We start from the raw sequence: 123,844 nt of genomic DNA on the forward strand, positions 1-123,844 counted from the left end.
CCGAAGAAAGCTGGTGTGCCAATTTTTACACATAATTATTCGTTTTGCCATTTTAAGCTGTTATTAGTGGTGCAACAGATCACAAAAGGCACGGTTCGGATCGGATCACAGATTTGAGCCACGGATCGGATCGTTTTTCGGATCAGCAAAAAAAAAAAAAAGTACTTTGTCTTCATTTATTTTGTAAAATGATTTCCCCCATTAAATTAAATTACAAATCTATTCAAAATGTCTAATATAGCCGTTAAGGATTTAGGAACACAATTTTAAGTGCAATATGAGGCAGAAACATTCTCATTTTATACATGAAACATGTGTAAAATAACAAAGTACTAAGGGCTTAAACTTGTGCTCCTTCAATCTAAATGGCTGTGATTGACATTTTGAGTTGAATGTTTTTCTTTTTTAATGGGCAAAAGTGTTTTTATAAAATAAATGAAGACAAAGTTCAATTTATCTTTTTTTATTTTTTTTTATTTTTTATAATGAAAAGATCTCATCAAAGTGTAATTTAAGGTGCATTCCCTTCCTTTAAACACGGAGTGTGAATTACAAAGTGTCCTTGGTCCAGAATATTGACCAAAGAATTCAAGTAAGCCAGTTACCAGCTGTCAAACTCGTACTTAATGCTAACAGCTAGCCGCACGCTAGCCAGTAGCCACTTACGTCGGAGACTTCTGCCGTATCGTACAATGACAGCGTAATTCATTAGCGGTTTCTTAAGAGTCCAAAATTAGCGATAGAACATGAGTTCGGGATAGCGTTAATTTTAATGTCAATCAAAACTACGAACGTCTTAAAAGGGGAAGTCAAGCTACCCTCATGCTACGTGGGCCACTTTCAAAGTAAATGTCCACTAAGGCTATTTGCATTGCCATCAATGTAAACCAACTTTTATTTTGAAGATCGTCAGCGATCCAAACCGCGGGGCCCGAGCCGAACCGACCACGGATCAACGCTGATCCGTTCCACCACTAATAGTAACACATCACATTTACAATATTTTTTTTGCTTGTCCATATATATATTTTTTAGACTAACTCTGTAGAGATTTGCAGTACTCGTGCACGCAGTTTCCATCCAGGAATCATTTCAGAATAACGTTCAGCAGGCGTGCGTGATTTCAAAGTATATCCGCAAACAGTCTTGTGACTTTTTCTTACGTATGTATGGCGACCATTTTTTTCTTTTTTTTTCTTTTTTTTTTTTTTTTTATCATTATATACATATATATATATATAATTTTTTTTTTTATTTATTTTTTTTTAAAGAGCTCAGTATTGTTCATTCGGAAATGTCATCATCATTGCTCTTTTTTATTTTTTTTTATTTTTTATATTTATGTATGGCGACCATGTTGAGGTTTAGGGCGTGTGGAAAATTCAACTTCTGTGGCTGTGACTTCGGTCAGGAACCCTAAACCAGTATGCGAATTTCTCATCTTCTCTGATTCGAGAAACCACCGAGCTCAAGTCATTCAAGTACACTTTCATTTTTTTTTTGGTCTGTGGAAATATATTTTTAGACACTTTTATGAGACTGAAATGCAGAAGTGTGACGCGTGTATATGAGTTTAAGTTCAACTCTTGTGTCCGCTTCACATTTAGATGAAGTATTATCAGTTCACGGTACAAAAAATGTACACATTTAAAATATTATAAAAAAAAATATTGATGACACAAAAGCAAATGAGATGCCGTCGATATACGTTGGGGGGTTGGGGGGCACGTCGGGGGGGCTGTTTTCAAAGTCTCTGGTGACTCGCAGGTTAAAACAACCAGGCATGTGTTACTGAACATTGTTCAGTATTTCATTAACAGCCTCAACCCTCTTGAGGTTTTGACATGGATATGACTTCATGCTTTGTGTCTGGGTGACTCACTTTGCAGCGGGAAGGAAGGAAGGTGCATAGACGCAACGGAATTAGAAGCGCCCGCGGCAGTATTCGTGTTAAGGCTGAAAACATGTCTGCAAGTCTGGTCAATGTATGGCAAGAGTTGTCCTCCCGAAGCCAGTGAGTCAGGCTTGCTGGCTGTTTCCAGTATCTCTTCCTGTGTAATTATAGACTAGCCATGCCTGAAGGGGCGTTGCATGCTGGGGGGAGGAGTTGGGCATTGGGGTATGAAAAAAAAAAAAAAAGAGAGAAAGTCTGATGTTACTCATCCTTTGTCCAATTTTGTTTGCAGTCTGTTTGATAGTCTGCACTTACCACAATTTTCTCGTTCTAAATATTTTTTTTGCCATATATTCTAGGGATGCGCTTTTTTCAGATCGAGTACAAGTCCTTGTATTTGTGTGCTTGTTGATCCCGTGTACCAATACTTGATCATCCCATAACTTCTTGCGGTTGTGATGAATTTTTTTTATTTGAATCAAATATTGGCATGTATTTTACTCAACTTATTTGACTTTTTAGAGACAACTTTTCATTAAAACATGTCAGCACTAAGAATAAGCAAAACAAAATGAATCACGACAACTGTGATCTTATGGTGTATGATATCGAAAGCATTCTAATACAAATGTTCATTTTCTTAGTCATCCATTTTTTTTTATACTGCACAGAAAAGACAAACACATTGACTTTCGTTTACAAAGCGCACCTGAATGCAATTACGTGGCTGCTCGCTATATACGCCTTTTCCTCAACGCGTTCCACACAACAAAAGCTTCTTGGCTAATGCCTGGATAAGACCACGGTACAAATTTGGACTCTCGCGGCGGCAGTTGTGTCAGATTACTTCTGCCATAAAGTCATGCCTGGCAACGCGACAGGACGTATATTATGACATCATGTCTCTTGCCGTCATGAGGCTAATCTTGTCAAATCAAGCTGCCAAGGGAGGTGGGACCGGAAAATGTGTCAACTCAACACGAGCCGATATTAAGTGTTGCCATAGCGGCGACAACAACAATCATCGATAAAGGTGCTACTTTTGATTGATGTTTAATTTTGGGGGGGAAACAGAAGAAAAAATGCGTATGCTATCAAGCTGTCCATACACAGAGCATTCGGTAATGTTCTTGTATTATTAATCCTGCTAGCAAGAAGGCAACTTATTATGTAGCTGGCTATGTAGCTAGATAGCTAGCTACATAGCATTATGCAAACGAGGTCACACCCGACATCAAAAGTGCTGGGATGTTGCTGCAGTAAATCCAACCGTTTTTCTTTTAATTTCATTGATCACACATCCCTCTTTCACTTCTCCATAATGTATTTGAACGTCTCAAGTATCAAGATAGAATCCTACATGCCGGCATCAAGGTGTGTTATGTCACATGGTTCTCGTTGATATGTTACAACATGGAAGATTCCCCCCTCGAAAAAAAGAAACACGCATTTCATTTTTGCCGTCGTAAGGCACCTAATCGTTGCTCATGAGTAATGTCACGCTATCATGGCTTCCGTCTTTCCCCACACAAAATATGTCTGGCCCGATCGGCAAAATCATTTGTCATAGCCAATAAACTGGACTAAGTCTTGTAGTCTGATCCAGACATTAGGGACCAGAGCAGCTTCTCGAGAGCTACTGAGATATGATGAGATGGTGAAATCTGTTGTTTGGGCTGGACTAAAGACTGACATTTAGAATTCAACATCTCGTTAATATGGAATAATCCCTCAGGTGGTCTGTGCTTCCCCGTCACGTGCTTTAAAAAATTTTTTCCCAGGATATCACATGCATAGTTTAGTGTGTGATCCTGTTAGAGACACAGGAAAACGTTACTTTGCATTATTTTCTTTTATATATATATATATATTTTTTTTAAATTATTTATATATATATATATATATATATATATATATATATATATGTATATATATATGTATATATATATGTATATATATATATGTATATATATATGTATATATATATGTATATATATATGTATATGTATATATATATATATATATATATATATATGTATATGTATATATATATGTATATATATATATATATATATATATGTATATATATATATATATGTATATATATATATATATATACATATTTATATATATATATATATATACATATTTATATATATATATATATATATATACATATTTATATATATATATATATATACGTATTTATATATATATATATATACATATTTATATATATATATATATACATATTTATATATATATATATATACATATTTATATATATATATTTATATATATATATATATATTTATATATATATATATACATATTTATATATATATATATACATATTTATATATACATATTTATATATATATATATATATACATATTTATATATATATATATATATATATATATATATATATATATATATATATATCTGTTAACACTTGACAGTGTGTGTATATATTTGGGCTGAGCGGAAAAGATTGAATTGAGATTTTTCTGACGGATATTCCATTTTTGATTCAATTCACGCTTTTCTCCAGGCTGTGTGTGACTCACATTTCACACGAGTTAAGTGATTAGCAGAAGATGGCTGACAGCATGACATGGATGATATGCTTTTCTGTAACCTGCTCCGAGCTGATTGTTTCGTGTGGCCTGCATGTGCACGAGTAGCAGCAACTTGAGAAAATAGGAATGTTTTTAAAAAAAAATTTTTTTAATGCAGCTTTGACGATCACGTTTTCAATCCCGAGTAGAAAAACAAAAGATTGTCTTTGGCCTTTCCACTTAATTATTATGTCTTTAGGTTGGGCCTTGTCAGGTCGCAACAGAACCGCACACTCTTTCTTGAATGTTGACGGACTTGTCAGGTCACAGTCACCTATAGAAACAAATGCATTCTTCTTCCTCAATTATCCTGCGTGCGTGCGTGTGTGCGTGCGCGCGCGCACGTGCGCGTGCGTGCGTGTATAGATCACGGTTGTCACAGCACCCTCTGCACTGTGGACCCATCATTCTGTTATACTGCTGATCCTGTCATGATTCTAGACCGCCTCCGCACCCCCCATCATCATCCCGCTCCCCTTTTTAATTAGACAACAAAACCAAAAATATGAATATTCATAGAGTGAAGCTTCATTAATATGCACAATTATGCAAATCAGCCCGCAATTAAGCTTGAGCTTTCCCCAAGAGATTGTATGTTGTAGTTGAAGAAGAGATTGAAGGGAAATAGGACAGGCAGGGAGCAACCTTTAAAATCGCTCGTTTCAAACACATTCATCTCTTTGAGTGCCAGAATGTTCTGTTCAGGCATAACATGTGTCACTTATATAAGATTTAGACCATGTCGGACTATTTAATGGCTGCTGCCAGGAAAACGTAAAGACGTGGAATGGGTCAGTGAAGAATATAGGGAATCGGGTCCGGGACTCTCATATTGGCTGGTGATTATTCAGACTTCCCGCAGCTCTCATCCATGCGACGACGCCGTCTTCACGCCGCCCTGCGCGTGACCGAGAGCTTTCTGGTAAAAGGTTTCAGCGCTTTCCGTAATCTCGGAACCGTCCTCTGAACATGCGATTATTAAATAGCAGACAAAAGATGCCTTTTCATAGTTGTTGTGCTTGTTATGATGTTACCGGCCCCTAACCCAGCAGTGTTTCTCTATATTGCAGGTGTTGATGAGAGGAACGGATCCGGTCCTTGGGGGTCCGGAGAGCAGAACAGCCCATCATTCAGCCAGGGGAGGGTACGAGCAAATTTTACTTATTGCATTGATCTTGATTAAATGCCAAGCGTTTCCCACTGACTAGATTTGCTTGATTGATGCTTGGACTGTATAAAAAAATAAAATAATTTACAGTTCGAAACAACAGCTTCATGTCTATGCTCAGGATTGAGTAGTTATAAAGTAGGGCTGAACGATTATTGAACATTTCTATCCCCCCCCCCCAAACATTGCCATTTGATTTGCGATTATTTTTTCTCCAAGTCGTTTTCTAATGTACTTTTCAACATTTCATCTTTATTAAAGCAAAACAATATCAGATCTATTTTATGCATAAAAGGATACTAAGGTAAAGGGAAATGGGGCATGAATATGAGGTAGTAAGTTTAGAACCTGTAATTAATTAGTACTTTGACGTGCAGTTTCGTAAGCGTTCGCGACAGCTGTAAATTAGTAAAAGGCACAAACTGAAGTGCCGATTACAATCGTACAAACAAAACAGTAGCTTTGCCACTTTCTACATTTCACTGTTTCATGAAGCGATGATACGACATATAAACGATGATTGCACTTCTTTACCACAAAACGTATCATATAGACAGATAGATAAATAAAACTGGTATAAAAAATGAAAGCTGAATGATCTCCAGTTAGTAACATTGCACACATGTGGGTAAGAAAAGTAAGATAATGCCTACTTGTGATGTTATATCTTTCTAACGCGGTTAGGGTTCAAATGTGGAGTAACATCTTTTTCTCACGACAGTCAAAATGTATCATCTTAATTTTTGACCGCTTGGCAACTTTGTACAGATGCATTTGAATTTGTCATGGCTCAAATGGGCGCACGCTAATAAAAAATAGCCATCAGACTCACGCTTACCGGTAGTTATATATTTCACACTTTGTGTTTGTGTGGCGGCGTGAAAAAGACGACAGGCAGAAAAAGACGTCCCCCACGAGTACTCAGATTTATTTGTTTACTTGGTTTGAACCGTAGCTGCACTAATTATTATTTTATATCCATATAAAAAAAAGCTATCATGATGGCCTTGAGCTACTTTTATTTAATAAATAAATCAACACAGTTGAGGAAGTTAGTTTTTTTGCTGTCTGTTTTCTTATCGCTTTGCCAAGGTATCGGATCAGAACTCAGTATTATCAGTTACTCAAAATCACATGACTCTCGGAGTCAGGTGCAAAAAAAATAATGTGATCGGGGACATCCTTGATTAAATATAGCTAACGCATATTAAAATAAGCACGTGTTGAAAATATAATTGACAGTAAGAATGAGGTTTTTCTTTGGTGTTGATGTTTTGGATGTGGCGGCTGAGTCTCTTGTGAGTCGTTCTCACAATGAGGACACCAGGTGGCAAGTTAATTAAACTACTTATAGACAGTGTATGTAAGCAGACAGCAGCAGTAGTACGCCGTCATTCCGCAGCCGAGCTCATTAAATGTCATTTAGATCAAGTTTGCTTGATCATCTTTTCGCTTTAGGTAGGCCTACATTTTTGCTTTTCATCCACTCGCCTATTGGAATGCAGGAAACGTCAAGTGGGATCCGTTGCGGTGGTCTGCGGCCGATGCGTTTGTGGTTACGTTTTTTTATACTTGAATCCCTCAACTTTGTGTCGTCTTCTCTTGCAGTGTTTTGGCGAAAATGGCGTTTACAGCCAGCAAGCCGGCGTTGCACCTGGCACCGCGTTTGGTGCAGGGATCGCTGGTAAGCGTGTTCGCATTGAATTTCGCAGCTGAAGAAGACCTACACAGCAGCTGTCTTCACCCCCCCCCCCCCCCAAAAAAAAATATCTGGGAATGCCCCCCCCCCCCCCTCGCATTAGACACAGCCACTGCAACGTACATCTTTATGAATCCATTCCACGTTTTTGTCTGCCATTTACATACATGCAGCACTTAAGGGCAACGCATATTCATGCTCAGGTGCTGCTGGCGGACGAAGGCGGCGGGATAATCGGGGGACGTTGCGGAGGAGCACCGTGTTCCATTCTGTGTGTTCAATATGGAGGTGGGCGTGTATGCGGGGGGGTCGGATGGGGTGTTGGGGTTATAAAGGGCACCCATGCACAAACAAGGCGCTCCCATGGGATTACATTGGCCTATCGCTCCCCTCTGTTTAACTGTCAGGGGGAGGGGAGGGGGGGGGGGGGGGGGGAGGCGGGCACAATTGCCGCTCAACCATTTATAATGGCTCAATTTGTTGTTGTTTTGCTGGCCGCAGTCATAAATATACTGCACATCACACACAAGCCACTCGGCAGATGCGAGGCGTTCGTATGCAGACGGGGGGGGGGGGGGGGGGGGCAGTTGCCAGACTGGGATTTAATGTTGACATTAATGCCTAATTTTCCCTATCGCGGCCTAATTTCATTTTGTGTTCCTCCAACAGGGAAGGCTGAGAGAGGCCCTTATTCACAATTTGCAACGCAGGTAAATCTGTTTGGCGAGACAAGTCGTCCCCTCTTTACACTCTCAGAAATTCTTCCACCATTTTCTGATATGTTACACATGAGCCTTTATTTTATTAATTTTTTTGTCATCCTTGGTAGCCGGGCTTTTTGCCCAGTGAGATAGCCATGCCCAGCCCGGATGCCCTCTCCCCCCCCTCTGGCTTGAAGCCCACCTCCCAGTTTTATTCCTCATATGAGAGCAACAACTCTCGCAGGCGACCTGCACAAGACCCCATTGGTAAGATTTTAAAAGACGCCATGCTTTACCTTTTCAGTGAGATAACAATTTTCATCAGATGTCAAAGAGTTTCAGTATTCTAATCTCATTTGAAGTGTCTGCGTAATCACTTCTTCTCTTGATGTTTTTAAAGTACCAGGAACTTCTCACTTCTGTTACTTCAAGTGAAGCAAAAAACACTGCAGGTGCCGCGGTTGATTATTCACATCAGATAAGAATATATTAAATGAGGTGGCAATCAGTTGAAGAGATGAAACCAATGTGAAAATTTCAGAGCACAATGGCAGCGACAGAAATGATCACATTTACCAGTTGTATCATTTGCTAAAATGAATATTAGGGGTGTCAAACTTAGTGCGTTCATTTTGAGTTAATTTAAAGTTCCTTTAACAGCACTATTTTTTTTTTAACGTGCGATTAATGACCACTCCTTACTTGAAAAACCTGTACTGAGGGAATTCCAGCTGCAATGCAGCAGATACATCCACATCAAAATTTTGTAATAATGATTTTAATAATAATGCATATATTTGTGGAGACGAGGGTCAAGTTGTATTTTACCATTTTAAAAATGTGCAGAATTTTACAAGTCACCTAATGTTCAAGATTAGATAGCTCTTAATATGAAGAGAGAAATGCACCGAGTTGTCACCGTCTGACAAATGCAATAGTGCCATCTAGTGGCAGAAAAATGACCTCAACACAAATCAATATCACACTATTTTTTTACAGTACAGTACATCTTTTTAACTCTTTTACTGCCAAAAACGTTTAATGACGTTTTCTAAAATCCAAATGAATGCCGCCAAAAAAGTTATTTAACATTTGCTACGGTTTTTTTTTCTCAATGGGCATTGGAAGTTGTAGCGCAGCGCTGCCTACACAATGGACTTTGCGAAATCACAAACACCCACTAACTATGGCCAGCAGATGGCAGCATTGTATCTCTTTTCAATATTCTGCCGGTGTATGTAATTGCAGTGAAACATGGCGGATCTTAGGAAATAGAACGTTTTCAAGGATGATGTGAATGATTAAAGCCTTTGTCACATTAAATCTAATTCACAGAGCGTCACTAAACAAAAAATATTACTGTCAAAGTCACTGTTGTGCAAAAAATGTATTTTCTCCTTTTTGTTTTTAAATTTTTGCTCAATGTCACTCAAATTAACTATTTTCAAATGATTACTAAAGAACGGAATAAGGTAGAAATTTTCTTTTTTTTCTAGTGAAAGAATGGACCGTGATCTTTCATTTGGTACGCAGCATATTTGTGTAGTCAAAGTACACAATAGTCTGCCTTGAAAGATGAGTTAAAATGCTCGAAATCGGCTGGCACTGTTGGGGTTGTTTTTTGGATAACATGTGGCAGTAAGAGTTCATTTTAACTCAATTTTATGAATTATTATGAAATTACTGTATCAATGACTTAAAAAATACAGCCATATTTCAATTAGTTTAACATTTTTTCCACTTTTATGTTAACAAGAGTGTATAAACTATTGAAGTCATGCAATTAATTACGATTAAAGATTTTAATCGCCTGACACCCCTAATATAAAATTTAAAAAAAACACAGATAGTCGCACCTAAGACACTGCAGTACATTTTATTTTGGTTATATAAGTATACAAAATCATCAACACTGCATATGATTAATTTCATGCATGCAAGACCCCACAAAATGATGTAAAGTGACTAAGATGACAGTGATATATCTCACTACCAGCAAACTTGCCTTGGTGTACAATTTTTGGGCGGTAATGAGTCAAAAGATTTGACGTGCCGATAAGTATCGAGAAACCGTTTCCTCCTCAATCAGTAGTCAGATGTCAGATTTGCATTTAAAGTAAGCCCTGCGCAAATGAAGGCATCGACTGCATTGCCAGTGACTCGTGCAGCGATGCTGTTTGACCCCTTTTTATTTGCCTCTTTTGTTTTTCTCCTTCCCATCAGAAGCGCAGCCAAAAAAGATCCGGAAGGTGCCCCCCGGCTTGCCCTCTTCGGTAAGTGCGAACACTCAACAATTGTATCTCACGCGGTCCACCCGAGTCGGGTTTTCTCACATCCCCGTTCGTCCCTTTTCATGTTCCATTTGGCATCCCCTTGGCCTCTTTGTGGCTTGCAAAACCGTCCAACTGCACCAACGCCGTATATTTTAGCTCGCACAGCTGTGTAGCTGCACCAGTCATTTAAAGAAGGGAACGGGGGGGGGGGGGGGGGGGGGGGGGGGGGCAGTCGCTCATTTGTAGTGTATTTATAGTGTGTCATACTTTTGGGCCCTTCTACTTTTGTGACCACATTTCCTCCCTTTCTGCCAGCCGCGTTTGTGTCGATCACTGAGGGAAATTCGTACTCATTTTCTCCCCCTCCCGGTCTCGCTCTCTGCTCGCCCGATTTCCTCCCCTTCTCCGTTTCTCGCTCACCACCACCCCACCGCCGCCTCAAACCCCGCAGCCCCTCCCACTCACCCACTCGAACAACAGCTCTCCCCTTTCTCTCTCTCTCTCTCTCTCTCCCTCCCTCCCCCACCCCTCCATCCCAGCTGCCAGTGGAGTTGGCCGCCATCCAGGATTCGACAGATGGTTCAGTAATTAGGAGTGCATCTCTCCTTCCCTCTTCTCCACTACCCTCCTTTTTCCTCTCCTTTTTCTTCCTGTTTAATCAAATTACAGAAGAAAACTCCGGCGTGGTTGTGTTGAGTTTGACTTGCATCGACAGTCATTTTGGATTAAGAAAGATGTTGGTATCTTGGTTCTTGTGGATCGGCTGATACACCTTCCAACGGCAACTCCTGTCCTGTGGTCTTTTTTTTGTTCTATGTGCTTAGGATTCAAAGCATTCTCCGACTCAAGTAGTAATCAAGTAGTGAAATGAAGGTTTTTTTTTTTTTCTGTAGCTAATAGTAATTACTCAGTGAGGTCATGGATGTATTTTAAAATACCCCCCCCCCCCCCCCCAACACCATGTGGTGGAGAAGACTTTCATCATTCCCTGATAAAATGGTGGAAGTTTTCCTTTTATTGAGTTTTCTGTTTTGTTTTTAGGTTTGCGCCTCAGGCGAGGATTTTAACAGGGACAATGTGGTGGCCTACTCGGCTTCAAAGGCAGGAAGCATCTACACGCCGCCGTTCTACATCCAAGGTTTGTTCAATCGAGAGATGGCACAACAACTTCTATTTGTCCATTGTGTTGAAGTAACAAAAAAAAAAGTTTGTGTGGTCAAAAAAAATTTTGCGCACCTACATAATTTACAAACGCCTTTTTATAAAGTAGCTTCACATATCATCGTAATGCGGCGACGCATCACGGTTGGATAAAGTCATCAAACTAATGTGACATGTCTCATACGTGCCTTTTATTGTCTTTTCGTCTCCTGTGGCTGGTCCCCCCCCCCCCCCCCCCACACACACACACACACACGGGGCGGCTCCCTCCTCTTGTCTCTTGATGCCCCCTGACAGAAGGCCTCCACCCGCCTTCCGATCCATGGGGTTCTGCTGGGTCGATGGTTCAACCTGGTTATCCTTCCATGCTGGGTAACTCCACCCATCTGAGCCAACACGGTCCCTTCACGGCCATCAACCCCCAAGACAGACTGGTGAGCCTTTACGGTTACTTTTTTGGACTCGTTTTCTCTTTTTTGACCCTTTTGTGTTTCGGGGACTTTCGCCTGCTTGATCTGATCAAATCTTTTTGGTCTCTTTTGCGTAACCAGAAACGGCAACCGCTGCCCCTCTCGCCACAAAACTACCCCCTTCATGGCAGTGAGGTCAACGGGAACCATCCGGCGGGCTTCCACTCTGGCTCAAACAGCTACGGCGTCCCCGGTCACACCCCCCCTATTGCCGGTACTGATACACAAGACCAAAGTATCGTATATCGCGGAATTGGCACTCAGAGCACATTTTAATCAGAAAATCAAAACGTTTCTCCTCCTGTCAAGCCAATCGAGGAGCAGCACCTGGAAGTTCTGGAGATGAGATTGGGAAAGCACTGGCTTCTGTAAGTTGGACACAGTTGCAAATCCATGTTAATGTTTTCTCACACTATAATATATCTTTATAACCTTCACTCATTCCCTGCCGGACATTTTTATTGCAGGTTTCCCCATAATGACAGCCGTTTTACAGCTTTTTGACTGTTTTTTTTTAGACTCACAGATGATATTGTTTTGACAATCTAAGCACTGAACCCATCAAAAAATAGTTGACACACAAAGCTGCTATATGGAACTTTTTTCCCCAAAATATCTTTACAGTAGCCCTTTTTATTTGACCATTTATGACTATAGCATCTTCTAAGCAGATTAACACCTTAGCTGTTCACAATTGGTACTCCTGCAGGCCTCTGGCAAGTAGTTTTCAGACTGGATTTGGGTTCGTCTGCAGCTGTGACGTCAAGTGGTGTTGTGCGTTTGAAGAAGTGTACGTGCAGTTCCATTTTTCATCGACAGGTGGCAGTAGTACATTCAATAGCTTTAAACAATCAGCAGTTGAACACTGGTTTCTGACCAAAAAGTGGAGAAAGACAGCTTTTGTCAAGTAGAACAGGTCTTTAACACTAATATTATATTTGCTTTTGTGACAATTAATACTACAAAACAACATGAATAAGACTGAGAAAGTTTTCTTTGAGGGCAAAAAAATTTCCGTAAATGATTCACCGCATGCCTTGAATGTAGCTTTTTACGTGCCATTCACTCCACTTCACTGGGTCATCTTTTCCCATGATTGCAAAACACACTCGTTCTACAAACTGCCACTACACAAACTCTGTTCATGCCATACACATCCAGGGTTTTTCCTGGCTCAAATTCACGCAGAGGTGGTACCACCCTGACTATGATGGGTGACTACGGATACCAGCCATTTTACGATCAGTGACTAGAAATGACAAAATTATATGAATACAAAGTTGTCATTAATGTGTGCCATTTGTTTAACTACAGTCATTAAAAAATCATCCACTAGTACTTAATAAATTGTAAATATAGTTCAACGTTGTTATAAAACACGATTATGTTTATTCTATATACTTTTTATGACTTTGGCGATGTCTGGAGCGCGCTACCTCTGTTTCTTCTTTGGCACATTCAAGTTTAAAAAAAGAAAAGAAAAAAAAAAGAAACCGTTTTCTTCTTCGATTGTTGCTTCAGGTCTTTCCGGTGCACTGCTGTTGATATAGCGCCTCTATAATGGCGCAACACTGCAACTGCAGTTAAAATGCGTTGCTGCCGAGCTTAATGAGCAGAGCTGGAGTGCCGTGTTGAGCGATATCAGTGGCTCAGGCTGGAGGTGGCGAGCAAATTAGTTGCAGGTGGCCGCCTCTGAATGTTGTACACAGGAAAAACCCTGATCTCATACCCCGTTACGAGTGCGAGGTGCCTAAACTTGTTCATCTTCACCTCAAAAGCGACAGTTTAAAAAAAAAAAAAAAACGCGATGCAACACCGCCATCTACAGGGATCTGTTCATCATTACAATCATTTCCAAACCTTAATTTTAAGCTGGACAAGGCTATCTTCCTCGCCTATGCATTGAAAAACGTACTTGGTTGGATTCCATTTGACGAATATAAACGTCCACAGCAGTGAAATGAGTTAATAGTCATTGGTTACCTGTGGTTGCAATTGATCATACTGAAAGCAATGTTTGTTTACAGATCTATCCTTCAGACCAAAACAGTAACGGCTATTCTTCGTCCCCGTCCACCCCCTCTGGCTCTCCTCAGGCCGCTTCAGGTCAGTAAGCACTTTTTGATTTAACGAAAAACTACTTTAAGGAAAAGACATCATGAGATTTGTAGCCTCGGGATTTACCATTCAAAGTGCAATGTTTTGGAATTGTCAATAGTGCAGTTCGTGGTACTCTTCTATACAAGCACAACATAAGAACGTAACCTTCAAATGATCTCTCATGACGCTCACCGTCCAAATATAACTTATGAGAGGAAGGGAAAGTACAGTCCAAATAAAAAGTGGGGAGGGGTCACTTCCCTATTTGTCTTTACAATTGGTCCAGGAGTGACATCATCACACATCAAATACTGCGAGTGGCGCAAGAGGAAAGGAGGAGAAGTGAACACTTGTACTGAATTCAATACATGTTTACTTTGCCTTTTTCATCATTTCGAGCGAAATAGTTCATGAAGTATCCACTGTAAAGCCGCAGTTGCTTAATGGAGAAAAACCAGAGTTCGTTTTATGTGACTTAAAGCATTTTGAATCCTTCCACAGGCTCTGCTTCCCAGTGGGCAAGGTCGTCGGGACAAGCTACACCTTCACCTAACTTCCATGGTGGGATTCAGGGCATGGTGAGAGGCCATTGTTGACCCAACGGCTCAATCTTTTTTTCAGCCATATATGTCGATGACGTCACCTCATTGTGCTTTGTCGTCGTCGTCGCTTTTTATTTTCGTCTTCCTCCATCCCTGCAGTCTAATAAACTGGAGGACCGCCTGGACGAAGCTATTCACGTTCTCCAACGGCATGCCAGTGGACAAGGAGGACCGGGACTGGCTGAGATGCAAAGTCTGCTTGCGTCCGGCTTGGGCTTATCTTCGGCTTTTAGCAGCGCAGCACTCGGCCTCGCCAGCCGCCTGCCCGCAATGGTGAGACTCATAAATGGAGCCTGCAAAAAAAGCTTTTTGTTCTTGAAAACGTGGTCAACATGCTTTATGCCTTAAAGGTCTCCAATCACCATGAAGACTCTGCTGGCCTGCCCTCTAGTGGAGGACTGGGGCACCACAGTTCTTCGTCTGCCTTGCAAGGCTCTCAGCATGAAGGTTTCACCAGTGAGACTTTCTCTCTTTTCTCCTTCCTGTCACACAGAACCCGTCCGCGATACCTTGTTCCCTTGTTTTTTTCGTTTGCAGGTCTGGTCGGCCATAATCGTTCCAGCGACCTCAAACGAGAGAACAACAACAACAACAACAAGGAGGAGGAGGAGGAGGAGGAAAACGACTCTGTGACTGACAAGTCAGAGGATGAGAACAAAGAGCTGATGGCTCTTCAAACAAGGTGCATTTTTTTATTGCATGACTTTTACGGACATTTATCAATACAAGTTTCATAGCTTGGTATCCTGGTGTGGTCAAGAAATATTTTCAACCTTCTGTTAATAGTGAACTATCTTTTGTTTCTACTTTGTTTGAACCAAGACATTTCAGACGCAGTGGTTCCCAACTTTTATTGAGCCAAATTATTTATATATTAAAATAAATATATAAATGTATATATTTATTTATTTATAAATAAATATATTTATTTATTTATATATATATATTTATTTATATTTATATATTTATATATTAAAATAAATAGGCGGCACGGTGGCTGACTGGTTAGCACGTCCGCCTCCCAGTGCAAAGGTTGTGAGATCAAGTCCGGGCTTCGGCCTTCCTGGGTGGAGTTTGCATGTTCTCCCCGTGCCTGCGTGGGTTTTCTCCGGGTACTCCGGTTTCCTCCCACATTCCAAAAACATGCATGGCAGGTGAATTGGACACTCCAAATTGTCCATAGGTGCGATTGTGAGTATGGTTTGTTCGTCTCTGCGTGCCCTGCGATTGGCTGGCAACCAGTTCAGGGTGTACCCCGCCTACTGCCCGAAGCCAGCTGGGATAGGCTCCAGCAACCCCCGCGACCCTTGTGAGGACAAAGCGGTACAGAAAATGGATGGATGGATGGATTAAAATAAATAAATAAATAAAAAATAAATCTCACAGAGCACCACCAAGAAAAAGTGGACTCACAGATTAATTGTTACCTTCTGCCATCTAGTGGAAGAGCATTTACTGTCATTATTATGCCTGTCACACATTATTGGCATAGATGGTTAAACAAAGATGTATTATTTGTTGTAACTAATAAAAAATAAAAATTTGATAATTTCCCGCGACACACCTGATGAGCTCTCATGGCACAATCATTGGGAATCACTGCTTCAGAGGACAGAAGGAAATTGGTCAAACAATTCTACTGTAGTGTGAACTTTTATGTATACTTCTAAGTTCTGGCTAATAATTTGCAAAACAGACATTTATGAGTATGTTTAAAGAAGTACACAAGTACTTGCTATTCATTTCTTGGAACAATGTTTTTTTTTTAATGATTGTCAAAAAAAAGCTACATTTAGCATACGAAGTTGACTTGAACTGTACCCGCATTGTTGTTTCCTTCCCTCCTCATCTGCCATTGGCTAGTCTGATGGATGAGGATGACGATGAAGATCTACCAGTGGAGATTAAAGCTGGGCGGGAGAAAGTGCGGAGGATGGCAAACAATGCCCGCGAGCGGCTCCGCGTGCGGGACATCAATGAGGCCTTTAAGGAGCTGGGCCGCATGTGTCAGCTCCATCTGAACTATGAGAAACCGCAGACTAAATTGAACGTGCTCCAACAGGCCGTTAACGTTATTCTCAACCTGGAGCAGCAAGTCCGAGGTCAGTGGGTGTCCAGGGAGGGAGGAAGGAAGAGGAGGAGGAGGGGGGGGAGGGGAAGGTCTTCTTGACAGGCCAAACTCTCACATGGCTTCATGTTCCTGTTTGACCCACTTTGCTAGAATCAATTGTCTTCATTCATGACATCAGCGAACGTTCCAGCATGCACTTCATCCTTGAAGTCACCTCCAAAGCGAGGACAAGGGAATAAGGACATGAAGCTATGTGACTGTTTTTGAAAGACACCAATTCTCTGCTTCTGGTCCCCCCCCCCCCCTCCTGTGGTAGCACATGCTGGATGTGTGTGTGTGTCGTGTGATGATCTCGTATGTGTTGCCTTGTCTTACATTTGGCTCATTCTTCCGTGTCTGTGTGCCTCTCTCACACTAACAGTTAAATTAACCACTAGGGATGTAACGATACGATAAATATCAATCACGATATTGTGGGGAGGTTGTTGATATAAACAAAGCTCACGATACGGTATGAAAATTCTCAATAATTGTAGAGAATAATAATAACAAAGAAAAAGGTCATATGTGGGGGGTGGTTACACAATATTGTGTTTTTGTACATAATAACAGCCGTGACAAAGAAATCGACTTGGCCGCGTCACGTTACATGTCACCGTCATGTGCGCGTATTTGCTCAGCGGCCGATATTTGTCAAAATGCCAAATATCTCCTCTTTTTTTTTTTTGGACGAATGTGAAGGCCGCCGATAAAGCTAGTATCTCACTGAGCAGTGAATGCTTGCGAACGTAGCGAATTTTGAGTTTTCGTCAGGATTTTTAAGACGTTCACAGACAGTTTTTACTTGTTTTTTTGGAACATATTCAGACAATTTTTCACAGTCTGCAAAGACCTTTTGAAACTTTTGACCAAACCCCCAAATTAACGACATTCGCATGCATTTGCGAGACACAGGGAACTTTTCATTTATGGATTTATTTACATTTAAATGTTCACTTTATTTAAAAAAATAATAATGACGCTGACACTGGGAACACCCTACACTTTTTATTTAAACAAAGATGTCAAATTAAGAAATAATGTTGAAATTTGGGGAAACTTTTATCGACAGTAAAAAACTTTAGGGAACTATTTACTTGCTTAGTTTTTAATTTAGCTTAACACATGCTGATGACACTGGTTGCTCCCTGCAATTGTTGTTATAATTTTTAAACAAAGCTATCAATTCTTTAAAATGTTTGAAATGAAAAGGAAAAAGGTTGTTTTTATGCTAATATTTTCTCTTTTATGGCAAATGAATATCGGTTATTGGCCTCCTTGACTTCTCATAATAAAAACCCATATGGGTCTATTACTAATAACCGCCACAGTGGCCAAAACATGCCTAATTAAAAATAAACTCACCGCCAGAGGGTGCTAGAACCGCACAAATGGAATACAACCTCGCCTTTTTAACAGATTTGCTGCTTTTATTATCCTGACATGACAATGATGATATTGCGGCGATGTTGCCGTTATCGTTACATCCCTAATTAACACATTTGTTACTTTGGCTTTTTACAACTGGCATACTGGCTTTTGATCAACCGCTGTGGTGTCTATTAACACGCCTCGACCTTCAAGTGTCGCATGTCCTTGCAACATAACCGCGCTCATTATACCGCTTTGCGTTTTGATTTCACTTTCTCCATCCACGCCCCCCCCGACTTCTTTTTTACAGATGCCAACCGTGCGCGAGCTATTTCTTCGCCTCTCTGCGATAAATACATTGACTTGTGATGTATTTATCGCTCTCTTTTTCTTTTCTGCGCTGTCGTCGGCAGAGAGCTTTACTTCTCACACCCTCCTCATATCTTCTGTCCCTCTGCTGGAAATGTCCCAAAGATCCCCTCAACTTCCATCCTGGACCTCAGTGACCCCTCACAATTAGATTTGTTGATCAGGGCGTGGCCTGTAAAAAGTAGAAGTAGAAAGACAAATCCGCCAGCTCTGCTCTCTGGCCCCGCCCACTCCACTGGGATGTGTCTTCATCTCACCCGCAGGGGGAGGATCTTTGCAAATGTAGCAGAAACGCAGGGCGACGAAGCGTCCTCCAGCCGACGCGCTGCCACTGCGCCTCGAATGGTCCGAACGCGAGCGTAGTCATTTGGCTTTTTGTTGACCCGGCCCCGCCCGCCGCTCTCCCTCCCCGACTGCAGCGCCGCCGCAGCGAGCGACGACAACCTGACGGCCGAAGAGAAGGAGCAGAGGGAGCGCGAGCGGCGCCAAGCTAACAACGCTAGGGAGCGGGTGCGGGTGCGCGACATAAACGAAACCTTCAGGGAGCTGGGCAGGATGTGTCACGTTCACCTGCAGAGCGACAAGGCCCAGACCAAGCTGATCATCTTGCAGCAGGCCGTCCAGGTCATTGTGGGCCTGGAGAAGCAGGTGCGAGGTAGGTCGGCCAATCCAGTTGTGGCGTCAGCAGTCGAGAGCCCCGGGGGGGGGGGGCATTTCCTCTTAAAGGTCATGTTCAGCCTCTGTGTAACACCCGCTTTTTTTCTTTTCGCGCCTCTATTAACTGGAGAAAAGGGAGAATATATGAGGAAGGATAGAAAGCTGCTTTCTTCTCATCCGACTTCTGGTTTTCCTGTCTGGCTTTTCACCTTTCCTCTCTCTCTCTCCCCTGCTCCACTCGTGTCAAATCCAAAAGCAAATTGTTGATCCAGGTGGCCCTAATCGATGTTTATGTACCTTTTGTAAAGAGCGTAATCTCAACCCAAAGGCCGCCTGCCTCAAGAGAAGAGAGGAGGAGAAAGGCGGGGACCCCCAGATGCAGATGGCCGCCGGTCTCGGAGGTGATGGGCACAACCCCATAAGCCATATGTAATTCCAAGGTTTGCCTTCATACTTGCGCAGTGCAGTGGTGCCTAGACTCGCCGGGCCGGGGCGCCGGCTCGGCATCGTCACATTTTCGCCTGATCGTGAGCTAAAATATGGCAGTTGGCATGGCAACGACAGCTCCATAAATGTATCATTTTTAGGGACAAAATGGTGTGCTGCATAGGACGTAAAAAGAAAAATAACAGTAGAATTTTTGTCCAATAGTAAATGTACTTATTTGCCAGAAAAGGAGTAGCTACTTCTCTGCTACTTCTCTGCTTTGTGAAGTAACATGAGAAAAAAAACTCATGTTAGCCATGCTAGCACGCTAGTTATCTGCCGCCTATGGTATTCATTTCGACAATTTTAGACCAACGAATTTGTAAAGCTCTGGGCATCGATTCAAATGTCCTCAATTGATTCCATTTCAAGTCACAAGAGTTCAGTTTGATTCGATTCAATTCAATCCGATATTGATTAATTATGGAACATCAATTCTTCTTAAATATCAAGGGCATGAATAAAAATAAAAAAAACTCCACAAACATTAATTTCCAAATTAAACTTTGCAGAGGCAGTAACTGGTTAAATGATTTATTTATTCATGAAAGTAACACGTGTTACAATCATTTAGATGTTACACAAACATTGACATCAGCAGGGATGAGATGAAAATGTTTTCATAATTCTGATTCAATAATTGTAAATCTAAATTGAAAAGATTCTGAATTGTCATAAAGTGCATTAAGTCAGGTCTTTCATAAATGTAAGAAAATTATTTTAAATTCATGTGAATAGTAAATTTCAGGAAAAGAGTAAGATGCAAAAAAAAAATTGGCCTTAAAAATTAAATGTTGTTGTTAATTTATGGAACAAAAGAGATATTAAAATAATCGATTTACGGTTTTATGAATCTATCACACTCGAAAAGGAAAATTGATTCAATATCAATTATTCGATTTTTTTTAAAACCCAGCCCGACTAATTTGTACCAGGTTGCAAGTGTTCATTTCAAGACAGCATTCTAGTATTGTCTGGTTCTCAGCTGTCAAAATTAATCAAGTAAGCAATTATCAAATTAATCGACAACTATTTTAATAATCGAGTAATCGTTTAGAGCCATTGTTTAAATTAAAATTGTCCAAATCCTCCAATTTCAGTCTCTCAACAGTAATTATTCTTCATTAGAGTAGATTAATTATCTTTTCAATCAAGTTAAGACATTTGCAAACATTTACTTTTACTTTGGAAAACAATGACTGAACCAGTGACTGAATTTGTTTCAAACATGTTGGCAAGTACAACATCAATTCCTCTCATTGATATTGTTGAATTGATATTTTGTTGGTTTTTATCACAAAAAAATACTAAAGGGACAACAATAATTAAGTAATAAACAGTAATTAGGGGAATTTTTTTTTTTTATGTCAAATAACATTTTGTCCCATTATTTGATTCATCGATGGAATAATCGATTCTAAAAATAATCAATAGTGAAAGCCCTAGTCTCGTTTGGAGGCCACTCTACGTAAGCACATTTTGCATATCTTTTCTCTTCTAAGTTTAAAAAACAAAATATAGCATCATAGCAACTAAAAAAAAATTTTTTAAATCACTTTTTGTTGTCGGTTTATATTTTACAGACACCCCAATATTTCATGATTAAAAACATGTTAACAGAGAAATGTTAGTGCTTTAGGGGAGCAAGAACGCATGAATATCATTTGAGTTCATTTCACCGGAAAAGTAGCGAACGGGGATTTCATATGTGAGCAAACGAGCTCGGTCCTGAAACAAATTCAACTCGTAAGTCGCAGCACCACTGTATTGTTATTTTCATCTCTTATGTTTGTGCAGATGCACCCAACACATATTTTCCAAATCTTTTCCTTCCAGCTCCTGTTAACTAGAAGATGTTTGAACACGTGGCCTTAATGCACCTCCGTGCAGATTCTGGAAGGCACACGGCACCTCGTCAACGTCAAAAAGGGGCCACAGCGATAAACAAAGCACACTTGTATCGAACCAGAGCGAGACAACCGTGTACTCATATTGACATGATTTTCACTCGAGGACACTGAGGTGGGTGGGGACTTTCGTATGATCAAGTTTTGGTAAGACATTCGAGAAAAGGAAGGGAAGAAAAAAAAAACGCTTTATATGTTGGGAGCAAACTTGTTTTTTTTGGATCAAATCGTCCTTTGGAATCAATTTGTCCTGTGAGCAAAGACGGGGATTTTGTATTCTCGTTATAATATGTAAAAGGAGGTCTTAGATGCATCTTACCATAGATTGACTAAATAGTCAGAGAGATGGCAACACTTCTTTTTTGTTGGGGGGGGGGGGGGCTGCTGGTGAGCTTCCGTGTGCTGTTTCTTCCCTCCTGGCAAACGGTGGATCCCACACAAAACTCACTGCCATGCAAGTGGAACCGACAGACTGCCTCAGGTCGCGGCACCACTGAGGAAAGCCTCAACTCCACGGATAAGCCCGTCTCCATATGTGGGCGGCAGGGGTGGCAAATCCAGGTCCAGAAAGTAAAAAAACCCTGCCACAGTTGGGCTTTAGCCTCAGGTGCTAGTTAGCTAGCTCACGAGATAGCTCCCATGGTGCTTGTTTACCTGCTAGGGAGCGAGCTAGCTAGCTAGGGAGCGAGCTAGGGCGCGAGCTAGCTAGCTAGCTAGCACTAGGAGCTAAAGCCAAACTGTGGCAAGGGAATTTCACTTTCCGGACCTGGATTTGCCACCTCTGGTGGGCGGGGCTTCCATACAAATAGAGCGTCTGCATGTCCGCGCGCCGCTGTCGCTTGCAGCAGGTGTTCGTTAGCAGCCGTCCTGGACGCCTCCACTCACAAAGAGGACATTTGTTGTTATTTTAGCAAAATGACATTTTTTTTTTTTTTTTTTGTTAACATTCTTTCTTATCGCAGTAAATGTGACTCTAAACAGTCTATTTGGTCCCACTCTAAACAGAGTAAAATGTACACTTAGAAGAGAGCCAAACACAAAAGTCACTCAAGGGTTGAGGAACAAACCCACAACTTCCTCTCTGAGCCATGCAGCTCCTACCGATTGGCTGGAATCTTCGTTAACGTTATTGTTTTTTGTCTCCTTTTGGTGGCAAGTGTCTCCCAAGCTGAAGGTTGTTTTGTTTTTGTTTTTAAATAAACTTGTAACATTTAGTCAAAATCTCTTAAGGCAAATTCTCTCATACATACTAAAAAATACTGTGTGGGACCAAATCGACTCTGTTGAGAGTCAAATTTACTGTACATAATTTACTATGTAGCCATCACACCACAAATTGTTATTAGCAACAACAACAAAAAACGTTTCTTTTTTTTCTTTTTTTTTACTATGGAGCATGTAGAGCAGATGACAAACGATTACTTAGGGGGTCCATTTTGTTGCCAGTTTTGGAAGTCTCCAGCTGTCCTCTGTGATCGGACCAATCAGGTCACAATTTATCACGAGGTCGTCGACAACTTCCAGCGACGAGCTCATCTCGCAAAGTTTGTGTTGTGGGACAAAAAAAAGAATCGAGTATTAAAAGGGACGGTGAGTTGTAAGGCTTCTTTCTTTGTTCATTTACTCGATTGCCATTGGTTGACTTTTTATTATTATTATTATTATTATTATTGTTGTTATTTTTTCCATTTTGAACAACTGCAAAGCCTCTTTGTAAGGATCTTCCTTTTGTAGAATTGCTTAACGTGTTTTGTTTTCTTTGTAAGATAGTTAAGAGTTAGTGGGGTGTGTTTTTTTTGTTTTTGTTTCATTTTGGAATGCTCTTTCTTTGTTTACATTGTTTAAATTGAAGACTTTTTTTTTTTAATTTGCGGGAACAAAAGTGAGCCGTTTTGTGTTGTGCCAGGTGCTTGGAAATGTTAGAAATGACAAATTCTGGCTTGTATTGTCACATGTTGTGATCATTATTATCTATACTTTTTTTTGTTTGTTTTGTTTGTTTGTTTCGGTGCAACGCCGCCATTTTTATTTGGATTTCTTTGTTTTACGCCGGTTGAGTTGAAAGTGAAACACGTCGGCGCCACAATCACCTTTTTAACGTCACGATAAGAGAATTCATCCAAACAAATGCATAACGGGCGGCCTTAGTCGTTTTCTTTGATGACGGTTGCTCACTAGTGCCTGAAGACTTGCGTTTTCGCGCATAATCGCACGGTATGATTTATGGAACGTCGCTTCGACGCGCGAGTCCCAAGAACGTCAACAGGAATTTATTGATGCCACAACTTTTGGACACAGAATCCTACTTCAACCTTTCATTTGTGGATTGATTATGTTTGAATATGAGTTTGTCCTGGACGGTCGCGTAAACGTAGGAACGAACCGCTGTACGATGCATCGGCTGGAAAAACAACATTTGGTTTACCTTTTGTGTCATTTGAATAACCCATGAGTTGATTTTCATCTAAAAACAATTGTTCCGATAATGCAAAAAAAAAAGAAAAGAACGTATGTTTTATGTAAAGCATTTTTCTACAATCGTGCAAGTATGAAAACACAATATTGTTTATTTGAAAACGTTGTCATCCGCAACAAATGACTTGCTACAGCTCTTTCTGTCTTCATGAATATTTGAGGGCAATATCTATGTAGGCTTTGTCCTCAAAGTGCCTCCAGTTTCCTATTTTTATATATAAAGTAGATATTGACAGCTGTTGTGTATATAACAGTAATGTAGTAATAAATGTGCCATTTTTAATAGCAGAGCTCACTGTCTCATTGTCTCATAAACCTGACCTATGAAACACTTCACAAAAGGATTTTGCAGTCATATACAGACACAGTGGATATAGAAAGTCTACACACCCATGTTCAAATGCCAGCTTTGTGATATTTATAAAATAAGTCCACGATGAATCATATCAAAAAAATATTCAAGCATGTAACCGATAACCTGTACATCTCAAATGAAATTTAAAAAAAAAAAAATCTTTGAGGGTCAAACTCACAGATGAGATCATGTGTTCTTATTCACCCAGATCTTCAGCTGTTCTAGCAGGCTTTTCCTGACAGATTTTCTAATTTCTTGTAATATTTGTACTTTACATTTTTATTATTATGCTGTTCCAGTTCTTTATTTCTCACAAATAAATTATGCTTTTCTATCCATTCCTATAATAACTAAAATAACGTAAAAGTGATTTTTAACATGTTTAAAAAATATATATATATATATAAAAATTGTAAGTTGCCATAACGCCATGAGTCCACTAGAGGGCAGAAGTCGCCTTTCTGCGTGGATTTGAAAAGTGAGCAAACCACAAACGGAAGTTCCCTGCCTGCTCGCTGCACGTCGCGTGAGGACGAGGAGGACGCAAGAACAATGTTGAGCAAAGTGATCGGACAGAAATATGTGTCCATTGCTAAGTCGTGGTAAGGTTCTGGTTTGCAAACTTTGTTTTTCATGAAAAGCAAAAACAACATTTGAATGGTGAGCGTTTCACGGACGGAAGCTTCTTAACTCGTCAAGCTAGCAGTTAGCATTTAGCCTAGCTGAGGTCATCAACGTCAGGAATTTAACATTGACGTTTTCGATTTAAAAAATATATTGATGTACTTTTTATACCCTGATTGTACGTGTTTATTGTTGTTATTATTATCATGTTGTAATGTCAAGATTATTGATCAGGTCAAGTTTTGGAGCATTTCCCATTATCTTTTAAAATGTGCCTTGGCTCAATGAAGATTGGGAAATACTTGGATAACACGCAATAGAACTACATGTAAATGTGTTCAATGTTTTGTTCTCAGGATACCGACACTGGCTGTTTGGGGCACAGTGGGTGGCGTAGCTGTGGTCCACTTCACAGATTGGCGACTCTTTTTGGACTATGTTCCGTACATCGGCGGCAAGTTCAAGAAAGACCAATAGTGGCAATCGGGTGAGCGCAGAAAATGCTCAATACCGGCATGTTACATTGGAATTAGCTAGCTAGCTAGCTAGCTAGCAGTTTGATTTGATTTGTACTTTACTACTTATAACTCTCGTACAAATCAGAATCAGATTTATTGGCCCAAGTATGTAAAAACAAAACACACAAGGAATTTGTCTTCACAGTCACAAGTTCACAGTCCTTCCAATCTGTCCTCCATTGCCTTAGCTAGATAAGTACGTTAAATAAATTTAAAAAAATGCAGCGGTTTCTTGAGTGACCCCACTTGGTGTGTATTTTTTTTTTCTTCAAAAATATGAGTCATCATGAGAATGATTTTTTTTTCTCTTTGACTTGTAAGTGCAAATTTGAGATACAATACGATCGCTATGTGGTGGCAGTGAATTTAATTTTTAAATAAATTTTAAAAAATGCAGCGGTTTCTTGAGTGACCCCACTTGGTGTGTATTTTTTTTTTTTTTTTTTCAAAAATATGAGTCATCATTAGAATGCTTTTTTTTTCTCTTTGACTTGTAAGTGCAAATTTGAGATACGATACGATCGCTATGTGGTGGCAGTAAATTTAATTCCACGCACTTCATAATGAGCAGCAGTTTGGCCAAATATTTAATAATGTATTAATGGCATTTGCATTCATTTCAATGGGGAAAGTTAATTAAAGTGTTAACGGTACAAATTCAACTTGTATCTCAAGGCATCGCCAGTAACGCATTACATGCCATTTTAATGACCGCTTATAATTTAGTTTAGAATGTTTATGTTCTTTTTTTTTTCTTCTTCTTTTTTTTTAAGAGCTCAGTATTGTTCATTCGGAAATGTCATCATCATTGCTCTTTTATTTTTTAATTTTTTTTATATATATATATTTTTTTTTTGTTTGTTTGTTTTGTGTGTGTGTGTGTGTGTGTGTGTGGGTGAGTATGTGTGCGTGCGTGCGTGCGTGTATTTAGAAATTATATAGAATGTTTATGTTCTAATGATAACAGTATATTCCATATTTACATAAGTAAAACCTGAAAATATGTTTCTTATGAATAGTTCACTTCATAAAATTAATATTAGCAGAGCACGTTGGCCATTCTAATTTCTCACGTGGCCCTTTTGAAATGTTTTATTACCTGTGCTTGTTTATAGATTTGATTATACACTCAATGTTTTGTTTTTATACAAGAGGTCAAATTGGGTGTCACTATTTGTTGGTGTGCATAAAAGACCAATTCGCGCGAATCATGATTGTTGCACGTGAATAAATTATAAGCACAAAGCATGAATTTTAAATGGTCACTAAGCAGCCTTTTTAGGTCACTTGATTAAAAACAGGCTGTGGTTTTAACCACTTTAGTGGCGTTATGTCCTTCTGCATGATAGATAGATGGATGGATGGTGTGTAATGAATTGACAGTGACTAAAGATGGCTGCCAAAAGAAAATATGTCCTTTCCCCAAATAACGAAGAGATGCCCTCTTATTGAGCTATTTTGACACACGTGTGATCTTTTTTTCTTGACAGCATGTACTCCTTTTATCCTGATGCACCAAAATGTCTTCGTCATCATCATCATCATCATTATCATCATCATCATCGGCTGCGATGCAGGTGGAGCTCAGCAGTTCCGCCTCAACCCGAAATACTTGGCGTGGAAGGAATATGGACTTTTGTTTCTTGCCACGTCTACTTTTTGGCGTCTGCTATTTATTTAAATCGCCAAATGTCGACACAATGTTGAGCTGCCCTTCAAGCAAACTGCGCTGGAAGAGGAACAAATAAAAAAGAATGTGAAATGTCTTATGTTGATTTGAAGTACTTGAGTTACTTTTGAGTTCAACATAAGGAATGAAATGTCGATCATGTTTCCGTCTTGAGTCTTTGCAGCTTCATCGTTATTTTGACCTTGTTTTTTAGAATGTGCTTGAAATTTCTTTTAGCTTTAACTTTTGGGCCTCGGGGGACTTTTTTAAACCCCAACCCCCTCATAAATCTTGCCCCAATTAAACATTACCACTACATATAGCCCTAAATGCTGTAGGAATAATAATAATAAAAATAAAAAAATGACATTGCGTCCGAGTGGACCAGGTTCCGCGCCGCCATTGTCGAGGCGGCCGATAGAACCCGCTGGTGTAAGGGATGCCGTCAAACTGAAGGAGTAGCCCGATCGGGCCTTTTTGCCCTGTGGGACTCCGGAGAAAGGTGACCGGTGCCGGCTGGCCAAGCGGAATCCGGCTTCGGCGGTTGCTGAGGCAAGAACTCGGACATGGGAGGAGTTCGGTGAGGCCAAATGGAAAACGACTTCCGGACGGCTTCAAGGAAATTCTGGTCCACCGTCCGCCGTCTCGGGAGAGGAAAGCCCAACCGGTCTACATGTGTTATGTAGATTTGGAGAAGGCGTTCGACCGTGTCCCTCGGGAAGTCCTGTTCGGTCCCTGTCCGACCGATGTCAAGAGTTTGGTCCGCATTGCCGGCAGTAAGTCGAATTTGTTTCCAGTGAGGGTTGGACTCTGCCAAGGCTGCCCTTTGTCACTGATTCTGTTCATAACTTTTATAGACAGAATTTCTGGCGCAGCTGAAGCGTTGAGGGGTCCGGTTTGGTGGCCTCAGTATCGCATCTCTGCTTTTTGCAGATGATGCGGTGCTCGGTCATCCGGGAGGGACTCAGGGTCGAGCCGCTACTCCTCCTCCGCGTTGAGAGGAGCCAGTTGAGGTGGCTCGGGCATCTGGTTCGGACGCCTCCCTGGAGAGGTGTTGTCCCACCGGCGGGAGGCCCCGGGGACGACCCAGGACTACCCTGGAGAGACTATGTCTCTCAGCTGGCCTTGGAACGCCTTGGGGATCCCGCCGGAGGAGCAGGTTGAAGTGGCTGGGGAGAGGGAAGTCTGCGTTTCCCTCCTAAAGCTGCTGCACCCGCTAGTGATGGGAAAATGAAGCTTCATGAAGCACTTGCGATACTTTTTGACTCCTCAAGATGGCACTCATGATTCAAAGATGCAATGCAAATGTAATCCATTTTCATTGCACTTGCCTTTATCTTTAAACCAAGAGCACCATCTAGAGGAGTCAAAAAGTATCGCAAATGCTTCATGAAGCTTCATTTTGCCATCACTGGCCCCCGCGACCCGACCCCAGATAAGCAGTAGTAAATGAATGGTTGGATGGGCCTCATTTTAATGTTAGGGTAGCAATTTTTTCCAGACAAAAATTATGAGAATAGAAGTGCATCTTTTTAAGAAAAAAGTTGTAATATTGGCAAAAACAAAGTGGAAAGGATGTGTGATGCATTTGTGTTTAGTCCTTATGTTTTGTTTCAAACGTATTCAAGTCAAATTTTGATTACACTTTTGTGTGCAAATTATTTCAACTGAATACATGATGGTGGTACTTGCTGTAAACTTTTTAAACCATAACATTACGTGAATTTTTTTTTTAAACACAATTATTTACACATGCGGACCGCCAAGCTCCAGCTCGCGGATCGCTGGGGGCCCCGGGCCTCGGTTTGGGCACCCCTCCTTTCCGCTTTTCACCGTCGTCACTTCCGCACTAGTTCAAGTGAGTGCCGCGGATGGATTTACAGTACAATCGAGGGAGGTGACGTGGTGGGCGGAGTAATCTTGGCGTGGAAAGGTCCTGCCTGAGGAATGGTGATCGATAAACAAATCTCACCGTGCAAATTCATGACAGCGTTGTTAGCATAGCTTGCTAGTTGACATTTGCCACTTTTGAAGAGCCGGCCTGCACGCCGAACGGGGACGTTTGGGAGTATGGAACGCAAAAGGTGAGTAGGACTTGATATGTTTTTACACCGGAGGGAGTTTTTTTTTTTTCTCCTCTTCAATGAAAGTTTGTGCAGCAGGAAATGCGTACACGCGTCTTGCAAACCTAACGAATGTTCTCCCAACTCCAGAGTTGGGAGATAACCAAATGCTTGTTTGTAGCTTTGTTATGCACAATAACATGACTTTTTGTTGAATATTTAGTCGTACAGTACTTGGCGCGGTCTGCCGTCCGCGCTAGCTTGATTAGCTAGCTAAGTTTCATTGTTTACACACGCTTGACTTGAGCGACGTCGGCTGCTCGGAACAAAACTCTCACAGGGTCTTTTTTTTTTTTTTACACCTTTTTTAATTGTGAATACGCTTCGATATTTGTTACTTGAGTTATCGTAGAAAAAGCTCACTAACTCGCTTTGTGTGGGACCCCATGATCGAGTTATGGGTATGCATTCGTGTGCTGGTTTCATGTCGACGCGCACAAAACAACACTGGGGATTATATGCACGTAATAAATAAGCACGTGTTATGGATAATGTTAGCTAGAACATGTTCGTGGTTTTGTCGTCCTAGCAACGTGCCCCCTCGTCCCTCCTCCTCTTCCTCCTCCTCCTCCTCGTCAATATGCTCAACATGAGCAGCCATTGCTATGCTTTGACTTGATGAACATTGTGTGGGCGTGGACGTGTTTGATTGACGTCTTCGCTCACCTGTCATCGCACTGCTAAGGCGGGAAAAGTCACACCTGATGTTGCTGCTCTAACTGGCCACAATCAGACGTACAAGTAATAATCATAATAATCATAATTAGGGCTGGGTATGGGTTCAGATCATATTCCTTTCTCCAGAAGTATCAATGCTGCAAATAGAAACTTCTTGCTCTTACTTGGTGCATTAGTATGATTTTAAAATTGAATCATGTATGTTTTATTGAACATGACCTGATCGAAACAATAAAAAATAATAATAATTGAAATCGCTTACAACCACAGCACTATGTAAATAAAGTGGCACAAACGCTGGACTCCTCTTGGAATAACAGACGGCAACATTTGCATTTGGTAGCCATGTTTAAAAGTTTCGATATCGAATTAGATTTTTTTTTTTTAAAACCAGCCCTAATTATATTACTACTAACTTTGTTTATAAAGCGCGTGAAGAAAAAAAAACACGTCATACTTTGACAAAAACAAGTCTAAAAATATTCATTTATTTTCATTGCAAAATATTATTATGTTTGATATTTACCGTGTAGTAGCTCCAACGGTTACGACGGCCATAACCGAGCCTCCTCAAACGATCAAACTCGTTTCCCACTCCGCAACGTGTTAAGTAAATATTTCTCTTCGCGATCAAAAACTGAAGTCATAAATCCTTGTGTCGTTTTCGTTCTCATCATCAAGTTTTGTGTATGTGTGCGTTTCCTCCCCAGTGTACCAGTCAGGCGTGTCCTCGCAAAGCCGCACCCCGTGCGCGCCCCAGCCAACAACTTTCACACGGAGGAGGCCAGCCAGTCTCGTGCCGCGCATTTACTTCTTACCAAAGTCCAGCGAAGTGGGCACGGCCACCAAATCCGGGTGAGAATGAACATTTAGACTCTTCCCTCCAGATTTGCAAAACATATTTTAGCAATGATTTTATGATCTGGAACACAAAATGGCGTCTTCCAGAGTGGTCCACGCTAAGGCTGAAGATATCGAATATTTTTTGAGTCATCGGCTAAAAAAAATATATTTCATTAGCGCAGAAACGTGCATGTGAGGTGGAGGTATTTTTCGGCTTTAAAAAGCAGGCCTGGCCTGGTGAGTGACGTGGGTGCCAGTGAATGAGCAATCAAATGATTTGAGATATTTGATAGTCATTGCAGGCCAGAACAAACATTTCTATCTTCACATTGTTGCGCTCGTTTGAACTCTTACGATAGATTATTGTAAATCATTGGGGGGGGGGGGAAATAAGCTTAACTTCTTGGATATTCTTTTAGCTTCTCCTGTCCCAGAAAGATAAACATTTGTACAAAAGAAAAAGTTGACCGTGCCTATAAATAGTGATGTATAAGGTGCTCCATCGCCGCACTCAGTTATTGTTTGACTACAGGGAAGAATTTAATGAGTCTATTGCACATGTTAGGAAACTCGTAGCTGTGCTGAGAAGAGGCTTTATTTTTGATTGGACCTCGTAAATTAGCATGACAACGCTGCCCAGACATTTCTTAGCATCGTGTTACGTATTCATGTCTTAATCGAGTACACACGCTGTTATCGTTAACATCGACTTGAAGTTACGTTTATGTCAAAAAGTTCTCAGACGTTTTTCTGTCATTTCAATAAAAATTAAAAAACTTCAGCCCCATTTTTAGCATCAAATTTGATAATATAGCATCCTACCGATTATCCCATCGATTAATCAAGTAATCAGACAAAAGCAGTTATTATTATTTTTTTGTCCAGTTGGGTCATCATCCTCACATTCTACTGTAATATCTGTGACTTTGCATGTGCGTAGCTTTAAAAGGCGGGGCCTAGCTTGGTAAGTGACGTGGGTGTCAGCAAATAAAGAGTGTCGAGTTGAACAATCTGCATGTTGAGTGTAAGTTGTCAAAGCCAGAATTTTAGGTAACTCATTCACTGCCATTGACGGCTATAAACGTCAAAAATGTATTTGAACTAACTAACTTTTTTTTTTTTTCACTTTTGTTAACAAGAGTATGAAAACCTTGAATTTTGTTGTTGTACATTTAGAACAGATTTGTGATTAATTGTGAGTTAAGTGTTGAAGTCATGCGATTAATTACGCTTAATTTTAATCGCCTGGCCCTAATTTTTAATAATCTTTTCTTTTTTTTCTTCTTTTTTTAATTCATTCACTGCCAATGACGGCTATAAACGTCAAAAATAATTTTAACAATTTCTATTTAACATTTTCTCCCCACTTTTGTTAACAAGAGTATGAAAGCCTAGAAAATAAATATTGTACATTAAGAACAAATATAACATTTGTGATTAATCGTGAGTTAACTAGTGAAGTCATGTGATTAATTACGATTTAAAAAATGTAATTGCCTGCCGCCCCAAATTTTTAATAATCTTTCCTTTTTCTTTTTTGAATTTTTGGCAGTGAATGAGTTAAGTGGGAGAAAAAATGAGTGGTAAGGCAGTGTGATGCCCTCGCATGTGGGCAAGGAGAGCCAAAATCGCCAATGCACTTTCAGCTTGCAGTTTGTTGCGACGTATCCAACCGTCAAGCATGCGCACAAATAATGAGAACACTCGTAAGGTGCTTTTCGACTCCACTTTCTGATGTCACTCGCCAGGCCACGCCTCTTAAAGGTAAACACGTGAATGCAGTACAGTATGAACAGCAATTACACTCAATAAATCCAATTAACATGCTCTTATTCTGTTGCTATGCAATACAGGGCAGTTTTTCTTGATTAATAACATTTTGGTCACCAGTCGCGGTCCTAATAGCAAAAATAGTGTAAATATGAACTTTAAAAAAAAATAAAAAATTATCATCCCGGTATTGAAATGTTTGTCATCTGTGTGCTTTGAAAAGGCCAAGCCAGACTTGAACACAACGCTGCCCGTTCGACAGACGGCCTCCATCTTCAAGCAGCCGGTGACCAAAGTAACAAATCACCCGAGCAACAAGGTGAAAACGGACCCGCAGCGGGCCGTGGACCAACCGAAGCAGGTGAGGCGGGTGCACCGCTTTCATGATTCGGCATCAAGGTCAAATTCGGACGCTTTTGTTGCTATAAAATCTCAAGTGCAATTGATTCCGTATGTTATTGTTGTTCGCGTGGGGGGGAAAAAAATCAACCTTGATGACTTGACTCGACGAGATCAAGCTGTCGTTTGCACGTTTGTTCAGATTTGAGTCTTGTTGTGTTGCTGCGCTGCGTGTGTTGAAGGGAGCGCTTGTTTCAAAGTTGAAAATGACCCGATCGTGGATTGCAGGAGTCACCAAAATGGTCCATTTGAGGACCAGCGATCCCCCAAAGGTCCACATTGATTAGCCTGCGGGACGGTTCTAAAAATAGCTTGCCGTTGTTATTTCCATATTGGTTTTAAAGAATCAAATGAAATCGAAAGGATTTTATTTTCAAGCCTGATAACCATGATTTGATTATTTTGGATAAAATATAATTTTAAAGGCCCATTTTTTTTCTATCTGACTGTTTTTTTGTTTTTTGTTTTCTGTCCACGTGAATTTAAAAGTATTTTTCTTACATTTATGAAATAACTGATTTATTGCACATTCAGACAATTCAGAATCTTTTTAATTTGTTAACAATTGTTGAAAATATTTTCATCTCATCCTTGCTGATGTCAATATTTCTGTTACATTTAAGTGATTACAACACGATGTGCCGCTTTCATTAATAGACGAAATCATTTAACCAATTACTGCCTCCGCAAAATTTAATTGGGAATTTCATGTTTGTGGAGTTTTTTGATGTTCCATAAATAATCGAAATTGGATTGAACTGAGTTGAATCGATTATTTATTTTATTTTTTTATCGAACTGAACTCTTGTGAATTGAAATCGAATTGATTAAGGAAATTGGAACAGATACTGATGGTTTAAATGTAGGATTTGCAGTCTTTCTTTTTATGATAGTTTGACGACAGTTTCTCATATTTTGCCAGTAAATGAGAAGTTTGTGTTTAAAGCGTGTGGGAGTGATAAAGCAATTAAAAAAAATAAATAAAAGCGAGAAATATATTATATTGGGGATTTTCACAACGGGGGTTCACCGTCAACGGAAAATCATAATGTCATTTTATCAGCTGTGATTTTATTCGCACGTTGAAATACCACAGCTGGAATTGATCGTGAAAGAGAAACCCATTAGAAGTTTGTGCTTTCACTCGCAGCTGTTCTGGGAGAGGAAGCTGAGCGGGTTAAGTGCCTTTGACATTGCAGACGAGCTGGTGAAGACCATGGACCTCCCCAAAGGCCTGCAAGGTGACCGCGGTTGAAAAAAAAACAAACAACAACAACAACGACCCCGCCGGTTGCCAAGTGACGCCTTTTCAAGCGTCTTGGTCTTTTTTTTTGCCCGTGCGCAGGTGTGGGACCTGCGAGTTCCGACAAAACGCTGCTGTCCGCCATCGCTAGCGCCCTCCACACAAGCCCCGCCCCCGTCACGGGCCAGCTCACGGCGGCCGTGGAGAAGAACCCGGGCGTGTGGCTCAACACCACCCAGCCTCTCTGCAAGGCGTTTGTGGTGACGGATGAAGATATTAGGTGGGTGTGCCCGCTTGCGTGAGTGGGGGGGGGGGGGGGGGGGTTGGGGGGGGGGGTTGGGTTGGACACTGGCAATTTGCTAATTGTGGCCCAAAGTCACTCGTAGACGTTTCTAAGAAAGCGTAAGTTGAATTGAGTGGATACAAGTACTCCTAATTTATTATCTTCTATACATATGCATTGTTAAACACCAACAAAATGAGCCTATGCTAAACGGTTAGCAATCGCGATTAGCATTAGCGCGCTTACATGCTAGCGATTGCCGTTTAGTTCACACATACATAATTATATCGACATTACACATGTGATAGTGTCTTAAAAGTCACTTAAAGACGATGCTTCAACGTTATTCCACGAGTAAACGAGGGTAGAGCTAGCTGTTAGCTACATGAGCTCATTAACTTCCTGTCTTCTTCTGAGCATGTTTTTGGTGCATGACTGCCCTCTGCTGGTTAAGTGATGAACACCTAAAACTGAGTGGCAGGTTATATTTTGGAATAATTTCAGCCCAAGTGCTTTTTAAGGACGCTCAGAACTTCCTTTCGTGTGTTTTGGGGAAGCTCAATGTGCTGTTATTTGTTGTCTTGAATCAAAAACCCATTAAGTCAGTGAGTGTTTTTTAAGCCGACAAATAATAACGTGTGCACGAACAGAAGAAATCAAGTTCAGTTTGCAAAAAAACAAAAAACATGAAATGCCAAAAAAGAAAGTGAAAAATGAGCAGAACTCGTCGCATGCTACTAACTCAAAGGCGTCATCTTTCAACTTTGGGGAAAAAATGTAGGAGAGCGTGTGAATGATTACGAAATGCATTGACTGCTCTCGCACATTTCGGCAACAAGACTCCGAGCTCACTTTTTAGCCGCAGCTACATATCAGATGACAGCAGTTGCCGAACCCCTCGCCACTGTGCGTCAGTTCGAATTGCGCTCGGCCGCGTCGCTCGGCGTGCGGCGGGACATATTTGATGATGTCATTCACTAGGCCACGCCCCTTAAAGACTTCTTGTGACTTCCGACTTGTCTCAACTTAGTCGTCTTGTCTTGTCTTCCACTTTATAAAACAAGTTTATTCTCATTATAGTCATTGTGTTTTTTTTTTTTTTTATGTTTCGAGTCCTGCTTTTCCAAGTTGTTACAATCACAGAACAAAAACATTGTGGTGGTTTTTGGGAAGGCGAGCGAAAGGAACTGTTCACATGAAGGCCAGGAGTGAGATTCGAACCTCAGAACTTAGTGGCAGATGTGGTAACCGCTGGGCCCGCTGGGCCCGCTGGGCTGCCAGATTTTTGTCAGCAATTTAGGGAAATAATGTAAACAAACGTAATCGGCTCCAGGTGCAAACTGTTGCCATCATAAAAGCATAACTCACTCCCAGCAGCCATTTTCACTGAAGCAACCCCCTTCACTCCCGACAGCTGTTTTACTGGATTTTGACTGATTTTGCGAGGCCCACAGAATATTGTCTTCTACTGCTATACGAGCACGGAACTTACCTAAAGAAAGATTTTTCTGCAATTAGCATTAGAATGTAGCTACGTTTCTATGGAGGATCAAAACTGCCAAATTTCAAAATAAATAAATGACTAAATAAGTAACTAAAAGTGAAAATAAAAACATACATATATTATATATAAATGGAAATAAAAATAACAATAAATGTGTGTGTATATATATATATATATATATTATGTGTGTGTGTGTGTGTATATATATGTATATATATGTATATATATATATATTAGGGGCGTGCCCAAAAAATCGATTCTCATTTAGTACGATTCAGAATCGATTTTAAATGTCCCAAAATTGATTTTATTTATTATCTTCCCTTTGTTTGTGTGTGCCTTTTATTGGGAGCGCTGTTCATGTTGTACCCGATTTGGCCACTTAGGGGCAGTGTGGTTCCACGCGGTCTAATACACTGTTAAGTTGTAGCCACATTAGAGAGTAGAAGGAAAAAGTCACGATCAAGTTATTCCAATAAAAGTTGATTTTTTTAAGCGTGGAGCCGTTCTTTTGAGTGATAAAAGTGCCGCGAGTAGCGTGCTAATTAGCATTAGCGAGTCAGACTGGAGTAGATCATTACGATTCCTTGAACATCTATAAATTGAAGCAAAAATCATTGTGAATCAAATCATTGTGAATCAAAAATCGTCCTTAACCGAAAATTTATTCTGAATCGAATCGCACACCCAAAAATCTGAATAGAATCGACGTAGAAGAGACATTCAAAGATCCCACCCCTAATATATATATATATATACATCCATTTTTATTTTCACTTGTAGTCATTTATTTATTTTGAATTTTTGCAAATTTGGTCCTCCATAGGTTTCATCATTATTCACAAACCTGTTGAAAAACATTGGCAAAAAATAACTTTTTGCAAAATTGCCCCGGTTGATCTCTTATACTCTGCTGCCACCCGCTGGCCGTTTTTTGTCATCACTACACTCGCTTTAAGCCACCTCTTCATGGCAGAAGCTGTATCAAAACCTTTTGTATGCTCTAGCATTAAAAAAAAACACAACAACATATAAATATGTTTTTGGGAGTGAAGGACAAAGTATTAAAAAAACGTTTTTGGGTTTGAATGTGTTAAATGTGAAAGCAATGGTTAAAATAACGTTGTTGAAGTCTTAACTGCAAACAAACAAAAAACAAGTCAAATACTGTTAGTATAAAAGCAAAGTCATTAACGATTGTTTTTTTTTGGGGGGGGGGGGCGCGAAATGTTAAATTTTTCAACATGAGCGCTTCCACCGTGTCCAGTAACGTAAACTCGTACGACCGGAGCGCAAACGGCGAACTTGTTGTAGCAATTTAGAACGACGACGTGAAGTCGCGCAGCCCACATGGAAGGCGTCTAAATAAGTAACTAAAAGTGAAAATAAAAACATACATATATTATATATAAATGGAAATAAAAATAACAATAAATGTGTGTGTATATATATATATATGTATATATATATATTAGGGGTGTGCCCAAAAAATCGATTCTCATTTAGTACGATTCAGAATCGATTTTAAATGTCCCAAAATGTATTTTATTTATTATCTTCCCTTTGTTTTGGGAGTGAAGGACAAAGTATTAAAAAACATTTTTTGGGGTTTGAATGTGTTAAATGTGAAAGCAATGGTTAAAATAAGGTTGTTGAAGTCTTAACTGCAAACAAACAAAAAACAAGTCAAATACTGTTAGTATAAAAGCAAAGTCATTAACGAGACTGTAAAAGATGCTTTCTTTTCTTCTTCTTTTTTTTTTTGGGGGGGGGGCACGAAATGTTAAATTTTTCAACATGAGCGCAGTAATGTAAACTCGTACTACTAGAGCGCAAACTTGCTGTAGCAATTTAGAACGACGACGTGAAGTCGCGCAGCCCACAATGGAAGGCGCCGCCCTCGCTCGAAAGCCCCGCGAATGAAATTCCCCTTTTTGCTCGATGTGCTTCAGGAAGCAGGAGGACCTCGTGCAGAGCGTGCGGCGGCGGCTCGAGGAGGCCCTCATGGCGGATATGTTGGCTCACGTCGAGGACGCCGCTGGGGTCGAGCCGCCCGGCGCGCTAGAAGAAGAAGAAGAAGAAGAAGAAAAGGAGGAGAAGCAGCAAGAGGCGGCGGCGGCGGAGAAGGAGGAGGAGGAGGGGGGAGGGGCCGAGCGGGTGGAAAAGGAGGAGTTATAGCCAAGGTACACAAAATGGCTGCCATCATTCCACCGGTGCTGACTGATTTTTTCTGACGTCATTTACCACAACTGAAGTCATCAATTAATCGGGAGGATTTTTTTTTCCTCTTTTGTCACTACTTCGACTCAAATCAAATTGACAAGCTTTTTTTTTTTTTTTTTTAAATGTTTGAATTAAAGGTGCTCTTAAGTTTCAGCAGCGCCGTCGGGTGCCGCGCGCTTTCCATCGAGTGTCGTTTTCGTCGCGGCTGCTAAACGAGCTGAAGCCAACCTGCTCCATGTGAACTGTAAGTGATGATCACTGTACTGTAAACGCGCGTCCGTTTGCGAACAGCACGCGCGTCTTGTCTTTTTCTTCCTTTTTTTTTTTATTTTTTATTTTTTTTATCCCCACCGTCACTCCAAGTGATGTCAAGAAGCGTCGCGAAGATGTCCGAGACGACCTCGTTGGACGGCTCGCAAATATTTGTTACGCTTGACAATAACTTTTAGGTCATGTTATAAAATGGCGAGCGACGTTGTAAGAAACACTGATACTTAACTACTGTACATGAATCCATATTGTTTAAATAAACACTTCTTTTGGAACATGGCTGTATTTGATATGATGGCTTTTGGGGGGGGTTCGAATCTCAGTCTTGGCCTTCCTGCCTGGCGTTTGCTTCTTGGCGCCGAAGCTTGCGTGCGCGTTTAGCGTATTTGATGTTCGTCATCGAAAATGTCCGGCCGAGGGTAACGTGCCATTTTCAGACTACGGCGACGCATGCTGCGCGACTAACAACCGCATCCAGCCTGGAGGCACGTGTCGCGCACTAGTAGCATCCTGAACCCTACCAGTTTCTTCAAAATTGTTCACATCCAACTAAAGGTCGTACACTCTGTACATGTTGCTAGTGAGGCAAAACTATGTACTAGTACTACTAGTGGCATAACATTCTACTAGTTAACATTAAGAACTTCACTAGCAGCGCACAGATGTCTACTTGTGCATAGTTTTGCCTCACTAGTAACATGTGTGCTACTAGTAACATGAAATTCTACCAGTTAACATTCTACTATATATATACATTTCTACCAGTTAACATCTAGCCTGTAATATTACATTTTACTAGTTAACATTCTACTAGATATAAAGTTCTACCAGTTAACATCTAGCCTGTAATATTACATTTTACTAGTTAACATTCTACTAGATATAAAGTTCTACCAGTTAACATCTAGCCTGTAATATTACATTTTACTAGTTAACATTCTACTAGATATAAAGTTCTACCAGTTAACATCTAGCCTGTAATATTACATTTTACTAGTTCACATTCTACTAGATATAAAGTTCTACCAGTTAACATCTAGCCTGTAATATTACATTTTACTAGTTCACATTCTACTAGATATAAAGTTCTACCAGTTAACATCTAGCCTGTAATATTACATTTTACTCGTTAACATTCTACTAGATATAAAGTTCTACCAGTTAACATCTAGCACTTCACTAGTAGTACTAGTAGCGCACACTAGTAAGTTATGCTTCACTGGTATTATAGTTGCCCTACGAGATGACTAGTTTGTGGTAGTAGTACTACTAGTGAAATAAATTGGTTCAAAATGTAGTGCTTCTGTCGTAGTACTAGTAGCAACAGAAGGCACACTAGTAGCTTTGTCCCACGAGTAAATGGTAAACGGCGTGCACTTATTGCAAAGCCTACAAATGTGCCAACGTTTTCCTATTAGTGCGCAGAAATGTCATACAGCAGTGGAAGGAAATTTGGGTTGTCACTAATGATTATTTTAACAATTAATATGATGATTCGTTTTTCGATTAATCCGATTTTTTTTCAATTAATTTCAAGTTGACGTAAATCAAGAACGATTTAGTTCCTTGATTGGTCCTTACGTAACATCTGTCATAAAAAAAAGGGGGGGAAATGTTGATCAGTTTTTCAAAATATAAGCAGATGTTTGCAAATGTCTTACTTTGATTCAACGCAAACATAATCGGTCTGCTTTCATGGACGACTACAGAAATGGGAGAATCTTTTATTTACTGGCGAGAGGCTGAAAATTTGAGGATTTGGACAATTCCATAAAATTCCGTAAAACAAGTGAGAAATTGATTGTCAAACGAGTTGATTAATTATAATGACAATCGATTTGTCATTCTATTACTGCAATGAATTGTCTTACCAGTGAGGACAAAGAGCGTACGAGTATGTCAAGGATTTCAAATAAATATTTCATAAGACTTTGCATACAAATCTTCATGTCATTCATTTTGGGCGACTTTGAAGTTACGACCAGTAACTTTTTCTTTCTGCTACTAAATGCACTGACCCTAAATGTAGCACATTTACTAACTAACTGCATTTAAGTGGGACACTTTTTTTTACTTTTTTTTTTACTAGTAGTGAGTGAGCAAATATAAGACACAAGATCTACTCACACATTAAATAGTGAGGACTAAAGCGAACATGACACATTACGCTGCATTTCAATGATATCCAATAACCGCTAAAGCAGACAACATAATTCAACGCTGGCTTTGAACGATCATACAAAAAACGTTTGCTTGTTTTTTTTAAACGAATAAATAAAGGCATGCCGGTCCCGCCCGACGGACGGACTGACGGACACCACGGCAATGACAGCAGCCGTGGCTTTTTGCGTGGACGCTCTTCTTTCTCCCCATCGCCGCATGTGGCCTTTGAACCCATTGTTGTGTCGCGGCTGACGTCAGTGCCGTCGGAGCGAGCGAGCGGCGTGCGCCTGGCGAGACAAAGGCGGCGGAGAGACACACTCGAGCGGGCTGTGCGGGAGAGAGCGAACGGGGTCACGGAGCGCCGAATCCCACTTTGTTGTCCCCCCCACCACCACCACCACCACCACCACCGCCAAGTCACGCTCGGTTACGGGGCCAGCGGTTTCCCGACCATGAAGACACTCTCAGGAATATTCGCACAGAGACATCGGCGGGCGTCTTTTTAACGTTTTTTTTTTTTTTTTTTTTGGACAACTCTTGTTTTAACGCCACCCCCCCCCCCCCCTCCTGTTTAGCGTGCTAGGCGGCTAACGTGCTAGCTCAAAGGAAGGCTGCTCCTCCCTCCCTCCTTCTTCCTCCTCCTCTCCTTGTTCCCGGCTTACTTTTCTCATCTGTTCCTGGAGGAACAAGGCGACGGCAAAGCGGGGGGCGAGCGAGGCGACAAAGTGAGGACAAAAGTAAGTTTGGGACGCTTTGGGCACGTTTGCGGACGAGTGTGAGCGCGCGCGCGTGTGTGTTTTTAAAAAAGGAGTTCCACAGCGGAGCTAGCTTAGCTCCCAAACAAAGGGGTCGGCAACGTGACTGAGTGTGGAGGAGCTAGCCTGCTAACTGGCTAGCCGGAGCTAACAACAGCACTTGTGACACTTCGTCGCCTTTTTGATTTAAAAAAAAAAAAAGATATGAAAGTGACTGGCGACACGTATCGTTTGCTGTTGTTTGCGTGGGTGACAGAACACGCATTGCATGTTGTTTCAAGGGAGCACTCTGTTCCTTTATCCCGACAAAGCTGGATGCTCGGAGTTGTCAGTCAAAACAAGACAAAGCAAAGCGTCCAAAAAAGATGACACCCACCCCGAAACATAACATCCCCGGCTTTGATTGATTGATTTCAATTTTTTTTTTCCTATCCTTTCAGAAGTGGGGCGAGCTCACTCCCGACAAACAAGCATCCGTGATCTGATGTGATATCCACGGAGGGTGACTATGCCAAGCCCTTTATTCCACCCCGACATTATGGACCACGACGTGGTGATCAGCAGCCAGCACAACGGGGTCGGCCTGGCCCGAGAAACGGACCAAGAGTCCCGGGACGAGGACCACCAGGAGGTTCTCCGCTTCGCCCTGGACCAGCTGTCACTCATGGCCCTGGACAAGGTGGACGGCGGCGGCGGCGGCGGGCTGGTCGACACCCTGGACGGGACCCAGGCCCCCGGCTCGGAGGGCTACGCGGACCTCCAAATGTCCCGGGACTCGCCCGACTCCTGCTCCCCGTCCCCGGAGTACTACGGCTCGGGCGGCTACCACATGACCGGCGGCGGCGGCGGCGGCTCGCACCCGATGCTCCACGGGGAACAAAGCGCCGTGGTCCTCTGCAACCGAAAGAGGAGCGTCAACATGACCGAGTGCGTGCCGGTGCCGAGCTCCGAGCATGTGGCGGAGATCGTGGGGAGGCAAGGTGAGCCGATGAGCGGGCTTGTTTGGCGGAGGGGGAGCCCGGCGGTTCTTTGTTTGGGTGCTCGGTCCCCCCCCCGACAACTTTAGTTTCCACACTCGGCGTGCTGTGTGTGTAAACACAAACTGGCTCGGTCACTACTGCTTTTTATTTTATTATAACTGTCATATTTGCGACACGAAGTGCGTGCTTTTCACACGGTTTTTGGACAATAGTTTGACAGGTAGCGGAGGGGGAGGGGGAGGGGTGGGACGGGACGGGGTCAGACAAAGCAGTCTGGACATGTCTTGCAGCCTGCACCAAACAAAGGAAATGGCGCTCAATGAGCTTTGAATGCATCATAAACCGAGAAAAAGGGGACTCTGGTGAAACGCGAGCGTCAGCCGTCGCTTTTTGTGTGCGCTTTTAAACGGCGCGATTGTGCCTTTTTATTTTTGGCGGCGCTGGAAACGGAGCAGACGGCCGCACAAACACGGGACTTGGGCGGTGTTTACGCCCTGCACCCAAAAAGGCTTCAGCTCGCCCCGTCCGTACGCCGACGCCGCTCGACGCCGCGTTTGCCCGCCTTCCGACGCAATTCGTCGCCTTCTTTTTGTCCCCGTCGCGCTCACTCGACGGCGGCTGGCGCTTTTTTTTTAGCCGCCGAGTAGCTTGCTGCGGCCGCGGCGGCGTTTCCAGCATTGTTCTCTTTGTTTGAAAAAGCCATGCTTTCTGCTTCCCACAATGACATCACACTCCGCGCCTCCTATTGGTCGCCCGGATGACGCGTCATCGTTTAAAGGCACAGTGCACCGGAGGCCACAGCGCACGGAATTTGTTTGGCAGGAGGCTTCATTTGGAACATACCCCTTTAAATGGTTATTCGAAATACAAATTAACATTTAAGTATGTGTTTAGGTATTCTATATGGAAAGCCATTTATTTGAGCATGTATTCAATATCCTAATACATCTTTGAAGCTGAGAGCTACTTTGAAGATACTGATTAGTTTGGAGGACTACCAGTTTGTGATACTCTTATTAATGGCTGAAAAAAATATCGTCTCGAAAAGGGAGCGGGACAATTACCTGACTAATCAATAAGAGAATGAAATATTTGTTAGTGACAGCCCTAGTTATTAATAATTCGTGACGTTTATTTATATTATGTTCACAATTAGGTGACAGATAAAATACTAATACAATAATTTAAATTAAATTATTCTAGTTACATTTTCAAATGATGCTTTATACACAGAAGCATGTTGCATTCACTTGAAAAAACAAACAAAAGTTTTCGAGTGGCAATTTTTTGTTTTTGTGAATTTTTTTAGTTTGTTTTTCAAATTATTAAAAAATTATTTAAATGGGTTTCCCCCCAGTTGTTCTGAATATTTTCTGTTTTTTAAAAATGTTTTTTTCCTGTTTTTCAGAATTATTTTTCATGTTTTTCAAAGTTTATTCCCTTTTTTGGGGGATTTCCCCCCGTTTTTCAGAAAAAAAATCTGTTTATTGAATACTTTTTTTTTTTTATATAAAACTAAAATTAAATATTCCAATAACTGAAAAAATACTAAGCAGGAAAAAAAAAAGAAATATTGGAAGAAACAAAGCCCCGAAAATATTTCTCCAAACTCTGGACTTTTTTTCTTTAGTGAATGCAATACACTTCCGTATTTACACATTTCCAGAAAATCCCAATATACTGGTTTGCTATTTTTGGAACACGTCTGCGGGCTAACCATGTGCTTCTTGAGGGTTGCCTGAGCACCAGGTTGGTGACTCCTGTCCTTGATATTCACTTTCAGTTTCATTCACTAGTACGCTTGTCCTTAAGAGGAAGACAATTCAGTGCACACGCAGAATGACTAAGACAACGGTAGTGTTTTATTAATACTGTAGCACAGTATTTTGCAAGTAAGGGTTATTGCATACTACAAGCCAAAACTGGCACCCGTGGAAAACTGTTACTGGCAAGACATTCGTTTTACTAGACTTAACCTGGATTTGAAAGACATCGAGTACTGCAGCCACCTAATCAGGTGCGATCTGTCATACAAATATGTATAAATACTTCTCGAATCGGAATTGAGTTATCTTCTTGAACTGCTCAATTGTTTTGCTGCCGTTCTTTTATCGGATCACTTTCCACACTAAGGCTGAGTGTCTTCGTTATTTTAATGCATACAGGGTCGGGACTTTTTTTTTCTTCTTTTTTTTTTTTACGAGTCACATGCTCCGTGACCCACATTGGCTATAGCAGGCCAGACATGGAAATGAAAATGGTGGACCAGACCAGTCTATGTCTGTTGGGTCATTTGACATTCTTGCTCATCTGAGAAGTGTATTAAAAACCTTGACTTATTTAGCGTGTCAACTAACAGGTTTTCAAGTTCTAAACTGTTGCTTTTTATTTTTATTTTTTTTATTTTTTTATTTTTTTTACCACCACGCGAATGAAGTGGAAAAAGAGAGTAAATGTAGTCAGTGCTTGTTCTTTTCATCAAAAAGACTGAAGTTGTCGTCACTGCATATCAATCATTTTATCATCTTGCACTCCCCCTAGTGGCCATCCTTGCATCTGCAGCGTCTGTGCACTTCACAAACAGGATAACTAAGTTTTCTTCAGAGTTGTACTCTTAAACCTGGCGTGTTTCAGATTATTTTTTCTTCTCTTTCATCCAGGTTGTAAGATCAAAGCGTTGCGCGCCAAGACCAACACGTACATCAAGACGCCCGTCCGCGGCGAGGAGCCCGTCTTCATCGTGACGGGTCGCAGGGAGGACGTAGAAATGGCCAAGCGGGAGATCGTCTCCGCGGCCGAGCATTTCTCTATGATACGAGCGTCCCGTTGCAAAGCGGGAGGGTCCGGAGGAGGAGGAGGAGGAGGCGGCGGAGGAGGCGGCGGCGGAGGAGGAGGAGGAGGAGGAGGAGGGGGCTCACTTCCTGGACCACCGCACCTCCCTGGACAAACAACCATTCAGGTACTGCTTGACTGCCTTCTAAAAATTCTAATTTAAAGCTCAAGGCAAAAAGAGCCTTGGAGTTTGTTGCCCCCAAATTGTGGAAGGTATTTTTGTATGTAATTTGATCAAGAGTCGACGTTTTTACAGCAAAAAGTAGTTTAGGGCAAACGTTCCAGTAAAAACAATCAATTTTTTTAATTTTGATTTTATTTGCTTTAAATTACTGTAAAATGTTGTCTGTGTTTTATTGGTCCCGATCTGTTGGACAGTAATTAAGCCCGTATTAGCTATTTCAAAATGGCTGATTGTTTACGTCGATACGTGACATAAAACAAAAGTAATGACGTTCAAACGTTCCCATCACCCCCAAATTAGTAAATTTGGCTAATTCTTGTCAATTTTTCACTCGGTTTATAAATTTGGATAAATATACAGTGAAGCGTGACGTAAAACAGTCAAATATTCTGATTGTCATTCATGTCAAAAGTTATTTGATTGAATATATAAAAATCAGGCTGATGAATCAATGATCTGAATATTATTCTGCCAAATATCAGAATTGACATCAGCCACCAAAAAAAAAATCGATTATCTGTTGAGCCCCATCATTTTATATACACGCTTCACAAAGACCTTAAATTAAGTCAACTTAATGTGACCTTCTTTAAACTTTTGAATTAACGCGTCCAACTTTTCGGGGTTTCAATAATTTCTGCACTAATTGTTCGTAAGACAAGCAGCTGAAAATTTTGAGTGAACTCGACTCGTTTTACAGAAAGACAGAAAGAAGCTTGGCACATAGTGAACATTTTTTTCCTCTCTTGGTACTAGAATAAATTGTAATTGCACATCCACGACAGTAGGTGGCAGTGGCGGTTTCATCATCTGATTGATGTATTTTATTTGGTCTAGCCGAAATGTTCTGCATTGGCGCGTTTAAAACAATTTCGTAGACAAATGATACAATTTGTAGTCGTGGTGGAGATTTGGGGGCCCTTCCCAAAAATTGTTGTGCCGGGGGGGGGGGGGGGGGGGGGGGGGCGTTAAAAGCAAATAATTGAGAAGCACTGACTTTCTTGCTTGTGTTTGTGTCGCAGGTGCGTGTGCCCTACAGAGTGGTGGGTCTGGTTGTGGGTCCGAAGGGCGCCACCATCAAGCGCATCCAGCAGCAGACCCACACCTACATCGTGACGCCCAGTCGAGAGAAGGACCCCGTGTTCGAGGTGACCGGCATGCCCGAGAACGTGGACCGGGCCCGGGAGGAGATCGAGACCCACATCACGCTGAGGACCGGAACCTTCGTCGACCTGCAGGGAGACAACGACTTCCACACCAACGGCACGGACGTCAGCCTGGAAGGCTTGGGCGCCCTGGGCGCCGGCCTGGGGGCGTCCCTGTGGTCCCGGGCCAGCAACCACCATTCCGCGGCCCCGCCCCCTCCGCCCTCGCCGCCGCCCGCCGCCATCCAGATGTCGGTCAACCGCAAGATGTCCTCCTCGGTGGCCTATCACGCGCACAATGGCGGGATGACTTCCGAAGGCTACGGCGGAGGACGCAAGGGCAACGAGGGCGCCAGCCCCACCAGCCCCTTCAGCACGGGTTCCAGCAGCGCCGGCGGCGGCTTCACTTTCGGCGGCGACTCCACGCCGCTCCCTTCCTCGGAGGAACTGGCCTTCGAATTCAGCGCTTCCAACATCTGGGCCCCCTTTGCCAACAAGTCGGGCGGCCCCTCGCACTCGCACTCGCACTCGCACCCGCAGCCGCCGCTCCGCCGCAACAGCAGCGGCCTGAGCGGCGGCGCCATCACCCCGCGCTTGTCGCCGACGCTGCCCCAGGACGCCGGCGCCGGCCCCCTGGAGCACCCGCTGGCCCGCCGCGCCCAGAGCGACCCCCTCAGCACGCTCTCCTGGCTGCAGTCGGGCAGCGCGGCAGGCGGCGCCGGCGCCGGCTCCTTCTCGGGCGGCTCCAGCTCCAGCTCGGGCGGCTCGTCCACGGGTTACTCCTCGTGCTCGGCGTCCTCGCTGCCCGGCGGCTCGCCCACCGACTCGGAGGGCGGCGTGGGCCTCAGCTCCGGGATGCTGAGTCGGCTGAAAGGCGGGCCGGGCCCCGGCGCGGCGGGCCTGGCGGGCGCGGGGCCCGCCGGCGTCAACAGGGACTGCTTCGTGTGCTTTGAGAGCGAGGTGACGGCCGCGCTGGTGCCGTGCGGCCACAACCTCTTCTGCATGGAGTGCGCCGGGCAGATCTGCCAGTCGGCCGAACCCGAGTGCCCCGTGTGCCACACGCCCACCACGCAGTGCATACGCATCTTCTCGTAATGGCGGCGGGAGCGAAGCCGGGCCAGCCGGCGGGAAGCGAGGCGAAGGGTCACGTGGATTCCCTTCAACAACAAGTGGACCGTCATAATAATAATAACAACAACAACAATAATAAATGAAGCATTACTAGAGACGATGATGCTGACGAATAATAATAATAATAATAATAATAATTTTGGATTGATTTGGAGACGACGTGTGGCTGGCGAAACTAGTGTCTTATCTCTCTTCAGGCCTTCGTTTTGGAACCCGCGCATCTCTTCTTCCTTCTCGCAGTCTTTCCTTTGGACTCCTTTTTCTACTTGGCAAATATTTTTCCATGTCGCTGTCAGATGAGGCCTGCACTTTTCTACTCGCTCGCGCTCAATCCAGGGGTGTCAAACTCATTCTTGTCACGGGCCACGCGTTAAGACCGATAGCACAGAATGGAGGAGAAGAAGAAGAAAAAAAAAGTTTTGCTGTTTCGCCATTTTTTCCGTTAAATAAGCGCTCCTAATTGCAATATTGGTTCAGCGGTGCCTTGAGATACGACGTCAATTTGTTCCTGGACAACGCTCCTAACGCAAAACACTGGTCGGACATGCAAATGTACATATGGTAGGAATAGGTTCTTTGCAGGGGATAAAGAACATACACCCCTGAAAATTGTTATCTCTCAACGTGTTCAACTTGGAGCTTCTTTTTTGAAGAATATTTATGAATTCAGTCGTCGCGTCATCCGTTTACACGATGCTCAGATCTTGAAAAAGTCTTAAGTCGAGTCACTCGTATCTCAAGGCGCCGCTTTAGAATTTGGGAGCTGTGCGTAGTTTATAAAACAAAAAACGAAAGCTCATTTGAATTCAAAGTCATCCACTAAAGTTGAAGTAAGTAGAACGGCAACTGCCATTTTGAAATCAGAAGTCAAAGGTCGTTCCGTTTATTTTGCAAACTCACTTGGGACCAACAAAAGCAAAAGTTTCGGCATCTGGCGACGTTTTGAGCAAGAAGCCTCAAAAGCCTCAAAATGACGTGAGTTTGACACCTTTGACAGGAATCCCGTTGTTTGGCTTTGCTCTTGCGTGCCGTTGACCCCATTCGGTGACCCCCGACCCCCCAAATCCTCCATCTTGTGGCCTGATAGACCCAACGTAGCCATCAAGCGATGCCAAATGTCTGGAAAAGTGAGCACATTGTCTCTGCTTGGAGCTCAGGCGAAAAATCGCGTGTGTGCGTGTGCGCCTGTTCACCTCCCCCACGACAGTCTCCGAGGCAGGAGCTGATCCATCCGCGCCCTCCCCCACACGAGACCCCCCCCCCCCCCTGTCCACCCACATCCTGTCTGTTCCACTTGCATCGGCTCCTAAAGTGCTTTCGGACTGTGGAGGCGTGCGCATTACCCCGAGAGTTAAAATGCATGTGGATGTGTGAGAGGAGTTTTTTATTGAGAGAATGTGATTGTGTGAGAGGAGTGTGGTTACTCTGTGAGGATGTATTTGTGTGTATGTGCTTTGTGAGAGTGTTTGCATGTGTGTTTCTAAGTGAAAGTACGGTTTATGTGAGAGTGGTCTTGAGTTTGAGAGCTGTAAACGAGTGAGAGTTTGTATGTGAGAGAGTGTAGGAGAATTTTAGTGTAAATGAGTGAGTATGGTTGTGGGCGTGCGAGAGTATTTTTATGTGAGATGTTTTTTTACTAGGGTGTTTGTATGTTACTGTAAGAGAGAGTGATTGTGTTATGGCGAGTTTTGTTTGAGTGGGAATGTTGCTGTGTGCAAATGTGTTATGTGAGAGGAGTTGTTTGTGTGTGTATTTTTTCCTGTGAGTGTTTGCAATTGATGTTGTGTGAACGGTTATTTGATCAGAGGGCAAGTCTTTTTTGTGTGTGTTTTTTTTTGTGTGTTCGGAACCTGCGAGAGTTTTACTGAGAGAGGGAATGTTGTGACGTCACTCGTGAATGTTTGCTCCAACGAGGTCTTGTTTTAAAATGATCGGCAATATGTCGCCACTCGTCGAAAAAGCGTTCTGACCAATATTGCCGACAAATCCGTCTCGGGGCGGCCATTTTGTCTTGTACTGCCACTTGCCGTCGACTGAAATTGACATCGCAGTTGCTTAAGAAACGGGTAACGACCAATCACAGCGCGCCTTTTTTCTTGGTTTGGTCATGTGACGGTCCCAAGCTGAGCCCTTTGGCCTTGTGATGTCATTTTTAATCGACAGCATGTACAAGACAAAATGGGCGCCCACTGAGATGGATTTTTCTGCTCAAAAAGAACCTAAATTATAATGACAAATTAACTTTATATTTATTTGGTTGTTACTAACATAACCGGGAGATTAATTCTCTCCCGATCGCATGTTGTTTCTTTAGGAACGCAACGAGACTTAACTTGCTTTCTTTACACGCGCTTCACATTGCCGCCATTACGTCACTACATCCTAATAAAGTTTCTACAAAATGTAAAAAAAAAAATCTCAAGTTATGTTAGTAACAACCAAATAAAGAATACAGATGAAATTTGTCATTACAATTCTGGTTCCTTTCAACTCATCGTCCACAAATGCATTATTAACTCATTCACTGCCATTGACGGCTATAGACGTAAAAAAAAGTTAGTTTAACTTTTTTTTTTTTTCATTTTTGTCAACAAGAGTATGAAAACGTGGGGGAAAAATATTGTACATTTAGAACAGATATAAAATTTGTGATTAATCGTGAGTTAATTATTGAAGTCATGCGATTAATTACAATTAAAAATTTTAATCGCGTGAGGCCCCTAATTTTTTAATAATCTTTTCCTTTTTTTAAAACAATGTCTAGGTTTTCATACTCTTGTTAACAAAAGTGGAAAAAAAATGTTAAACTAATAAAAATAATTCAAATTAATTTTTGACGTTTATAGTCGTCAATGGCAGTGAATGAGTTCATCACAATGCCGTTTCCTTTCCATGCAAAAAACGCCACGACATGTTTTCCTTTTGGGTCTTCCACTCATTCTGTTAGCAAAGAGGACGCCGCCTCTTCATCATCCTCTTCAATTAGTTGTCATTGATATTTGTTTATCTTGAATCTGGCGCGAGTTTGCAGCAACTGCCTCCCTTTTGCTAGCGTTTGTATGCGGGAATGCGCTGGAGACGCGAAGAAGCCATGACAAACTCAAATCGCCGTCACGTTAAGGGCTTCCTCTTCCTCCTCCTCCTCCTCCTGGTTTTTCATTTTTTGGGGCCCACACGAAAGTAGGAAGACTGGACTGTAAACTTTCCGGCAGCTAGTGGCCATCACATCACCCAGGGCTTCCACACACACACACACACACGCACACACATTTTGGGTTCCAATCCCAGCAAGCTGCAGAATGTTTTGCTCGATGTTGGACCAGATCGTCACGTGGGATTCGAAAAATGCCCAAATGCGCCCGCGCGCGCGCGCGTCCGGGGGGGAAAACTGATTTTGATGCCCCCGGACCGCCGAGTGCGTTCATCCAAAAGCCCCGCTTCGAAACAGGAAATGAGAGAATGTTCGGCTTAATGTACAGTACTTTCATTGTTTAAAAAGAAAAAGAAAAAAAAAAGGTACAATTTTTTCAGATTGACTGCTGATTTTATTTTTTTAAACCCAATGTGTTCCCCTTCCCCCATTTTCTCGCTTCAAGGTTTGAAAACAGGGTTTCCTGAGGCATGCTAGCCTGACCTCTGACCTTTCTTTTTTCTGATTAGAGGGGGGGATGCAAAGCCAAGCCTCGCCAACAAAGAGGGGGGGCAGGGCACGGAGCCGGGGGGGGACTCCGCTCAAGCCGCCGCCCCCGCTCGCCTATTTTTTGCTTTAATTCTCTTTTGTACGCTGAACCAAAATGTAAACAACGTCAGCAGAAGTACCCGCGTGTGTAAATATCGGAACAATCATCTTGTTTTCGCCAGCAAAATGGCTTCTTTGAAAACGAGAACTTGTATCATTATTTGTAAGTTAACCATCTGCATGTCATTAGCTCATTTTTAAGATTGAAAAAAAAAAACGACTTTTTACACATTTTATTTTTACAATTGATTTGCTTACCTAAATATCCCAGACAATAATGTGACCGTTTATTAAGAATTATTTTTATTTTCCTTTTTTATATTTTCATTACTTTCTGTGTACTACATATAGGCAATTTATAACAAAATGAGAAAATTATTGAAGAAAATTTTAAAATTGAAATATATTTTATTTGAAAGTTTATGGACCTTTTAACCGAGCGCCGGGAAAAATTGTATCAAGGTATAATTTGAGCTGGTTTGACGGTTATGAGAAATGTATCAAGAGTTTTATTTTTTATGCTTCCTTAATAAAGTCTTGGTTTTTGGTTTCATTTTTTTACTGTAAAAATTATAAAAATGCGTCTTGTCTTTTTTTGTGCTGTGTTTTGGTTCCATATGGGACAGCAGGCAGAAAAATAAAACCTTTTCTACTTTGTCGGTGAGCATGTGCTGCCCTTATTTCAATGATTTGAGCTCATGTGATTGCAAAACGACAGGAAATCAATATTTATTTATTTTAAATGTGGGTGGTGGTGGTGCTGTACATGCCAGAAACTGCAAGGAGCATGAGAACGGTCCCTTCTGGATTTAATGGTCATAGTCGTCCAGCAGATGGCGCCATTCCCACCAACGTGTCTGGTAGTCCATTATGGATTTAAAGGTCATAGTCGTCCAGCAGATGGCGCCATTCCCACCAACATGTCTGGTAGTCCCTTCTGGATTCAATGTTTATAGTCGTCCAGTAGATGGCGCCATTTCCACCAACATGTCTGGTAATCAAGCCAAAAAGGGACAAACGTGCGAACTGGAATTCAGTTCGCACAAATGAACCAATGACAATTCGATTGGGCCAACTCCATTTTTACAGGAGAGTCAAAAGTTTCACAGTTGCAATAAACTAGGGGAGGGGGGGGGTATATGGCGTAGATTCTGTATTAAGCTATTTGACAGTACTTCCTGTCAAACATCTGGCAAATCTATCAATATTACAATAAATTGGCATTTATACTAACATGCAAATATGCAAATATAGGTTAAAGGTCTACTTAATTTCCAAGTCGTCCCCGGAATCTGATTTTCTGTTATGTTTGTTCGGTTAGGGTTAGTGAGTGAAAACTCGTTTCATCGGCGCGGCCATTTTGGAAATGGCAGTTGGCACGCTGATGAATCGGGAAAAGTGCAAAAATGGATGGAACATTATGTCAAAATTGGACATATTTATTTAGCTAGGTTATATATTTTTTCCCATTCTTTTTTTACGTTTTTGGAGTAAGCTTATTAGTCTCATCTTGGTGAAAAGTGACAAAGTACAGCACAACTATTTCAGATGGTGTCATGGGAATCCATGGAATGTTGTTTTTCCTCTGCTTTGCTCGACATCTTTTTCAGCATTTGCGTCTTCTGCTGTGAGCGCGATCGCTCGTCCGCGCTCGAGCGCGTACGTGCTTTGCTTTTAATTTCACATTTTTCCTAAGAGCTTTCTTTCAAGATCAGGAAGAGAAAAAACACACAAAAGAGTCCGAGTGTGACACAAATGTCCTTTTTATTAGGAAGCCGACCAGTCAGGCTGCATTCTCGTTCCGGGACAATCAATTATGATAGGAAACCAATTAGAAACATCCTCAGTAGAAAATAATCCTCTCATGCGAGTTCTGTGTTCACACCACATTCATATTTCTTACAGATGACATTTTCACAAGCCTGTCGGAAAACAAACGCGATGAGACGAGTCGTCGTTTCGGAAACAAATGGCAACGTATCGAAAAAAAGGAGACGCGTGCTGGCACATTAAATTCCCATCATGCATTTGTGTTTTCTATTCACACGTGTGGCGGTCGCGTCTGCGTGCACGCATGCATGCGTGTCGTGTGACGTGGCCCCTTTTTGTGCTTGATGGCGTGAAGCGGGTGGCGAAGACCTCGCCGGGTTTTCTTTTTCTGTCCACGTCCCGTTTGAAAAGCCCTGACGAACATCACAACGCATGAAGACTGCTGCACGTGCGTGTGCGTGCGTGCGCGTGTGTGTGCGCGCTCCTCATAAATGGGACACACGATCAGGGTTTCCCAAAAGAAGTGTTGGGCCCGCTGTAGCAACTTTAGAGTGCCCCGTTGTCCCGACGAGTGCACGTACGTCATGGTGAGAAGAGACATTTTCTGCTCACCTAGACACTAATATATATATATATATATATATATATCAATCAATATGAATTGCGCTGGCTTCTGCCGCGGATTGATTGACGGCGCATTCGTATTGCTCACAATGGCAGAAGGTGGTTTTGCGCACGCACAAACCCGAGCTGCACGCTGGACGCGTTTGTATGGCAGCTAAGGTGATGGCTGGGGGTCCGGTAGCCCTTTTGGAAGTGCAGTGGTACCTTGACGCAAGACTTGAACCCGACATCACGCCCAACTCGCAACACATCTCAAGTCATCTTTTCCCATTGAAATGAATGGGAAGGCCATTAATCCGTTCCAGCCCCCCCCCGAGAACGACATTTTTATAAAGAAAAAAAAAAAACGTTACGCTTATTTGCTACATGGTTTTCCCTTTGGTGTCACTCTTTACCCTTAGCTAATGCTAAATGCTATCTTGGCTGACAGTTCAACAGCGCTAAACAAGTTAATGCACTCACCATCATCCAACTTTTATTTTAAATTTTTTTGCTCGGTCCCGGCAGCTATTGGAAGCTGGCTGTGCCGTTTGCCTCGTGCCGGTCCCGCCCGCGTCACAACGGTGGAAATAAGTCCTCGGATTGTAGGACTACGTTTCCCATGATTCTTAGACACGAGAGGAGGAAGTAAGTCTCGTTTCAGTGTGAAGATGAAAAAACACCTTGCAGCAAATTTGGAGGTTCATTTAACAGTTGAACGTATGAATCGCTATGGCAACTGTGTGAAAAAAAATGTGCTGAAACAATGTGCTTGGCAAAATTCGAGGCTGAAAAAAAAAGAAAGGTATTTCGTGTCAATGGCGCCACCTAGCATGAAGTAGCTAAAATGGCGAGGGGGGGCGGGGCTTGTTTATGTCTGAGTAGATTCGCAGTTATCAAGATCAGAGTAATCTGCTATGGTTGATTTGTTTGTTGAATTAGTCGTATTTTTGTTGTTGTAGTTTTTGAAAGCATTCAAGTATGACTCGTGCCAAGGGTCTGCAACCTGCGGCTCTGGAGCCACATGAGGCTCTTTAGTCCCTCTCCTGTGGATCTCTGAAAAAAAATGTAGAAATTATTTTTTTACATATATGATTTTATTTATTTTAGATAAAGTATTCTTTAAATTAATGAATGATTTAGATTAAAAAATATATATATATATATTACAAAAAATTCCAGTCTAAATTTTTAAGGTGTCAGAAAAAGAGACAAAAAGTAGATTTAATTTCAGATTGAATAACCTAAATGTCCAAAAAGGTAAAAGAAAAGCAGAAAATTAATATAAGATGTCATGAAATTGACAAAATGTCAGAGAATTAAATAAAAAGGTAGAAAAGAAAACATTCAAAAAGTAACTATTAAATGCCCAATAGTAAAAGAAGAAATCCTGAAAATTACCATAAAATTAAACAACAAAATTGGCAGTAAAAAAAAAAAAAACACAGACAAAAAAATTCACAAAACAGGCATAAAATGTCTATAAAAAAATGTAAATAAAAAAGGGAGCCCAAAATATGACCCAGAAATTGCTATTAAAACAAACAAACCATAAATAGCCATAAAATATCCCAAAATAGGGAGGCAGAAAATTACCATAATATCCATAAAACAAAAATTTGACAGAAAGGCAGTAAAGTCTAAAAATGTATGAAAAACAGTTTGAAAAATTACGAAAATTATGAAAAAATGAATCTCAAAGTATTGATTGCTGCTCATTTTTGTGTTCTGGTGCTTAAGACGAACGCACAATTTCCTTCATCACAATCTTCAAATGTTTTGAGACACATTTTTGGTTGTTTATTTGGCCTTTTGTCAGGAAAGGTCGCCGACCCCCGACTTCTATGCTATGAAGCTAACGATAAGGAAGTGCTTCTCATCTTCTACTGCTTCGCCAGGTCGACAGCGCACACAGAAGTGCGTTGCTGCCATCTAGTGGCGGGGTGGCCGAAGCTCACACGACATCACCGAAATGTCATGTAATGAAATAAATAAATAAATGAATAATAAAATCGACCACATGACAGCTCGTATGTTGGAAAAGTTGTAAGTTGGGTCCCGCTCGCATGTCAAGGTACCACCGCACGGTCGATGTGCGACGTGAAATTGGGTCGAATCCCAAACGAAACCTGCCGTGGACGTGTCATGCTCGCGCCGGCAGCCATTTTACTGGGAGGGTTGCCGCGGTTACGGCAGGTCAATCACAGTGCTGGTAGGAGGGTTCAAACATGCAGGACGTCAACGACGGCACGGGACGCGCGAGGGGGCGCCAGTGGGCTTCTCTTCCAAATGGAACACGGGTGTCCAAAGTGCGGCTTGTGGGCCACGTGTGGCGCGTTCGCCAAATCAAAACAAACATTCGAGCGGACGGCGAACTTTTGACGCGTGACGGCCGGACGAGGCTGCCTGAAACACCGTCAGAAGGTAAGCAGAGCTGCGTTCAAATTCAAAATATTGGGTGATCGTTCTAATATTTTCAGAGGATCAAGTGGGCATGAGCCGATGAGCGATCGCGATTTTTGGATTTTAAGCCACGTTCAACTTTTTTGACATGAAATGGTTTAGAATTTCAGATCAGATGAATTTATTTTGTAGGATTCTTTTTATTCACACTGCTTAACTCATTTGCTCCCAAAAACTTATAAATATGTTCTATTTTAAATGTTTTAAGTGCCCCAAAGACGTATTTACACGTTTGTGATGTTTTTTTTTTTTAATGCTAGAGCATACAGAAGGCTTTGAACGCTTGAAAAAAAGGTAGGTATTACACATACGGCCAGCAGGTGGCAGCAGAGTATAAGAGATCAACAAGGCCATTTTGCAACAAGCTCTTTTTGCCAGTGTTTTCAACAGCTTTGTGAATAATGATGAAACTTAGCTGTATTCTTATGCTAATTGCTGCAAAACGGAAACAGATAGAAATATCGGTTTTTTTCTGATGAAAGAAGAGCCTCTAATCTTTCTTTTGGTAGGTTCCATATTTTTATAGCAATAGAACACAAAATCAGTCAAAATCCAGTAAAACAGCCGGGAGCGAAGGGGATTGCTTCAGTGAAAATGGCTGCTGGGAGTGAATGAGTTAATCAAATGTACAGTTGGACCTGGAATTTTTGGTTTAATGTGTGTGTGTGTGGGGGGGGGGGGGGGGGGGGGTACCATTACCACCACCATCGAGTGCTAGTATTGTTTGAATTTGCTTTATGGTCATTACTAAATGATTGAATATTTTCAGTTCATATTAAGTCCTTAATTTTCTAAGGGGTGCACACCTGAGTTCATATTTGTCTGAATATTTACTGCATTTGTTCTTGTTTGAGGGAAGCAACCAGGCTGGAAGGTGGGAGGAGTCAAGATCTGCCACCTGACTGGAGGGCGGAATGTACTTCGTTATTAGAGTATTTCGTTCTGTTAATTTGGTTTAAATGCACTTTAGTTTCCACTTGCTAGTGTTGATATTTATTTTTGTTGAATTTTTCCGATTGAATTCAGTTGGTCATGTTTCGATTTGTAGCCACGCCCCCCTCTTGTGTTCATTTAGGTTGGTCCACCCCCATTTAAGCCACCTGAGTTGTTTGTCTGGAGGTCAGTCCAGTTATGTTAATTTGACCTCTTTTCAATTAGGCCCAAAACTTTAGCTATTAATTGATGTTGGATTTTTTGTTAAATCTTTTTTTCTCCGATTTGATGAAATGGAATCTCTTTTGTCTAAAATTGAAGTGTGTTCTTGTCCATGTTTGGTCTTCTACAGTGCGTGTATATATTTTTTAAGCTTCCCTGCTTGTATTTCCCGCTTGTGACAGTAGGTGGTGCTGCTCTCACAAGGCAGGAGTAACGATTGGAACACAAGGGCTGGCTGCACAGGAAAAGTCATTGAAAAGGCAAGTGGGGAGGTTTTGACTGTGAATATTGATTTTGAATGCGTCTCTGACTAAATGAGGTGTCCCAAATATTAAACATGGCACGCAGCGCAGTTCGAAAGCACAAACGGTGAGGCTGCCTTCAACTCTGGAATCGCCTGCCAGAGGACATCAAGTCCGCAGAGGCAGTTGATATTTTTTGAAGAAGAAGAGGCTCAAAACACACCAGAGGTTGCAAATCCAGGTCCAGAAAGTAGAAACCCTGCCACAGTTTGACTTTAATCCCAAGTGCTAACTAGATAGCTCCATTGGTGCTCGTCTACCTGCCACAGTTTGGCTTTAGCGCCTGATGCTAGCTAGCTAGCTCTATTGGTGCTCATTTACCTGCCACAGTTTGGCTTTAGCGCCTGATGCTAGCTAGCTAGCTCAATTGGTGCTCATTTACCTGCCACAGTTTGGCTTTAGCGCCTGATGCTAGCTAGCTAGCTCCATTGGTGCTCATTTACCTGCCACAGTTTGGCTTTAGCGCCTGATGCTAGCTAGCTAGCTCCATTGGTGCTCATTTACCTGCCACAGTTTGGCTTTAGCGCCTGATGCTAGCTAGCTAGCTCCATTGGTGCTCATTTACCTGCCACAGTTTGGCTTTAGCGCCTGATGCTAGCTAGCTAGCTCCATTGGTGCTCATTTACCTGCCACAGTTTGGCTTTAGCGCCTAATGCTAGCTAGCTAGCTCCATTGGTGCTCATTTACCTGCCACAGTTTGGCTTTAGCGCCTGATGCTAGCTAGCTAGTTCTATTGGTGCTCATTTACCTGCCACAGTTTGGCTTTAGCGCCTGATGCTAGCTAGCTAGCTCCATTGGTGCTCATTTACCTGCTAGAGAGCTAGCTAGCTAGCATCAATGGCTAAAGCCAAACTGTGGCAGGGTTTTTACTTTCTGGACCTGGATTTGCCACCTCTGAAATACACCTTTTTGGTTTGTCTTTTAAATGATTTGTCTTACTCTTTATAACCGTGATGCCGAGTATGGTTTGGACTAGAGGCGTTGCTAGAGTTTGGCCAACACGGTTTCAGCAGGGTAACAAGATGGCGTCCGTATGTCATGTGACCAACAGTTGATCAATCACAGCGTACCGCTGGTCACATGACACACGGACGCCATCTTGTTACCCTGAGTTAGCCAAACTCTATGAACGCCTCTGGTTTGGACACCCCTGTTGATTGTAAGAAGCTGATCTCGGACCTGCGCCCGAGATCCACTGGACACGAGACGGGCAGGCGCGGAAGAACAACGCACGCACACAAAGACAGACGTAGCATAGCGTAGCGTAGCGACGCTCTCCTGAATATACGTACAGGGAGGCCCAAAGTGCAAAAGTGGTCGTCCTCCAACTATTCTCGTGTTTCTCGTCATTATTTCACACCCAAGTAGAAAAAGTGAGACGTTCGTATCGTGTGTGGCTAACCTGAAGCGAAGAGTCCAAAAAGAAACATGAATTTGTAGAAAGATATTCTGCCCTCAATGTTGCAAAAATGTCGGCGAAGGTATTTACAGCGGCGCGTTCGCAGGCGTGTGTGCTTGTGTACCGCACGCGGCGGGGCCCCCCGGGGCCCCTCAGCTGCGGCCCTCCTCGGCCGAGCGCTGGTCCGACTTGAGCTTGACGAACTCTTTGGCCACGTCGTCGTTGTTGCGCTGCGACAGGATGCGCAGCACCGTCAGGCCCGTCTCGTCCATGTGCACGCGCCGTCCCAGCGGCAGCCAGCAGGTGACGCTGCCCTTGCTGGCCATGTCCTTCACCTGCAGCACGGCCATGCCCACTGTGCGGTCCTCGCGGGCGAAGCAGTAGTCCTTCACGCACACTTGCAGCTCGTAACTCTCGGGACCCACCTCCGTGCCCAGCGAGCTGAAAAGCAGACGACGCGGTTGAAACGAAGGGAAGTCGACTTTAAAAAATAGGTCGGCTGAAAATGTCTGCCCCGAAGCTTCGCCGGGAAACATGTTTACGCCGCCCTCCATGTTTTCTACACGGACGCTTCTTGTAAGCGGACAGGAAGTCGCACTGATCTGTATCGATTACTGGATAGCCAATAGCCCATGCGAGCCGTTGAAGCCACAGGGCGGCCATCTTACTCCTCCCATCTCGTGAGCAGACGACTGTATAAACTGGACGTATACTTACAGATGAGACATATACAGCTCGTAGGCTCTTACTATAGGGCCGGGGGCAGGAGTGGGTGGTCAGTATTTTTTAAGTGGACGACATGTGCTGCTTTGAACACCCCCCTTTTTCTTTTATCGCACAGTTCCTTAGACCCCAATATTAGATTTGGCAGAGGCATCTTTTATTGAATTACAGATATCATTTTTCAATAAAAAACTCCTGTAAACATCATAGAGCATATTTTATTTTACATGTATTTGAGGAAAGTTGTAAAATGTCTGAAGTCCTCTTGTTTATGTTTAACAATCATAAATCAGGCTGTTTCTACTAAATACTGTCTCAAAAGTTCTCCAATTTCGATACCGTAAATGTATGGGATCGAATGCCAAGAAATGTTTTTGGGAGGAGTAATATGGCGGCTTCGCGGCTTCAAAAGTCTTGGCCTATCGGCTATCCAGTAGTACATACAGATCAGTGGCTCATTGAAGCTAACAGGCTAACATAAACAACGTTTATGGAAGATTGTTGAACCACCATCTGTAAGTGACTTGTAAGATGCTATTACACGATTAATGTAGCTGTCATGATGTATGTGTGAACTAAATGGTAGTTATAGCGTTTGTTTACCTTAAATGGTAATCATTAGCGCGCTAATGCTAATTGTGTTGTGTAATTATTTTATACTGTCTTGCCTATGTCTGTATGTGCCTTTATTTGGAGCGCTGTTCATGTTGTACCCGGTTTGGCCACTGAGGGGCAGTGTGGTTCCACGCGGTCTAATACACTGTTAAGTTGTAGCCACATTAGAGAGTAGAAGGAAAAAGTCACAAACAAGTTATTCTAATAAAAGTTGTTTTTTTGCAGTGTGGAACCGTTCTTTTGAGTGCTAAAAGTGCTGCGAGTAGCGCGCTAATTAGCATTAGCGAGTCAGACTGGAGTAGATCATTACGATTCCTTGCACATCTATAGATTGAAGCAAAAACCTTTGTCAGTCAAACCAGTTTGAATCGAAAATCGATTCTGAATTGAATCGCAGACCCAAAAATCGGAATCGAATCGTGAGACATTCAAAGTTTCCTACCCCTAAAATTATATCTATCTATCTTATTTCTATACTTTTTAAAATATATTTTTGCTGATGTGAGCTGGTGGCAAAGCACTACTTTTCTAATAGGAAGGGTGACCTGACTAACTGAAGCTTCCTTCCTCACTTCAACATAGTTCCTTGGTGCCAAGACGCCACAAGACGGCGCCCAAAGCAATACTTTTTTTGTACTTGCAAAATTGTCACCAGAGAAAAGGATGCACAACATACACAAAGAAGGAAGAAAAGAACAAAGGCCATCTTACAACTTTTTTTGCCGCATAAGCGCTTTGCCATCAAGCAAATACTCACTACTGGAAGCTCTCATTGAATTTCGGTGACCAGCTGTTGTTCTTGGATTTGGTTGCAAACTTCCTCTTCTTGTCGCTAAGATGAGGGCCGATGATGTAGACCTCCACGAAGGGCCGAAAACCCTGCGCCCTCCATTTCAGGTCGTTAGCAGCCACCACTTGGGGGGAAGAGCCTCGATTTCAAAAATCGGACCACAATAGCGGAACATTTGGCGCCGACGAAACCGGCCGCCGTTTACCTTTGATGCTGATCTTGTGCTCGCCGTTAGGCTGAGGTAGAATGTCCACGTGCATGACCGCCTCTCCGACTGCGTCCACTCCCGATGCTGCAAATGTAGTCAGAGGAGGGTTCCAATCTTGTTATACAAAAGTGTGGACAATTCATAACGGCAAAAAAAGACAGAAAGGAGCAGTGGCACGCACGTTTTTCTGGTGGCGTGTCTTCATTTGTCGTGTAGCGGATCCCTTTGCCTCCGTGGACTGAGAGGACACAGTTGAAGGACGGGTTAGGATGTAACAAACTGTGAACGAGGCAATGCACGTGTGTGCATAAAGTGGATAGACACAGGAAAAGCAATTCCCTATTCTTTATTCCTCCACTTTTTGGACATGCATCTCCTTCCACATAATTCCTCCCATTCACATCATTCTAATTTCAACATATTCTCAAACTTCACACCATGTGGGCGAGTATTTTTCTCATTCCAAATAGCCAGACTTTTCCCAACAATAAACATTACATCATTTACATCTTTTCCAATGGAAATTCAAATTATTCAGCTCATTTTAGGAATGATTTTGAAAATGCCTAAATTTCCCATTGATCGAAAATTCCACATTTGCACTCAGATAAGTATTAAAATACCCACAATAAATTCCCGATTTATTCTCAATGAGATATTCAACAAAATGGGTTCACATCACCCTCATTTAAATCATTCAGATCAATTAAGTCACTTTGGGAACGATTTTCGACATGCCAAAATGTTTCACGTACCAAAAAAATTCCCAATTTTTCTAAAACAAATAAACAAAACAAAAACAACCCCATATCATCACATATTGTATTCTACATTATTCACTCAACATCCCTTGACCGATTCAAACCAATCAAACTTCAACATGTTCAGATCATTCAAGCTATGAATTCATTATTTTCCCATTCACAAAGCCCAAATGTTTACATATTAACCTCCAGTTTCCACGTATATTGTCCGATTCAAACTTCAACATGACATTCCATGTCATTTAATATCATTCCACTTCATTCAAAATCATTTCAAATAATCCCACATCATTCCACATGCTAGAATGTTTTTTTCCATTCAGCCTTTCAGCCTAAAAATGCAATTTTGCCATAAATTGCAAATAGCTCATTTTTCATCCCATAACTTATCAACTGTAGCAGTGGACAAATATATAAATGTAATAATATGATATAAATATATAATAGTTATGTCAAATAGACGTGTGAGTGCAGCGTATATGTTGTGTACCCTGAGCATGCTGGGACAGGACAAACTTCCGGATGAGTTTGTCCGTGGCCTGTGTGTACAGAGACAAGGCGTAGCGAAGAGACGCAAGATCTGGACTCTTTTCCAAGAAGGTTTTCTTCAAGCCCACGCCTCCGGCATGGAAGTATTGCTGCAAAATAAAGACGCAAAGTCACAAAGATACAGCAAAAGCCATGAACACATTTTTAGTAGGGGTGTCTAATTTTTTTTTTTTTTTACAATCATTTTTCCCCCCCAAGTTTTCATACTCTCGTTAACATAAATGTGGGGAAGAAAATTAAACTAATAGAAATATGGCTGCATCTTTTAGTCATCGATACAGTAGTTTCATAATAAATCATAACATTTAGTTACAATTTAAAAGATGTACTGTACTGTAGTGTGATATTGATTTGTGTTGAAGTCATTTTTCTGCCACTAGATGGCATAATTGCATTTGTAAGACGTTGATGACAGCTCAGTGCATTTTTCTTTTCATATTAAGAGCAATCTAATCTTTAACATGAAGTCATTTGTGACATTCTGTACATTTTTAAAATTGTAAACTACAACTTGACCCCCAGTCTCCACAAATATATGCATTATTAATACATTTATTACTGCTAAATGTTGACGTGGATATGTTTGGTGCGTTGCGACGAATTCCCCCCAGTAAAGGCTTTCCAAGTAAGGGCCGGTCATCAATCGCACGTTAAAAACATTTGTGGCGTTAAAGGAACTCAAAATGAACTTTTGACTCCCCTTCGTTTTTAGCATTTTAGCTTTGGACTTGTTATCGAATTGTACAAAGCGCTGTACCTTAATAGTGTCGAGTGCCAGCTCTATGACTGCACACTGTTTCGGAGTCAGAGCTTTGGCCTCCTCTCGGCCCATGTGCTCCTGCGAGACGACACATGTTAGTTTGCTTCGACTGCTGACTGCTTTGTTGCGCTCATGCCGCGTTCCGCATGTCGCCCTTATTACCTTGAGCTTTGACAGCTGGCCTAATTCCTTAGCAGCATTGAAGATCATCTGAGTGCCCTGGGAAGAAGACAAGCGACAGGCGAATTCACAATTCAAAATACGGAACGTACTAAGATGTCAAAAAGGAGATTTTTTTTTTTCTCAGACAGTGAACACATCACACAATGTCCACATGGGGCAATGGGTCGCTTTTCAGTGATAAGGGAACAGGGTGTGGGGTTCGACTGCCTACACTTCATCCGCATGTCACTAAGGTGAGGAGGTAACCAGTGACCTCTTAAGTCACAAGCATCCCTCATCACGGCTCTACCTGAAGCAGAAGGCACTTAGCTTTGTAAACAAAGTGCTGGGAGCATCGATGTGGCATGTTGCACTTTTCGTCAGCATTTCACAGTGTAAAAGCTAGTGATGTTTGAAACGATGGTCAATGAACATTCACTTGTGTAAAGTCATCAGAGGTGGCAAATCGGAGAAAGTAAAAACCCTGCCACAGTTTGGCTTTAGCCCCTGATGCTAGCTAGCTATCTAACCTAACAGGTAAATGAGCACCAAGGGAGCTAGCTAGCTAGCACCTGGGGCTAAATGCCACCGTTTGGCTTTAGCACCTGATGCTAGTTAGTGTTGGAAATCGTTTCTTTGATTTCTGCGTGTTCAAAATAAAACTCAAAGTTGAAGTCTCGTGGAGGAGAAGTTTTTTTGCCAGCTTTATTTTCAGAATTTCTGAAGTCACCTAAGAACCTTGCTCAAACAGCATTTGGTCTAGAAGCGTGCCTCCCCCCCCCTTTCCTTTCTCCCTTACTTATACAAAAACTGTTTACTCCCCCCTTTCATCTTGTCCTGTCAGCAGAGTGAAATACACTACTTGATAATCTTACTTCAGTTCCTATCTTAATCCACTCAAGATGTGGGTAAACAATTGGCCCCCGGGGATTTTTATGGACGGCCCTCTGATTTGCATTTACAGACATCCCCTCATTTAGATTGAATCAGAAACCTTACTTCCCCAGGGAAGAGAACAAAGACTATAGATTGACTAACATCTGAATGAACTCTTGTCTTATTATTACACATCTCTAACTAATATCAAAAACAATTAAAATATAAATTGAAACAGAAAAACAATGTTAATAATCTAACATTAGCTAGCCAGCTCCCTAGCAGGTAAACGAGCACCATGGAAGCTAGCTAGCGAGCTAGCTAACTAGCACCTGAAGCTAAAGCCAAACTCTGGCAGGATTTGTACTTTCTGGACCTGGATTTGGCACCTCTGAAAGTCATTAAGTTCGCATGAAATTACTTTTGACAGACGAAAAGAAAGTACAGTGGAACTTACAACGCGAAAGCAGCAAAAGTTGCACAATTTGTGGAGTTCAGCCGAAATAAGTAATACGTCTCCAACTCAGATTTTAAGTTATTGTCTGCATGTAAAGAAACGTACTTATAGTGTTGGCAGATTCATGCTTTAGGCCTGTTTTTCTTAGCCCTGAACTGGGGTCCGAGTCCAGGTGGAGGGAATTATGAACAGTTCTAAATGCCAGTCAATGTTAGTAGAAAGACTTCAGGCTTCTGCGAGAAAGCAAAAAATGTGTCAGGAAAAGTCTACTAGAACATCTGAACTTAATTTAATTAAGAGGCACTTTGAATGGTGGCAGGTGTGCGCTGATTCCCATGCAACATGAGTTTGAATGTGATATTTGGTTCCTTTGGAACACAGCGCCGCAGTTACAGTAGAAGAGGGTGTGCACACTTGTGCAAAGACATGTTTCTGTTATTTTCCATCTCCTTTCGAAAAAATGCCCCTTTTTTTATTAAGAGTTGTACAGCTATAGGTCACAGAAAAGGAAAATGTTTTGAAACAATTCATCTTGGGCTTAAAGGTTTAATGTCACAAAAATGTGGCATTTGAACAGGGGTGTGTAGACTTTTTATTTCATGAATTTTAGTAATGCCAATAACAACGCCACGATAGTAGATGACAGGATCAGTCTGCAAACCTCCTCAATTTGTGGCGAGTAATTGACTTTTATTTTGAGCTTTGTTATAACTGTACAAACACCCTGGACTGCCAGACAGTCAATCTTAGGCAGGGGTGGGCACACTCGGTCCTCGAAGGCCGGAGTCCTGGAGGTTTTGGATGTTTCCCTTCTCCAACACAGCTGTTATATGATCAGCTCATTAGCAAGCTCTGCATAAGCCTGATAACGATCCTGTTGATTGGAATCAGCTTATGTTGGAAAAGGGAAACCTCCAAAACCCGAAGGACTCCGGCCCTCGAGGACCGAGTTTGCCCACCTCTGATCTTAGGGCACCTTTTGGCAATTCAGAGTCTTTACATACCCTAACATGCATGTTTTTGGAATGTGGCAGGAAACTGTGGCAGGAGACTCACACCACCAACATGTAATGTCATTTGTTTTTCACCACTATCTTGATGTAAAAAAAAACTTTTTTTTTAAAGTTAAGAACTTGGCTGTAATTTGTCCCAGTCAGTGTATTTGACTTTGGAAGTTCTGGGAAATAGAAAGGAGACGCCTCACACACCGTTTGGTCAGTAAGTGTTGGAAGCACGATGGTTTTCTCCATGGTGTTCATCACCAGCTTCCACAGCTCCTTCAGCACTCTCTTCAAAACGGTCTTCTCGCAGATTTTAGCAAACAGCGACAGGCTGAAACGCGCAAAGAACTTCCCGTTAGGATCGCGACGCCTTTGAAAACACCCTTCGACCGACCCAACGGCCGACTCACTTGCTGTCCAGAAAGTCCATGATGGGCTGCAGGACATTGTCTGCTTCCTGAACGACGCTGCCGTTTGCTGGCACAGTCTGACCTTTGACCTGGGCCAGGATATCCCCCATCTGTCTGACGTTGTCCTCAATTTGGGGCTGGAAACTGCCGCAAACAAAGGACACATTGATATGAATTCTTGGGGCTTGGCCAGCAGCTGCTTTGTGTTATGAGAGTCAACAGCGCTGGCGAACGTATTCACAATCTGGACTTAAAAGGGGAAGTCAAGCCAAACATTTTCTTTACAATAATATGTTTAGTCTAAATGTAAACATAGTATTCTGATTAATATTGCACTTGTGGATTATGAAAACGACATCACGGTGCCTAAGAACTCATGCTGCATTTGAGGAACGTGGGAAGTTGGACTTATCCCAGTTCCAACTTCAAAGTATTCGAGGTAAATGTAAACAACAAAGATGGCTGATTACGATAACTTGTTGGTTGTTCTGGGTTGACACGGTCAGTACACATTCACGCTGCGTTACGTGGAGGTTCTTACTTTGAATAAGTAAATGAATGTAATATAGTAATAAACGAAGAGATAAATATGTATTTAATCATGTGAATGATGTTTTGCTATTAACGGTTTGTGTCTCCATAGGGATCACTTTTGTCAAGTGATGACAGATCTTCTACTTTTTTTTTTTTTCTGACTTTGCAACTCGGTCCTCCAAGTTCAAAATGGCCAAAAATTCCCACCTTCCTCGAACGCAGCATTAGCTTGTGAACGTCATGTGACCAAATCGAGAAAACAGGTGAGCCGTGATTGGCCGTTATCTGAGTCCTTAGGCACGATGATGTCATTTGTATTTCAGTCGACAGCAAGTGGCAAAATGGCCGCCCCCCAGAGATTATATATGTTTTGACTAATGCTGCATTCGAGGAAGGTCGGAAGTCGGAATTATTATTATTATTATTATTATTATAGCCTTCGGGGCGAAAGTAAACAACCGAAATGCAAACTTGCCTTTTCACAAGACATCAAATAGAAGAAAGCCATCTCGTTTTATACTCGAGTAAACTGTGTTTTACTATTCATGGTCTGTGTTTCCATAGTGGACGCCATTGTAGAATGACGTCACATTGAAGTCGGTCAGCAAAGTCGGGATTTTTTTTTTTTTTCAACTTCGCGAGTGGGATTTCCAAGTTCAAGGGGGCGTTCACCCTACACATTTCCTGGTATAAAGTCAGAAAAGTCCGACTTCCCACTTTCTTCGAATGCAGCATAACAATGCTGCTTACTCTCCAATGGGAAAGTGAAGCCACTGGCGGCCATCTTACGTTGCCACTCGGTGAGGCCGCTTAAACTAGAATCTGGAATACATTGATTTCTCCGCTGTGTTTTCACATAATTTATTTTGTTTCTCCAATGAAAATGCTGTGGGAGAAGCTTTACATGCATATTTCATCGCTAAGAATAATTTTTTTTATTTTCTCTAATGCGGTATTACTTCGAGTGCTAGACAAAGATTTGTCTGCATTTTACGGTCAGAACCATCAACAATCAAATGAAAGTAAAACCCATCGAAGGGGGGGGGGGGGGGGGGGCTGTGAGTCCCGATTCACAATACTGAGATAATATAGTGTGAATGGTCGATGCAAACAGCAAGGCTGGTTCTTTGAGAGGCTCTCATGACTCCATACTGGGATCCTAGCGTAAAACACACACTGATAATTGTGCTTTCAGAGGAAAAAAAATAACAGAAGTTGTCGGTAAACACGGTAACGTAAGATGGCTGCCCTCTAGCCTATTGGTAATCCAGTCGTATAGAAGTCCGTAGAGCGGGATAACGGTTGGATTTTGCTGCTTCATTCATATTCCACTAACAATATTAATCAGAATGCCGCGTTTAGACAAGTGGGGGCGCATAGAACACATTATTGTTAAGACATTTTGTGACTTGCGCTTTCAGCAAAAAGTACAAATAATTGTGTAAAAAGCGTTGAAAAAAAATACACACTTGACAACTTAACGTAAGCGCACTGACAAATTATTTGTCCTTTGTTACTTTCCCACCACTGTGAAGCAATGAGATCGGCACAACCAACCTGACGGCAAAGATGCGGCTGAGGTCGTCCATGACGCTGTTGAGTTTATTTTGCAGTTCTTTCAGGAAGTCACTTGCCTCCACGTTGAGCTGGAAGAATTCATTCGAATGAAATATGACGCACCCTATCATCATGGCGTTATCATATCACAAGCAGATGATGATTTGAATCGAGCTGCTACTCACATCTTTCCCTCCCATCGCTTCAAACATCTTCTCCAGCTGAACTCGGAGCTGCTGGATATTGTTGATGATGATACATGGCTGCGGAAAAAAAAAGAAAAAGGAGAAATCATTCCATTCACGTCTGAGTGTGACACTTTTTTTTCCCCCATCTGCCTGCTGCCAATGTTTGGCTGCAATCAGTCCACTCGAGCCCTTTGCGAAAACAGACGGCGAGGCAGGAAAAGTTGGAGTTCTCACTACCAGTTTCAATGTATCCTCACAAGTTTCTTACCATTTAAGCCGTCCGTCCACACGATGGCGCGGTTTCGGAGCTTGAAACTTTCGAAAGCGGGCTCCAGAGTGGAAAGATTTCAAAACACGCCCCGTTCGCGTCCGTCTGGACACCACATGCAGGATACTCCTCCAGTGATGTTCTTTTTCTTGTGTCTTGTTTGACAGCATCGTTCTGGTTTGTGTGCTCGGTTTGAATTGGACGTTGGAGTTTTAATTAATAAAGAGAGCAAAAACAAACAAAAAAAAACTCCTCCAGTGATGACGTAACGGTCGCAGCTCGATGACGACGCATTGATGACGTTTGCGCCGATTCTCGCGGGACTGCGCCGAACCGTCAGCAACAACAATGGCGGATAGCCGTGTCGTAGTAGTTTAGCTTGGCCTCCTTAGCTTGCTTACTCTTTTGCAGCAAAATATTTAGCTTCTTTATTCCCACGTTCAACAAGCGCTGTTGTACTTGAACCACCCGCCATTGTCACTTCTCCCGTGTTTCGTCTTTTTCATGTTGTTTCGATACATGCAAAGCCATGTTTGTTGTGTAGATTGCAATAAAGTGTTCGTCTTCTTGGCTGATTCTTCTTCTACGCGTTCCGTTAACTCCCTGTGGCTGCGCCACAGCGCCACTCTAGACTTGGCATATACATTACAGCCGTTAAACGTCCTCAGCTTTTGGACACACGCAAGTCTTGAAATGCTTCTGTGCGTACGAGATTTGTTTGAGGAACCAAAACCTAAATCTTCCTCCGAGGTGCTGGTCTCTCTGGAAGCGCCGCCCGCTTTGCCTCATCTTATACAACATTCAGCTAATTACGATACACTGCCTTAATTCACTTCGAAAAACCACAAACTGGCCATGTCAGTGACACTCACAAGTGGGGACGACTTCTGATGAGAAGTAATGCTTCAAACTTGAATTGCCATAATCCATAATAAAGCAGAATTTATGATAGTGTCATGGTCTGTGTTTGGGTTTGTTTTATCGGTCACGTTTTCCTAAAGTGTGTCTCCCTTTGTCAATGTCTGGTCAAGTTTTCTCATGTCTTCCTGTGCTCGTCATCCCGGTCCCTGGTGTGACCCAATCACACCTGCTTCCTCACTCTGCCTTCCTGCATTCGGGTCCTCAACCTCCGCACCCTGACAGATAGAGTGTGCTTGGAGATCAGCAACTTCCAAACATTTTACACCAAGTACAAGGGCTGGGTTTAAAAAAATACAATAATCGATATCGAATCGATTTTCTTTTTTAAGCCTGATATCGATTCATAAAACCATTAATCGATTTTTTTATAGATCTTTTTCCCATGAATTCTTAAGAAAATTGAATTTTAAGGGCCAATTTTTTTTGCATCTTAATGTTTTCTTGACATTTACTGTTCGCATGAATATAAAAGTATTTTCTTACATTTATGAAAGACCTGACTTATTGCACGTTAAGACAATTCAGAATCTTTTTTTAATTTATATTTACAATTATTGAATTAGATTATGAAAATATTTTCATCTCATCCTCGCTGATGTCAATGTTTGTGTTGCCTCCGCAAAATTGACTTTGGAACTTAGTATTTGTGAAGTTTTTATAATGTCCTTAACATTTAAAGGCACTGTCCAACATTTTGACTCAGAAATAAACAATCGACACATCTGGGCTTCTGTTCATGCGTGGTGGTGATTTTGTCTTCAATTGAATAGAAGCAAATCGAAATCGAATTGAACTGAACCCCTGTCGAATCGAATCGATTGAGGAAATTATAATCAATACCCAGCCATACCAAGTAGCACTGTCATGACCAACATTAACTTAGTAGGGCTTCATCAAAAATGACAGAGGTGTACCTAATGTTGTGGCCTGCGGGCGGAGGGGTTGAACGACGTCACAATCTTTTTGTAGGCGACACTTAATGTGATGATCGTCGGGTTGACTTGGAAGTAGCAGAAGTCGTCGTTAATCTTTTTTTTTTTTTCAGTGGTCCATTCGCTGTGCGCGCCGCCACCGCCACACGCAAATCTGTCGTTATGTGGATTGTTGTGAAAGTTTTGAAGAGCTGACTGCTTGTGAGACTATGAAGGCATCTGTGATTTGTGATTGGATGTGTGAGTGAGAGGGGGCGGGGCCAGCGCAAGAAGGAAAAGGATGGCTAACTCGTGTCTGCGGAATGAATGCTGACGGCGGAGAAAATTGCGAGTTGGATGCTTTCTTTGGCAACACGAAGCGTTTATTCTTACAATAAAGAGGTTATTGATCCACCACCGTTTGTCTCCATTTCATTGTGTGAGCAGACGTCGGTCTTCTCACTGCTACGCGAGGGCGTTTGGCGAATTTGCTGACGGCTGACGTGGGGATTTAAGGACCTGCCTGCGTTCGCGGATGCCTTTTCCGATGGCTGCGCGTCTTGCCAAATTGTGCTTTTGTCAGATTTGAGGCTAAGCTCGTGAGCTCGTTCAAGAAGCGGGCGGCCATGCAAGACCAATTTATGACATTACCTCCACCTCCTGAGCGTGTGTGTTTTGGATCATAAGCAGACTGTTTCTTTCGCCATAATTTGGTCTTTCCACCACTTTGGTAGAGGTTCATTTCGGTCTCATCAGTCCATAAACTTTGTTCCAAAACTTTTGTGGCTCATCTCTGTACCTCTTTGAATCTGGCTTCCGATTGGTCGGTTTGCATCTTGTAGTACGGCCTTTATATTTCTTCTCTCCAACTCTTCAAACAGTAAATTATCTTTGGCCAAACTGTTCGATGTCTGTTGTTCAGCACACCGGTTTTTCAGGACATTTCAAATTGTATTGGCTATACTGGATGTTTGTGCAAAAGCTCTGATCAATTTTCCCGCTTCCCTCAGCTTCAAAATGGTTAGCTTTTCTCCCATAGACAGCTCTGTGGTCTTTATGTTTGCTTAAGAGCAAATGCAGTTTTCACAAGTGGAAACCAGAGCTGGCAAATCCAGGTCCAGGAAGTAAAAACCCTGCCACAGTTTGGCTCTAGCCCCAGGTGCTAGCTAGCTAGCTCCCATGGTGCTCGTTTACCTGCTAGGGCGCTAGCTAGTGTTGGATTATTAACATTGTTTTTCAGTTTCAATTTATATTTTAGCCGTTTTGGATTTAGTTATAGCTGTGTAGCTCAATGAATAGTATTGTCTATTGTATTTTTATCTGTCTCTCTTGCCTGGGAAAGAGGGAGTAGAGTTTGTATCAGTCTCAGTCGGTCGAAGAGAGTCCAAGGACAGGCTGATTTATTATTATTTTTATTTTAATCTGATTTGTATTTATGGGAACTTTTGCCTTTTTGTGCTCATGGGAGGGGAGGGACTTTTCAATAAAAAACTGTGTGCAGGAGAAGGAGGGACACACAATCTGAACGGAACACGGCTTGGGTGTCTTCATTTTGTGTTATCAGAAGCTTCTGATAATTATAATACCTTTGCAAAGGGACTTCTTCACCAGAATCTCACCATTCAGTTAATTGAACACGCAAAGAGTAGAATACAAATATTGTCTACTCTAACACTAGCTAGCATCAATGGCTAAAGCCAAACAGTCGTAGGGCTTTTACTTTCTGGACCTGGATAAAAACAAGCATTTTTTAATGTTCAAGCAATCAATCCTTCAGTTTTGAGGTGTTTGACACATCTCGATGTAAATACTATTAAGTCATTCAATGCCATTGACGGCTGTAGATGTCAACAATCCATTTCAACTGTACTGGGAATGAATTAGTTAAAAGCTGAAATTCCGAGCTGCTGTCTTACATACATCTTCTGATCTGAAACCCAAACGTCTTCAGTACACTACAATAGCAAAATAATTGATCTTGCTGTTCCAAAACTTTTGGAGGAGACTGCATAACCGCCACTGCAGAGCAGGGTTATTATAGGTTTGGAGTTCTCGTTTTAGTTAGTTTTGATTTAGTTTTAAGTTTTTTATTTACTCATTTAGTTTTAATTAGTTTTCAGGGTGGTTCTTTTTTTTAAAATTAGTTTTAGTTATTTAAGCAATGTTTAGTTTTAATTTAGTTGTTGTTAGTTTCAGTTTTAATTTTTTTTAGTTTTATTTATTTTTTTAAAGAGAATTACTTGTGCGCAATATTTAAAAAACACTATGGTAAAATGAAAAAAAGTAACGCATTTCTTACATAGTGTTGCATTTCGGCGAGTAAAATGGAAAAAGCAGGCAAGTCGAGCTATTGGAGCCAAAAGTCAAGCGCGAAAAATTGTCGCCTCGGAGCGACGTCATCTGAAGGTGCTTTTCTATTGGCTGCTGCTCGATGACGTCACTGCCGTGTGACACACTTTCAAACGTCCTTATTTCGGTTCATATAAAAATAAATATAAGTAAAATCATCCCCAAAGATTAAAACGAAGGACATTTTTGCTATAATTATAGTTTTTGTAAACATAAAATGTAGTTTCAGTTAATTTCCGTTTTTTTTAAAAATATTTTCGTTTTTTTTAGTTTCTTTCGTTAACAACATTTTTGGTGAAGTTTTAGTTTTTGTTAACTAAAATAACTGCCACTCCAGAGTGGTACACGTCGACTGGTTGACTCGTCAGTTTGACCCCGAGTGTCTTGTCTTGACACTTACCACCTTCTCCTTCTTCACATGATTTGGAAATTCCTTGGCTATGATGTCAGCGTAAGACAGCAGCACATTGCCAATGGTCTAAGGAAGAGAAACAGAATGAGGATAGCAAAAACAAAAAAAAAAAACGGTCATGTTCTAGAAGATGTCTGCAGAGAACATTCAGAAGTGAAGGCCACACACCTTGGCGAATCTCTTCATGTAGTTGCCGACAATCTGAGGGTCGGGACACTCCAGTTTGCGGATGATTTCGAAGCTCTGATTGAGCTGAGAGAACACGTCCACCACCGAGCAGGAGAACAAAGCGTGTTCTGAAGTGACCTGGAACTGCACAACAAGAGCAAAAGAGCAAGCACTTAACACGACCAGGTCCAATCCCCAATTAACCAGAACCTTAAAGCCAACGTTGCTCTCTCTCTCTCATGCTTCATCATTCTCCTCTTCATCATTCTCCTCAACGCTGCACGTGGCCTCAATCGAAGAGATTATCAGAAGGTCGTGATGGGGGGGCAGGGCCCTCGTTTAACAGTCCTGTCGCCGCCGCGCAAGCCCGCAGCGTATAAGGTACCGTATATGACGGGGCCGCCGAGTGCTTTTTTTCGCTGACGCGGTAAAGCAAAAGCTGCCGCAGGCGACAGTAATTGGACCCAAAGGATTCCTGGCATATGAGATTGAACAATCTTCAGCTGCTTCGTATCGACCTTTTTGCGGCGTGACGTGCCGTGTGAAATGGAGTGACGCAGCGGGTGTGCTTTTCTCATGTTGGTGTGCTGTAGAATTTGCGCCTCTCTGCCAGGGCTGTGCAATTAAACGAAATTCAATTACAATTTCAATTACTACACAATTACAAAATCAGCATAATCGTAAAAAATGTTGTTTGAGTTGTTTAAATGTATGCATTTGCACCTTCTTTAAATCTTAAAATAACTCATTTATAAAATTCAGTTTCATCCAAAAGAAACTTGCATAATTATAGTGTTTCAAAGAATTTTATTTGTCTTAATCATTTTTAGGTTTAAATACGGAAGAAGATTAGGGCCAGTAAAGCAAAAAAATTATTATTTATTCTCAGAATTCTGAAAGTCAGAATTCTCTCTTTGTGCTACTATTATTCTCACTTTAAAAAAAAGTTTGGCATGATTATTACTTATTCTCAGAATTCTCACTTTTAATGTCAGAACTCTGACTTTAAAGTGAGAATTCTGACTTTAATCTCAGAATTCTGACTTTATTCTCAGAATTCTCACTTTAATCTCAGAATTCTCACTTTAATCTCAGAATTCTGAGATTAAAGTGAGAATTCTGAGATTAAAATCAGAATTCTGACTTTAAAGTTAGAATTCTGACTTTAATCTCAGAATTCTGACTTTATTCTCAGAATTCTGAGATTAAAGTGAGAATTCTGAGATTAAAGTGAGAATACTTACTTTAAAAGTGAGAATTCTGAGAATAAAGTGATAATCCTGCTAAACTTGTTTTTTTCTCTCTTCACTGGCCCTCATCCTCTTCCGTATTTTTACATTTTCTTGTTTTGTATCAAAAACTAAACGATCGTCCAAATCGTGATTTCATTACTACCAAAATAATTGTGATTAATATTTGTTTCCACAATCGAGCAGCCCTACTCTCTGTGCGGTGATGTTTTCGTTTTCCATTCGCCTCTGGTATCAACTCATCATTAAATGCCGCGGGATCTTCAGTCTGAGCATAAATTGTGCCGAGTCAGCTGTGAACTACCTCAATTACAATGAGACACGCATGAATACATTATCGGGGGTCAAATCTGAATCACTTCCACATCTTATTGTTGACTATTACAAATTTCCCAGGGCAGTTTTTGCAACCACAAAAAATCTATAGGGTCGCTATCATATTCTTAAATTTGGAATATGAGGTGTGCAGTAATCTTGTGTGGTAGATTTTTTTAGTGCTTCAGAGATGAAATGATTAAAGAATAAAGTGCTTACGCCGTCTTTCTTGTCCCTCTCGAGAGCACCATGGAGAAAATCTCTGGACACTTCCTCGTTTTCATCCAGCCACATGATGACAAATGGCTCAAACCATCTGCAGTGGAAATGTAACACAAGAAGAATAACAAAAAAAATGTTGCCTAATGCTACTTAAGGCAAGTCTCTGGATAAAAATACTCACGCTGGATATTCAGGTACGTGTTTCTGGAAGGTGGGCAGTTCCTTGCAGTACTCGTTATAAAGCCACTTCACCTTGAAGTGCAAGTTCATATAATCGGCGCTTTTACACAGACGGTGCTTCTCGTGTTCTAAATGGAGAGAAGAAGACGGGATTTGTTTTTCCTGAACATGCACAAATCATCGGTCATGAATGTCGTTCTCATGCCATTCAAGCAGTGCTGACCTTCCATGGCGTATTTCATGTCTTGCGCAAACATATTCCACATCACCTCAGCACTGATCTTGCCCACATTGAGTTCTTGTGGAAACCTAGAAGATGAAACAAGTTACTCAGACTAAATCCATCAATTTAAAGAGAATAGTTTAAAAAAAATAAAAACATTTGGGGCGTCAAAATTAGTGCATTCATTTTCAGTTAATTTAAAATTATTTTAACGCCGCTAACTTTTTTAACGCGTGATTAATGACTGCCCCTTACTTGGAAAGCCTGTACTGGGGGAATTCCAGTCGCAATGCAGCAGACACGTCAAAATTTAGCGGCAATAAATTTAATAATAATGCATATATTTGTGGAGACTGGGGTCAAGTGGTATTTTACAATTTTAAAAATGTGCAGAATTTCAAAAGTGACTTCATGTTAAAGATTAGATAGCTCTTAATAGGAAAAGAAAAATGCACTGAGCTGTCACCAACGACTTACAAATACAATTATGCCATCTAGTGGCAGAAATATGACCTCAACACAAATCAATATCACGCAAATTTTTTACAGTACCGTACATCTTTTTAATTTTAACTCAATTGTGTGAATTATTATGAAATGACAGTATCAATGACTTAAAGATGCAGCCATATTTATATTAGTTAAAAAAAAAAATCCACTTTTATTTTAACATGAGTATGAAACTATATTTTTTATTTAAAAAATTTGCGATTAAACGTGAGTAAACTATTGAAGTCATGCCCTCACCCTAACTACGATTACAAAATGTAATCGCCTGACACCCCTAAATAAATACACAGTAAACATGCCTTATTTTCTGTATTATATACTGTAAATCATAAGAATGTCACAAATACACAGAAAACTTTCTCAGCCATGAACAAAATTCAAACACATGATTCAGAGACTCACTGATTAAGGCAAGGCGTGTAGGAGTTTTTATCCTCCTCTATAATGGACACAATGAGCGTGATCAGTTTGGACCAAAAGTCCAGGTTCTTGACACTTGGACCCTGCTCATCCGGAGGGACCGCCTTCGACTGGGGGACAGGAAGAGCCACGAGCTTTTCTTTAACACGGAAGGCAAAAATGATTTGAGTATGAAAATGCGGATAACTTACAGGATCCGTCTGATATTCCCTGTTGTAGAGGTCGTGGCAGTTGTTGAAGATGTACTCATAGGTGGAATTGAGACAGGCTTTGACACAGTCCTTGACAACCTGGCTCGCCCTGGGGGGACTTTGCAGTTCCTGGACCTGAAAGGAGGAGCTCAATGAAAACCTTCAAATTGTCAGTGTGAGCTACAAATGATGCAAAAATACAAACAACAATGAGTTAACTCGTTTCTACAACATGTTTGCTTCACTCACTAATAGCTTCCATTTGGATAGGCTAATAATCGAAGCTGATTCTCAGAATGGCCCTCAGGCTTCTTGACAGAAGAGCTGGAAATTTGCATGCATGTCTTGTTGAGTTTTTTTTTTCTCTTTCTTTGTTTTGCTTGCGTCAAGTAAATCCCAATGAAACTAAACATTTTCCTTCATATTGCATTTATTCTTACTTTCATCCTGAAGAATGTGATGCTGGTAAGCAGGTCCACAGTCGACTTGAGGTCTTGGAGTCTTTCAGGACTGCTGGCAGGAAAATTATTCTGAAAGTATCATCGTAAACGCGCAGGTTGGAAAATGGCGAGACACGATTCTCGACTGCATTTTAATTGCATTTCCAAGAAAATCAAGAAAATACTCAAGACATCAATCATTGCACAGGTGCCATCTCAATACATTAAAATAACGCAGAAAACTCCATTTATGTCAAATCATACAGACTCACTTCACACCAAATTAATTATTTTAGTTATTATTCTAGTTTTGATGATTATTGCTGACATCTAACAATAAATAACAATTGATTAGTTCAAGAAATTTGAATATTACGTAAGAAACAATCCAAATTATCGTTGTTAACTCGCAGCCATTTTCACTGAAGCAATCCCCTTCACTCCCAGCGTCTGTTTTACTGGATTTTGACGGATTTTGCAAGGCCCACAGAATATTGGGTTCTATTGCTTTAAAAAAACATGGAACCTACCAAAAGAAAGATTTGAGTCTCTTCTTTCATCAGGAAAAAAAAGCATATTTGCATCTGTTTCCGTTTTGCAGCAATTAGCAGTATAAAATAGCTTCATCATTATTCACAAACCTGTTGAAAACACTTTTTGCAAGATAGCCCTGGTTGATCTCTTATACTCTGCTGCCATTTGCTGGTAATTTTTTGTAATAACTACAATTGCTTTAAGCGACCTCTTCAGGTCAGAGGCTGCATCAAAGTCTTCTGTATGCTCTCGCATAAAAAACTTACCTAAATTTTTTTTAATAGAACGTTTTTATACGTTTTGGGAGCAAATGAGTTAATATACTAATATAAAAACTAGGTGGAATTGGGTTCCTGAAATTCTCTGAAAAGTACTTAGCTATGTGTTTAATGAATCTATATAATATAAGGATTTACTCAACGTCAGATTATTATTTTTTGCATTAAGTATCGGTGGCTAGTATCAGCAGCCTCTACTAGTATCCAATCTTAAAATAAGGCTGGTATCGGCCTGATACTGATACCCGCTATCGGTACTCACCCATCCCGAATATAATATACAGTGTTCCCTCGTTTTCCGCTGGAGTTAAAAAAATACCCGCAATAAATTAAATCCGCAAAGTAGTTAGCTTTATATTTTACGTTGATTATCAATATTTTAAGGCTGTAAAACCCCTCACAACACAGTTGATACACTTTTCTCATCGAGGTATTTACATTTCCTCACATTCTCAAAGTTCAAACCTTCATAAATGTTATAAAATAGGTACATTACTTTTTAAAAAATGCATGCAAAATTGTACTAAAAAAAAATCAGCGATACAGCGAGGCCGCAAAAAGTAAACCGCGTTATAGAGGGAACACTGTATACACTTTTTGAATTATTAAACTAATGAGGAACTTTTCTATGACATGACAAATTTGAGATGCACCCGCATTGAAGAAGGAACTTGCCCAACACGCGTGACAAACAAGTAAAAAACAAAAAAAGTCGAGAGAATTTGTTACCCGGTACATGGAGAGGTCAATCCTTAGGGAGTTGTGCAGCTGATCCAGTAACTTGACAAACCTCTCCTTCTGAAAATGGAAATGACAAAAGCGCTAAGAAAGATACCACAGCGGACCGATTTAACGTCAAACCATATCAGATGATAGCGAATGTTTGTCGAAGTGGGCTGGGCTACATTTTATTTGTCTTTGCACTCACCCAGAGGGAGTTTTCATGCGCATTAACAAGAACTGGGAATTCCAGTAGGAAAGATTAGAGCTGATTGTTTTTTTTTTTTTTTTTTTTTTTCAATTGTGTCAGGGACTTACACCAAAGTTGGATGCAGCAAATCTATCTGAGGCAGAAACATTGTTGGAGGACTGGGTGGTGTGGGCGTAGTAAGCGTTGATGTTGGCGAGCAAGGTGCTCATCACGGCGGGCACTCCCGGGCACATGTATTTCGATGACAAGCAGGCAAAGTGGCTGTTGATGATTAAAAGTGAGGAGGGGGAAAAAAAAAGAAATCAGCAAAACTATGATTTGATCTTGATCAATCGGATGGCGGGCAGCACCGACGTCATCGCCTGATAGATGGACTCCACGCCGTAACGCATGGCAAACTCGTCCACTATCTCCTGAGCAGTCTCCTCGAAATACACCTTCCAGGCATCGTCTCCTTTGGCATCGGGAATCTTCACCACGCCACCGTTCTGTTCCTCGGTGGTGTATTGGAAGAGATGCTAAACAGAGACACAATGCAGGGGTTTGTTACAGAACGGATGCATTTTGGGAGGGAGGGTTAACTTCATACGACAACAAACATCACTTCAGAATGAGCCTATTTCTGCTCTCAGTGCAATAAAGCTTGATTTTAAAAGCAATACAAAACAGGATACAATTAAAAATGCAACATAAACAAAGTAGAATATATTTCTGCCCTGCCCTTGAATTTAAAAAAAGTCATATAAAAATAAATGAGGCTTAGTATTATATAGAATGTTTACATTCTAGTTTACAGCAATCTTGAAAGAAAGTGCAAGTGAGCAACAATATGGATTTATTGTGTGGAGTCCTTTGTCAGGCCAAGGTTCGGAGGGTTACTTTTAAAATGTAGTCTGATACAGTTAGTAGTTACTCGTAAAAAAATAAATAAAATCTAGCTAGTAATGTATCCCAAACATCATAATATTAAAGTAATATTATAGAACGTGATTATTTTTAATTACTTTTGGATTACTCCTCTACCAAATACGTGAAGATTAAAAAATTTTTTTTTGTTTACAATATATAGTGTATTTGTATACAGACAGACGAGCTAGCTAGCTATCCAGATAGATAGATGGATGGCTAGCTAGCTAGTTAGCTAATGTTAAGTTATTAACATTGTTTTTTAGTTTTAATTTATATTTTAGCCGTTTTGGATTTAGTTATAGCTGTGTAGCTCAATGAATAGAATTGTATTCTTATCTGTCTCTTTCGCCTGAGAAGAAAAGGGGCAACAAGTTCTTCCACTGCTATCTTGAAGGGAGTTTAGTCTAGTACCGGTCTCAGCCGGTCGGAAGAGGGGAGGCACAGGCTTTGTATTATTGTTTTTCTCTAATCTGATTTATACCTATGGGAACTTGCTGAGGGAGGAGACTTTTCGTATTCACCCACTTTTCAATAAATAATGATGTGCCGGAGGAGAAAGACACACAATCTGAACAGAACACGGTTTGAGTGTCGTCAGTTTTTGTCATCAGAAGCTTCTGTTTTAATGATACCTTTGCAAAGGGACTTCTTCACCAGAATCTCACCATTCAGTTAATTGAACACGCAAAGAGTAGAATATAAATATTGTCTACTCTAACACTATCTATCCAGATAGATAGATGGATGGCTAGCTAGCTAGCTAGCTATCTATCCAGATAGATATCTATATAGCTATATAGCTATATAGCTATTTAGCTGGATATAGAGCAAACTTGTCAATACAGTCGGGGGTTCCTTTTAAGATACATAAGCTATGTTGATGCGTCACATATTTGATGATGTTGAAATGCAAATGTAAGATTTCCTACACAATGAGCCTGACCTCATGAAGACAGGTGTACTGGACATGATAAGGAGCCACAGTCTCCTCCCCTTTAATCTCCACGCTGATGTGCATGCGGATGGCTCCCGACACAGCAGATTTATCTGTCCTCTTGTCTGGCAGATGCAAGCAAGATATATACAGCACACGCTTTGTTACCAACTGACAAAATGTTATTATTCATGTTTTCATATCTGTTCCTGTCCTTTTCCTTTCGCGCGGGAACTCACCAAGGTTATACCAAACATCCATCTCCCCGCTCAGCGTGCGCACTTCGATGATGGTTTGACCGAGGAAGTCGTCACTCTCGCGTTTGAACCTCTGTTTGACGCGAGACTTGATGTCATCGTCCTCGTCCCACACTCGAACCTTGATGCGATCCGAAGAGTTGTGGCATTCGCTGGATCGAGATAAAAAGATTTTGTTAGCAAACAGACGCAGAGGCATTTTAAAAACGGTCATCGTGTCACTCACAAGTGGAAGTTCTCTTCCCACACTGGGTTGAGGTTGCCATAGATAGTCTTGGTTCTTTTTTTGGTCTTTCCTACCTGAACCGTCACGTATGGATCACTGGAACCGGTTTTGTCTTTAGCCTGAAGTCCCTGTGCACATACCACTGTGGGAAAAAAAAAGGGGCGGGGAGGGGCACACAGATGTTTAGCCAGTCAGGTGAGAGGTAGTGAAGTGGAAACCAAAATGAATGTGCACTCAATCTGACCAGTGATGCTGATCTTTGCTGACCACTTGGACGTCCCGTCAAGCACGCTCTGCTTGATCTGTTTCATTTGGGTCGCGTGTGCCGCTTTGTCCAGGCCAAAGACTTCCTGGATTTGCTCAAAGATCTCCGGCTTGTTCCTCTCTCTGATCTTCATGCGGTCTTTTAGGACCATGATGATATTCTGGGTTCGGTCTTCCGCTCCGTGCTTGGAACTTTTCTCGGCAGCCCCTTTACAGACAAGTGGATGAAGAGAATGGGAGGAGAATAGAGAGTTTAAAATAGTGATAGGCTGATGTTTTTTTTTTTTTTTTTTTTTGGGTGTGCATTACTGAGGATAAGTAAGTACTCTTGCTGTGGGTAATGTCACCGATATCTGTGGTTCATATATGTTTGCAGCTCACGTAACTTGTCGTGTGTAATTGCCTCGTTAACGTTTTGTTCTCAATTGCCTCATTAACGTCCTCGGAGCTTCGATGCTAAAAATAGAACGGTGCCATTACGGCACTCTCAAGCGCTAATTATAGCTCTTATACACACGACATTATATTTGTAATGCGGCTTTTTTCGTTTCCCTTTGGCCTTCCAAATTAAAAGTATGGATTTCAAAACAAGATATGATTAAACATCACACACTAAACAGCTTGAGGAATTCTTAAGGTAGATATTACTAAATGAATTGAAGCCCTATTGTATTGAATTGAATTATTTGCACTTCACTTTATTCCTTAAAAAAGAAGTTATACAACCACATATTTTGATTGGGACTTTTTTTCTGGCCACTGGATTATTTGTTTCATTTTATTTATGGATTTTTTGAAATTTATTTTATTGTATGATCTATGCAAAATGACTTTTATGAGCAAATTGAAAAATATATAATGACCATTAATTTTCATTCAATTTTAAGGAAATTAGCTATAGTTGGGATATATATAATAAAATAAAAAAATCTGTCATCGTTTTTTTGGAAATGTTATATATCACAAGTACTAATGGTATTGGCACTTGGTATTGTATCGGTGAGTACTGAAGATTTGAGTATTGTATCGGTTTAAAAAAAAAGTGGTATCGAACATCCCTAGCTCTTTTCAAGGCAGATACTGATACCATTCTTTTGCAGTAAAAGAGAATATGTTAGTGTCAAAATAAAAAAAAATAAAAACTTTTTCTTTTAATTTTAAACATGTAAAGAATTGACAGCTATGTTTAAAAATTCTAACAAAAATTGCAGGGAGCTTCCAGGGTCATCAGCATGTGTTGAGCGAAACTAAAAACTAAGCAAGTAAATAGTTTGCTAAAGTTTTCTACTGTAAATAAAGTTTTTCAAAATGTCAACAGAATTTCTTTACATTTTTTATTATATTTTTAAAAAGTGTAGGGAGTTCCCAGTGTCAGCATCGTTTTTTTTTTTTTTATAAAGTGGAAATTTAAATAAATCCGTAAATTAAAATTTCCGGATTACTTTATTTTTTATTTTTATAAAGTGGAAATTTCAATAAATCCGTAAATGACAAGTTTCCTGTATCTCACTGAGCGACAAATGCAAGAGAATGTAAGCTAATTTAGAGTTTTCGTCAGGGTTCGTAAAATGTTTCAAAAGCTCTTCGCAGACAGTAAAAAATGGAATATGCTTGAAATGCCTTTGGGACAAGTAAAAAGTATCTGTGAACATCTTAAAAATCCTGATGAAAACCCTCAATTTCGCTACGGTCGCAAGCATTCAACTTTATCGGCCGATATTTTTGTCAAAATGCCAAACATCGGCACCGACAATCAGCCCGGCCGATAATCGGTCTATCCCTAGTTAAAAACACATTTGCGAGAAAATGTTGTTTATGTCTGTTATGTAGGTTATTGCCACAATATGTTGATGAGTTTTTGTACAACGTACTCTGCAGGCAGTCGGCATTCAGCAGATCTTGGCACTTGTCGTGACATTTGACGCCACACTCGGAGCAGCGCATGCCTTGCCGGGCGATGCCCCACAGCAAGCCTTCGCATTCGTAGCAGTAGGTGGGGGTGGTGGCCGTCCACACTTCGAAATTGTGCGGCGTAGTGGAGGAGATGGGGTAGATGAGAGCCTGCAGGGTTTTCTTATAAACATGACTTTTCTGTAGGAAAACACGGAGAAGAATATTAAGAATGGCGCAGAGAAGCGGGAGAAAACACCAACGTGGAAACCCACCAACTCTTCATTGCCGAGAGTTGTTGAGGCCATCGCAGAGGTGATTCCGGCCTTCCGAGAGTTCTGCACTAGCGACTGAGAAAAATATTAAAAGGTAAAGGTTATTTGCGGATTCGGGTGTGGAATTTAAAAATCGATTTTGGATGGAAAGAGTGCTTACCATCGCCTGATGTAATAAAAGGAGCGGGGATGGAAATAAAACATTGAGAGAAAAGTCAGAAAAGACAACATTTTGTCAACATTTCTGGCAGTTTTAGTCTTTTCAATGTTGTTAATGTGGTTATTCTTTATCTCTTATCGTTCCTTTTATAATAACCGCTGGACTTTAATTCATTAAGTATGATGCATGTGAAAAAAATAAAATAAAAAAAAAGAGAGAGAAAAAAAAAAAAGTATGATGCATGTGTGATCGCATACCAGTATATTAGAAAGGTCATCATGGAAAGAACTCAATCCTATAAAGTTTAGTTGTCCTGGACAGACCTCTGATTGAGAGGCCGATATTTCTCCAAATTAACATGTGTGTGTGTGTGTGTGTGTGTGTGTGTGTGTGCGCGCGTGCGTGCGTATCTTACCAGATCCCTGACAAGAGGAATGGCTTTTCTCTTCCGAAGGTCTGGCATGCTGTCAATACTATAGAGTGCACCTCCCATTCTGCATACAAAAGGGGAAGACCCATCATCACATTTTCCACAAGCAGTGCAACGCCAGAGTGGAGACAACCCTGAAGGTCTTTGCAAAAAAAAAAAAAAAAAAAAAAAAAAATCGAATCCTCTCCCAAATTTAATGGATTCTTGCTCCGCTGTTCCATTTGGTTCAATTCAGCCAATTATTCTTCTGCTTGACAATACCAAGTAAATTGTATCATGAATATTAATCAAAGTTGTATCCAATTTAGCACTGACGTACCACACATACATTAGTATAAGTGTTTGTGTTCATTTTTAAATACTATATCATTAAGCTCATGTTTTTACACATCAGTTATTTTTGCCAAAAACCCAGAACACAAACGTATACAGGTGCATTTTAAAGCTGCCGGCGTTTATTTAATGCTGTGCAATGATTCAAGTGGTTCTTGTGATTAACAGTGACATTAACTCATCCATTTGCAGCCATTTTCCCTGAAGCAACCCCCTTCGCTCCGGGCTGTTTTACTGGATTTTGACAGATTTTGCAACGTCCACAGAATATTGTGTTCTATTGCTATAAAAACATGGAACCAAAAGAAAGACTAGAGTCTTTTCTGTCATCAGGAAAAAAAAAAGTATATTTCTATCTGTTTCCGTTTTGCAGCAGTCACCATTAGAATATAGCGAATAGTGGTGTTAGAAAAAAATCGATTCGGCAATATATCGCGATATTACAGCGCGCAATTCTCGAATCGATTCAATATGCGGCCGAATCGATTTTTAAACATCAATCTTTTTATGGGAATATTCAACAAAACGTCTTACTTAGGGTTATGATTTACACATTAAGCATGGAAGAATGTTCTATTAATGGAACATTAAGCCTTAATATTTTATTTTAATACAGACTGCAACCTGAATTTTCAGATAAATAAATACATTTTCATACAAATCTTACAGTGTACATGTACAAGTTTACTGATGAGTATTTTCAAAATGTGAGTTTTGAAAAATCGCAACAATCAATTTATAGATTCATATCGGGATTAATCGGTATGGAATCGCATCGTGACCTATGAATCGTGATACGAATCGCCAGGTACAAGGCAATTCACACCCCTAATAGCTAAGTTTCATCATTATTCACAAACCCGTTTAAAACAGTGAGGGAAACGGCTTCATCTCTTATACCCTGCCGCCACCTGCTGGCCGTTTTTTGTAATAACTACCATTGCTTCAAACATTCTCTTCAGTTCAGAGGCTGCATCAAAGCCTTCTGTATGTTCTAGCATTAAAAAAAACATTAAACTCGATCATATTTATACGTTTTTGGGAGCAAATGAGTTAACAGCAGTGCAATACATTAATAATAATAATAATAATGTGTTCATTTGCAGACACTCACCCTCCTTTACCAAACCATAACGAGCTGGAGGTCTCTCCTCGCGCCTGACAAAGAATTGAAAAGAAAGAGATATTATTATTTTGGGGGGGGGGAAAGACAATTCAATGTCTCACGAGCTAATCTTTTAGGTTTACATAAACAACAATGACTGCATTTATAGAAGGTTGAAAAATGTCACCATTTAAGGGAACAATAATTGCTTCTTATTTGTGTAAAAAAGGTGATGCGTTAACTCTGCCTAATTATGAGAGCTGTCAAAAAGACATTATTAATATGACTATTAGATCTATCCAGAATTGACTCATAGTAATTGTCTAAAGCCACCATCAGCTCGGACCTACCTGTCAACATGCTCCAATGATGGCCAAGAAAAGTGCATGCGAGTGTCGCTATGGCAATGACATGAAACTGGAACAAAAACAAAAGTGGGCCCACATATAAACAAAAAAAAAAGAAAAGACAAAAAAAAGGGGAGGCCAAGTGTCGAAAAACACAGTGACAAACGTACATTAAACATAAACATCGAAGCAAGTGATTAATACTGTGCACAACTCAATTTAAAAACAATGAATAGCAACCAAATATGTGAGCAATGCAAGTGCAAACTGATAAAGCAAATCAAATATTTAGCAGCAATACATAGCAGCAAATTTACTGTTTGCCAGGTCACAATTTCCGTATTTTAAGACAAACTCAAATATTTCCTTTATAGTATCAAACACGTTTGACATCTTTTCTGACGTCGAGCTGCAAACCACTTTCAAAATAGCGAACCTCAGAACCTTATGGACTGTGTTTTTGCATATAAATAAATAATGTACTTCACATACATATTTCAATAGACTTGGTCGACAGCTTTAGAGTCTGGGGAACTTATCTTTTTTTTAATTGAATAGCCAAATAAATAAATCAGATTTGAAGCACCCCTGCAGAGTCGTGCACTTACCTCCCGGAGCTGGTCTAAGACTTTGTTGTAGAGTCTTAGCCAGTTCTCTTTGGCCCGGACTGCAGGATCTACCGGCTCCTTGGGCTCCTCTGCAACTGGAGGACTGAAAGAGACATTTTTGCTGGGACACGTTGAAAACTTGCGACAGATGAAAGGCAAGCAGCAGCTTCGGCGGTTTTTCCAATGCAATCAATCTCTTGACATTGGAATAAAATTGAAAAAATTTGCTGCCTGGCAAGAGGTTTTTCTGCCCCCCCCACTGTAGTTCAGTGCCTGTTTTAGGATCTTTATAGCCGTCACGATGCATAACGTGTAGTCCAGTTCACGGCATCAATGGCAAATGTTCTCGCCTCAAGCAGAAGATTCTGATGTTCAACAACCGTAATTTGGTACCGGTCACTCTCCCAAGCAACCGCTAACTCACTTTTTTGATGGTGCTGATTTCCGGTGCAGCCCACCGGATAGACTTTCCTCGGCTTTGTGCATAAGCCTGCTCTAGGAGTTTGGTGTTTTCATTACCGCATTTTCACGACTATAAGGCGCACTTTAAAGTCTTAAATTTTCTCAAAAAAAATTGACGGTGCACCTTTGGTGTGCACTGAGTTCTATGATCTGTAGATAGATACAGAAGATGAGGACTTTGAGGGATTTGTGGATAAGGGTTGATCAAAAGTAACGTGAGTACATTGTTCGATATTTCCAAATACAACCAAACTCACTGTTTACATTGTTAAATACTTCAATAAAGTACAACCAAACTCAGTTTTGCTCCGCTGCCTTTCTAAAAACATACGCTAGCATTTTGAGCATGAACGCTTGCTACCATATGTTTTGAGCTATCGTGTATTTAACCGCGCCTGCGCCCAATAGTGCGGTGCGCCTTATGTGTGAATTTTTTTTTATGTTTATATCCGTCAATGGCAGTGAATGAATTAAGTACTGTGAGGCTTAAAACAAACATTTTCCACATTTTAAGATGACTAACCAACATCAAAGGCCATGAACTGGGATTGCATACGTTGAATGTTCTTATTTTAAGATTTTGCATAATCTAGTAATACGATAAATGGGAAAAAATACAAGTGTGAAATTTTTTTCTTGTAAAAATCTGTGGTTTCGTTATATTTCCAGTAAATATAGTACCAGCTAAGTGGTCTAGTGGTAGAGTGTCTACCCTCAGACTGGGAGGTTGTGGGGTCAATCCCTGGCAGGGTCATACCTAATGCAATTAAAAATGGGACCTGTTATCTCCCTGCTTGACACTCAGGCTAAGTTGGCCAAACACAAATAAGTGTAAGAATTTTGAGAAAATAGTTCTACAGCTTGAAAAAAGTCAATATTACTTGATTTTAGTCTAAAAAATACTATTTTCAAGAACGCTGTGGTTGATATGGGCCTAGTATACTTCTCTTATTTTTCAAAATCTTGCAGGTAAATTTAAGTACAATGTGCTTGTTCTCTTGGCAGATAATTTTGCTTATTTGGAGAAATAATTGTTCTTATTTGACTTTTTGTTCTCCTACTGTGTCAAAATAAATGATGTGCTTACAAAAACTGCACAGCCTGAAAAAGAAGAAAAGAAAAAAGGAAAGGGACACCCTGCGCATGTGATGATTGTGCCTTTCCCACCTCTCAGGTGGCATCTCATTTTCCTCAGGGGTTGGTGGCCTGCTTGCTTCAACATACTCCTTCTGCTCCATGCTGAGATTCTCCTCTGGGGGGGTGGGGGACACCTTGGCCTCCTCCAGTAGGTTTTCCTCCTCCAACCAAGGCTCTTCTCTCATTTGCGAACCCTCGTCCATCGAGTCAGCCGACTGTACAGCGGCAGAGTCGTTAAGCAGAGACGCGGGCTGAGGGGAATTTGCAATCTGCTGGGATGAAGGGCCCGCGGCAGCGGAGGCGGGTTGAGTCGCAGCTAAGGTGGCCGGGTGCGAAGGTGGTAGATTGTTTGCTGCTGCACATTGATGGTGTTGTTCGGATGCAGCTGGTGGCGCGGGTGGCGCGGGATGAGGTTGGGCAGGTTGGGCAGTGGGGACAGAAGACAGGAAAGTGGAGGCTAAGCCTGTGACTGCGGCTGTTAAGGGTTTGGCCATTGAGAAGAAGGAAGTGGCCGACGGAGCCGACGGAGCCGTCGGCGCCGGCGTTTGGGGTTGTTTAGCCGGTTGGGACGCTTGATGGCCAGCAGGGGGCTGCGCTGTTGGGGCAACACCAGCAGGGGGACCCTGGCCGGAGGTTTGACTCGCGGGTTGTGCGGGAGGCAGTTTCTCATGAACTGAGGGTTGTTTCTCAAGCGGAGGCCTGGAGGAGTTCGGTACGTCGAGCGCAGGCGGGGCAGTTGACGTTGGGGTGGGTGTGAACGGAGGTTCCAAGTCCTCGCTGAGGTTCCCATCCAAATTGTACAACTCGTCATCATCGTACATCAAGTCTTCATCCTCATAAAGCCCCTCCTCTTCCACCTCATATAATCCGCCGTCCTCTTCCTCATACAGAGCCGCTTCCTCGCCTCCATCTTTGCTATAGCCGCCCTCGTCGCTGTACGCCGCCTGGGTCTCATCCGGGTCCCAGTCCGGGGAACCTTTGCCGTAGCTCACTGAGGAGTGGCACGAGTGGTAGGAGTCGTTCTCGTCATAAGGGTCCCGCTCTCCGTATTCAGCACCAAAGTCCTCTTCGCTCAGCTGACTGCTGCATCGACTCAACTCTGCGGATGACGCGTAGCTTCCGGCGGGACTGCAAGAAAGAGAACAAAAAGAAGAGAGAGGGGGGGGGGTGAATGCACGGGATGTATGCTGTCGGCAGGAAATAGACCGGGACCGACAGCTGAAAGGCCTCAAGGGAGAGGGCAAAACATGGAGCATATAGAAACGCAACAAAATACAGGAAATGTATTTGCACGAGGATGAACGAGGCTCATAAAAACTGAATAAGCGAGTTGAGGTGGGCCGAGTAAGTGAGTGAAGACAGAAAGCGAAGAGTGACGGCGGAGGCCGAGTAGCGGAGGAGGAATGAAGAAGAATGTGCCAGGGTTGCCCCCCCCCCGTCCAATACACTCACGCAAGCAGCTCATCTTTTTGTGCAGTATTGACCACGAGATTGCATTTTGAATTATTCATAAAACGGAGAGGCGGAGGGCTGCACACTTTCGCTCCCAGCCTGTGCGGGATATGTCAATAAGCGGTGAGAAATGGAACAGTGGCGTAAAGAACAATGAAAGACAAATCACGTTTCGTCTCTCAGGGCTCACATTAAGCACATACCGGATGGCAGAAATGATTCGCATTTGTTGTGTCCTTAACTCACATGTGTACCCGCAGATGAATCGTGACATTTGTCGAACGACACAATTGTCAATGCATAGAGATGATCATAATAAATCAATATTAGAGGGGATGGATACCGTTTACGCTTGAATCGGTTCGGTGCCGAGAATCGATAGCGGTACCAATTTTCGGTACTTGTGTGTGTTAATTATGGTAGGGGTGTCAAAATGAATGTGTTCATTTTGAGTTCATTTCAAGTTCCTTTAATGCCACTGTTTTTTTTTTTAACTTGCGTTTAATAAACTTGTACTGTACTGGGGGAATTCATAACGCAGCAGACACAGCCGCGTCAAAATTTAGCAGTAACAAATGTAATAATAATGCATATATTTGTGGAGACTGTGGTCAAGTTGTATTTTACAATTTTTTTAAATTGTGCAGAATTTCACAAGTGACTTCATTTGAAAGATTAGATATGAATATGAAAAGAAAAATGCGCTAAGCTGTCACCAATGTCTTACAAACAATTATGCCCTCTAGTGGCAGAAAAATGACCTCAACACAAATCAATATCACCTCCTTTCTTTTTTTTTTTTACAGTACAGTACATCCTTTTAATTTTAATAAAATGTTATGAATTATGAAATTACTTTATCAATGACTAAAAGATGCAGCCATATTTTTATTAGTTTAGCATTTTTTCCCCCACTTTCATTTTAACAAGAGTATGAAAACTGAGAAAAAAATATTTTATAGCACATTTAGAAAAATATATAAAATTTGCGATTAATCGTAAGTTAATTGTTGAAGTCGTGCGATTAATTATGATTAAACATTTTAATTGCCGATGAGACAATTGCAACGAATTTGACGTCAAACTCGTACATGTGGTGGCGGGTAACACACCTTGGCTCAAATGTATTGAGAATGTTACGTACACAGGTTTTGATAAACGTTGATAAAGGACATTATCTTACGTTGAGCTATCTGAGGGTTCCAATATGGAATAATGATTGCTATGACAATGAAATGTATTTTTTTTTTTTATTGGAATATGCAGAAAATTCGGCTCACACAGAAAATTGGCAGTAAATATAAAAATGTTTTGGGAGTGGTATCTTCCACTGAAAAATAGCAATTTTCAAGAAATCCAAAATGCCAGCAATCAAAAATGGCGGGAAAATTCAATGACTGTTTAAACAACAAATATGCAAATAATAGCAGTCCTTTGACATTTTTTGAAAATTTCAAAATGGCTGCACATGGCAGCTAAATTCAGATTATCATTATTTTTAAGAAATAGGGTTAAAAAATGCAATTGATTATCTAAAAAAAAAACATCAGCTGAATTTTTACTTCCCGGATGGGATGTTTAGAGGAGGAAATGGTGATTTTTATGAACTGTGAGCTGGTGAAGTCCTTTTGAGACTCATTTTGATGAAGTGTTTTATAAATAGGCTTGACTTGACATTTCTAATGAGCAGGCCACAACACAAGGGCAGGCACCCACCTCGCAGTCCGCTGATGGTGGTAGTCAAGGTCGTGGCTGTCGTTGGAGTGCGGGTACGAGACGCCTCGGGCGTTACGGTGCTGGTGGCTGATTGGGTACTGATGGACGGAGGCGTTGGGCTGGGATGTGCTGTAATATGGCGGCGGGACGCTGTTACTGGTTTCGCTGCGGTAGTCGCTGTCCCTGTCATCCACGGCGCTGTCCGGGTCCTCATCTGCACATGCACGGATACAAAGTTGAGTTCTGTTGGAGTAAAATGTATTAAAAACAAAAATGATGATACGATGGTGTGATTGGTTCAACCTTTAAATTATAGTAAAATTAATCATTTATAAATTATTAAAAATATCCATCCATCCATCCATTTTCTGTACCGCTTGTCCTCACAAGGGTCACGGGGTTGCTGGAGCCTATCCCAGCTGGCTTCGGGCAGTAGGCGGGGTACACCCTGAACTGGGTGCCAGCCAATCGCAATATTAAAAATATATTTTTTTTAAATAAAATTATAACAAAATTTGAAGGAAGCTTCCAGGTGTTAAGATGAATTAAAAACTAAGCAAGTACCGGCAAATAGTTCCCTAAAGTTTTCCAAAATTTCAACATAATTCATTATTAATTATTTCTTTTTTTAATTAATAAAAGGTATATGTAGTTCCCATGTTTTATAAAGTAAAGTGGAAATTTAAATAAATCCATAAATGAAAAGTTCTCTGTCGCGACCAATGCATGCGAATGTAGCTAATTTGGGGTTTTTGTCAGGGTTCGTAAAAGGTTTCAAAAGACATTCGTCTGAACATGTTCCAAATGTCTTTTCGACAAGTAATATTGGTCTGTGGCGTGTGAACATCTTAAAAATCCTGATGAAAATCAAAAATTTACTACGTTCGCAAGCATTCACCGCTCAGTGAATCCCGAGTATGTATTCATCATTCATCAATGTAAATGAGTCTCTCGAATGCTGAAGAAGGCAGAAGATGAACTTCTTTGACAGTCTGGGCACGCAAAGACTATTTTAAGACCAGAAGAGTTTTTTTATTTTTTTCCTAGCTCACTTTTCTCTCTCTCTCTCTCTCTCTCTCAGCTCACTTTTCTCTCTCTCTCTCTCTCTCTCTTAGCTCACTTTTCTCTCTCTCTCTCTCAGATCACTTTTCTCTCTCTCTCAGCTCACTTTTCTCTCTCTCTCTCTCAGCTCACTTTTCTCTCTCTCAGCTCACTTTTCTCTCTCTCAGATCACTTTTCTCTCTCTCAGATCACTTTTCTCTCTCTCTCTCAGCTCACTTTTCTCTCTCTCTCTCTCTTAGCTCACTTTTCTCTCTCTCTCAGCTCACTTTTCTCTCTCTCTCTCTCTTAGCTCACTTTTCTCTCTCTCTCTCTCTCTTAGCTCACTTTTCTCTCTCTCTCTCTCTTAGTTCACTTTTCTCTCTCTCTCTCTTAGCTCACTTTTCTCTATCTCTCTCTTAGCTCACTTTTCTCTCTCTTAGCTCACTTTGCTCTCTCTCTCTCTTAGCTCACTTTTCTCTCTCTCTCTCTCTCTTAGCTCACTTTTCTCTCTCTCTCAGCTCACTTTTTTCTCTCAGCTCACTTTTCTCTCTCTCTCTCTCTCAGCTCACTTTTCTCTCTCTCTCTCTCAGCTCACTTTTCTCTCTCTCTCTCTCTTAGCTCACTTCTCTCTCTCTCAGCTCACTTTTCTCTCTCTCTCTTAGCTCACTTTTCTCTCTCTCTCTCTCTCTTAACTCACTTTTCTCTCTCTCTCTCTCTTAGTTCACTTTTCTCTCTCTCTCTCCCTCTCTCTCTTAGCTCACTTTTCTCTCTCTCTCTCTTAGCTCACTTTTCTCTCTCTTAGCTCACTTTGCTCTCTCTCTCTCTCTTAGCTCACTTTTCTCTCTCTCTCTCTCTCTCTCTTAGCTCACTTTTCTCTCTCTCTCAGCTCACTTTTCTCTCTCTATCTCTCTCTCTCTCTCTCTCTCTCAGCTCACTTTTCTCTCTCTCTCTCTGCTTCCTTATTTTGGCAAAGTCATTTTTTTTCATGTTTGTATTTCTCCTCTAATATCTGCTGTTGGGTTTCTGTTTCTGTGCAACTGTGCATGAGATTTTTCTCTGCGTAGTCTTGGTATTTGGATTGTTTGACAGCATCCCTTCCGTGATGTTCATTTCGAAAGACAGCCAAGAGAAAACCACGAAAGACTGAAGAAAAAGGCTAGCTTGCCTCTGTCTATTTTCAGTCTTTAATACATTTATAGAAGCGTCAGGTCAAATGCAAGCTCAGATTCTGCTGACCGACTCGATGTCTGACTAAAGATGTGAGTAGTGTGCGTGCGTGCGTGCGTGCGTGCGTGTGCGTGTGCGTTTCATAAGCTGCATGCACACTCACTTTGCTGATCTCCCCATAAACTCCAATTACCTGAAATGAAAGAGAATAGTGTAAGACGCATTTCTGAATGAATGCTGAAGTTACCCAAACGCAAGCAGACATTCCAGCTTTCTCTGGCAAAGAACGAGCGCCGACACTGGAAGTCTTCACAGACTGCGGGCTCAGCAGATTTAGCCGAGTGAGACGACGGCGGAAGTTGAGTGAGCAGCATCCTGCACCCGATGCCGCTATCGATCTCTTACAGTGTGGCGACGCTGACTGTTTGCACTCCGCCGCACAACAACTCGTGTGTGCGGTTGCACACAATGTTCACTAAAGCAATCTAATCACATGTCCACGGGTAAAGCCATCATTCTTTGGTTTAGGAATGATTGATGACACAAACAATGAATGAACTTACAGCATTGGGTGCTTGGAACCCGGAGTGGGCGATCCTGTTCTTCTTGGTATGCGTACTGAGACAAACGATACGCAACGCAGTTATAGTCCCGATTAATCATGTTGCCATGCTCTCAAAATGAAAACTTGCAGGGCTGGGTATGGATTCTAATTTCCTCAATCGATTCGATTTTTTCAGTTCAATTCGATTTTGATTTGTTTGCGATTCGATTCACTTCAGTTGATTCATTATGAAACATCAATTCTTCTCAAATGTCAAGGACATGATAAAAACTCCACAAATATAAAATTTTAACAATAAAGTTAAACTAGTCATTTGATTTAGTTAATTAACTCATTCACTCACAGCCATTTTCACTGAAGCAACCCACTTCGCTCCCGCCAGGTTTACTGGATTTTGACAGATTTTGCAAGGCCCAAAGAATATTGTGTTCTATTGCTATAAAGACATGGAACCTACCAAAAGAAAGATTAGAGGCTCTTCTTTCATCAGGACAAAAAAAGTATATTTGTATCTGTTTCCATTTTGCAGCAATTAGCATTAGAAAATAGCTAAGGTTCATCATTATTCACAAAGCTGTTGAAAACACTTTTTGCAACATGGCCCTGGTTGATCTCTTATACTCTGCTGCCACCTGCTGGCCGTTTTTTGTAATAACTACCAGTGCTTTAAGCAACCTCTTCAGGTCAGAGGCTGCATCAAAGCCTTCTATATGCTCTAGCATAAAAAAAATTTAAAAATAAAAAACATAAATATTTTTTTAGGACCATGGCAATATTAAATAGAACGTTTTTATACGTTTTTGGGAGCAAATGAGTTAATGAATGTAATACGTGTTTTAACCACTTAAGTGTTACATAAACATTGATATCAGCAAGGATGATATGAAAATATTTTTATAATTCTCATTCAATAATTGTAAATATAAACTAAAAAGATTCTGAATTGTGCAAAAGGTCAGGTCTTCTATAAATGTAAGAATATACTTTTAAATTCGTGTGAACAGTAAATTTCAAGAAAACAGTAATATACCAAAAAAAATTGTCCTTTAAAATTATATTTTCTTAAGAATTGATGAGAAAAAGAGATATTAAAAAATATATATATATTGGGCTCAAAAAGGAAAATCGATTCGATGTCAATGATTTGATTTTTTTTAAACCCAGCCCTACAAACTTGTGGGAAAGTTGGGATGATAAACGCAGTGAAGGCTTACGTCTTGTTCCCTCATGGCATTAAGTTGCTCCAGTTTTTTGGCCCAGTACCTTGCCTCATCTTCTGGGATGTCTGAAAGGGAAAATCAAACTCAGGTGAGACAAAACTAATGAACCTTTAACTGTATCATCTTGTCTAACCTAAAAATAGCAGCTCTCTCCTACGTTATATTTTTTTTGCTCATGAGCTCAAGCTAAAACAAGCCTTTCGCTTGAGCAGAATAAAGAAACGGTGGAATTTTACTCAAAGCCATAGACGCTATAAATAGGGCCGCTCTGAAAACGAAGGAGTCAGATGTTCAATATCGCCCGGAGGAAGGAAAATAACACCTAATCAATGTTCAAAGGAACACAGCGTGATCGATGACAGGGAAAGGACACGTACACGCCCTGACACACGTCCTCACTTGGAACAGTAAAAAGTAGGTCATCCTGATTGATTGGTCAAGGCGTCGTAATGCTTGTACAGTTGTACTCATACAGTAAGTTCACATACGCAACTTCAATCTCTGAAAATATCAAAACAATTGCCACAGTATTGTGGACTTATGGGAATTAACATTATATTATAGGGGTGTTGGAAAAAAATCGATTCGGCAATATATCGCAATATTACAGCGTGCAATTCTCGAATCGATTCAATATGCGGCCGAATCAATTTTTAAACATCAATTTTTTATGGGAATATAAACATTTTAAAAACGTCTTACTTAGGGTTAAGATTCACAAATTAATTATGGAAGAATGTTCTATTAATGGAACATATTAATATTTGATTTCAGTGCTGTTCAAACATGAAACAGACTGCAACCTGAATTTTCAGATAAATACATTTTCATACAAATCTTACAGTGTACATCTACAAGTTTACTAATAAGTATTTTCTAAATTTGAGTTAAGACAAAAATCGCAATAATCAATTTATAGATTCGTATCGGGATTAATCGGTATTGAATCGAATCGTGACCTATGAATCGTGATACGAATCGAATTATATAACCTATTATATTATATTATATTACATTATATTATATAGCCTTTTTCTTACAGTATAGCTGTATTCATAAGTCTGGGGGTATGTAGACTTACAAGCACAAGTGTATAAAATAAGGCTGCTCGATTATGAAGAAAATATTAATCATGATTATTTTTGGTAATAATTGAAATCACGATTAGGACGATCATTTATTTTTTGGTACAAAACAAGTTAAAAATATTAAGACAAATAAAATGTATGCAAGTACCTTTTGGATGAAACAATTTATTAAATGAGTTATTTTAAAATTTAGAAAAAGGTGCAAATTGTGGGGTGTTCTCAGTCCTGTGCTACTTGCGCCTCCTCTAACCTCATGATCTACAAGTGAGTGACGGCGAACTAATGTTATATGCGGCATATCTGGTCGCGACACGTTTTTAAAAAAATATATATATTTTTTAAATTCAATTATCTTGAAATCTACTTGGGTGGCCCGCCCAAGTATTAACATTATAAGTGTGGGAAACGCTGTCCTGCATACTCGCAGTTTGGCACCCACGGATTTGCATATTCTCAGATCTTTTTTTTTTTTTTTTTTTTTCACCATTTTTTTTTATATTGGGGTTATTCCATTTTTTTTTTGTAGAAAATGTATACTGAATATTCATCAGCGTAGAAGACTTTTTTTGTGTGTTTGTTAAAAACAAATAAATAAATATATACATTTTTGTTAGGGGGATTAAATACGGGACCACTCCGAGCGTGCTCGTGGGCCGCCGGTTGTCCATCCCTGCACTCGATGGTTCCCACTGCTCAATTAGGGCGTGCAAAAAGGCAGAACTTACCAAGGGGAAGCTCAAACCGCGTGTCGAGCAGCACCAGGTGAAGCGTCGGATCTTTGGTGCCACAGATCTCATTATCAGTCATGATGACCTGAGAGTCCAACGTGAGCCACTCACCCGGGCCTTCCTGCGTGCACAACGGAGAGAGGAAAGAGCTGGATATGGCGGCGAGCCTCCAAAAAATCGGGCGCGACATTGATCGGCGGCAATATTTTGGGAGTGAGGCTCATTGGCAGCCGACCTCATTTGACTGCCTGATGCTGTGGAGCGGAATCCACACTGTGCCGACCATAGTATCCCATATTAGCCCTTTGTTCCACACCTCTGCAGTCAGACCCAAGTCCAAACGGTTGATTTCGCTAAAAAATGAGAGAGACAGGGGGGAGGGTGAGGGAAATGATTTTCGCAGTCACATGTGGCCTTTACCGGAACAAAAAATAGAAGTGTAGCTAATCATGGTATAAGGTATTCATAGGAGCCAGCTAGGAGAGAAGAGGAAGATGCTGATGAATGAAAGCGGGAAGGAGCACGACGACGCAGTCAGCGGCGAAGGCGTCGGCGATGCTATCACACGCTTGGAGGGGAAATTGAATGAAGACATACATCGGGCTGGTGCCTGTCCAGCGGCGGGTCGCTTGAAGTCCGTTTGAAGGACAGGCGAGCGTCTCTCTGCTACCCAAACATTGCATAAGAGAGCTTCAGTGATACAAAACCTCACAACAATGCTGAACGCCTCCAAGCGTCGAGTAATGCGGCGTCATGTTACGGTGTTCTGCAAAATGCCCGAGAGGGAGGATCAAATATAAAAAAAAAATTTTAAGTCAAGCATTTTGTTAAGACTTTTGCATAATGGAACATATGGCGTTCCACAGGGTTCAATTTTGGGGCCTCTGCTGTTTTTTGCTTTTTATTAATATCAAATATAAAAAGCATATGAAATTTAAAAAAAAATCACTGAGTGAGCTGAAATTGCACCCAATTGTCCAAAACATGTTGAAGTTCAATATGGCACCCTCCAAAATTTCAAAATTATTATTATCATTATTAAATGTGGGAAACAATTTTTTATAGTACACACGAGTAAAAATGTCAACATTTTGGCCTATTGACTCGTACATTTTCATGTTTTTTGATGCACTGTACACCTGATGCGTTATAGTGCATCTCCCGCGATAACCCAATTGATCCCTTCACTGCGGCATCAACTAAACGCAGAAGAAGAAAAAAAACACAACAATGCTGAACGCCTCCAAGCGTCGAGTAATGCGGCGTCATGTTACGGTGTTCTGCAAAATGCCCGAGAGGGAGGATCAAATATAAAAAAAATTTTTTTAAGTCAAGCATTTTGTTAAGACTTTTGCATAATGGAACATATGGCGTTCCACAGGGTTCAATTTTGGGGCCTCTGCTGTTTTTTTGCTTTTTATTAATATCAAATATAAAAAGCATATGAAATAAAAATAAAAATCACTGAGTGAGCTGAAATTGCACCCAATTGTCCAAAACATGTTGAAGTTCAATATGGCACCGTCCAAAATTTAAAAGTTATTATTATCATTATTAAATGTGGGAAACAATTTTTTATAGTACACACGAGTAAAAATGTCAACATTTTGGCCTATTGACTCGTACATTTTCATGTTTTTTGATGCACTGCACACCTGATGTGTTATAGTGCATCTCCCGCGATAACCCAATTGATCCCTTCACTGGGGCATCAACTAAACGCAGAGGAAGAAAAAAAAGACTTTAGAGTCATAAAAGCCATAATACACCAGGTGGCGCTAGAGAGCTAATTAGGGCTGGTGCCTGTCCAGCGGCGAGTCGCTTGAAGTCCGTTTGAAGGACAGGCGAGCGTCTCTCTGCTACCCAAACATTGCATAAGAGAGCTTCAGTGATACAAAACCTCACAACAATGCTCTAATGCTAATGCTACGCTAAACGGCATGTTGAAGTGATTTTAATTAAGGTATAAGTGCTAATAAACAAATTTAAAAGGATGCCAATAATGCATTAACGGTGCATTGTGCCGTTTAAAAAGGTAATATTAAAGCTTTTTCTACATCATGCATGCTCCACCAATGCCCAGATGAGTACAAAGAGCCTGACTGTTATACTCTGACTGCACCTATCAGCTTTGTAGTGGAGTGTGCGGACCGCTGCACACTCCACAGTTCCTTTAGGGAGGGAAGGGGTGGAGGGTGACGTCACGTGCGTCCCCGAGGAGTAGCGGACATGTGGCGTTGTGCTAGCATTAGCCTGCGGCGTTAGCTAGGGTACGACACTGCACGCGTGGGCTGCTAACTTTCCACAGTTGAGATGCTGCAGTTACGCTTTTGGGCCAGAGGTGGCAGTCGCGAGTAAATCAAATGACAAACTGCACAAAAAACATCAAGAATATTATCTTCTGTCATTCGTGTTTTGACGAGAAATGTTAACAGTTTTAAGTTATAGTTTTTTGACTAAAATTGATTGAAGTTTTAGTCACAATTTAGATTTAAATTCCCTACAATATCGTGATAATTATCGTATCGTGAGGCTTGTATATCGTTACATCCCTCGTCTTTATTAAACTTTGTTTGAATGAAACATGTTGAACTTACAATAATATGCCGTCTCAAAATGTAGTTTTCACCTAAATACAGAAAAAGTGCATAATCGCCTGAGATTAATCTTACAGCTGCACAATGAATTGGAAACGTTTGAACATTAAATAAAGTGCAGTGAATAGTTTCTGAGTGGTTCTTTTCTCCCACCCGTGTTTCATTCCTTCTTCCGATTGGATTTTGTCAATTTTCGGCACCGTGTTGTTTTTGTTTTAGTCATTGACGAAATTGTCAGTCAACTTAGTTATCGTCATCGTATCAATGAATGGCTTCTATTTTTGTTTTTGTTTCATTTTCGCCTGAATTATTTTTTTGTCTACGAAATGATCACTGTTTGTCATCATAGTTTTTCGGACTATGTATCTTTCTAAAAACTGTTTCATTGGGACAGACCTAGGAATGCCTAAAGTGGAGGAAATAAAAGAACAAAAAAAAAGAAAGATGTAAGTCAGAAGGAGGAGGGGGAAAAAAAAAAATCACAAAAATGTTCAAGCAGCTGAAGTCGTGACACGAGCGGACGAAAGGAGAAAAGAGTAAGTCGCGAAATGAAGACAGACAAGAGAGGACAGCGAAGAACTCACAACATGAAGTCTTGCTCCCAGCTGGGCAGGTTGCCCCTGACAGCGATGGTTGTGCTCTTCACATTTTGTACCTTCAGAGTCACGTAGGTGTTGAACTTCTCTGCCAGAAACAAAAAGAACACGTTGTGGAACTACAACACTTCCATATACTTCCCCTACAATTTTGCCATGTTGTCGTCTAGTCGCTAATCTGCCTGCATGCGATCCACTTGATGGCTTACCTTGGGGTCCATCCAGCTTGGCTTTCTTCACTGCAGAACCACACAGAGGGACAGAATCACAAAACAAGAACACCATCTGCTTTCATTTGCAAAATAACGCATGCAACTTCTGTTCTGGAATTTACCAATTTTGGAATTACAATTTATTCCTTGCTCGCTCAAGGGCTTCTTTGGCTGAACTGTTCTGGCAAAAAATAATAATAAAAAAATGCAACTGTGCAGACACGGCGCTAATGTGCTGCCTTCTTGTCCTGGCAGTGGATAAACATGGGCAGCCATACTTTACAGTTGACACCTTGTCAATGTGACATGCATACATGAATGTAATAAAATACGGAAGATGGTAGATTATCCCCCCATGTTGTAGTCATGTTACGGTGTTCTGCAAAATGCCCGAGAAGGAGGATCAAATATTTAAAAAAAAATTTTAAGTCAAGCATTTTGTTAAGACTTTTGCATAATGGAACATATGGCGTTCCACAGGGTTCAATTTTGGGGCCTCTGCTGTTTTTTTGCTTTTTATTAATATCAAATATAAAAAGCATATGAAATAAAAAAAAAATCAGTGAGTGAGCTGAAATTGCACCCAATTGTCCAAAACATGTTGAAGTTCAATATGGCACCGTCCAAAATTTCAAAATGATTATTATCCTTATTAAATGTAGGAAACAATTTTTTATAGTACACACGAGTAAAAATGTCAACATTTTGGCCTATTGACTCGTACATTTTCATGTTTTTTGATGCACTGTACACCTGATGTGTTATAATGCATCTCCCGCGATAACCCAATTGATCCCTTCACTGCGGCATCAACTAAACGCAGAAGAAGAAAAAAAAGACTTTAGAGTCATAAGAGCCATAATACACCAGGTGGCGCTAGAGAGCTAATTATCGTTTTTTTTTTTTGGGTTGCGCTGACTTATGTGCTTCCTATGTCCACATTCTTATACCAAAACGTCAAATAAATAAAAAACGATATATGTATGTATAGGTCTGATGTCACTGAACATTTTTGAGTGGTCGCAAGTAAAAAAAAGATATTCTAAAGAAATGACTTCCAATAGTGAGCCAAATGTGGGCTCATATTACTTACAAAAGTGACGGTCCTCACGGCAGCACCGTTTTTCCAGCTTTGACCAAGCTTACGCATGCATTTTTAACGCTCCACTCTTTTTATTGCTGCACTCGTTCTGTCCAATCTCCGCGTCGCTCTCACTGTCAGTTCACACGACATGCACACCAACGCACGCATACAAACAACGTCCGACAACGCCAGTGTTATGAACTAAACATTTTACTTTCTATCACCTCCCGGGATACGTGCTGCGAACACCAATATCGCCTTCTCTAATAGTGGCCTGCCACATCACGCTACCTGTCACCATAGTAACCAGCAAAAAAATGAAACGTTGATGTAAAAATCGCCCTGAGTCAGCAAAGCCCTTTCTGTGTTAAGTGTTACTGTTCCTGCTACGTTAGCGAGAGAACATCCATTTTAATGTTTCTATAACGGTTAAAAAAAAAAACAACAATATGTAGCAGCTTTTCTGCTGAAATTATTTTTAATACTAAAGTTTTTGTTTTTTTTTGGTAAAAGTAAGGTAAAAATGGTAAACATGGTCTACAATACATCGAATCTTTTAATATCTATCCTTCCTTGTTTCTGGGGTTGGTGAAAGATTCTGGTTTTGTAACCCTGTGGGGTAGTAGGTGGTGTCTGGTCAGTGCTGGATTTCACTTTTCTTTGATCCTTCCTCGGGTCTCCTGACAACTTCACGACTTTAGCGGGATTGTGAAGTATTCCGTTTAGGTGAAGGGTACGGGATTTTTAATAGGTTTCAGGTGAATTAATGAGCACAAACTCACACACGCAGAACATTCGGGATAGACCGATTATCGGCGCCATTTTGAAGAATCACATGGCCAATGAAATTTTCAAAGACGCTACGTTTCGATTAATTGCACAGCTCTTGGGTAGACTCTGGACTGGCTGCCAGCAGGGTATAAATTAATTTAATATAATCAAAATGTTTTGGAAATTACAATAACTTGGAAGACAACCAATGTCACTAAACGGGTTTGCGTTTGACTTTGGAAGTTGTACTGTATTGTGTCTCAAAACGGACGCATCGACGCATTGGGGATGAGGATCAATATGAAGCAAAATTAGATTTTCGATCGCGAAAGACTGAAGCCTAATTAAGGCTGACGATCATAAATCTCTATGACGGGGGTGGGTCGTCACAAGAAATGTCCTCACGGCTCCATGAAGAATATTTTTGTCACGTGACGTAGGCGTGCAGAGAGCACAACGGACAACACACAACGTTGTACATGCCATGAACTCATAAACACTTGCCTGTGCAGGGTTCGAACATAACCATCAAATGGCTAGAAACAGGTTATGGATATGTATCATATCAGGAAATGGATTATCATTTCACAGAAATTATTAACGTTGAGAGGAACCAGTTGAGGTGGCTGGGGCATCAGGTTCGGATGCCTCCTGGGCGCCTCCCTGGGGAGGTGTTCCGGGCATGTCCTACCGGCAGGAGGCCCCGGGGACGACCCAGGACACGCTGGAGAGACTACGTCTCACGGGCTGGCTTGGGAACGCCTCGGGATCCCATCGGAGGAGCTGGCTGAAGTGGCTGGGGAGAGGGAAGTCTGGGCTTCCCTGCTAAAGCTGCTGCCCCCGCGACCCGACCCCGGATAAGCGGAATTGAAGACGGAACGGAAAGAAATTATTAAATGCATGTTAGCTTTCAGCATCAAATGACATGAATTAGAGCATTTGCCTCCACCACGGAGAACCTGGGTTCAAACCCCGCTTTAGTACATTCGATGGTTCGATACCAACTGACTATCATATCAGGAAACGGATTGTAATTTCTCTGAAATGATTAAATCCCACTTTAGACAGATTGCAGTTAAAAAAAATGTTGTTTGCATTCATTTGTCATTTAACTCCAATTGAAAATGATGTGATTTTTCAATCAATCGAGTTGCGCAGGTTATAGGCCACAAATTGTGCAAAAAGGTTTTTGACGTCATTGATCTTGGTCTCATTTTTTTTAATCACCAAACGTCTTTTTAATATCTACGGTATTTCACCATCTTATTTACATGCAAAGCCATTTTTTTTTATGCCGGGCTTTCATTCATTAAATACCCGACACAGCAATCTTTGACGTCTGAGCATCGAGACGGCATCGCCAAGTCAACGGCCAGCAAACTACCAACGGTTGAGGAACGTCAAATAGGGAGGAGTCCGTGATTTTGGGGGATCAGCGACAAAATCAAAACTCAACAAAAGTGTCAAAATAGGTTGAAGTGATTTACCACAATCAATAAAGTCTCAATCATTCAGAAGTGCTTCACAAGCTTTGAAGGGATTTGATTTCGATTGAAACGTTGGCCCGGGGGCGAGCAAGTCGGTGTTTTCAAGCTATAATCCGTGTCTGCTTTCTGCCTTGTCGACAGATACTGTGAAGAAAACGCGGCCTCTTGAAGAAGCGCAAGTGCTGCGCAGGCCAGAAATAGCCTCCAGTCAGGTAAGCATGAATGATGTAAGAGGAACAAAAAAGCCCGGCACGCCGCCAAGTCTCGTAGTCTACGGCGCCGGCAGCAGCCGCGGGCCGGCCTTTATGAATGGATCACGGCGAGGGCTTTAACGACGCCCCCGGGGGGACTGACTCCGTGCGGCGGGGGGGGGGGGGGGGGGGGACACTCAGTGGGCGGTCCCGGTAGAATGAGATGAGGTGGGCAGGCATCAACAATGACGCACATATTTGGCCACCGTAACGTATATACGACAGAGGCCGCGAGCTCTGACACACACGATGGCGGTTACTCAACATTTAGAGCGGGGAGACCTAATAATGAATATGGAACATTTCTGGTGATTCACAGGCACATTCGTTATAGTCATCCATTTTCTATACAGCTTGTCGTGGTCAGGGTTGCAGGGAGCTGGAGTTTATTCTAGCTGACGTTGGGGGGGGGGGGGGGGGAGGCGGACGACACGCCGGACTGGTTGCTAGTCAATCACGGGTTGGGGCTGAACAATGAAGGGAATTCAAAATAGACGTCACAATTTAGGAGAATGCCATTTTCAAATCGGAAAGACGGCAATTTGGATGAACTGTCTTTCATATTCATTCATAGTTCAACTGCCTTCATTTTAGCCTAAGCCTGATTTTTTTTTTTTTTTATAGGGATAGACCGATAATCGGCCCGGCCGATATTTAGCGTTTTATAAATATCGGCATCTGCCTTTTTTTTTGTTTGATGACCGATAAATTAAAAACGGTTATTTTTGCTCCGACGGGCGCTTTTCTCCTCTGTCAGTAGTCAGTTTTTATCCAATTGGTTTGAATTTTTTAAGCAAATTTACTGAAAATGCGCAAAACGCACATGCGGCTTATGCCCGTTTCTATCTGTTCTTCTTTTGCAAATATTGAGAGGGGACTCCATAGAGATGTGATCCACCAGTAATTTAAAAGAAGAAGAAGCGCAGGAAGCGACTGCGCCGTGCGATGACATCGTATGAGGGTTTTTTTGGGTCATTTTTGACAAACGTAGCGTTTCTTTGCTGTTTCCCATCTAAAATAGCATTAATATTCGCTTCTTTAATTAATTCCAAAAAGATTTCTGTTTCGTCGTCACCCCCAAACATACCTTACTTTATCGTCCAACATTGCTTTGGGACTCCAAACGTACGTGTGACGTAATCTCCGGTCAAAACGTGCGACGTGTATCCGGTCTCGCCAGCGGTTATTCGCAAAACCTGCTTCCATTGCCAAAATTTGCATTTTCCTTTTTTCGATAAGCTTCAAAATCCACCCCATCTAAACGTCAATTTTTGGGGGCGAATTTTAATTATTATTTTTTTAATTTTGGACGTTTCCATTCAGTTTTATTTTTGCAATTCTTGAAAATTCAAATAAAAATGGGTGGATGGAAACTAGGGATGCACGATAATATCGGTGGCCGATAATTATCGGCAAATTATCGACTAATTTGACGTCAAACAGATAAACCAGATAATAAAGAAATGTTTGCATTTTTTTTTTTAAACATGGCTGTTTTGTTTTGGCAAACTCAAAATGAGTTACTAGTTTTCTTTGAAGCAGACATATCAATAAAATTTTGCTTCATGGTGCTTTACACAATGTTTACATGTATTTGTATTCAAGTTAAGTTTGCAAACAATTATCGGCTGACTTATCGGTTATCGACATCGGCACTTTCTAAATGATTGGTTTACCTGCATCGGTTGAAAATAGCATTATCGTGCATCCCTAATGGAAACCCAACGAGTGGCTGTTGACTCCCTGCAACTTTGGCCCGCCCACAGCACCATGTGATTGGTTCGTGCAGTGCTAACAGCCAATAAGCAGCGAAAGCTTGGCTCTTCTCTGGACGCTCACATGCTGAAGAGAAAATCGAAAGCAGACGGGGGACCACCCGGCCGGTGTGCGGTTAAAGAGGTAAGTTAAACTTACTACCTCGTGTATTAAAGAAGCTATATAAATAAAGCTGCCCCTGCTACAATGCGTTAGCTCGCAAATTAACGGCTATTTGGGAATTAGCGTGCGGGCTACAGTTAGCCCGCGAGCTAACTGTTAGCTCATGAATTTAGTCAGATTTTTGAGAATTAGCGTGTGGAGTTTTTATTATTAAAAATTTTGACACCAACTTTTTTTTTTTTCTGCAAATGAATATCGGCTTTAAATATTGGTCACCTTGACTGCCGATAATCGTATTGGTGTCGGCCCGTTTTCTGTCCTGTGTCGAGTTGCACCCAAAGCCTGCGTGTGCGTTTTTTTCTGACTTCCTCGCACAGGCCCAAAACTTGCATGGTAAGTTTAACATTGTAAATTGTCCATAGGTCTGAAATGAATGTCAGTGCGAATGTGACCGTTCACGATCACTTACGAAGAGGCATCAAACGATGCATAGCAAAAATTGGAGCGTTAAAATTTCCGGGTTACATTTTTGGGGGGTTGATTTTAACTCCTTAAGTGTTCAGAGTGAGTGTTATTTTTCCCCAGAGTTGAACATCTAGTTTTAGATGAACTCTGCACAGATGTAATTAAGCTCCGCCTTCGCACCTGCACTTCTCCAGTTTGAGAGAGACAAGTCACCGCCATTTTCTTCCTCATCACTGCGAAAAACACTGATGACGATGAAAAAAAAAAACCACATCGTATATCACTTTGCCATAATATGTAACCCGTGCTTGAGGATTGGTTGACCATTGATGGGATGTGTTATTGTGAAGTCAACGCATTGTCATAAGTGGTGGAATTGTTCCAAAAAAATTGTTCACTTTAACTACTTGTCTTTGTTTATAGTAGAATATCAAAGTAGTTAATGACTAACATTGTACATTTTTCAAAAATTGGAAATTTAAATTGATACTAGTATTTTTTTTTTTTTTTTTTACAATACCTGAGTTAAATATTTAGTTAATAATAATATTATATAAAACCAACTCATTTTGAGTGTTAAAAAGTCCAACACTGTTGACGAGTGTTCAATTTCAACTACATTTCAGTGTAAAAAAAAAAAAAAAAAACTTTCAAAATGTTGTTTCGTGTATATTTAGTGTGGACCAATATAGACACTTTTGAAGTGTTAAATTCAACTCTTTAGGTGTTGAATTAACACTGTCGATTTTGATGTGTCGGAAGGGGCATCCGTCTCGGACCCAAGGAAATAAAACCCATCAGGAGGTGGAAGTATATCAAAAAATCAAAAGTCTGAAGATCGTATGTTCGCGCTCCCCAAAGTTGACTTTTTTCCTTTTTTTCGGTGGCATCATAATCATGCACTCGCCCAAGGCATGAACTGTGACAAGCACATAAAGCATGTCCAAGCAGTTGCGGCTTCAATGCCTTGCTCAAGGGTCCACCTACAAATACGTCACTGAAGTATTCCTGTAACACTTCATAAAATCAATGAGAGGGGCGGGCTGAATCAGGGGCTTGAATCATTCAACCTAGCTTTTTATTTTATTTTATTTTTTTATGGACAATTGTAGCAGATGCTTATTCATGACTGTGAGGAGCATCAGCATCAGCATCAGGTGCTTTTTTTCGGGAAGTCGGGTGGGAGGAGATGACGCATCGCTTCAAGGGGAGGGGGGGTCGGGGGGGGGCGGACGATAAGAAGTGACGCGCACCTCCCTCCAGCAGGCGAGTATTCCCTCACGACTACATCCGAGCGGCGGAAGGAGGAAGGAGGGAGGCGGCGGCGGCGGCACCGACGCGGCAACGGCAGGGGCTTTTCCACGTCCTGCTCATCCGTCCGCCCACGCGCGTGAATGAGTGCAAGACACACACACACGCGCACACGCACACACACACCGAAGACAACCTTGTCAATCACGTAATGAGCGCAAGCGGCAGAAGCCAGTCGAATACACGTTTAATCAGCGAACTCTCTCTTTCGGTACTTTTTGACGACGTGACGGTCACGACCCGGTTTTTAGCCTCTCGCGTTGCCAAGCAGCTGATAAACGAGTTCGGTGATGCCACAAAAAGCAAGAGTTTTCTGATCAACGTGATAGCCCGGAGGAGCTCTCACACAGTTTGGTGCAGTACTTAAAAAAAAAAAAAAAACACACACACACACACACTCATTCATACACGAGCAAGTGCCAGGCCAAATAATTTCATAATCATTTCCAGCTTACCTCCCACGCATAGTAGGGACATCTCCGTTGCGTGGCGTGAGGGGTTCCCGGCTGTCCTCCGCTGAGCAGAGCCGCTTGCCTGGCCGAACCGTGATTTGCGGTCTCGCTCCGTCTGACCGTCGAAAGGCAAATTTGTCGAAGGGAAACACGAAGTGTTCTCTCAAATAAAAGCTCCTGGGTTGGTCACGCGCGGCTGTCGTGTGCTGTTCGGCACAGGGGGGGCAATACCCTGTGTCCGCTTTGGTAGCTCCCCTGCATTGCCTCAGCTCGCCGCTCCTCCCGCCCGCACAGCCATCTTGTTTTCAGCAGGACAGCTCCCCTCGCCGCTGTGACGTCACTGGGGATGAGGCGCACAGGAAGAGGGGGGGGGGGGGGTTAAGGGAGGACGGCATGGACGACTCGATGGGACGCCAACGATGGAATGAAGTCGCTTTGTAGGACGTGATTCCGCACAAAAAGCGGCTTCATTCAAACTAAACTACACTGTGGGAGGGATACTGTCAAAAGTTAAGAAACAGCGGCAGTGGAGAGCCTTAAACTCAAGTCAGAAAGTTTATTTGTCCTAATACGATATTCTGATTAATTGTGTTTGTGGAATACGAATTAAGCAGAAAAATCCACCTGTTTTTATCCATCTCGGGGGTCGGCCATTTTGCCTTGTACTGACACTTGCTGTCGACTGAAAATGACGTCAATGTATTCTCATGCTGCATTCACTGAAGGTGGGAAGTCTTAACTTTTCTGACTTCATACTAGAAAGTGTGTACGGGAACTCCGAACACCCCTTTTAACTCGCATGTGTCCAAATGTGCACACTACTCCTCATCAGCATTCTGCACTAAGGCAGGGGTGTCCAAACTACGACCCGGGGGCATTTGCTGCCCGCCATCCATTTTTTTAGTGGCCACATATACTAAAAATGACAAGCCCACAAGATAAAACTATAAATACATGCAGGTGGGCTGTTAGAAGAGAGGGTGCTGAAAAACTAGTTACCACAACTAAGAATAAATCAGTTTATGTACTGTAGAGCTTTTATGGATATGAAACAATACAAATAAACTTTTTTACAACTAAAGAAACACAACTTCTCTTCAAAATAATGGGGAATAAAGATTTTTTGGGGCAATGTTGTTACATATCATGACAAAAGCTACAGTTGTACTCTCACCATATCAAATCGTATTGTACCCCAGTTTATCGAGATATGTATCAAATTGTCTTTCTTTTCATTGAAAGATGCACACCCCTCGTCATTCAGAAATAATAATTTGGGGATTTTTCCCCCCCCTGTGATTGGCTGGCAACCAAGTCAGGGTGTACGCCTGCTGCCCGAAGAAAGCTAGGATAGGCTCCAGCGCGCCCGCGACCCTAGTGAGGATAAGCAGTTCAAATAATGAATGGATGGATGGATATTTTTTTTCAATATATAGTGTATAATGTGTGAGTGTCTACAAATCAAACAAAATTACAACATATAAAAAGAAGAAAAGAACAAAAAATAGCCAGCAGACGTTCTAACTAATTATTTTTTCTATTTCATTTTAAACAAAGGACCAATTAAATTATAGAGAAATGAAAAAAAAATGCATCGTGAACGTTAAAGCTGGCGCTCGGCTCTAGGGGGCGCTGTAATAGCTTGTCGACGTCGATAGCGCAAGAAATTGACGAGGCGAAGAAGCGTGTTGTTTACGCCTTATGCTACATGTAAGATGGCTGCTGGCGAGAACAGTGGCAGGCCTCCGTGCCTCAACTTCGCCAGCCCGGGTCCTCTGGGAAACAGCCAACCCAGCAACAGCGTTTTCTCGATGCCGGCGTCCAACGGAGCGGCGTTGGGTTCGGCTGGCGGTGCGCAGGGAGCCACTCGGCGGTCCAACCCGCAGCTGGGGCCTGGCGGTCTCGACGGCAACGGCGTCCTGACCTCCGGAGCTCCACCGAGCGCCCAGGGCTGCCTTCAGCCGCCGAACGCGAACGCGAGCGCGGCGGCCACCGGAGGCATGGCCACCCCGGCGTCGAACATGGCCGCTATCGCGGCGTCGAACGCGACCCCGCCGGCGGCGGCGGCTCTCACCGCCGCTCCGGCCGCCGCCGCGTCCGTGCTGGTGTACCGCGAGCCGGTGTACAACTGGCAGGCGACAAAGAGCACCGTGAAGGAGAGGTTTGCGTTTCTGTTCAACAACGAAGTACTCAGTGACGTTCACTTCCTGGTGGGCAAAGGGATGGGGGTTCAGCGGATACCTGCGCACAGGTAAGCTGGAAGATGACTTTTGACCGCAGAGCTTCAATGATGATACTTTTCGTCTGATTGGCTGGTCATCGTTTGCGTTCTTAGGTTTGTGCTGGCCGTCGGAAGCGCCGTGTTTGATGCTATGTTCAACGGCGGAATGGCGACGACGTCAACCGAAATCGAGCTTCCTGACGTGGAGCCAGCCGCCTTCCTGGCGCTGTTAAAGTAAGAAGGACCCGCGCATGATGATGTTGTCTCGTTATCGACGGCAGGTGCTCGTGCCGCAAGGGTTGCAACCGGCAACCGTGTTGGCGTTTACGAGCGCGATGAAAGGCGCGATGCAGTACGAGCGTTTCATTGTATGGTTTTGCTTGTATTGAGACTGCTGAGCGCATTGCTTTATATCTATCACATCCACCCTATTCGGTCAAGGGAGCCGTCTCATCCTACTTTTGATTCTAATTTTATATCTTCAGTTAACAGGGATTGGTTCCTTGTTCACTCGCCTTTGTAGGGTTTCTTTGATGTACACATTGTGAGACAACAACAAAAAAAACAATTCGCAATGTGGTGCTGGTTCCTTCAGTGGACTTCTTAATGGCACCGTTATCATGTCATCATTCTGAAAACTATTGAAATTAAAATTCGGTACTATCCGATATAATTGCATACAACTGTGCCACGTACGTCATCGGAAACAATTCGGATTCAGAATTTATCTAATAACATGACACATAATTACAAAAAAAAAAAAAAACAATAAATGAAATCACCAATCAATCAGAGTTGACACAAACATAAAACGTAAATAAACTCCCCACCCAATCGGAGGACGGAAGAAAACTGCTGTTGTTGCGGGCCAAAATGAAATCTGATTTGCACCTGAAATAGTCCCATTGCTATTTATAGTAACATGCAGCAGCACAAATTCTGTAGGCCCGGGACTGATTAGATTGACGTGTGAAGAAACCCTGCGAAGCGCCGTGTTTGATGCTATGTTGATGAGAATGTGATTCAGTAAAACAATTGGGTACGAGAAACCGCTATTAGGATGCCGGATCAAAAGTATTGTTTTTGATAAATCAATACACATTTAAAGGTCATGAAGTTTTACGTGTTACTTGTGTAAGATGTCCTATTTATTATAACTAATTAAAAATGATAATATTATAAAATGTTTATTTTGCACTGGCTTCTTTTTTTTTTTATTAAAGCTCAATATCAATTGCAATGCGTCGAATGGACACACTTTGGCCAACCAATTTGACCCCCCCCCCCCCCCCCCGCGCAGGTTTCTGTACTCTGATGAAGTTCAGATCGGGCCAGAGACGGTGATGACCACACTTTACACCGCCAAAAAGTACGCCGTGCCAGCCCTGGAGGCGCACTGCGTGGAGTTCCTCAAGAAGAACCTGAGGGCCGACAACGCGTTCATGCTGCTCACGCAGGTCAGACGCGCCGATTATCGCGCGGGACCCCATTTTTTTAAATGTAGATATTTGCAACTTGTCATTTAATGTGACCACCTCGTTTCATTAATGCTCTTGCTGCCGTCAAAATCAATTTCAATTTGAAAAGGTTACAAGTTCCAACTCAAGTATTTAGTTGTAATATTTTTCCCGGTGTAATCGCTACATGTAAACGTTCAATTATATACACTGTCGCCTTTTAAATAAATAAATAAGTACATCAAATATGCAGTAAACAATAGGACCGGATATCGATTCTAATTTCTTCAATTGATTCGTTTTCGGTTCACAAGAGTTCATTACGATTCGATTTAGATGAATTTTTTTCACTTCAGTTCAATCCGATATTGATTAATTATGCAAAATTAATTCTTCTTAAAGGCAGTAACTGGTTAAATGATTTCGTTTTTATTCATGAAAGTAACACAAACATTGACATCGGCAAGGATGAGATGAAGTTGTTTTTATAATTCTAATTCAATAATTGTAAATATATAAACTAAAAATATTCGAAATTGTCTTAAAGTCTTGCATTTCATAAATGTAAGAAAATACTTTTCAATTCATGCCAACAGTAAATTTCAACAAAAAGAGTAAGATAAAAAAAGGCCTTTAAAATTCAATTTTCTTATTAATTTATGGAAAAGAGATTAAAATAATCGGTTGATGGTGACATGAATTTTGGCTCAAAAAGGAAAATCAATTTAATATTGATTATTCCGTTTTTTTAAATTGAACCTTTATTTAACCGGGTAAAAATGTTTGAGAACTAATTCTTATTTACAAACATGACCCGGCCCAAAGTAAATAAGTTATTTAAATAGACTTATTGCTCCAACTTGTGATCGGATTGGTGAAAAAATGGAATCAGCCCCAAAAGTCCTGATTTGCGTTTTTGACATTTGAGGGGATGCAAGTAAGTAAAAGTAAAGCCAAATTGCTGAAATATATCCCAGATGTGATGATTACTGTGCCTTTTAGATTGTTTATGAGTTCCTTAAGTTCTGGCTGGCGTGTTTATTACATTCTTGTTTTCTGGTTTCAGGCCCGTTTGTTCGATGAGCCTCAGCTTGCCAGCCTCTGCCTCGAAAACATCGATAAGAACACAGGAGACGCTCTCGCCGCCGAAGGCTTCACAGACATTGACCTCGGTATTCTCCTGCTTGCCCTTAACTCATTCAAACCCAAAAAACGTGCAAATACGTTTTTTTAATACTATGTCCTTCACTCCCCAAAACTTATTTATACGGGGGGTGTGTGCTTTTTTATGCTAGAGCATACAGAAGGCTTTGATGCAGCTTTTCACATGAAGAGGTGGCTTAAAGCAATGGTAGTTATTACAAAAAACGGCCAGTAGGTAGCAGCAGAGTATAAGAGATCAGCCAGGGCCATGTTGCAACAAGCTCTTTTTGACAGTGTTTTCAACAGGAATGTGAATATTGAGGAAGCTATATTCTAACGCTAATTGCTGCAAAACTGAAACGGATACAAATATACTTTTTTTTCCTGATGAAAGAAGAGACTCTAATCTTTCTTTTGGCAGGTTCCATGTTTTGATAGCAATAGAACACAATATTCTGTGGGCCTAGCAAAATCAGTCCAAATCCAGTAAAACAGCCGGGAGCAAAGGGGGTTGCTTCAGTGCAAAATGGCTGGCAGTGAATGTTTTTAATTGTGACATTCCTCGCTTACATTGCATCACATCTGATAATTATTTACCTGGCCCGTAGATACGCTGGTCGCCGTGTTGGAGAGGGACACGCTCGGCGTGCGGGAGGTGCGCTTGTTCGGGGCGGCGGTGCGTTGGGCGGAGGCGGAGGCCCACAGGCAGCAGTTGCAGCCCACCCCCGAGAACAAGCGCAAAGTGCTGGGCAAGTCCCTCACGCTGATCCGCTTCCCGCTCATGACCATCGAAGAGTTCGCTGCAGGTGAGCGCAAAAAACGGAGCCAAAAAAATGGCGGGAGTATTTCTTCGGCGCGATCGGATTTGGACGTGATTGACGCGTGCATGTTTTTGCGCCATCAGGCCCGGCGCAGTCCAGCATCCTGAGCGACAGGGAGGTGGTGAGTCTCTTCCTCCACTTCACGGTCAACCCCAAGCCGCGCGTGGACTTCATCGATCGGCCTCGCTGCTGCCTGCGCGGGAAGGAGTGCAGCATCACGCGCTTCGGGCAGGTGGAGAGTCGCTGGGGCTACAGCGGGACCAGCGACCGCATACGGTAAAGACGGGCAGATGCCGAAAACCGCTCGCGCTGGCGTTCCCCACGTTGGGAAATGAGCATTTTCAGTTGTCGTGTTTCACCAAGATCTACGGAAATCGGGAGGCGTCTGTAACGGCCTAAAAAGTCTTGTAGAGCCATATGCTATAAACCTGACAGGAAATCTGCCATTTTGAATTTACTTTGTTGAAATAAGACGTCTATAAAAGGCCAAAAATGTCACCCAATTCCAAACTACTCTTAGAGAATTTGTAAGATGGTCTTCAAACTCGGGAAGTTTAATCTAAAGTTGTTTAAGATGAAAAGTTATTTTGAAATTTTTTATTTTGTTGCCGTGGCGACGCGCTGTTTGCTAAGACAAATGATGGTGTTTTTAAACCCTGGGTATAAACTCATGAAACTTGTGTATATATTATACCTGGCATATGCATCACTATATTAGAGATTTCTTGTGCCACTTTCATTAAATGACTCAATAGCGCAACCTACAATTTTTTTAACCAAGCATTCTTGGTTCTACATTTCACCAAGATCTGTCAAAATTAGCACGCATGTTAACAGCCCAAGACAAAACGTTTTTGGGAGCTGTAAGCTAAACCGAACACAAAGTCAGGCATTTTGACTTGCTTAGGAATTTGTCAGATTTTATAAAAAAAATTATTTCATTTTTTATTTTGTAGAGGTCATATTTTATATTTTGACAAACTCCTCTTGCAGAATTCTTCTAATCATTTTCAAACTTGGGTTTTTTAATGTGAAAAGCCATTTAAATGTTTTTATTTTGTTGCATGCTGTTGCCGTGGCGACATGCCGTTTGCTAAGAAAAATGAAACATGGGTGAAAACTCATGAAACTTTATATACACGTCAGACCTGGCATATTGATTAGAGATGGACCGATATCTAATTTTTCAGGGCCGATTATTGGGGGCGGGGCGATGTCATTTTTGATTATTGTTATTTTTATTTTATTTTTTTACAAATGTCAATCTTGACTTTGTTGTAATGTCTCAAAGCATGTTTATTGAACATTTTTTCTGACTTGTCAAAAGTGTTTTTGTTATTTATTAGACAATAGACGTTTTTTAAATATATATATTTTTTAAGAGCTCAGTATTGTTCAATCCTTTTAAATTTCTAACAAAATGTTCAGAGAGCTCCTAAGGTTATCAGTACGTCTTAAAAAGTTAAATGGAAACTTACACAAGTAAATACCATAGCTCTCTATAGTTTTCTATTGTTAATATTTTTTTCCCCAAAATGTAAAAATACCTGAAATCTTAAAATTTCACATTTCTTTGTTTTAATGTCGAACAAAAGCAAATTGTTCAGAAGGCTCCCAAGGTCAACGGCATCTCTTCTAAAGTGAACTGAAAATGGAGATTTACTTTTTATTAGCCGTCGGATTAAAAAAAAGCAGAAGCCGATATCGATATCGATATTCGTCAAAATGCCCAACATCGGCGCCGATCCATCCCTAATATAAATCTGTATTTTAGAGCGATTTCTTGTGCAACTTTAATTAAATAACTCAATCGCGCACCCTACACTTTTTTTAACCAAGGATTCTCGGTTATACGTTTCGCATAGATTTGTCAAAATTGGCAGGCACATTTAACAGCCCAAGACCTACTAAAAAGATTTTTGGGGCTGAGCCGAACACAAAGTTTTATTTTGGATATTATTATTATTATTATTTTTTTTTAAACAAAGTCCTCCTACAGAATTCATGCGATCCTCTTCAAACTTGGTGTGTTTTATCAAAAATGTTTTAGATGAGAAGTTGCAAAGAAAAAGTGCTGTTTTTGAGGGTCGAACCTGCGGCGAAAACTCCTGAAACTTTTTGCACTCGCACCAGGCCCGGCAAATAAAAAGGCTGTTGTCCCTGTTGTAGGTTCTCCGTAAACCGCAGGATATTTGTGGTTGGCTTCGGCCTGTACGGCTCGATACACGGACCGACGGACTACCAAGTCAACATTCAGGTACGAGACGGCGGCTTTTTGTCATTTCAGCCACGTTGATGACGAATTCCGTAATGTTTCCCCCCCCCCGCGCAGATTATTCACACGGACAGTAACACTGTACTGGGCCAGAATGAAACGGGCTTCAGCTGCGACGGCTCAGCCAACACCTTCCGAGTCATGTTCAAGGAACCGGTGGAGATTCTGCCCAACGTCAACTACACGGCCTGTGCTACGCTCAAGGTTTGGTTTTCAAGCGTTCGTTTGCGTCGTTCAAATGTTTCTGCGAAACCTCCGGTTGTTCATTTGCGTGCTGTGCTCACATTTGGCTCCGATATGGTGCTTGAATATTTCACTTATGGGGAGAAACACAACCGGGCTCGTCTCATTAAACGCTCGGCTGGACAAGCGTTGTCAAGCTCGCGTGGAGCAACAGCCCGGAATTGAGAATTTTCCGTTACGGGAGTCGTGTCGGCGCCGGTCGCCGTTCGCAGTAAACACTTGCGAGTAAGCGTCATCGCTTTGTCAATCAAGATTGATTTTGAACTACGGGGCTGCGCCATCGACGACAACCGTGAAAAAAAATGTTGAGGTTTCAACGCGACGAAGCGGGGCAATCGAAATTCTTTCGGAAATGAGCATTTTCAGATCTACGGAAATCGGGAGGCGTCTGTAACGGCCTAAAAAGTATTTTAGAGCCATATGCTATAAACCTGACAGGAAATCTGCCATTTTGAATTTACTTTGTTGAAATAAGACGTCTATAAAAGGCCAAAAATGTCACCCAATTCCAAACTACTCCGAGAGAATTTGTAAGATGGTCTTCAAACTCGGGCAGTTTCATCTAAAGTTGTTTAAGATGAAAAGTTATTTTGAAATTTTTTATTTTGTTGCCGTGGCGACGCGCTGTTTGCTAAGAAAAATGATGGTGTTTTTAAACCCTGGGTATAAACTCATGAAACTTGTGTATATACCTGACATTTGCATCACTATATTAGAGATTTCTTGTGCCACTTTCATTAAATGACATTAAATAGCGCAACCAACAATTTTTTTTAACCAAGCATTCTTGGTTATACATTTCACCAAGATCTGTCAAAATTAGCACGCATGTTAACAGCCCAAGACAAAACGTTTTTGGGAGCTGTATGCTAAACCCAACAGAAAGTCAGGCATTTTGACTTGCTTAGGAATTTGTCAGATTTTATAAAAAAAATTATTTTATTTTTAATTTTGTAGAGGTCATATTTTATATTTTGACAAACTCCTCTTGCAGAATTCTTCTAATCATTTTCAAACTTGGGTTTTTTAATCTGAAAAGCCATTTAAATGTTTTTATTTTGTTGCATGCTGTTGCCGTGGCGACATGCTGTTTGCTAAGAAAAATGAAACATGGGTGAGAACTCATGAAACTTTATATACACGTCAGACCTGGCATATTGATTAGAGATAGACCGATATCTAATTTTTCTTGCTGAAGAATCATAATGGAGCTCGTTATACGGAGGAGCGCACGTGGAACGACAGCGCTGTGTTGCGCGATGCACGGATGCGGGAGCGACTTGGATTCACAAAGTCACGAGTGGAGTCGCACTATCTTGCTATATATTGAAGTCGTATTACGAAGTATGTAAATGAGATCTCAAAATGAAATCTATTGCATTTACTGTATATGCTGCCTTAAAAGCAACCCTGACGAGAATGGCCTTTGCGCTGTATATGATTTATTTGGTTGTTAATAACACAACTATAAGATACAATTTTCAAAAGGAATTTCCAGTTTAATACATTCTGTAGAAACCTCATTTGCATGTACACCACCATTGTTGTTTACGTCGCAATGCATTCTGGGTAGTGACGCAGTATTAGTTGAAATTGAAATTGCAAATGAGAATTTTTATGCTACGAAAATTCCCATCAATTAAAATGCTTGGACAAATTTTCAATTCAAATAGTTACTCATGTTTACCGGAATTCTTTTGGGGGCGTTTAACATAGCCGGATCAAATTGACCCATTTTAAAGTTGAAGAACTACAAATTAGTATTTTTATTTATTATTTATTTGCTATGAAAACTCTCATCAATTAAAATAGTTACTCATGTTTACCGGAATTCTTTTGGGGGCGTTTAACATAGCCGGGTCAAATTGACCCATTTTAAAGTTGAAGAACTACAAATTAGTATTTTTATTTATTATTTATTTGCTATGAAAACTCTCATCAATTAAAATGGTTACGAATATTTATCGGAACAATTTTGGGACAAGAAATATAGCCGGGTCAAATTGACCCATTTTAAAGTTGAAGAACTACAAATTAGTATTTTTATTTATTATTTATTTGCTATGAAAACTCTCATCAATTAAAATAGTTACTCATGTTTACCGGAATTCTTTTGGGGGCGTTTAACATAGCCGGGTCAAATTGACCCATTTTAAAGTTGAAGAACTGCAAATTAGTATTTTTGTTTATTATTTATTTGCTACGAAAACTCTCATCAATTAAAATGGTTACGAATATTTATCGGAACAATTTTGGGACAATAAATATAGCCGGGTCAAATTGACCCATTTTAAAGTTGAAGAACTACAAATTAGTATTTTTATTTATTATTTATTTGCTATGAAAACTCTCATCAATTAAAATAGTTACTCATGTTTACCGGAATTCTTTTGGGGCGTTTAACATAGCCGGGTCAAATTGACCCATTTTAAAGTTGAAGAACTACAAATTAGTATTTTTATTTATTATTTATTTGCTACGAAAACTCTCATCAATTAAAATGGTTACGAATATTTATCGGAACAATTTTGGGACAAGAAATATAGCCGGGTCAAATTGACCCATTTTAAAGTTGAAGAACTACAAATTAGTATTTTTATTTATTATTTATTTGCTACGAAAACTCTCATCAATTAAAATGGTTACGAATATTTATCGGAACAATTTTGGGACAAGAAATATAGCCGGGTCAAATTGACCCATTTTAAAGTTGAAGAACTACAAATTAGTATTTTTATTTATTATTTATTTGCTATGAAAACTCTCATCAATTAAAATGGTTACGAATATTTATCGGAACAATTTTGGGACAAGAAATATAGCCGGGTCAAATTGACCCATTTTAAAGTTGAAGAACTACAAATTAGTATTTTTATTTATTATTTATTTGCTATGAAAACTCTCATCAATTAAAATGGTTACGAATATTTATCGGAACAATTTTGGGACAATAAATATAGCTGGGTCAAATTGACCCATTTTGAAGTTGAACAAGAATTTGTATTTTTTTTTTTTTTTAATACAAAAATTCTCAATTAAAATGCTTGTTTGACATATTTTCAATTAAAATGGTTGCTTATTTTCCGGACTATAAATCACACTTTTTTTCATAGGTTGGCTGTTTTTGCGACTTGCATATGAGAAAAATATACCGGGGGAAGATATTTTCACAGACAGTCACAAGAGGGCACTGTTCTGTTCTGTTTTTCTTCTTCTACCTAATTATGCATTTTTGGCCTGGTGCAACTTGTACTTCGAGCGACTTATAGTCCGGAAAATATGGTAATATTTACTGGAAATTGAATGCTTTTGGGACGTTAAACATAGCATACATAATTAGTATATTTATTCATATTTTGCTACGAAAATTCTCATCAATTAAAATGCTTGGACATATTTTTAATTAAAACGGTTACTAATATTTACTGGGATGCTTTTGGGATGTTAAACATAGATGGGTCAAATTGACCCATTTTGAACCTGAAGTACAAATTTGTTGTTTTTTTTCTATGAAAATTCTCATCAATTAAAATGCTTGGACATATTTTCAATTGAAATGATTACTAATATTTACAGGAAGTTGAATGCTTTTGGGGCGTAGCCGGATCAAGTTGACCCATTTCAACGTTGGTCGTGTTTTTATCATTAAACAAAGCCTCTGGGTCAAATTGACCCCGGGAACATTATTGTTGTTTGTGAGAAATCAACCTAAAAGGAGGGTTTAAGAAATAAGTTTTCGTCATAAATCAAATCGATGAACAGAACCTGAAATGACCTCCATCGCGACCTGGTGGCTTGTTGCGGTTCCTCATCCCTCTCCGGTCTCTTCTCCAGGGCCCGGACTCTCATTACGGGACGAAGGGGATGCGAAAGATAACGCACGAGTCATCGACAACGGGCACCAAGACCTGCTTCACCTTCTGCTACGCGGCGGGTAACAATAACGGCACCTCGGTGGAGGACGGACAGATTCCCGAGGTCATCTTCTACACATAAGTCACCTCTGACCTTTGACGCGATGTTCCATCAAATGTGACGGCCATGGATGTGGTAGCCTGGGGGGGGGAGGGGCGGGGTGGGGTTGAGGGGGGGGGGTGTTTGGGGGGAGGTCAAAATCCTCCTCCTTACGGTGCACTACCACATTGGAAGACAAATAGCCGTGAGGCGATAGGTCACAATATTATGTGTCGTTATGTCCTTTTGAGGTGCGCAAGTCTCGTTCCATCTTTCCGAAAACGACGCGACTTGTCAAAGAGACTCCAAACAGCGGAACAACTACCTGCTGAAATGACGGACGGCGTGGATACATTACCTGTGCCGCGGGGGCCCCGCCGGCAAACAAGCGCGACGCGGAATGTTAGCCTAAGCGAGTCAGACCAGCAACATGCTAATGCTAGCAGGTAGCCGTCCGTTCCGTTCCAACATTCTGCCCATTTCAAAGGCTTTATTCAAACGCCATTTCGTCACCGTTACATTCGAGAAGCGACGTGCAGTAAAAAACGGGTTTGATTATTTAGCTTTGCTTGGTAGTCGCCTATATCCGAAAGACCTCGCACTTTCTTGGCCTTTGCATAGTTGGGTGGTTTGACGGATGCACATTTATTCACTCTTCAGATGTCTTTTTTCTTCTTCTTTTTTTTTTAACGATGTTAAACATTTAAATGTTGTACAAAACTCGACTTCCACAAAGTTGCTCCGTGTCATGTCAGTTAAAGAGATTGATTTGTTTCCATCCCATATTCAGTTGTGCTACGATGAAATATTTCAAGGGACACGTGAGACTCATTGAGCCATTTTCAGCTGTAAAAAGTTCATATTTAGTCCAGAATGAATTTGATAACTTCATATTTTTCATGTACAATACCTTTTTTAAAAACAATTGTTTCCACTTGCTGTCGACTGAAGATGACATCACACGTGCTCAGGAAACGGGTAACGACCAATCATGGCTCAGTTTGCTGACCAAACCCAGAAGACAGGTGAGCCACGATTGGTCGACTCGTTACCTACTTCCTCAGCACGGATGATGTCATCTTCAGTCGACAGCAAGTCGGAAAATTTTGTTTTTAAAGGTATCAATTGTACATGAAACAGTTATCAAATTCATTCTGGACAAAATGACTTTTTACTGCTGAAAATGGCTCAATGAATCAAGTCTCCCTTTTAAGCTTGTTCCAACTTGCTTCGATGAAACTAAGAATGCTTTCTGAAGTTTTGATCCCTGCATCACAGAAAATGAAAACAAAATGTCTACAGTAGACTGAATTCAATTGAACCCCAAATGAGCCTGAAGGCAAATCGATTAATAGGTCGGAATGGAAGCTTCAAATTCAAGGAACGCATTAAGAAGCAATGCACCTGACATGACAGTTGGTCATCGAAACAAATCCGCTCAGAAACAATTACAATTACAAAAACAATTACAATTACAAAAACAATTACAATTACAAAAACAATTAATAGAAGCAAAAGGTTTCAAGTTCGGAATGATTGACGACTTCCAGAAGGCATTTGACTTTTTCTGTATGAACATTGAATATAGCATACTGTAATATGGCTTAAAAAGTCTTTGCAAATTATTATTATTTTTTTTATCCGGCTTTTATGAACATCGTATATGTATCTTGACAGAACTTGAATAAAGAGTGAGGACAAAAATAAAGTGTTTTTTTTTTTTTTTTTTTTTTACACTTTCAAAATAAAAGCCACGTCATCTGCAGTTGAATATTTTATTCATTATGATCAGTGAAGTTCAACGACGAGCTTGACCGATTGGGAAACATTCTCGCTTGCAGTCACGTATTACACGATTTGAGAGCCGTTGCGTCACATGACGTGAAACGGGGGTCGATGGCAAAGACTTTTAATTCAAGGAATTGATCCATCTTAACACGTTTACTCCAATACGCCCCAGAACCTTCGGCCAAGGCACTTGGTGTACTTTTGCTGTGAAATTAATAGACGGCCCCCACGAGCTGACAACAACACACGCATAAGCTTTTGTTTGTTTTTGTCGTCGGACTCGATGTGCAAAATTTTTAAGCGGGTGCAAAGTTTTTTTTTTTTAAAGTGCCCACAAGGTTAAGATTTAGTGATAAGAGTTGGACGTGTACCGAATGCGAGTTACTACAATTTGTCCAGGTAGTTGTCCAGAGCGGGGACGCCCTCCTTGAGACCTTTTCGCTTCCTGATTTCAGCAACAACTTGGAAGGGTTTGCTGGCGGGGTCTTTGGGGTCACCTTGGAGAATCTGCCAGTGGTCAAAAATGCACTGGGGGAAGGCTTGGCCCCCGGTGTTACTGCGCAGGTCAGCGGTGAACCCTTGAAGAAAACCACAAGTCACATTCTAGATAACTGAAACGGACATCATGCATTTCGGTTGTATTTAAAAAAAAAAAAAAAAAAAACTGTGGTAAGAGCATTTCAGTTTTGTGTATTCCAATGTTTCTGAATTAAATGTTGATAATGTACACGTAGAGAGACAGCCAAACTTTCACAACAGGCTTATAACAGTTTGGGATTTGTCATCGTTTTAATTTGGGTTGGATTTAATCCGTCTGAAGAGAAGGTTTGTTAAATTTGAGTAGTTTTTGTTTTTTTTCAAAAATGCTTAGTTAGTAGTTAGTTTAGTTACAAGGACCACAGAAAACACACCGTTTATAAAAATGATGGTTGTTAAAAATGTATTGGATGTGGTTAAATGCAAAACAGCACAAATAATGTACAAAACAAGAAATGATCAGCTGCCCCAAAAATATCCTGGGAATGTAAAGTGGTAAAAAAAAAGTGACGTGAGAAAAAAAAAAGTTATAAATTTGCCACTTTAACTCTTTGACTGCCATAAACGTTATAAAACGTTTAGCATAAACCTAGGGAAGGGCGCCGAGGACGTTAAAAGACGTCCCCTATGTTTTTTTTTTTTTTTTCAAAAACGGGTGCAGGAAAGCCTTGGGCAGCTGTGCT

At 41.2% G+C, this 123,844-nt stretch overlaps 7 protein-coding genes across 17 annotated transcripts in view; 5 read left to right on the forward strand and 2 right to left on the reverse strand.

Moving 5' to 3' along the window:
• tcf3a (transcription factor 3a) overlaps positions 1-24,352 on the forward strand; it is a 39,282-nt gene extending 14,930 nt beyond the window's left edge. For 2 of the 11 annotated variants that reach the window (XM_086071321.1, XM_086071341.1), the window contains exons 4-19: positions 5,586-5,659; positions 7,292-7,367; positions 8,052-8,092; positions 8,212-8,350; positions 10,307-10,356; positions 11,398-11,494; positions 11,815-11,951; positions 12,069-12,201; positions 12,297-12,355; positions 14,015-14,093; positions 14,589-14,665; positions 14,789-14,962; positions 15,040-15,371; positions 16,553-16,791; positions 19,505-19,625; positions 21,519-24,352. In XM_086071321.1, the coding sequence (XP_085927447.1) occupies positions 5,586-5,659; positions 7,292-7,367; positions 8,052-8,092; positions 8,212-8,350; positions 10,307-10,356; positions 11,398-11,494; positions 11,815-11,951; positions 12,069-12,201; positions 12,297-12,355; positions 14,015-14,093; positions 14,589-14,665; positions 14,789-14,962; positions 15,040-15,371; positions 16,553-16,791; positions 19,505-19,625; positions 21,519-21,528 (1,838 nt within the window). In that variant the 3' untranslated portion in view covers positions 21,529-24,352. Of the gene's footprint in view, positions 1-5,585; positions 5,660-7,291; positions 7,368-8,051; positions 8,093-8,211; positions 8,351-10,306; positions 10,357-11,397; positions 11,495-11,814; positions 11,952-12,068; positions 12,202-12,296; positions 12,356-14,014; positions 14,094-14,588; positions 14,666-14,788; positions 14,963-15,039; positions 15,372-16,552; positions 16,792-18,958; positions 19,195-19,504; positions 19,637-21,518 lie in introns of all 11 variants that reach the window. The other 9 variants (XM_086071357.1, XM_086071333.1, XM_086071379.1 and 6 more) reach the window with 9 other exon arrangements.
• A 541-nt stretch (positions 24,353-24,893) lies between these two features.
• On the forward strand, positions 24,894-27,327 carry uqcr11 (ubiquinol-cytochrome c reductase, complex III subunit XI). The gene is made up of 3 exons (XM_086077281.1): positions 24,894-25,021; positions 25,400-25,530; positions 27,052-27,327. The coding sequence occupies exons 1-2, from the start codon at positions 24,972-24,974 to the stop codon at positions 25,518-25,520; spliced, it is 171 nt and encodes a 56-aa protein (XP_085933407.1). The 5' UTR covers positions 24,894-24,971; the 3' UTR covers positions 25,521-25,530; positions 27,052-27,327.
• A 1,771-nt stretch (positions 27,328-29,098) lies between these two features.
• On the forward strand, positions 29,099-38,841 carry mbd3a (methyl-CpG binding domain protein 3a). Its single transcript, XM_086077426.1, has 6 exons — positions 29,099-29,314; positions 30,742-30,886; positions 32,868-33,005; positions 34,194-34,284; positions 34,389-34,566; positions 38,026-38,841. The coding sequence occupies exons 1-6, from the start codon at positions 29,301-29,303 to the stop codon at positions 38,249-38,251; spliced, it is 792 nt and encodes a 263-aa protein (XP_085933552.1). The 5' UTR covers positions 29,099-29,300; the 3' UTR covers positions 38,252-38,841.
• A 2,072-nt stretch (positions 38,842-40,913) lies between these two features.
• On the forward strand, positions 40,914-52,159 carry LOC147180302 (RNA-binding protein MEX3B). The gene is made up of 4 exons (XM_086087775.1): positions 40,914-41,466; positions 41,925-42,464; positions 45,125-45,423; positions 46,503-52,159. Exons 2-4 carry the CDS (start codon positions 41,993-41,995, stop codon positions 47,718-47,720), a joined length of 1,989 nt encoding a protein of 662 aa, XP_085943901.1. The 5' UTR covers positions 40,914-41,466; positions 41,925-41,992; the 3' UTR covers positions 47,721-52,159.
• Positions 52,160-58,667: 6,508 nt separating this feature from the next.
• LOC147180303 (protein unc-13 homolog A) lies at positions 58,668-109,044 on the reverse strand. The gene is made up of 42 exons (XM_086072511.1): positions 108,726-109,044; positions 101,021-101,050; positions 100,800-100,899; positions 97,854-97,971; positions 97,616-97,739; positions 95,797-95,867; positions 94,581-94,635; positions 94,181-94,210; positions 91,810-92,023; positions 88,672-89,769; positions 87,043-87,145; positions 86,097-86,140; positions 84,635-84,713; positions 84,220-84,225; positions 84,060-84,134; positions 83,766-83,985; positions 81,875-82,102; positions 81,631-81,772; positions 81,387-81,556; positions 81,157-81,272; positions 79,659-79,822; positions 79,412-79,565; positions 79,103-79,171; positions 77,562-77,651; positions 77,122-77,256; positions 76,913-77,040; positions 76,001-76,086; positions 75,779-75,905; positions 75,595-75,691; positions 73,811-73,954; positions 73,631-73,708; positions 68,779-68,856; positions 68,594-68,682; positions 66,503-66,646; positions 66,300-66,423; positions 63,759-63,815; positions 63,594-63,674; positions 62,778-62,925; positions 61,705-61,761; positions 61,521-61,607; positions 61,283-61,439; positions 58,668-59,628 (listed from the first exon to the last, which is right to left on the reverse strand). Exons 1-42 carry the CDS (start codon positions 108,745-108,747, stop codon positions 59,340-59,342), a joined length of 5,628 nt encoding a protein of 1,875 aa, XP_085928637.1. The 5' UTR covers positions 108,748-109,044; the 3' UTR covers positions 58,668-59,339.
• Positions 109,045-110,357: 1,313 nt separating this feature from the next.
• On the forward strand, positions 110,358-120,947 carry LOC147180304 (BTB/POZ domain-containing protein 2-like). Its single transcript, XM_086071070.1, has 9 exons — positions 110,358-110,973; positions 111,058-111,177; positions 112,244-112,400; positions 113,467-113,572; positions 114,152-114,349; positions 114,448-114,640; positions 116,534-116,621; positions 116,697-116,843; positions 120,717-120,947. The coding sequence occupies exons 1-9, from the start codon at positions 110,438-110,440 to the stop codon at positions 120,876-120,878; spliced, it is 1,707 nt and encodes a 568-aa protein (XP_085927196.1). The 5' UTR covers positions 110,358-110,437; the 3' UTR covers positions 120,879-120,947.
• Positions 120,948-122,597: 1,650 nt separating this feature from the next.
• The window catches only part of LOC147180305 (elongation factor 2b), a 21,603-nt gene continuing 20,356 nt past the window's right edge, over positions 122,598-123,844 (reverse strand). The window contains exon 14 of the mRNA XM_086071058.1: positions 122,598-123,202. Coding sequence (XP_085927184.1) covers positions 123,009-123,202 — 194 coding nt within the window. The 3' untranslated portion in view covers positions 122,598-123,008. The remainder of the gene's footprint in view (positions 123,203-123,844) is intronic.

This window comes from Leptonotus elevatus, chromosome 1 (genome assembly GCF_054856555.1).
Source record: "Leptonotus elevatus isolate MCC_2025b chromosome 1, RoL_Lele_1.0, whole genome shotgun sequence".
Classification (NCBI taxonomy): Eukaryota; Metazoa; Chordata; class Actinopteri; order Syngnathiformes; family Syngnathidae; genus Leptonotus; species Leptonotus elevatus.

Excerpts from the sequence above, each read along its gene's own strand:
- LOC147180304 (XM_086071070.1), top strand. The coding sequence starts at position 110,438 with ATGGCTGCTGGCGAGAACAGTGGCAGGCCTCCGTGCCTCAACTTCGCC. Across the intron at positions 113,573-114,151 it reads CTTCACAGACATTGACCTCG|ATACGCTGGTCGCCGTGTTG; the intron begins GTATTCTCCTGC and ends CCTGGCCCGTAG. Across the intron at positions 116,844-120,716 it reads CGGCCTGTGCTACGCTCAAG|GGCCCGGACTCTCATTACGG; the intron begins GTTTGGTTTTCA and ends TCTCTTCTCCAG.
- mbd3a (XM_086077426.1), top strand. Across the intron at positions 30,887-32,867 it reads GGCACGGCCACCAAATCCGG|GCCAAGCCAGACTTGAACAC; the intron begins GTGAGAATGAAC and ends TGCTTTGAAAAG. Across the intron at positions 34,567-38,025 it reads GTGACGGATGAAGATATTAG|GAAGCAGGAGGACCTCGTGC; the intron begins GTGGGTGTGCCC and ends GATGTGCTTCAG.
- LOC147180302 (XM_086087775.1), top strand. The coding sequence starts at position 41,993 with ATGCCAAGCCCTTTATTCCACCCCGACATTATGGACCACGACGTGGTG. Across the intron at positions 42,465-45,124 it reads GGAGATCGTGGGGAGGCAAG|GTTGTAAGATCAAAGCGTTG; the intron begins GTGAGCCGATGA and ends TCTTTCATCCAG. Across the intron at positions 45,424-46,502 it reads CTGGACAAACAACCATTCAG|GTGCGTGTGCCCTACAGAGT; the intron begins GTACTGCTTGAC and ends TTTGTGTCGCAG.
- LOC147180303 (XM_086072511.1), bottom strand. The coding sequence starts at position 108,747 with ATGTCCCTACTATGCGTGGGAG. Across the intron at positions 94,636-95,796 it reads ATGCCATGAGGGAACAAGAC|TACGCATACCAAGAAGAACA; the intron begins GTAAGCCTTCAC and ends CGTTTGTCTCAG. Across the intron at positions 86,141-87,042 it reads TCTTAGACCAGCTCCGGGAG|GCGCGAGGAGAGACCTCCAG; the intron begins GTAAGTGCACGA and ends ATTCTTTGTCAG.
- uqcr11 (XM_086077281.1), top strand. The coding sequence starts at position 24,972 with ATGTTGAGCAAAGTGATCGGACAGAAATATGTGTCCATTGCTAAGTCG. Across the intron at positions 25,022-25,399 it reads GTGTCCATTGCTAAGTCGTG|GATACCGACACTGGCTGTTT; the intron begins GTAAGGTTCTGG and ends TTTTGTTCTCAG.